The 103775-nt window shown below is 34.3% G+C and overlaps 1 protein-coding gene across 1 annotated transcript; it reads left to right on the top strand.

The window, feature by feature from the left end:
• Nucleotides 1–7153: 7153 nt before the first annotated feature.
• On the top strand, nucleotides 7154–101154 carry LOC143244326 (calpain-C-like). The gene is made up of 22 exons (XM_076488788.1): nucleotides 7154–7733; nucleotides 22556–22710; nucleotides 37926–37995; nucleotides 46187–46442; nucleotides 48745–48925; nucleotides 63367–63441; nucleotides 66672–66761; nucleotides 66832–66833; nucleotides 66976–67053; nucleotides 67452–67624; nucleotides 69993–70111; nucleotides 70771–70860; nucleotides 71407–71525; nucleotides 71873–71918; nucleotides 74029–74094; nucleotides 77678–77735; nucleotides 79172–79230; nucleotides 84518–84586; nucleotides 85607–85685; nucleotides 94543–94659; nucleotides 95073–95131; nucleotides 100973–101154. The coding sequence occupies exons 1-22, from the start codon at nucleotides 7730–7732 to the stop codon at nucleotides 100997–100999; spliced, it is 1992 nt and encodes a 663-aa protein (XP_076344903.1). The 5' UTR covers nucleotides 7154–7729; the 3' UTR covers nucleotides 101000–101154.
• Nucleotides 101155–103775: the final 2621 nt, after the last annotated feature.

The following is a 103775-nucleotide window of genomic DNA, read 5'->3' as shown; positions in this document are numbered from 1 at the left end:
ATTGTCAGTTTTAATCAAGGTTGATAAAACACTTGAAACCACCTCTCGTGTGTTTGAACAAACGGTGATTTTTTCCAGAGCTTTGATAATATATATACAGAGAAATTGTAGAAAAATAAAGCTCTCTATATTAAAAAAAACACGAAAACATGTATAAATATTCTAGATGATGGATGTCCGTCATATGATAAATATTTATTAATTACGTTTTTGGAAATCAAATGTTTTATGGACATAATTTATAAAAAAAAATCATATTATAGTAATAATACATGTGTGAAGAATTTTCATCTTTTTTTAGTGATACACGAAAAGAACATTTTTCATGTATATTTTGTCATATTATGTAAGGGGTTTTTAATTAGAATTGTGACATGCATACTTATATTTTACTTTCAAATCTTTTCGTTATTAAACCTCGGGGAATGAATCATTTAAAAAAAAAAAAAAAGGTTCTAGAAGAAATATTCTTACAAGGTCAGATATTTAACCCTACGATTTATTAATTGTAACGCAACGAATTTGAGGGTGAAGCGAATAGCACAAAAACATGAATTTTCTTTAAAGGATACTTTTGAAATGTTAGCTAAATTTTTAAATATCTCGTATCAGAAGAAAAGTAGTCCTAAATCTACTTCAGCGCCATCTATTGGGTAGCAAGGATATTTGCAAATTTTATTTGACACATGCAGACACTAAAGTCTGTAATAATCTTATTTTCCTGAATATTCAAATATTTTTCTAACATGTGATAATAAATATTTTAAAACAAAACCTAACATCACCGAGATTTGAACGCAAGACTTTCGCTTGAGATAACCACGAGCCACTCCAACGTTACCGGCGCAAATAGCGTCACGGCTAAATAGTTTTATTAAAAGTAAGATAGGCGTACTGCTACTGTAGTTTTTGTATTTCCGCTGGCTTTAAGAGTTTTGGGGTAAGTGAAATGCATCGCTCACAATGGATATGACAGATATTGTGGTTGAAATACATAAAAATCCCTAAGTAACTATATTAAACATGTTGTGTTTGAAAATGTAATATGCCTAATTCTAATGTCCTATGACAAGTCCAAATACAAAGTTCACTGATTACAATGTTATTCTAGTTTTTCTCTTATTCAACTATAGCTGATTGTTATTTCATTATTGTTAAACGAAATGATATCTTTACCTGATATTGTAATACTTGACAATTTGAGCTGTAGTGCGATTTTATTCAATAGGAAGACCTTGCCCCATAACGATGTTTAGTAAACCTAGCGAAACGCAGTTAATATATATATTAAAAAATTACTTATTTATTCGTCAATAAAAATATTATTAAGGGTGCACAGCGTGACTTTCTCATTTACTATAAGACCGAGTAATGAAGTGCTATTTTGTGTATTTGTTTGATAGAAATAACTGCTAATAGGCAATTTCTTCGATTAACATGTTTGTATGGAAATTCTTATACATTATTGGCAGATTGGCCATTACCACTTCTGGTAACTTCTGGGCTACTCTTTTTACCAAGGAATAACTTTATAACGACCCCACGGTTGAAAGGGCGAGCATGTTTGGTGTGACGGGGGATTTGAACCTCAGATTACGACTCGAGCGCCTTAACCACCTGACCATGCTAGGCCAGGTTCAGATTCATTAAACAAGTTTATACAAAATGCGGTTTATACTCTGAACCATGAATATGTGATAAGTGATCAAACTTTGTACGTGTCTGGGCAGTTTTGTTTTTACTTTGTGTAAAACAACCTTAAAAATATTTCGAAGAATCAAAAATGGGACTTTGAAAATAATAGCGAATACATTTACAGTTTATCACATTTTTCAATTCACAAGATTCTTCGTACAGAGCTATTCGTTGGTAAAAGAGTAGCCCAAGAGTGCTAAATATTCGCTTTTACAAAACGCGGCCCGGCATGGCCAAGCGTGTTGAGGCGCGCGACTCGTAATCTGAGGGTTCGCATCCCCATCGCGCCAAACATGCTCGCACTTTCAGCTGTGGGTGCGTTATAATGTGACGGTCAATCCCACTATTCGTTGGTAAAAGAGTAGCCCAAGAGTTGGCGGTGGGTGGTGATGACTAGCTGCCTTCCCTCTAGTCTTACACTGCTAAATTAGGGACGGCTGGCACAGATAGCCCTCGAGTAGCTTTGTGCGAAATTCAAAAACAAACAGAATAAAAGGCCTACAGCGAGATAGTTGATAGATCGAATTTCATCCAGGCATCAATAAGTAATAGCCATCAGAAGAATAATTGGTCCTTACCTTCGTTAGTTTTTAACTGTTGATAAATATCGTGTGTTTGTACTTCGTGGTCTTAAGCCTAAAGCCCAAAAGTTTTTAAGAACTCTAGCTACCTTGCGGAAAAATTTTATAACTTCAGACATATTCGGTAGGAAAGGGGGAAGTATTAATGCAACCGTCTTTATACAACCTTCACAATATTTCTTCTGAAAACTGACACATATATAATTAAATATTTCAAATGCAATTTCTTTCTTCAATGATTAAACCTGATCAAGTCGTTTTGAGCAAACAAGATGTTACATATATACAAAAATGTTCAAATTTCTTTACAATTATGAAACGTATATTTGGTATTCAAAAGACGTAACTCTACAAAGGAAACTTATTTTCCACTCAAAGTTTTCCTGGGCTGATGCATTTGGTACTTAAATTGACAAGTAATACTGATTAGTGAATTTAGAAGCTTGGCTTTAAAAATAAATGTTTATTAAATTGAGGTATTATAAGACAGAAACTTACGAATTATATAAAGTAGTTTTAAAATGTTTCACATTTGCAACACTATTTTAATTTTTCACACCAAACACGGCCAGGCATGACCAAGTGGTTAGGGGGCGCTCGACTCGTAAACTGAGGGTTGCGGGTTCGAATCCCGTTACACCAAACACGCTCGCACTTTCAGTCGTGGGGGCGTTATAAAGTTACGGTCAATCCCACTATTTGTTGGTAAAAGAGTAGCCCAAGAGTTAGCGGTGGGGGTAATGCCTAGTTGCCTTCGTTTTAGTCTTACACTGCTAAATTAGAAACGGCTAGCGCAGATAGCCCTCGTGTAGCTTTGCGCGAAATTAAAAAACAAAACAAAGTGTGAACCGTAATTATGCCACATATTACTGAGTTACGTAGTCGGTGTAATGCTATTCACAAATTAATTAATTAATTTTTCCGTAACTGATTTACCAGTTATCCCTTCTGAATAAAAATACAAACAGTTATAAATGATTTGCCTTTGTTTAGATTTTTATAAATGCACTAATACCTCTTTATGTTACACTGTTCATCTTTACTTGTCATTTAAATATTTTAAACCTTCAGTGTATGGTACGTGTTATTAATAATACGTTATTAGTTAAAGTATAGAAAGTGTATAATAATATGTTAATTACGGTATATATGCATATACAGTGCCGATGAAGCATTTCTACAATACTGCTAGTACAGCGGTATGTGGCGCTGAAAAACGAAAGACATAAGAACTGTTGACACGTTATATAAATTGTTTGATTACAACTTTGATGGTGTGAACCGAATTGAGTTTAGAAAGTGTAATTTTCATCAGTTTTACACACATAATAAGGGCCTTGTAAAGTTTGTTTTTATTATCTTCATGGACAAGCTTAGAACAGAACAAATAATCCATGCATACGTCCAGTGAAGCTTCTAAGGAAAACATAGTGTGTGTGTTTTCTTATAGCAAAGCCACATCGGGCTATCTGCTGAGCCCACCAAGGAGAATCGAACCCCTGATTTTAGCGTTGTAAATCCGTAGACTTACCGCTATACTAGCGGGGTGCAAAACATAGGGTAACAAAAATAACATCTGAATTATAACGTTGTTGTTTCTTTCAGTTACGTCCACCACATTTCAGTCAACGCTACCTCAATTGTAACCCATTATTGTCACAGTTACAGTGTTATTTATTTTGAAGATGATATAAGAAGGTCGAAACGTTGTTTTGCAGTTTATTTTAATTGAAGTTTAATACGCATACCAGCCGTCTTTTGAATACATTTTTTACTCAAGCGAGTTTCTCGTCATCATGAATATTCAACACTGATGCCACCAGGACAGCTTGTCTGGCTGAATAACACTGATGAATAAATTATTAGCATCAATGCTGCACATTCTTGAAACACCTACATGAATACAGAATTACCGAATTGTAGAAGGAATTTCAGAACGCCAATCATATAATACAGTGGTTCCCAAACTATTTTAGTATAAGACTCCCTTGATGTGAACAGAAAACTTTGAAGCCCCCAACTTATAACTAGTAAACAAAATAGTGCCGTACAAAAACAATAACATCCCCTTTTGACATACTATATAATTTAATTAATTGGATAAAATTTTTGTCGATTTATTGTTTGCTTAGATTTAGAATTAATTCAGCATCTTTGTCTTCGACCCAGTTTTGAGGCATCCTCCCAGAAAAAAATAATAACAACAAAAAACTTCACGATCTCCACGAGGTCACGGTTCCCACTTTGGGAAACATTGATATAATATATTCTTCAACACTTTATAAAGTCCAGTTTTATTTCTTCCATTTATATTTTCCAAGACCCTGACATGGCCAGGTGGTTAAGGAGCTCGACTCGTGATCCGAGGGTCGCGGGTTCGAATACCCCTCGCACCAAACATGCTCGCACTTTCAGCCGAGAGGGCGTTGTAATGTTACTGTCAATCCAACTATTCGTTGGAAAAAGAGTTGTCCAAAAGTTGGCGGTGAGTGGCGATGACTAGCTGTATTCCCTCTAGTCTTACACTGCTAAATTAGAGATGGCTAGCACAGATAGCCCTCATGCAGCTTTGCGCCAAATTCAGAAGCAAACAAACCTTTTCCAAGGCTACTTATGAATCTAATTCATTGTGAATCTAATGATAGATTAGGCATCTCATTTATTTTCACTATTTTAAACAGCTAGTCCAGCAGAATAATTTATGCAAATAAATTAGTAGCATCATCGTTAGGTATTCTTGATTTAGAATTATAAGATCTTCCTAGTATTGCAATTAGTTTGTGGATAGAAGATTGTTTGGTGGTGGGGATGATCGACTAAGTAACAGTGACTTAAACCCGACCCCAAGTAAACTTTTCCTTGTTACTGCAACGTAAATCTCATGGAATTAATTTAGAAACAAAGAAAATAAACATATATGACGATGAACTCTCATTTATTCACACAACATAGTGCTGTGACAATGAACTTTCATATATTCCTAAATAACATGTTACAAGTAAACATACAGCACTTAGGCCTATAACAGTATATCGAATCACGTACACAGCATACTAACATGAACCTTTTAACACCCCAGTACATATGACCATGTACTCTCATTTATTCCAAAACATTTCTGAGAGTAAGTAAGTGACGGCCTACTGAGTTGATCTGGCCAATACTATAAAGTCACCAGGTCTGAAGTCAATTTAGTAATAGTGAGACAGCGGCTCCTTGTTCCTGGGGAAATCCCACTCAGTGGTCTACGTAATGAAAAATATTATAATTGAGGTGATCAGCACTTTATATTTCTGATTTCCCATTAACCTACACAATTTTGGTATGGCCAGTGGGGGGATGCATCCTTCATCCTCCCCTCTGTATCCATCCCTGTTTGTGACTAAAATTTTGAAATCAGACGGTTTCTTTTTATTTATGGGAAAGAAAATCGTTTGTGGGACGACCTTGTCTTTCTATATAGCGCTTCGCTATAGTGTTAACATCTTTGTTCAGTTGAGCTTTATGTATTTAACAAGACTATCCGATGTTGAACGAAAAAAACATATGTAACAGTTTTTTTCTGGAGTTTATGGTCGTTCCCCCAACTAGCACGGTGATATGTCTGCGAACTTACATTCTTAGAAACTGGGTAGCCTTTCGTATAGCTTTGTACTTAATTTCAAACAAAGGACAAATTTAAGTCCCTTTTTTTTTTTTTATCATACTGCAAGTGTAAGATGTTTCATTCAGCCAACACTTTGTTGGTTTATTTTGAATTTCGCAGAAAGCTATACGAGGGCTATCTGCGCTAGCCGTTCGTAACTTAGCCATGTAAGACTAGAGGGAAGGCAGCTAATCATCACCACCCACCATCAACTCCTGAGCTACTTTTTACCAACGAATAGTGGGATTGACCGTCACATTATAACGCCCCCACGGCTGAAAGGGCGAGAATGTTGGGTGTGACAGGGATGCAAACGCGCGACTCTCATATTACGAGTCTTATCCACCTGGCCATGCCGGGGCGATCAACACTTCGTAATATAAATATTCGTAGAATATTTTAAAATAAACCATATTTAATGAAGAATCTATTATCACAGGTGGATTTAAAATTTTGAAGAAGAAAAAGATATTGTGGTCATTCTGCACATCAGGGACGTCAGTTCAGAGGAGAAAGAGGTACAAGCACATCAGGGACGTCAGTTCGGGAGAGAAAGAGGTACAAGCACATCAGGGACGTCAGTTCAGGGAATAAAGAGGTACAAGCCACCCCCCACGAACATGAGAAGAATATGATAATAAATTGCCAATCTTAGTTTTATGTTGATCCTACAGAACTGCATTTTTTTTTTTAATCCAAGGGCTTAAGGGGCACAAAGGTACATGAACCTCGGTGTGCATTTACCCACTCCCCTAATTAAATCTCAAACGGTATTGCTCTGTCATATTAGTGAACAAAGTGTTAAAAAAATACGTCCTTCCTTGTCACAGTACTAAACCTAATTATGCTTTAGAAGAACGTCATTTCAGTAACTTCTGAAAAATGTTTTTCAAAATAGCTACGACGGGACAAGTAAGCATTTAAAAAAGCCACATTTATTATAAATCGGATTTAGTCAATCTGAAGTAACCTTTGTATGACAGAATTAGAATTATTATTATCTGTAAGTCGACATTTGGTGGTGGTGGTGGTTCACTCCCACCTGATTCATTAAGTCATAAGTTTGCATTCCCACCATTATATCCAGTCGCTCGCTGGTTAAATATAATTAAACCTAACCATCCATGGCCCGGAACCTAAGAAGCGGGGCCCGACCTTACCTGTACGAGGTGTATAAACGTCGAATCGCAAGAATCATTGGAGGTGGTACCTGTGTTGCACCTGTAAACCCGTCGCGTTTCTTGACTAGCCTAGCTGACTTGTAACAAACTAACCTCAAGGCGTATAAAGCTCCAGATTCAAAGCAGACAGGGGCCTTGGTTAAGTCTGAGAGTAGAAACCTGACAAAAACTCCGTTTACAAAGTCAAAAATGAGGTTAGAATTAAAGGTCGTCCGCTTGGAATTTGTGAACATTCTAGGCTTTGCCCTTAAGCATGTATTTAGCCTAACACAGTGACCCTGATTGTGAAACGACCGGCATTCTTTCTGTGACGCTGAAACAGTGAACTTGCATGTTCGGGGAAATGCTTGCGAAGAGAGTCGCTATTTTGCGCCCAGTTGCTGTGTCATGTATCGCTAATGTTCAAACTGTGAACTTGGATATTGTTGTTACGTTTGATTAAATAAGTGTTAGTTGTTAAGTAAGTCATTTATACATTTGAAATATTTTGTTCAGATTGGGAGAAAAGTATTATTGTTTGAAAAGGGGCAGAAACTGCTGTATATCTATTCTTCTGAACAGTTTTAAGGTTTTACAACAAAAGAAGAGACGATTTCTGTGCAACTCACACTACAGTTCTAATTCGTATGGGTAAGTGAAGTTAAAACGCTTTTGTTCATTCGCTAACGAGTATTCTTATTATGTGACCAGTCGCGTAAATGTATGGTTGTTGTCTAACATAGTTGTTAGAAAATAAAACTATCCGTTCAAGACGTGACTTGTTTTTTTTAAATTGATAAACTTATTTGAAATTCTGTGGTAAATAATTATTAATCAGACCCGGCATGGCCAGGTGGTTAAGACACTCGACTTGTAATTTGAGGGTTGCGGGTTCGAGTCCCCGTTGTACCAAGCATGCTCGCCTTTTCAGCAGTAGGTGTGTTATAATGTTACGGTCAATCCCACTATTCATTTGTAAAAGAGTAGCCCAAGAGTTGGCAGTGGGTGGTGATGACTAGCTGCCTTCCCTCTAGTCTTACACTGCAAAAGTAGGGGCGGCTAGCACAGATAACCCGCGTGTATCTTTGCGCGAAATTAAAAAGCTATTAATTTTTACACGAAACTTCTCAAATCTGATAATACTGGTATATAGGTAGTTACTACTTAGTTCAAAATTGATTGTGTAAAGGATGCACAGAGGTTAAACTACAGCTGTGTTTAGTGTAAAATACATTTTTTTCGGGTGAAATTTAAAACCGTGATTCTAAATCAAAATTAAAATTATCACATTGTTATGAGTTGTTTAATTATCACCAGAGTTTGGTATGTTCAAATACCGACGTATTTTTCTCCCAATTATTAAATATTGTGTTTTAACGTGAGAAAAATAACCATCAAATTCATACCAGTTTTACGAGTAAGACCAGATTCTGGTTGAAATATGTTTCTACTCATCATTTAACCTGGTTAACAAAAACGTTGTTGAGATGTTGGGCGTGAGAAAATATAATTCATGGTTTTAACTTCCATTTTTTCTCCATATTTAATAAAGAACTTTCTAAATTGTCTTGCACGTTCACGGTTTATATCCCATACCAGTGTTATGATTTTTCTAACAACACAAAAATCGCACGTTTGTTTGACTAGGAATTCAGTTTAAAAGAACATAATTTATGCAGAATCCTTTTATATAATTTCATATACACTTTCTTTAGATAGTTAAGGATTCAGTTTATTTTTCTAGTTACTACCATGATTAGAACAATATTTCCAAAGGTTACCAAATATGTTGTAACGGTCAGGAACGTCCTCTTTAAGATTCAAACCATTAGTCTTCCGATTGGATTATCGAAATGGATCACAAACAGGATTTCCCGCTCTTTTTTCAAACTTGTCGAGGGTTCGAATCCCGGTCGCACCAAACATGCTCGCCCTTTCAACCGTGATGGCGTTATAACGCAACAGTCAATCCCACTATGCGCTGGTAAGAGTAGCCTGAGAGTTGGCGGTGGGTGGTGATGGCTAGCTGCCTTCCTTCTAGTCTTACTTTGCTAAATTAAAGACGGCTAGTGCAGATATTTCTCGTGTAGCTTTGCGCGAAATTCAAAAACAAACAATATTTTTATGTCTGAAACGTTTTCATGTGAATGGTAAAATTATGCTATTAAATCAATAGGTTTATAGAGTTTAGTAACTTAAATAGAGTACACCAAATTAATGTTATGATATTCACCCGCGTTTGCGTTATTGTGACTAATAAAAATAGTACGATAACTAGAATAAATCCAAAGGAACATATGGTGCAAAATATATGGGAACTATTTACTGTTGTTGTTAACTGTGTTTGGGACTGAGTGGTTTGGGGGAGTGGAAATGGACTTGATTCAGCCAATAAGATAGCTAGTTTCCCCCACGGATAAAAATACTTAACCGTATATTTTGTGTATCGTCAAACGTTTTGAGCATTGGCTTGGGAATGTTTAGAAAATAGTGCTTTTACTTACCAGCTATTTTACCAATGCATTGTTCTTTCTTGTGATTTGACCTACGGTCTACTTTTAGGTAAACTGGATAATTTTGTTACTGATAGGCTTAAGCGTTCTGGCTGCATCACACTATTTAACCTCTGAAATACTTCAGAGGTTAATTTTGTGAAGTAAATATAACTTATGTCTGCCTGTTGTATAAACTTGGCATTAACAACTGGAAATGGTTCGTTTCACTACTAATGCTAAGATCGAATATTTTGATCAGTTACTTTTGATTTGTAAATCATCACGTTTCTTCAATATTTGACTTTAGAAAACTCGTAATCAGGTACTTGAAATGAATATGAAGCTTGGTGTACCATTTGAATTTCAACTTGTCACCGAGTTGTTCTGATTCCGAGGAATTTCGTAGTTGTTATAAAGTCATACAAGCATTTCAACACTTCTTTTTCTATTCGAATTAATTAACTCAGTTGAACATTCTGTTGAAAGTAATCAACAGTATTTCCTCGAAACTTGTCTGATCTGTTAATTTTGACAATAAAATGTTTATTGTAAACAAAGCGGGACAAAAGATGTAGAGAGAGGTTAAATTAAAAACAGATATATCTGAGATGAGAGATAAGGCTTCTCATTTAAGTGTAAATATTTTATATTGAACCTTTAACTTGATTGTTTGATGTATTATCGAAGTGGTTTGCATAGTGGCCACTATATGGAACTCTCAAGTTGACAATTCGGTGTATTGTTAAACTGTTTTATTTCTTATTCAGTACATGGTGTTTTCAAGTTGACAGTTCAGTGTATTATTAAACTGTTTTACCTACTGACCACTATGTGAAACTTTCAAGTTGATTGTTCCATATACTATTGAAATGTTTTACCTACTGACCACTATGTAAAACTTTCAAGTTGATTGTTCCATATACTGTTGAAATGTTTTACCTACTGACCACTATGTAAAACTTTCAAGTTGATTGTTCCATATACTGTTGAAATGTTTTACCTACTGACCACTATATGAAACTTTCAAGTTGATTGTTCCATATACTGTTGAAATGTTTTACCTACTGACCACTATATGAAACTTTCAAGTTGATTGTTCCATATACTGTTGAAATGTTTTACCTACTGACCACTATGTGAAACTTTCAAGTTGATTGTTCCATATGCTGTTGAAATGTTTTACCTACTGATCGTTAATGGATTTTTCATGTTGTCTGTTCTGTATGTTGATGAAAGTCCAGTCTCCTATCCTTCTCTCCTTCTGCATTCATGAATATAAGACAATTTTATTTGGTCGTTCTTTATTATTCTCTTATGAATGAAGATTGAATTCATTAGTAGTATAATAGATGCCACTTGTAGAGTCAATAACGTTCTTGAAAACATTACCCGTCGTCTACGAGGCCTCATGTATACCACGAGCTGTCATCACCAAAACTGAATAATAAAAATAACAACTTTAAAACGACTGAAATTAAATTTAAACACTAATATGTTTGGAATTTGACTTAATTACTAGAAAGTTAAAAGTTAAGCTTTGATATTAGAAAAAACATTGTTCTGGGTGGTCTATTAAGTTTAGACGTACAATACCGTTCTTTTAAAAAAACGCAACATAAAAGTAAAATCAACAACACCTATGTTGGTGTGATATAATTTTCTTATATCGTTTCATAGAGGGCGTTTAATGAAATTGTTGGGATTTTATGTTTTTAATTTTCCACATAAGTTACCCTTTAGTAGAAGTCAAAACGAAATAGTTTCATCCTGAGAATGTTTTTTAAGCATCGTTTTCACTTGATTTGATTGATGGTTGTAACAAATAACTTTGTATTTATTCTGATTCAAAATTGTAACACTTTGCTACATTTGTTAAGTTTAAACTAAAACTAATAATAATTTCTGATATCTGCATAGATCAGAACTAAAACAGTAAATAAATAACATATCTTTAACATGCCAGCCTAATTAGGGTTATAGAATGTAAAAAAAAACAAAAACACTTTAATGATTACAATGTAACATGCCAGCCTAACTAGGGTTATAGAATGCCAAAACAAACAAACAAACTTTAATGATTACAATGTAACATGCCAGCCTGACTAAGGTTATAGAATGTAAAAAAACAAACCAAAAAAACACTTTAATGATTACAATGCACTGATTCATAAGTTTAGTATTCTTACTGGTATTGTTTTTTCCGCCATAATACCAATAATATCTCACGAACATCGGTCATTTGAAGCAGTTAGATTAATCCTAAAACCATTTACTAAGCTCATAATCCAACACAATGCTTATAGTAAAATATTTTTATAAGAAATAAATGAAAAATAATAACAATGTGCACGTGAAAAAACTTAAATATTTAACCTAAAATTGTTAATGAAACTAATATCATAATAATAATGTTTATAATACGCAAAAAAACTAGATGTATACTCAGTGCGCAACCTCTTAATTACTGTTCCTTGAAAACTATGTTTATTGGTACTGTTGTTTTAAGATCTGGAGTATATTTCATTGAAAAAGAATTTAAAGACATCAGAATCAAGATACTCTTCAGAACATGAAGCAGACATGTATAACGTTCTTTATCATAACGTTTTAATAAGGTAAACTTACCGCTTTTGGAATATAGCTCGAAATGCAGAGAATAGTTAATATATATATATATATATATAACAGTTATATATTTATTTAGTACCTGAATGTTGTAGACATTTGATACTGTTATTCCATCCCAGATCTTAGTATGCACTAACTCTGAGAGATTTGTATCATAAAGATATGTAAACCAATAATAGCCAGAATCCTAAACAACTCATGAGAGAGAGAAAAAAAGAGTTTGTTTGTTTTTTGAATTTCGCGCAAAGCTACTCGAGGGCTATCTGCGCTAGCCGTCCCTAATTTAGCAGTGTAAAGGTAGAGGGAAGACAGCTAGTCATCACCACCAACCGCAAACTCTTGGACTACTCTTCTACCAACGAATAGTGGGATTGACCGTAATTTTATAACGCCCTCACGACTGAAAGAGCGAGCATGTTTGGTACGACCGAGATTCGAACCCGCGACCCTCAGATTACGAGTCGAACGCCTTAACCTACCTGGCCATGCTGGGCAAGAGAGAGAGAGAGCCCTTACAGGTACCAGATGTAAAAAGACAAAGATTCGAGCTGTGTGGTGTTTGTGTTGTTAACAAAACACCTCTCTATAAATTAATCCCTAGTGGGTTATCATTTAACTCGGTTGTTAAAGTATTGCTTTGATGTATGAGAGGTATCAAGTTCGACTTAGAACTGATGAAATAAAATGAATTGGATTTTCATTAAACAAAATTGGCGTATATGTAATGTTTGTCTCACTACCCTGATAAAAAGCCTCGATGACGTGTCTTGTTTGTGAAAAGGGGATAATGTGGTAGTTTTGATTGATAAAAAGTGTCTTTAGTAGGAGTTGCTAAATGTTCAACGATGTATCTCAAATGACAGAAGCAGGTCTTGGGTAAGATCACAAGTTAAGAAAAAAAGAAAATCGTATCTGTTATTCGTTGTATAAGGATTATGTGATAATGACTTTTATGCTTTACATATTCTTTAGCAATTCTTGGTTAGGAACGTTAAGGGTATAGTCATTTAGCCCATATCTGTTCAGTGTAAATGTCAGTATCAAATACCATCTTTCATATATTGTCAATGTTTAGGGTTAACAACATTTAATTTTACAAGATCAGTTTTATTGCCTTGTAACTATCCAGAAAAGTATTTCTGTATATTTGTTTGTTGTTAAATTTAAAGCTACGCAATGGGTTATTTTAGCGGTGCCCACCACAAGTAACGAAACATGACATTTAACATTATACTCCCTTAAACTTACTACTGAGCCATCACTGGGCACAGGGAACTTACTGGATTTCTGTAGCTTGAAACTTCATTATACGTTTTAATAATTTTGTTGCAGTTTAATTTATTTTTACATAATTATCAGTAATGTGTCGTTCCGAATCCAATTGCAATCCCATAATTAACGATTATATTTATACAGTTCTTCGTTATTTGAGGTGATGAGAGGTGATAAAAGCGGTATGATTTTCAGACACAAAAGAGATTCTTCAAGCGTGGTTCTAAAACTACGAACGTTGTACTAAACTGAAGCATTTCTCACTTAAGAATTTCACTAAATAGTGGAACAAATAAGATAAATTGCAGATAGCCCAATGTGGCTTTACTGTAAGAAAACACACACACTCCTGTTCATGTGAATATCTTTGAAGAAAAAGTAGTTCTTAAAGATAAAACCAGAGAGAGATATTACTTTACTGTCAGAAAAATAATGGTTTATCGACTTGTATACCAAAATAATAATTACAAATGTATGCACTCATGATGTTGGGAAAACACGTTCATAAAATAAATTTAAGACAAAAATGCAAAACCATGTAACTCTCAAACACGAAACAAGAATTGCAAACATCTGAACGACTGGATCAAAGGATAAGATATGTAAAATATCTGTCAGATACGTCTATATCTTTAACTTCGAAAACAGTATGTTGAATTCATACTCTACCGCCCGGCATGGTCAGGTGGTTAAGGCGTTCGATTCGTAATCTGAGGGTTGCGGGTTCGAATCCCCGTCACACCAAACGTGCTCTTCCTTTCAGCTGTGGGGGCGCTATAATGTTACGGTCAATCCCACTATTCGTTGGTAAAAGAGTAGCCCAAGAGTTGGCGGTGGGTAGTGATGACTAGGTGCTTTCCCTCTAGTCTTACACAACTAAATTACACGGCTTGTGTAGATAGTTCTCGTCTAGCTTTGCGCAAAATTCAAAAGCAAAAATACAGTTATACTCGGACCTTGTAATTTTTAAGCTTTCCATACTGGTTCTGTAAGATGTGGTGTAAAATAGTTGCGTATTTTCTTTTTCTTTTCACCAGAACCAGAAAATATTATCTTACTTTTCTTTTCAGGCGATTTTGTTCTGACAGGTAAAAAAAAACAAAAAAAAAACAATAATGAAGAAATACACACACACGATACATGAAATAACGAGTTGTTATAAGACTCAAAGTCGAATATTAAAGAAAAACCACGGAGTGAACTGGTTCGAGAATATTGATGATTTTCTTTCGTAATGAAAAACATAATTCGTAATTTTCATCAAAGCAGATTTTATTTTATTTGTTCCTTAACTGTACAGAGTAAACAAGGTCATTCACCAGTCCAGGTAGGAAGTTCACGTGTGGGTGGTGAAGTATTTTCAAGTAGGACAGGAAGGAGGAGCTGCTTATGGCATATATGAATTTTAAGACGCCATTAAAGTCACATATAGCGCACTGCTCCCGAAGTGGTTTAGAAGAAACGGGGTAGGATCAGAGTTGCTTAGGCTGGAGTGGACTTACTTTTAATATTTGCAAACCAAAATTTAATAAAAAGATATGTCTGCTAGAGTGTCTACTCAACTCGTTTCAAGATGCGAAATTCTAGCAAAACTGTAAAAAAAATTAAACACACACATGAAACGGTTCTATCGCTGTTATCACGTGCTGTGATAAGGAAAAATTTCGTAAAAGCTTCATGGACTAAGGGGTCTTACGCTGTGATGTATATTGCATTTACCGTGTTTCTCCGAAAATAAGACAGGGCTTATATTAATTTTCACTCCAAAATATGACACTAGGGCTTATTTTCGGGGGATGTCTTATTTTGATATATTAAAAAAATGAAGTTACAAAGTAAAACTATTAAACTAACCATTTAAAATAAACTATTATTAAACTATTAAACTAACTGAGTAATACTTAAACAAACTAATTAACTAACTATTAAACTAATTAATATTATTAATTTTTTTTTTATTTCTTTCCTCTTCTTGCCACTCTTAACTAGAGCTTATTTTAAGGGTAGGGCTCATATTAAAACTATCCCCAAAAATCACACTAGGTCTTATTTTATGGGTAGGCCTTATTATCGGAGAAACACGGTATGTATTAATTTGAACTGAATGGTCATGTTTCAAAGAAATTAACATTTGAAGCCCCCTCCCCTGATTTTTGGGGCGCATATGTGCCTCCATTCCATTCCCCAAAACAAATTACACCTCTAGCTGCGTGATTTCGTAAACCTCAAAGAGGCCGGTGATAATCAGTAGTATAGTTGAACAACAATTACACAAATAACTGTTCTTTATTATGATAAACATGATGTGAAAATTCCACGGCTGATGTTACTTAAACCAATTGAATTTTGTTTGCTTTGTTGCTAAGTATAAACTTGCACAATGGACTATCTGTGCTATGGTCAATGCAGAAATCGAAACCGGAATTTTAGTAACATAAGCTTTTTAAGTTTACTGCCGACTACCGCGAGACATTCATCAAAGAAAAGAATTACTAGGTGAAAACAACTTTATATGCATGTCAAGTTTACAATTAGCAAGTTTCACAAACTGGTCAGTTACCCCACATCCTCTGTCTTGTGAGTAATTATACAATTATGTCTTGAGTGTTTGCGTAAAGCTGAATAAGATCTGTCTGCCCTAACTGTTCATAATTCTCAACTTATGGAATAAACGTGGAAAACTATTCGACACTAGCAACCACCAACTCGTGGCCCACTCTAATGGAATAGGGAGATTTAACTGTTACACTTATAATGCACACATTGCCTCAATGTGCTTTTAGTAATTTTGAGGAAATGGGAAACAATCTTGGATTCTGAGATACACAACCCGACGCGCTAACAACTTGGACACTATTGTCTGGTAATTTTAGTAAACGTCCAGGTCTAGTAATGTCATTATATTAGACTCAGTCTCACAGACTGACCATGCGATACGAGTAAGATGCATTTACGTTCATTCGAATTGAGTCTTGTGATTATGAAGTCCCCCGCTAGTACAGCAGTAAATCTACGAATTTACAACGCTAAAATCAGGGGTTCGATTCCCCTCGATGAGCTCAGCAGATAGCCTGATGTGGCTTTGCTATAAGAAAAACACACGCACACGTGGTGATGAAATTCATATGGTTCTTCGTGCTTTGAAGATGGACGAGTTCTATAGAAATAGAAGGGAATTAGAAATGGTACCTTAATTTCAAACGATTTTAATTATATAAATACGTTTTTTTGTTTTTTTATATTTCTCAACATTTTTGTTTAACAAAGCTACAAAAGATCGAGTACATTACATTAAAACAATTTTGAGTAAGCAAATCAACAAGTCACGTGACAACCACAGTCGTTATAAAGTCGCAATGAAGTGGTATCTCGTAACAACAGGTGAGAATAGACAAATATAAAGGTCAGTGGCAAAAGCAGTCAGTATGCACCATAATCAAAAGGTGCATGGCATGGCCTAGCGTGTTAAGGCGTGCGCTTCGTAATCTGAGGGTCGCGGGTTCGCGCCCGAGTCGCGCCAAACATGCTCGCCCTCCCAGCCGTGGGGGCGTTATAATGTGACGGTCAATCCCACTATTCGTTGGTAAAAGAGTAGCCCAAGAGTTGGCGGTGGGTGCTGATGACTAGCGCAGGTAGCCCTCGAGTAGCTTTGTGCGAAATTCCAAAGAAACAAACAAAACCTTCCCTTCAGCCTCGTGCACCTTGCGAACGATACATACAGTCACAATATTTTCATACGAAGACTTAACGATCTTGTCGCTAGCCACTGACCAATTAATTTTTGCTCGATCGGACTATTGAAACGGAACTTGGAAGTCGTCGTCCTCGTATAATAGAAAAGCATTTGGGGAGTAAGTGATGTATTTTTTTTCAATGAAACTGCGTTACATGAGCGTACGACTGGACGTAGTGACATGGACTGTAACGACGTGCTAAGGCTTTTAAATCGTTTTTACATCGTATTCAAACTTGTAGTCTTGGTGAAATGGATCACTTACCCAATTCCACTGCACTCAATAGTTTGATACATCTGAAAATCGCTTCTTTTCTTTAAAAGTATAATATAACAGCTTTGTTTTACATATTCGGAAAATAATTTTAAAAACTACTCGGAAAAGTCAGTAATAGTTCGATTACTGGTAATATTGTGGAATTTTTCTGAAGTGAAAATCGTGGCTGTTAATGAGACTGGAGCCGTAGCTTGCTTATTAACATATCAACAGATTGGTTTATTGATATGTTAAACTGTTAATAATGTTTAATCACTTTCACAATATTTTAAAATTATAACTATTATTCAATGAGTCTCGTGCAAGAGATGTCTGGGTAAAATTTACCTCTGTCCATAACCAAGGTCAGGACGTAGATGGAAAAGGTATACAATATGCTAGCTGTACTTCCGCAGGGTTTCTGAAAGTGTTCTGTTTTAAGAGTAAATAAAACATAAAAATTAAAAGAAACAAGAGTTCATGGGCCATGTTATGATGTAGTCTACACAGTGTATAATTTTTCTCGTGATTCATGGCATACGCACGTTTTACTGACAGCAGAAATTGCAACGTCAAGCATCTATTATGAGACGTCGTTTTAGTGTCTACTGACTGACTGACAGAAAACACTACTGTATCGCGGTGTTAGTGGTCAAAATAAATTAAATAAAGTATAGTGTCCAAGCTCAAATCTTTTCTTCGTGGAAATCACAGTAAACAAGTTTAATAAACAGATAAGTCTATAAATTTGTCCTTAAGAATGTTTTGAAGAAATGAAACCTACTTAATCTTGCAAGCTACTTCAACTTTGTCGTGGCGTAATAGTGTTAGTTACTAATTATCTATATACTATAAGTTAAGAGAGAATTTTTTCAAAAAATGTAGATTGCATCTCTACTATCTTATTTGCCTTGTTTATTAGCCATCCTTATATTTACTTCCTTTTTGAAAAATAAAATTCTTTATTTTGTTATTACAGTGTTTCAATAGATATACGAAGTTGTATTTATAATCAAGTTCCAAATACAATGAGGTTCCAGCTGTAATATTTGTTTTTTTATCAGTTATTGGCTAGTAATTTCTATTTCACCCTTATGTAAGTTTTTTTAAAAGAACAATAAATTTCTATAAAAGGATAACTTCAATGGGTAATGATAATGTCGTTTATGCTATAATTATGTGATTTTTTTATTACTGTTAGTTGTTAATAATACTTATACAAGTGATACTCTATCTAAAGCCTCGGTGGAACTGGTTGACATCATTGTTTTGGTTTTTAAGTTATCACGTGATAAATAGAAGCAGGAGAAAGGCGAACAAGAAATTAAAAAAAATTAAGCTCTGATCATATATTGAGTAGATATTTAAAATACCAATTCGATAAACAATCCATGCCAACCCAACATAGACAGTGCTGCCACCTATCTAATAAGTATATACTTTCTCATTTAACCACAAACTTCTGCGAGTACCACCATATTGTTTTCAGACAAATTTCTGGTTGGGCTGAATACATTTTATTTTAATTACTGATAATTTGTTTGTTTGAATTTCACGCCAAACTACACGTGGGCTATCTGCACTAGCCGTCCCTAATTTAGCAGTGTAAGACTAGAGGGTAGGCAGCTAGTCATCACCACCCACCACCAACTCTTGGGGTAATCTTTTACCAACGAATAGTGGGATTGACAATCACATTATAACGCCCCCACGGCTGAAAGGGTGAGCATGTTTGGTGCGACCGGAATTCGAACCCGCGACCCTCGGATTACGAGTCGAACGCCTTAACCCACCTGGCCATGCCGGACCATTATTGCTGATAAACAAGAAAGTATTCTTAAAGAAATATTGCTGAATATTGTCAACTCTTAACTTCTATTTTAACATCAATACTACACTTTCGAAAGAGAGAGATTTGTTTATATAGGAAAAGCTACCTTACCTTAACATCATGCTTAATTTGATGGATCAATACCATTAATATTTAGTTCCGCAAAAAGTTAATGAGTGCTATAAAGGCTTGTCAACTGAACGTTTTCTGTTTAATTAAAAAATAACATCTTATAGATTCAATTAATCAAACTCGTTTTACAAAATAACCCTTTAATGTTGCCAAGCTACGATTTTTTTAAAGATCAAGGAGACAATTAGTTTAAACAATAATAAACTTTCTCATTGTACAAAATAATCGTTTACTCCGTGATGACGAGAAAACCCACTTGTAGAAAAAAATATATATGTAAAAACGGCTGGTATGAATAGAGAAAGCACTATGTAGAGGAGCGAACAACGTTTTGACCTTTTTTGGTCATCGTCAGGTTCACAAAGAAAGAAAGAGGTAACTGACCGATAGCTGACCACATGTTTGAAGGGGTTTGTGTAATTGAGTGTAGGAATGTAGAGAGCGTGCTTAGATGTTTGATTATATTTATTAATATAGGTATAAAGGTGTTCCTTTGTATTGGTTTATTTTGGACTTGAGTTGTTGTATAAGTAAGGCTTCTTTAATTTTCGTTTATTTGATTTGCAGTAATTTAGCAGTGTAAGGCTAGAGGGAAGGCAGCTACCGTGTTTTTCCGAAAATAAGACAGGGCTTATATTAATTTTCACTCCAAAATATGACACTAGGGCTTATTTTCGGGGGATGTCTTATTTTGATATATTAAAAAAATGAAGTTACAAAGTAAAAATTATAAGACCTCTAAATAAATAGAAATTACGAAAAACATTCAGAAACTCAATTTGATCAATACTTAAACAAACTAATTAACTAACCATTAAACTAATTATTAAATTATTTTTTTATTTCTTTCCTCTTCCTGCCACTCTTAACTAGGGCTTATTTTAAGGGTAGGGCTTATATTAAAACTATCCCCAAAAATCACACTAGGTCTTATTTTATGGGTAGGTCTTATTATCGGAGAAACACGGTAGTCATCACCACCCACTGCCAACTCTTGGGCTACTCTTTTACCAACGAATAGTTGGATTGACCGTCACATTCAAAAGTGGAAGCCGCTTCCCAAGACACTGATATTTGTTATAAGGAGTTTTAACTTTCTCTGTTAAGATTATTTCATAGTGATAGATTAATTTATGGATGTAGGACTAATTTAAATCTACAGAGATGGCAAAACTAAGCATAACTTTTGCCACAATGTGGTGGTTCTTACTCGGGCACATAGTGTTATTAGATTATTTATTAATAAATATCATATCTATTTTCAATTATTACTGTTATTTTATTACTATTTCCAATTTTATTTTATGTTATTCTTCATTGTACTTATTTTATTATAATAATAATTTTGCGTTGCACATCATGTTTGCCAAGTTAAAATTAGTATTTCTACATAAAACTGCCATTTCAAAAACGTTCATTTCACCATGTAGCGTAGTTAGCTCTCGTGTAACTTTGTGCGAAATTTAAACCAAACCAATTTACCCATATAAAGGAGTCTCAGATAAGATAACACTTACTCTCCATATAAAGGAGTCTCAGATGATATAACACTTACTCTCCATTTAAAGGAGTCTCATGTGATATAACACTTACTCTCCACATAAAGGAGTCTCATGTGATATAACTTTTACTCTCCATATAAAGGAGTCTCAGGTGATATAACACTCTCCACATGAAGGAGTCTCAGATGATATAACACTTACTCTCCATATAAAGGAGTCTCAGATGATATAACACTTACTCTCCATATAAAGGAGTCTCAGGTGATATAACACTTACTCTCCATATAAAGGAGTCTCAGGTCATATAACACTCCACATGAAGGAGTCTCAGGTGATATAACACTCTCCACATGAAGGAGTCTCAGATGATATCATACTAACTCTCTGAAGTTGCGGAATCAGAAGATCTCTTATACTTTCATAAATAATAATGTTTTGTACTTTATGAAAATTTCATATCACTTTATAATTACTGTATGTGAAGATTAATTGAACCGTTGACTATTAAAAGGGGACTGAAGTACTTGTTTTGTAGGATATTTGCCTAATGAAATATAATTAAGCATAAAGCTAACCCTTACCAGTTCAACAGCACCGATTGTTGAAATTCTACATAATCAGTCACACAACATCGACTCTCGAAACATGTGAAACAGTCATTACAATAGTTTTCTGTAAAACTAACTGAAAAAACCATAATCTAGATTATAATAAATTCGTCTAAACACAGCTGACTCTAAACAGCGTCTCAGATACGTCAGGCTTCACTGTGAATTCAAAAGTATTACGTTTTAACTCACGACTAGCAGTTTTTATTACGTTTCTCTACAGGATTTGTTTTTTATACTGTTCTAACAATGTACTTATAGTTAGAGTTTTAGCACAACGTATCCATTTTGAGCCACGTTAGTGCAGAGTAAGTATATCACGCGTTCTGTTAGTTTTTTTACAACTAATTCCTTGACTATAGTCACGAATACCCATAAATCAGTTTCTGTCTACAACTGATATAAAGGATGCTTGTTTTTGATAAACGTAATTATGGTGTGTTATTATTTAAATTTTAAAGCTTAAATAATAACATAACTTCACCATAGTTAATTCTCTTCTGAATGCGTGTGTAATAATGTTTCGTTAACCTATTTTTGCTTATTTGGACGTTTATTTTTATTATGGAAACACTACATTTTTTTTTCTTATGATTAATACGGAAAACTAAAAGCAACAGTAACAAAACACACTTAAGAGGATTTATCTGTAACTGTAATTTGTGACCATTTCTAAAGCTGTAATAGTAACAAATATAAGTACACATTTAACTTGTTTAGAAACACGTTCATACAGTCAGTTCTTAATATAGTTACGGTTTCTAGTTCTGTTGTATGTCACAGCCTTAACTGTACTGTATTAGTCAGTGATTTTTTTAATACGTTTACTACATTCTTTTGTTAATTTCAGTGATTTATGTTTATGTGTTACAGCCGGTGAGTGTTTAGAACGTATGTATTCATGCTATAAATGTCACAGTTGACGTAAGGTTTCTTCTGAGTCTTAGAGTTGTATCTATTGTGTGGACATATTCTTACGGGACTGAAGGAAACGTTGTTTGTATTATTCTCTGCAGGTGTGATGGTGGATACCATGTCGGAAATTGATAAGCTGAAACGGGCATGTCTGAAAAGGGGAGAACTCTTCGAAGATCCAGACTTTCCAACTGTCCAATCATCGGTCTTCTATCATCAAACACCACCGTTTCAGTTTGTGTGGAAAAGGCCTAAGGTTAGTATCTTTTTTTTTTTTTTTGAATTTCGCGCAAAGCTACAGGAGAGCTATCTGCGCTAGCCATCCCTAATTTAGCAGTGTAAGACTAGTCATCACTACCTATCGCCAATTCTTGGACTACTCTTTTTACCAACGAATAGTGGGACTGATCGTAACATTATAACGCCTTACGGCTGAAAGGGCGAGCATGTTTTTTTAGCGCCACAGGGATTCGAACCTGCGACCCTCGGATTACGAGTCGAACGCTATAACACACTTGGCCATGCCGGGCCCGCATATAGATCTCCACAGATGTGAAATAAATAAATGACGCAATGGTATGGGGAAAATTTTAAATATTCAAGGGTAAAATCTTACATCAAAATTCTTATCACGGTATCACTGATAGCCAGTGAGTAACCTTACCTTTTATTAAAAAAACAAAAAGCTAGTTAAGTGAACATGAGCAAAATTCGTGAGTTGAGAAAAATTAATTTAATTATAATATTTGTTAAAGACGTTTTTTTTAAAAAAGCTCCCATAATTAAAAGTATATATAATTTTAACGATAACCTCCAGTACAAAGGATTTACTGTGAGATCAGTCTCGAGGCCCGTGGGAAATATTGACCTTGCACGGTACAGCTTGGCCATTGAACTTGAACCCATGTGAAGAACTAGGCGTGACTTATAATGCTCTATCTAACCTCAATTTTTTTTTTAACAAGTTCCGTGGGGAGAAATCATATTAAAATTAGCAACAATATGAAGTCGTATAAATAATGTAATAAGCGAATTGTTTATATATCCGTGACTTTGTAGCAGTTGAGCCTGATAGAAAGTATCAACACGATCGTCGATACAAGTGTTCACAAACTTTGTTATTTCATGGTCGTTTGTGTTGCTTGCTACATGTAAAACCACTAAATATGATCAGTATCATTCTTTAAAGAGTTGTATTATTTCAAATACGTCTTTTAAATATCCACATAGTTCTATATTTTATTATTATTATTACTATTATTATTTATGTTATAGTTGGATTCTATTCTTCGTGACGTACACTGGTTGATTACAATGTCGTTTTCTGGGCGTTTAGTAATAATAAATATAAATATTTGTTATTCACTAAGTCATTTTCATCCATTGTCCTTAACTTTTAATTTCAATACATTCTGACCAGAATTCTAGCATATTAAAAAACGTGCTTCTTTAAATCATGTTTATAAGTACTTTCGTTGCAACAAAACCTATTTGTAGAGAAATGATTTAATCCTCACAGAACCGACTTGTTTTCATAGCTCTCACTACTGGTAGGGGCCGCATATTGCATCACATTGAGTAATTTTACAAATTTTCCTTTTGCAACATTCAACGTAAAAAAAGACCACCCTAAAATATTGGATGAGATTACTCATTTTTTATGATGAGAACAATGATTATTTGTGAAATCATTTGTAATATTATTGATGGTTTTTGTTATTTATTTGTGTGTACACTAATATGTTGTTAGTGGTTATGTATCCAACAATAGAAATGGATCCGCAAATAATTTGGTGCATAAATACTTGGAAAAAATTATTAAAATTTGTGTCCTCATCGGTAAGCTTAACGGTAAGGGTGGGCATATAAAAGGTGTTCACTGACACACACACAAAATTTATTTAGCGATCGAGGAAATTTTACTATAAGGCCACATAACTGTTTAAACAATAGAGTGGCTGTTGTTGTTGTTCTGTAGTGCATAAAAAATAAGTAGCAAATAAGTGGAAAAGTTACACGAGAGCTGAATAGGTTAAATTAAATATTTTACTCTAAAAACGATAAATGTAATGTCTTCTTGGACAATACAAGACATGAAAACAGAGATAAACTAAGGGCAGATTATTAGTTTGCAAAGAGGCGGTGCTAATATACGTTGATATTAATATATACGGGCCTGGCATGGCCAAGCGCGTAAGGCGTGCGATTCGTAATCCGAGGGTCGCGGGTTCGCGCCCGCGTCGCGCCAAACATGCTCGCACTCCCAGCCGTGGGGGCGTTATAAAGTGACGGTCAATCCCACTATTCGTTGGTAAAAGAGTAGCCCAAGAGTTGGCGGTGGGTGGTGATGACTAGCTGCCTTCCCTCTAGTCTTACACTACTAAATTAGGGACGGCTCGGTGCAGCAGGCTAACAACCTACTCACTTAAATACCTGTTGAAGAATCCGCAAGCGATTGCGGCCCTATGTTCCTTGATGGAATCTAATGGTGAATGAATGAAATGAATGAATTAATTAATATATACGAAATAATATTTATTGCATTAGGTTCCGCTCCCAAGTGGTATATCTGCGAAGTTACACCACCAGAAAACGGCATAGCACAGATAGCTCTTTGCCCTTAACAACAATAGCCTCTGGTTTAATTTATATTGACTAAAACTAATACAGAGGACGCTGCGTTAAAGTGATAAGAACAAATAAAACTGTAATATTTCAACATCTTTGTCACAGAATATTTCTTCATAGAAAGACGGTCTCGATAAACAGATTGTAACAAATATCAGTAAACAACCTTTGTCTTACTGATGTTACTACTAACCCTTTTTTACCAACTTATTATAAAACAAAGGTCATATTATCCAACTCTTGCCCTTCTGATTAACTCAAATGTATATATAAAGTTTATTGTATAGATATGACTGGTATAAAAAATCGTTTATAAAAACGATACTTCGCTGATTGTATATGGAAATACTTGGTGTGACGTCACTAGACGATCGGTGGGTTTTGGTTTTGTTATGCAAGTCCATCTATGGAAAGATTATCCGCTGATAACTTCTAGTTCTCGGAGAAGACTTGTTTCGATTTGCTGAATAATTATAAAAGATCACTAACCCCTCAACAGTTTGCATTCAGATCACCACATTTGTGCTTGAACTGAACAAAAATGGAAAACTGACTATACCACGTGGTTTGTAAGAGGCTTATAAATGTGCGTGAGGTTCTGTTAGAGTTAGCATAATTAATACTAGTTTGCTATTATGTCGTAACTGTTTATTTCACATCCAACAGGCCTACCGAAGTAATTATCACGTGAAGAAGCGTTATTTATAATCAAACAAAAGGGCGGAAAGACATAAAAATACATCTCGCGCAGTGAAATGAATGACAGTTTTGAAAGCAACATTTTATATAGTTCTTACTTTCTAACAGTTAGTGAATTGCAAATTGCGCATGTTCAAGAAGAGACCTTCAGTAAGAAAATGAGTGTAGTGTAGTTAACTTGAGAAGAAATACACGTATATGCCGAATCTTTTACAGCTGGTGTGTAAGATAGAAATTTAAGAGTGAATTCCGGGGTTTAAAACATCAGCTAAAACAGATGCTAAAAATATCGGCACTTACGTGGATTCTAAACTAGTTTAGCAAAATTCCAAAGTTAAATATTAATATTAGTTTCACTGTGTTGGTATTTGGGTATTGATGTTGTTAAATACCCAGGAGGGTCAGGTACATTTGACCTCTTCCTCCCTCCCGAACGATTATAGCGTCTGTCTTTAGGGTTTTTTGTTTTTTTTTTAAGCTTTGGGCCAGAGTAAAAGTATAACATCATACTCAGGCCTATTTCAGGGCTCAGTCCATGCATGGACGAACAATAAGTTTTTTTTTTATTTCTCTTGTGTTTTTTTTTCTTCATTTAATTTACCCTTTATATAATAGTACGTTTTGAAGGCCGCCATTTTCCCTTCCTTTCATCTTCTCCGCTACGACTAACGAGAGATACGTGTCTGTGATTGGCTTAATGGAACACACCTCTGTACTCATGCGCTTTACGTGTACGTGTTGTCGCATCGTATCACTAGAGGCAGTGCAAATTCGCGGTAAGGCATTCAGAAAAAGTATCTGTAGAAATTGCAAATAGTTATCTATGGAGAAATACATCGCAATTGTGCTTAATATATACGTGGTAATAGTCTACGTATTCTTACCCATGGAACACGTGACACTGGATAGGAGCAAAATTATTATGCCTCTTTAACAAACAAATGTATTAAAATAGACACAATACTTTCACATACTTTAAATTACTTTTTTTTTGGATATCAGTAGCGATCCTCTCTTTCAAAGGAAATAAAATGAAGTATACACCTATAACACCAACAATTCATTACTCCCTCCTCTTATGAGTGACATTCAGATATGAACATGTGAAAGTCTGTAACCGCCTTTTTTGTTAGAGTTTTTAAAGGTATATACGTAATATATAACACAGAGAGAGGCAGTTGCAAATTTCGAGAAAACATGCTAAAAACGTTAAAATTTTGTCCAAAAATTTATGTGACTTTTGTGAGCGTGTGTCCGAATTGTACCGTGAAGCGAAGAAGATACGAACATTTTAACCATTGAAGGTCAGTTATATCGTTTGGAAATTTAAACATTTTGTTATTGGGCTGCTTTCTTGTTACGTACACTTAACAAAATACAGACCAGTAAATCCGACTTATTATCTCACGTTGACCTGGTGAACTCTTTTATTTAAGTTATGTCCGAATAACTGTTCACAGTAACTGGTAGCTGTCAAATTATTTTCTTTTTAAATGCTTTTGTTTGTTTTTGAAATTCGCGCAAAGTTACACGAGAACTATCTGTGCTAGCCGTCCCTAATTTTGCAGTGTAAGACTAGAGGGAAGGCAGCTAGTTATCACCACCTACCCCCAACTCTTAGGCTACTCTTTCACCACCGAATAGCGGGATTGACCGTCACATTATAACGTCTCTACGGCTAAAAGGGTGAACATATTTGGTGTGACGGGGACTCGCACCTGCGACCCAGATTACGAGTCGAGTGCCTTAATCATCTAGACGTGAAGAGTCTTCACCGAGGCAGACAGAGCGTATGTAGCTCATTGTTTGGCTTTGTACTAAAATAAATTATATTTTTATGAACATTTTCTCTATGGTGGTAAGATGTGAAGGGAAACAATATGATGATGGAAAACACGGCCGTGATAATTGGGTGTAATTGTTAACTAGTACATCTAACTCCCATGATTTTTTCCTATTTTATTTAAAACGTGGGTTAATATTTTAGCACGTTTGGATAAACATAAAAAGGATAGCTGGAAGGCAAGTTAGTACTTGAAGGGTATAAATCAACGTCACAAAGAACATTTTAAAGACCATGTGCAGTATAAGTCATTTCTGTAAACATACCATACAGCTACTGGCCTCAAGAAAGCCTTATTTCCTGATGTATGAAATGATTATTTTAGATTAGGCTGGGCGTGACTAATGGTTTTCATGTTTCTTTACCTTAAAACACGCTCCATACGTTAGGACTGTGGATGCACTACAAGAGTAACATTTACTGGCTGCCTTTTGTTAGTTAGTAGAGGGCAATGTAACTGGCTGCCTTCGTTTAGACTGCCAGTTAAAATTAGGGACACTTATGTGCAGATATTTGTTTGTGTAGCCTTGCAAAAAATTCTAAAACTTTCTTTATCGGGATCTCAAAGGGTAAGGTTTGTTAAGCTTCCATCACCAACAGTGTTTGTAGCGCTGTTAGATACTGAATGTTCCATAAATGATACTGTCATTCACATAATTACAATTTATATTAAACGCTTATCCTTTAAAGTAGTGTATAAATCGCTTCATTCAGTATATATCAGTCTCACATATCATAAACAGTCCCATATAATTCAGTACTTATTTTCCTGTAACATCTCTTCTGTAAAATCAAACAATTAAAACAAGAAAATTCTGAAACACACGCATCGTTGTGTTTTAACTATCCTGCCGTTTCGGGGAATACTGAATAACACATCTATATATACGTGTATTCATATAGATGCAGTTTCCAACAGTTGCAACTTTTCCTTCGTTCACGTCTCCGTCGTTGTAACGATAATTCTATCAATTACTTCATTTCTTTTCAGCTTGTCTTAATAATGCTTTTGTTTCTTATTATCAGAATGTCCAGCAATTAATGCTTCATCGGCTTGCTGATTTGTTATGGTAGTAATAATGACTTGTTCTATTTTTTTTCTCTCTCCATGTTATTGCTCTTCCTTCTTCCGTATCTTACTAACATTCATCTTTTTTTGTGACTATAACGCCCCCTAGCTCTTTATTTTTAACTAATAGTTTTCTCCCCTTTGCTAACAATTTCTACTTTTACTGAGCCCTATTGAAAATGTTCTATTTAAACATGATATAAATAACATAAAGCTCAATAAAATTAGTAAAATTTAGCTTTTTCAACCAATATTCCAATATTTGAAACTATTTAGTCACGACAGTGAGATACACAGACATCCTGGAATTGTGAAGTAGTAAAAAAAAAACCACTGATAAGTTGTCTTTCTCACAGTTTTTCTTGCACTACGAAAATGTTTCGTTTTGCTGTTCCTGTCGCTTCTCCTTTCTTGGAGAGTCAGCGTTATGTCTGAGGGCTCATTGCGTTAAAAGTACGGTTACGATAACCGTAGAGGGCAGAGCGCATATAGTGCAGTGTGTAGTCTTGCGCTTAACAACAAACAGTTCCTCTTACTACGTAACTTTTAATCTAATCTTTTTATTTGTGTTTTGACGGCTAGTCTAAAATAAGTTCTACTTTCGTTTCGAAACTTATCTTGATCCGTTTTATTTTTACGTGGTACTTTTGAGTGCGATTCGAGATAGATACACACGCCTAAAACTTTTCCTCCACGTGATTGCGCGTTCTAGTTTTAAATTTATGTGAATTTTGCCACCTGCAGAGCAATTTTATCGCTCTAAAAATAAAATAACGAAACGGTTTGATAAGTCGATTCACGTTAATAAAACCGAATCTGGTACGCTTCCTTCTTGATGACATAATATATTGCGAGAGAATGATCGCTTGAACAACGAATGTTCTTATGCCCTAGTTTTGTTTTTGTTTTTCCCTTTCTCGTAGGACCATGATCACATAACTTAACCTAACGACTTTCCATGTATCCATATTTTACTTCAAATCGAGTGACTACATAAATGAATCGCAATATTTAGACGTACATAAAAACAACGACAAAAACACTGCATGCCAGATTGAACTTACAAAAAACGTTTTTATACAAGAATACTTTCTGTTCAGGCTTACACAAAGGTAAGTGTTTATGATTTTAGGCCTATTTCTTATTAGGATTTTTATTCTTATTCGGTACCTCCTTTATTTCTTTACAGGATCGAGCTTTTATATAACACTTTTATCTCTTTCTCCCTCGTTTTCTTTTTCGTTATGAACTATTTTCTCTGCTTTCTTTTTTTTGTTTTCTTGAGGAATGCGGAAGTACGAAAACACAAAACAGATCGACTGACAACTGTCTCGCTTTGTTGCTTGTTTGACTGTTGTAACACATTCTGCCTCAGAACCTAGTAGAGTAGCCTAAGGTAGAATGAGATAATTATGATTTAATAAAAAAAATTAACGAAGTGATTTTGTTTATGTTGGCCAATTATTTCGGTTTATATATGATGCGGGAAAATAATATAGTTTGTATGTTTCACATTGGATGAGGAAACAAACACTGAATAACGTAGTGATATGTTTCAACTGGATGAGGAAACAAACATTCAATAACGTAGTGATATGTTTCAACTGGATGAGGAAACAAACATTCAATAACGTAGTGATATGTTTCAACTGCATGAGGAAACAAACATTGACTGAAGTAGTGATATATTTAAACTGATAAGGAAACAAACTTTGAATAACGTAGTGATATGTTTCAACTGGATCAAGAAACAAACAAAATAACGTAGTGATATGTTTCAACTGGATGAGAAAACACACATTGAATAACGCAGTGATATGTTTCAACTGGATGAGGAAACGAACGTTAACTATCGAAGTGCTACGCAAACATCACATCTTTACAAAAATAACTAAGAGTTGACAAGAAGTCCAGAAATAACACACAAATTATTCACTTTCTCTTCTCGTTGTGACTAGTAGTGTTACTTCTCTACATTTTGATCTTCTCGTTGTGACTAGTAGTGTTACTTCTCTACATTTTGATCTTCTCGTTGTGACTAGTAGTATTACTTCTCTACATTTTGCTCTTCTCGTTGTGACTAGTAGTGTTACTTCTCTACTACACTTTGCTCTTCTCGTTGTTACTTGTAGTGTTACTTCTCTACTACACTTTGCTCTTCTCGTTGTTACTAGTAGTGTTACTTCTCTACTACACTTTGCTCTTCTCGTTGTTACTTGTAGTGTTACTTCTCTACTACACTTTGCTCTTCTCGTTGTGACTAGTAGTGTTACTTCTCTACTACACTTTGCTCTTCTCGTTGTGATTAGTAGTGTTTCTTCTCTACTACTCTTTGCTCTTCTCGTTGTTACTTGTATTGTTACTTCTCTACTACACTTTGCTCTTCTCGTTGTTACTTGTAGTGTAACTTCTCTACTACACTTCGCTCTTCTCGTTGTTACTTGTAGTGTTACTTCTCTACTACACTTTGCTCTTCTCGTTGTGACTAGTAGTGTTACTTCTCTACTACACTTTGCTCTTCTCGTTGTGACTAGTAGTGTTACTTCTCTACTACACTTTGCTCTTCTCGTTGTGATTAGTAGTGTTTCTTCTCTACTACACTTTGCTCTTCTCGTTGTTACTTGTATTGTTACTTCTCTACTACACTTTGCTCTTCTCGTTGTGACTAGTAGTGTAACTTCTCTACTACACTTTGCTCTTCTCGTTGTGACTAGTAGTGTAACTTCTCTACTACACTTTGCTCTTCTCGTTGTGACTAGTAGTGTTACTTCTCTACTACACTTTGCTCTTCTCGTTGTGACTAGTAGTGTAACTTCTCTACTACACTTTGCTCTTCTCGTTGTGACTAGTAGTGTTACTTCTCTACTACACTTTGCTCTTCTCGTTGTGATTAGTAGTGTTACTTCTCTACTACACTTTGCTCTTCTCGTTGTGATTAGTAGTGTTACTTCTCTACTACACTTTGCTCTTCTCGTTGTGATTAGTAGTGTTACTTCTCTACTACACTTTGCTCTTCTCGTTGTGACTAGTAGTGTTTCTTCTCTACATTTTGCTCTTCTCGTTGTGACTAGTAGTGTTTCTTCTCTACATTTTGCTCTTCTCGTTGTAACTAGTAGTGTTACTCCTCTACTACACTTTGCTCTTCTCGTTGTAACTAGCAGTCATAATCTTAGCTTGAAAAAGAGACAAGAAACTTTTCCTCACATTCCTACCGTCCAAAAAAAATTCTTCCACCTGAAAGGGGGTGTACCTTACATCGAAGGACTGCCGTGAGCTGTGGCTTCATGCGTTAGCTGTGATGTTGAAAATTATATGTATACAAGTGTGTTGTGCGTGATTACACGGACATTGTGTCTTAAACTTTAAAAATGAGTCCGCACGAAGAAACATTAAAATATTAAGGTTTTCTAGCTTTTAACTAGTTCCCGCTATTATCAGACGGTTTGAGGTGTAGGAGGATGGAATTTAGGACACAAACACAGTTTTTAATGCCCAGCCACTTCTGGGAGTTATTAGATCACGAAACTACTTGAAACATGATTTAGTTTCAATGCGATAGAAACAAAAAGAAACAACAACAAAAAGGAATTTCCAAATAAAACTATATTTTCTAGCACTATCTATCGGTATCAGCCGTTTACTACTAATATAGTGATCAGGGTTGTAGATTATTTACATTCGATGGGGGGATGATTTTTGCAACCACTTATGTGGATTGTTCAATTTGCAAGTTGGTAATCTCTGATTACGTGAACCTGAAAACTGTAAACATGCAGTCATAGAGTAATCTTGTTGCCACGATACTTGCATATATACTTAGGCCTACTGACTGATACTTACAAACTATCGCTTAGATTGAAAAGCTTCAAAGCACGCTTTATTAAAGATGTGCATTTCGGCTACTGAAAAAGCCTACATCTAGGCCTAATTATGTAATTCGATTGATAAGAACATGATAATCACAAGAACAAACACACAATTTGTAGGCCTGAGATGCAATAAAACAATTCAAAGACCAAACTGTAGGGGGGGATGATTGTATGCACCATACCCCCACCTAAAATGAAGGGAGGATGTATCCCACCCATCCCTCCAGGATCTACGCCCCTGATAGTGATTTATTCTGTAGCATTCAACTTCCAGAAATTAATTTCCGTTTTGCACTGCATTCATTACTTTTAATACTGATTAGAAATTAATATGACAGTTTACGACATGCCAGTTAAATAAGGCATACTTTGGTGGATCAGTGGTAAGTTCACGGACTTTCGACGCTAAAAGTAGAGGTTCGATTTTTCCCGGTAGCCATACCGAAGATGAGAAATTGCGTATCTTTGCTCATAAACGATAACAGCCAAACAAGACCTCCTCCCCAGCGACTCAGAGTAACTGGAAAGACTAATAACGCTAAAAACTTGGTGTCGATACCCAAGATGGAAAGAGCACAGATGACCCATTGTGAAACTTTGCGCTTGAAAACAGATCAACACAACTATGTCAGACAATAATAGTTAGATAAGGGATGTATTTCTGGTTGAAGGTTTAATCACTTGATCGTCTCGGTAATACATTCTTAACTTCTTTTGATCTCAGTTTCGTCGATCTTCCCCTGACGACAAAAAGTAAATAAATTCCCTGTAAGATAATAATACAATATTCTGATCATTATATCTGTTTAATAATCACATGTTTACTTTATAGATTGATGTCACACTTATAACGATTACTGTATAACTTTCTTCATACATAAGTCTGTCAACTTTTGAATTGGCCCAACATGGCCAGGTGGTTAAGGCACTCGATTCCTAATCAGCGGTTTCGATTCCCAGTCACACCAAAATGGTCGTCCCTTTAGCCGTGGGGGCGTTATAATTTAGCGGTCAATCCTATTATAAAAGAGTAGTTCAAGAGTTGGCGGTGGGTGGTGATGACTAGCTGCCTTTTTTCTGGTCGTACTCTGCTAAATTAAGGACAGCTAGCGCAAGTAGTCCTCGTGTAGCTTTGCGCAAAATTCAGAACAAGCTTTTAAGTTACGTTTGATTTATTTTGTCTTAATATACGTTATAGTCGAACCAGTCATTAACAAGGGAACTTGTGAAAAATAGTTGAATATATTATGACTAAGCTTTTTATTGTGAAACATCAATGAGAAACTAGTTATATTAAATCATAATGTTAGGCTAATGAAATTACGTTTTAATCAGCGTTTCGTGACATATGAAGAAAAACTCATCAAAAGCTTTTGTTGTGTTATCATTACCTTCACCCGAAAGAATCAATAATATCCACATAAAAGAAATAATATGTTATCAGAAGTATTCAGTACAACAAAAATAGATTTTATATAATATATATAGTTCTTTACATTAAAACGTGTTTTCTCACTAATGTATAGGTATAACGTAGTGTTAGCTGAATATTCTCGTAGATTCACGTTTGCAAATTCTAGATTTTAATTGAGTACGACTTCAATAAATGTGTGTGCGATGCTATGTTAAAAAGAAACTGGCATAAATTATATTATGTATGAAATATATTGATTTACATCTGTCATTTTGATGACCAGTAAGTTTTATTTCGTTATAGCTACAGTCAAACCTCCATTAAAATAGTCCTCTATTGTCTTAGTGGCGAGTATGAAGGCTTATAACGCTAAAAATTGGGTTTCGATACCCGTTGTGAGCACAGAATCGATAGCTCATTATATAGCTTTGTGTTTAATAACAAACAAACTAATTTTAAGTTATTGAATTAACATTAATATATATTCAGTGGCCACTTTACTTGGCACATCTATCTACTACCAGGTTGGACCCCTTTTGCCTACAGAAGTCTGAATTTTTCGCAGTATGGATTCAACGAGGTGCTGGAAACATTTCTTAGGGACTTTGTTCCATGCCGACTCGATAGTATCACGTAGTTTTTGGAGATTTATCGGTAACACATTCATGCTCTATTAGCTTGAGATTTGGGGACTGTGTAAGCCATTGGAGTACGCTGAAGTCACTGTCATGTTTGTGGAACCAGCTTCAGATGATGCATGCTTTGTGACATGGCACATTATCCTGTTGGAAGTAGCCATTGAGAAACGGGTAGAGACTGTGGTGGTAAAGGGAATCACATGGTCAGCAACATTGCTGAAGCAGCTGTGGCATTCAAATAATGCTCAATTGGTATTAAGGGGCCTAATGTGTGTCAAGAAAACATTCCCTATACCATTACACAAACACCACCAGCCTTTACCGTTGACACAAGGCAGGATGGATTCATGCTGTGTACGCAAAATTCTGACCGTACCATCTGCATGTCACAGCAGAAATCGAAATTCGTCAGACCAGACAACGTTTTTCCAATCTTCAATCGTCCAGTTTTGGTGATCCCTTGTCCACTGTTGCCTTATTTTGCTGTTTTTAACTGGAACCCGGCGTGGTCTTTTGCTGCTGTAGCCCATCTGCTTCAAAGTTCGACACGTTATGTGTTTACAGATGCCCTTCTGAACACCACTGTTGTAAAGAGTGATTATTTGAGTACTTGTGGCCTTCCTGTCAGTTTGAACGAGTCTGGCCATTCTCCCCTGACCTCTCTCATTAACAAGGTGTTTTCGCTCACAGAAATGGTGTTCACTGGACGTTTGTTTTGTTTTTCGCATCATTCTCTGTAATCTCTAGAGACTGTAGAGAGTGAAAACTCCCAGGAGTTCAGCAGTTTCTGAGATGATGGAACCACCACGTCTGGCACCAACAATCATTCCCCCGGTCAAAGTCGCTTAGATCACGCAACTACCCCATTATAATGTTTGGTCGAACAACAATTGAACCTCTTGACTATCTCTGCATGCTTTATATACTGAGTTACAGCCACATAATTCGCTGTTTGGCTATTTGCGTTAAAGAGCTATTGTAACTAATAAAGTTACCACTGAGTGTAAGTGAGATATATTGCAACAGAATTCTTAAAGGCCATGTTGTGGAAATTCTGTGGTTAATATAGAGTTAAGACAAAGAAAAGTCGCGCCCTGCACTTTAGGTCCATTACAGTCGGTCAAATCTTGTTATTCGGCCTGACATGACTAATTCCAGAATTGGCTGTTGGTGTTGTTGTCCAGCTGCCTTCCATTTTATCTATCACTTCAAAAGTAGGGACAGCCAGCACAGATGTCCCTGGTGTATTATTGTGAACAACAATAGTAATTAAAGAATTTGTAGACATCGAAGCGACCAGCAAAGTATCATGTTTAACTTGTATTCGATTTACAAGTATAGTATTTAGAACAATTAACTTCAAACAATATTTAATAGTTTTAAATAAGCTGTCACTTGCATGTCAGATTTTCAGATTATATACTATTTATTCAATATTAAACTGGGAATATAGGTAAACACATGAATGGTTATATTTTGTGGAACATAAAAACAACACAATTTTCTCATTCTAAAGGTCAGACATTCTGGCGACACAAAAGTGACTTACTTCCTTGGGCTTCAAGAAAACACGATTCTTAGTTCGTTATTTATTTCTCTCTATCACGTTCTGAAGTAAATAACCTTCTAACGAAGGTTGTAGATGTGGAATTAGTCATGCAAAACGAACAGTGAAATAATGTATAAATATTTGATACTATTTGATAGGGAATTAAAATAAGAATAATTCGCAAGTTGATGTTGTTTGTTTGTTTGTTTGTTGTTTTGAATTTCGCGCAAAGCTACTCGAGGGCTATCTGCGCTAGCCGTTCCTAATTTAGCAGTGTAAGTAAGACTAGAGGTAAGGCAGCTAGTCATCACCACCCACCGCCAACTCTTGGGCTAATCTTTTACCAACGAATAGTGGGATTGACCATAACATTATAACGCCCCCACGGCTGAAATAGTGAGCATGTTTGGTGCGACCGGAATTCGAACCCGCGACCCTCGGATTACGAGTCGAACGCCTTAACACACTTGGCCATGCCGGGCCATCGCAAGTTGAAACGTGGTGATAATTTCATTTCATTCATACAAGCTACAGTGTGGATATATGAAGATTACCATCTTGGAATTATCAAAATATTCATGTGTCTAGAAGAGTTTGTTTTCAAACTATGCACTGAAAGTAATGTAACTTTTTGTTCTAACACTGCTGTTAAGAAGACGACAATGTTCCTTCTAAATTTCATTTCTCAATCCAAGTGCGTAATATTTTTTTGTGTGTGCACCATGAGTGCGCTATGAATTTTTTTTTTTTTGGGGGGGGACATTTTTAGAACATCGATCCTATTGGATCATTAGGCCACTTTGCAATGGTAGCAGTTCGTGTTTTTTGGCTTTCGGCCTATCATTAAGGCTATCAACGTGTTGAGTTCTCCTCATTACTGAGAATGTGCGCAGATGGAATATCTAGTTTTGAATTCCGCGTAGAGCTACATGAAGGCTATCTGTGCCAGCTGTCCCTAATTAAGCAGTGAAAAGAAGACTGCTACCAACGAATAGTGGGGTTGACCGTAACATTGTAAAGGGCGAGCATATTTGGTGGGACGTGGATTCGAGTAAAGCACCCCAACCACTTGGACATGCCGGGTGCGCGGATGAAATAATGAAGTGCGCACTTCATTGGTTGCTGTGCAGCCGTGCAGCTTAGAGAGAACACTGGGATATGATAGTGCATACCTGGCTATCTTTCGGACAGTTGATGATAGAATCGCTTATAACTGTTCTGAAATAAACATTTCACAAGAAACTTAAAACAATTTTTATGATGATATTTCGAACGAAATCGATGTGGAGCAAGTACAGCAAATAAGCTTGAAACCATTATTTGATAACATACTTTGCTATTTGTTATCTAACTTTTCATGGTAGGCCTACTGTGTTTAATTTTTTTTTTTTTTGCTATCCGTACGTCCATCAGATGATTCTTTGAAGTTATCATCAAACCAAGCCGAACTAACTCGAGTAATTTGAGGGTCGCGGGTTCGAATTCCCGTCACACCAAACATGCTCGCCTCTACAGCCGTGGGGGCATTATAATGTGATGGTCAATCCCACTATTCGTTAGTAAAAGAGTATCCCAAGAGTTGACGGTGGGTGGTGATAACTAGCTGCCTTCCCTCTGGTCTTACACTGCTAGATTAGGGACGGCTAGTGCAGATAGCCCTCGTGTAGCTTTGCGTGAAATTCAAAGACAAATAAACGAACTAACTCGATGTTAAAGTTGTATGTTTAAAAGTAATAAATTTTTTATTTGTCTTTCTATTTAGGAAATTTGCCCTGATCCCAGTTTTGTTCTCGATGGACCTGATCAATATGATATTAGCCCTGGAAAACTTGGTAAGCATTTAAAATTACATAATTATTAATAATCAGCCTTATCATACCTGTACAACGCTGGAGTTGAGAAAACACGCTATGAATAACATGTTCCAGTGTATCAATTTCCCACTTTTAACGATTCGTTTTAAAGAATATGTAACTGGAGATATCAACTGTAAAAAATAACGTTATCGTTTAAATTAGCATTTAACAATTGAGCATGGATGTGTATGGTTATACAGTTGCTTTTGCCAAAGTGTATGACTCATTTTATCGCCATTTGTAACGACAATGTATTCCAGACATAAAAACTTGATCACGAAATAATATTACTCAATTTATGACTGTCTGGAAGTAGTGTCTCATGAGCATTTTCAAGACGCAAACTCGGTAAAACAAATTAGGTACATTTTAACAACTATATTAAAAGGTTCCTCAGTGAATTGGGATTATAAGATAACGGGTGTTTTACAGCCACGAGAGCACTTTGCACGAAGATAAACCACTCTTGGCACGTGCTGCATGATAAGATTGTAAAATTCATTTGTAGTAATCAGAAGAAATGTCATTAGTATCACAACAGAGAAAACGTCTATTAAGAATCGAATTAGTTTATATTCAAGAGTTCAAGTCAACTTTTATCGCTTGTTTGGATCTTCACGCATCGTGTTGAGAAACGCCATTCAAATTAGTTTATTTTATTTCTGATTTTGATGTTTAAAGATACTTGATGATTTGTGTCATTTTCTTACCCTTATCAAGATCACACTCACACACAGGCCTGACACGGCCAGGTGGTTAAGGCACTCGACTCGTAATCTGAGGGTCTCAGGTTCGAATCCCCGTCACACCAAACATTTTCGGTCTTTCAGCCGTAGAGGCATTACCATGTGACGGCCAATCCCACTATTCCTTGGTAAAAGAGTAGCTCAAGAGTTGGCGGTGGGTGGTGATGACTAGCTGCCTTCCCTCTAAACTTACACTGCTAAATTGGGGACGGCTAGCGCAGATAGCACTCGTGTAGCTTTGCGCTATTCATAACAAACCAACCGTCATACCAAACCTGCTTGTCCTTTCAGTCGTGGGGGCGTTATAATGTGACGGTCAATTCCACTATTCGTTGGTAAAAAAGCAACACAAGAGTTGGCGATTGGTGGTGATGACTAGCTTCCTTCCATCTAGTCTTACACTGATAAAAATAAACAAACACATACATGCATCGCCGTTTATTTGTATACCACGAGTTCAAGAATTAACCTGACACATAGTATTATTAAACGTATTAAGGTCTGTCAAAATATTTGTAAGGTTTAGTCAACTCAGACTGAATTTCCATCAGCTGAAGATTGCTTAGTCCTATTTAACTTTTTTTTTTCGCTGTGGCGAATGGAAAATTTTTCTTGATAAAAGTTACCTGACATGCCATGCTTTATAATAATGTTTACCTTTTTAACCCAAAGAAAATAAATGCTCGAATTCAAAAGATTATTATCGATTAGTGTGTGACGAAATAAATAAGTTATTGCGATTTAGTTTTGAAATTTTGTTAACAGAATTATGGTTATAACACAATCCATAATATAAATTGGTTGAGAGTACACACATTCATATATATATATATATATGTGTATAGCAAATTAAATAATTACGTTTAAATATAGTTAAATAAGTGAGCAAAATTATGAGGAAGGATTGCATTAAAAACAGCAAATCCCAACCTTTGATTAATTATATTATAACCATCAATTTTTAAGCCATAAACAAAACACATTAAAATTAAACAAAATACGCTGCATATTTTAAAAAGATCCTAGGGTACAAGCTACAATGTGTGATTATAAAATGTATCCTAGGTTTTGGAGGTGACTGCGGAAGAAGGATCCCCATTGCGGTGGGGATACACCGTCTATCACTTTATGGTTATAATATATATATATACACGTTAAAAACTTCGCTGTGTGCGAATGTCTATCTTAATGATAGTCGAAAGAGAATTTCATAACCTGGAAAGAGTTTCATAAGAACAACAGTAAGCACCTAAGAAATAATACGTATGTAACATTTAATGATTTTGCTTTTTTCACAATTGCCTTGTTATTTCGTTTGATGTGTTAAAAATAGATAGATAGATTTCTGTGTTATTTCAAAATGAAGCTTGATATCTAAGGGATAAAGTTTTGTTCATAAAGACAGATCTTATCTACTCTGAATCAATAGTACGTCACCAGTATCCGCGCTTTTTTTCTAATCCAGCAACTAACTTCGATACATTATTGTATGAATAATATATCTTATTATCTAGAAATAACACTTGAAATTTGTTGAAGCTTTTTGCCTGAGTGTCATTGCCCGATGAGTCAACGGTAGGTCGCCTAACTCACAGCACTAAAATTTGAGTTTCGATTCTCTGCGTTAGGCAGAGCAAAGTATTTTGACATTGTGATAACCTGTTGCGTAGTTTGCTCTAAAAAACAAAACAACTACGAACAACATCGCTCTGTGTTTGTTGGTAGGTGCAAAAGTATACAATGGGCTATCTGTCTTGTGCCTACGCAGTGTCGAAACCAAGGTTTTAGCGATAAAACGATAGCAGTAAAACTTACCTCCGAGCCACTCTGTGTTACGTTACCGATTGATTTACAGATAAGCAGCTGTATCAATCCGCGCCCAAGCTATTACGTTTACTGACAAATTAAAAGAAGAATGTTTTGTTTTTTTTAATTTTACTCTAAAACGATCGATGTCATAGTATTTGTCCATCAAGAATGTTGCTTGTAAACTAACTGTGTGTTGTATAGACCACTCGGACTATTTCACCAGCGGAAAAGGGATTTCAGGTGTTGGTATTCAAACTCAGTCGAGGGTTCTGACAGTACGCAAAATGATTTGAGTCCGTTGTGTTTATAAATTACCACTTGAGTTCTTTCTCCTCGAAATTTTATTACCATGTAAAGTTCTTTGGTGGGGTTAAGTGCTTTGAGAATTACAAGTGCTATGTTTGGTGAAATGGTAAACAAAAGAGGTGTTGAATAGGAAACGCCTATTACAACAGGTGTGGCATTCGTGTTACTTCTGGCGTTTGGCGAGGGTCTTTTGAATGAGAAGAACGACCTTCGAAGCGACCTCTGTTATTTCATTTTATTTATATACCTTCTCAGCGAGAAATGTCAGTACCTGTCACATACACAAATATGCATTATTTATAATACTAATAACAATAAAATACTCATATTAAAATAACAACAATTTTTCCTATATAGTTGTTACAATTTTGTTTAATATTATTGTTTATTTAACTGAACAGCAAAAGTAAAACTTTGTCTAATATACGTATTATGAGAAAGACTTTTCAGTCATGCAATTAGAATTTTGTAGTTATATATTTTTAAAGGTCATACATCTAATATATGTAGTTATATGCATACATTAATTTTCAGTCAGTTAAGTGTTGGTCCTCAGAAGCAAGATTCACTCTACGCAAATCCAGCCTTTTTTGTTTTGTATATCAATGTCTTGGGTGTATGAAATACGTATTTTTCGTCTTGGCTGCTGTAAATATAACCGTAAAGGAGCCCAAAACATACATTTTTTTGGGAGGAGGGGGTGTTTGACTTTTGATTTAATAAAATCTCTAAAAAGATTTATATCAAAGAAAAGAAAGTGTCATGGAGTTTTGGACCAGGATATAACCCTATATAAATTTCAAATCAATCCGCCAAGAAATGAAACAAGGTTGTTGAATGAAAAGTGTTCGGAAGAAGAAGGAAGAACAAGAAATAATATAAAAAACAGTACAGCTGTGTGGAGACATGTTTAGTATTAGTCTGTGAAACAAAATTATGTTTTTGCATGCCGTCTATTTTTAGTTATTTTTAAAGTTTACTTTCTATTTTGTTTGTTGTCTGTTTGTTTTTGAATTTCGCGCGAATCTACTTGAGGGCAATCTGCGCTAGCCGTCCCTAATTTAGCAGTGTAAGACCAGAGGGAAGGCGGCTAGTCATCACCATCCACCGCCAACTCTTGGGCTACTCTTTTACCAACGAATAGTGGGATTGACCGTAACATATAACGCCCCCACGGCTGAAAGGGCGAGCATGTTTTGGTGCGATCGGGATTCCAACCCGCGACCCTCGGATTACGAGTCGAACGCCTTAACACGCTTGGCCACGCCGGGTCCTCTCAAAAGTGAGTATTTGCAAAGTTTATACAGTGTCATATCAATTAGTTGAAATACTTTTATTGGATTTTTAAAGAACCGTCGCAAATCATGATAAAATGTTTATTCTTACTTTATTTTAGGAAAAAAATAGTCATAAAACATTAAAAGAAATTACAAATTTGTACATAGAATGTTAAGTTTTTCTTACTAAAATTAAACTTACTTGTATACATTCCTCATTACGTCTTATATGAGTATATTAAAATATAAGGAGGCCCGGCATGGCCAAGCGCGTTAAGGCGTGCGACTTGTAATCTGAGGGTTGCGGGTTCGCATCCCGCAAGCACCAAACATGTTCGCCCTTTTAGCCGTGCGGGCGTTATAATATGACGGTCAATCCCACTATTCGTTGGTAAAAGAGTAGCTCAAGAGTTGGCGGTGGATAGTGAAAACTAGCTGCCTTCCCTCTACTGTTACACTGTTAAATTAGGGACGTCTAGCACAGATAGCCCTCGAGTAGCTTTGCGCGAAATTCAGAACAAACAAATTTACCCAGCGTTACCTGTATTTTCGAAAAACGAACAAACAACCATATTCTCTCTGTTTTCTCCCTTCCATATTTTCCTTAATGTGAATTAATATATTTTTATGAATAGAATACCATATTAAGCATTATGGTATTCATGTATGAAATACACTTTCAACAAAATGCAATAATGTATCAAAAGAAAAAAAATCCACTTCCTGGTATAAACAATCCAAGTTATAAAAAGTAGAATAAAACATTTTTGCTGACTTGGCTTCAATGTCATTATAATGTAAGCCTTACCCTTTTCAAATAGTGTATTTTATGGTAGACAGTATAATTTTATTTTATGTGCTGAGCCTACTGTTTGCGTTTCCTTAAAGAAAAGCCACATCAGTTTGTTTATTTGTTTTTTTTTAATTTCGCGCAAAGCTACTCGAGGGTTATCTGCGCTAGCCGTCCCTAATGGCCCGGCATGGCCAAGCGCATTAAGGCGTGCGACTCGTAATCTGAGGGTCGCGAGTTCGCATCCCCGTCGCGCCAAACTTGCTCGCCCCTTCAGCCGTGGGGGCGTTATAATATGACGATCAATCCCACTATTCGTTGGTAAAAGAGTAACCCAAGAGTTGGCGGTGGGTGGTGATGACTAGCTGCTTTCCCTCTAGTCTTACACTGCTAAATTAGGGACGGCTAGCACAGATAGCCCTCGAGTAGCTTTGTGCGAAATTCAAAACCAAAAAAAAACCGTCCCTAATTTAGCAGTGTAAGACTAGAGGGAAGACAGCTAGTCATTACCACCTACCGCCAACTCTTGGGCTACTCTTTTACCAACGAATAGTGTGATTGACCATCACATTATAACGCCCCCACACATGTTTGATGCGATGGGGATTCGAACCTGCGACCCGCAAGTTACGAGTCAAACGCCTTAACCCACTTGACCATGCCGGGCCACAGCCACATCAGGCTATCTGCTAAGTCCACTGACGGAAATAGAACTCCTGATTTTAGCGTTGTAAATCCGTAGACTTACCGTTGTACTAGAGGGAGACCTACAACTTGCTCTTTCACAAACGTTTCGATTTTGCGTAAATTTCTTTTGTGCATGAGGCTAAATATATGATGTATTAATAAATCTATGATTAATAATCTATAAATAAAAAGCCTATCTAATTAATGCTATGTTTTAAATTAAATGTTAACTCGAACTTACAAAATAATCAAGTCTGCATAGAATCTCAACCATATAAAACAAATAACACAGTATTTTCATATAGTGTAATATATATGTTAACGGTAAAATTACTGGGTTGGTTAGCATATGATAGACGCGTATGTAGCGAAAAAAAATTGTAGTTTGCGTACTTTGACGTGAAGGAATATGTCCTGCACAGTCAACGCAAAGGACAAACAAACAAACAAGCAAGCAAGCAAACAGATATTTTGAGTTCTATATACGTCCCCCCGCTGGTACAACGGTAAGTCTACGGATTTACAACGCTAAAATCAATGGTTCGATTCCCTTCTGTGAACTCAGTAGATGGCCCAATGTGACTTTGCTATAAGAAAACACACAGTTCTGTATATAGATATACACAAAATTCCAAACGACTAAAATAGAAAACAAAAGTGCCACATAACAGACAATAAAATTAGAATACAATGTGTAATATGGAAAGAGTAAATAAATACCTTGTAGTAAAAACAGACATCTTGGAGGTATGAACTAAACAGCCTAAGAGGAAACATGACCTCACTTCGCAAGGCTCACATCTGAAATTAAACTAGAACTGAAAACGTATAAGTTAAAGCATCAAAATCAGAAACACAAACAGGTTCCAAATCCATAATGTTCCACATATTAAATTACAATATTACGTTTTATCTTTATTTTCTTTTCTTTTCTGTTTCGTATATATATTCAAGTTTTGCAACTCGCTATCAGTAGCATAAACGCTATTGGATTACTGGTACAAACCACTTAAATCTCAGTACACTATGCTTATGAATAATCGATACTTGCCACTTATCTATGAATCTGCTCCAATTAAAGTACATAAAAATTAGGAAAATTATTTTCAGAAAAGGCATGAGAATACATAAACTTTTATTCAGGGCCCAAGAACTTCCAGGACCTTAATGTAAACCTTGGATCCTGACCGTAAGGAGCGCACACGTGGCGCACATACTCTCACTTCGATCCTTCAAATGCACCTCGTGACCTCACTTTTAATATGCTTCCTCTACCTCTTATAATAATTTCATTCTCTAAATTACACATATTTCTAACAGCCTACTTGTACAGTTTCACTCAGCTTATAATACAATATTTATGCTTGTTTGTTTGTTTGTTTTTTGAATTTCGCACAAAGCTACTCGAGGGCTATCTGTGCTAGCCGTCCCTAATTTAGCAGTGTAAGACTAGAGGGAAGGCAACTAGTCATCACCACCCACCGCCAACTCTTGGGCTACTCTTTTACCAACGAAGAGTGGGATTGACCGTAACATTATAACTCCCCCCACGGCTGAAAGGGCGAGCATGTTTGGCGCGACGGGGATGCAAACTCGCGACCCTCAGATTACGAGTCGCACGCCTTAACGCGCTTGGCTATGCCGGGCCAATATTTATGCACAAAAAATCCTTTCCCATGCATGCTATTGCACACACACACACACACAAAGACATTTCTGCAAATGTTTTAAGAAATCACGAGCCCAGTTTTATAGGCAAATCTTGATACAGTAATGGTACACCTATATTATCCGAAATAAATGTTACCGTTTAACACCAGAAAGTTTGCTTTTAACTACTGTTGTTATTTTGAATTAAGTACAAAGCTACTCAATGCGTTATCTGTGCTCTGCCCACCACGGGTATCGAAACCAGGTTTTTAGCGTCGTAAGTCCGTAGACATACCGCAGAGCCACTGGGGGGATTTTATCTACTGACAGAGATAAAAGAGTTAGAGGAGGGTGTAATACAATCTTATCTGAGAGCTTTATTAATTATTGTATTAACATTACACATTTTTCATTGTGAGAATAAGAACTTGCTTGTCATAACTTATTCTAAAGTTGCTGTGATGACATTAAAAAATCTTGCTACCAGTGTCATTCCACGTTGTACATAAGAACACATCGCATGCTTTTGGCTCAAAAGTAATGTCTCATAAAGGCTTTTATTTAAATTTCGTACGCAGTGTCTGTTGTTTGTCGTAAATTGTTTTGACTTATGTGTAAACTTTCCCAACATTTAGAATAAAACTGTGGCTTACTTTACTAAATTGTTCATTTTATATGTGATATTTTGCATTTAAATATCGCGATAACATCAGGTCAATGAGGAGCATGCTTAACTGACCGATGACATTAAACGTAAATAAGCTTCGTCACAACTTAGCTAATATGACATTACAGTTTTTCTACTTGTACTTTATTTATGAAGATTGAACATGAAATAACATGTAGAAAGCTCCCGATTATATTTACCACAATTATATGTTGTTAATTCTAATACGTTTCAGGTGACAGGTGGTTTGTGTCCTGTATTGGGTGCCTCACCATTACCAAAGGTTTGTTCTACCGAGTAGTACCAGCTGATCAGAATTTCCTTCCAGATGATTACGCTGGCATTTTTCGCTTCCGACTGTGGTGGTCAGGAGAATGGAGGGAAGTCGTGGTGGATGACCGACTCCCGACCGTTAACAATATGTTGGTCTTCGTGCACTCTCAACACAGTAACCAGTTTTGGGCTGCCCTTCTAGAAAAAGCCTACGCCAAGTGAGGACTTTCCGCTGAGAATAAATAGACCCTGAAATTGTAGCCATTAGAAACTGCTTTCTAATTGTGGTGAATTTTAATATGTATAGAGCAACGGTTCTCAATCTTTAGTAACCCGAGGATATTTTTAATTAAAATTATTTTGTGGACCAATCGATCTTTTTGTTTAAAAAAAAAAGTCTGTTTACTTGAAAAGCTGCATTCTACAATGAAATGTTTCAATTTGTATAAATTTAATTGTAAGAAAAGTATTTTGTATTCTATATATCATGTTAAAAATGTGTATATGAAATTTCAGACTTGATTTGCGGACCCCCTAAAGGAGCCTTGCGAATCCACTTTGAGAAACTCTGCTGCAGAGCTTATTAGTAGCACATGGCTCATGGCTGAGTTGTTAGTGTGTTAATGTGAGGATTCATGATTCGTGGCTTGTTACCGCTTTTTATAAGTGTTTAGGTCAAATCTCGCTATTCGATTAGAGCAGCTTAGGAGTCTGCGTTTGATGCTGGTGATTGGCTGCTTTTTCTCTAGTTTATCAAATTAACATTAGGGACGGCTAGCACAGATAGCCCTTGAGTAGCTTTGTGCGAAATTCAAAAACAAAGTTCATAACATTAACTTGTTTCTTCTAGGAAAGAGGAATCCTACCAAAGGTATATAAAGGCATCTGCGTAAGTCGTGCCTAATGTTAATTAGTTGTGGGGGTTGAAAGGGTGAACATGTTTGACGCGATGGGGATGCGAACCCGCGACCCTCAGATTACGAGTCGCACGCCTTAACACACTTGGCCATGCCGGCCGGTATGTTGTGAACTAACATTTTTGTAAAATTACAAACATTACGATTACATCCAGTATTCACAATTTTGATATCCCCCCCAAAAAAAACAACAAAAACAAAACAAACGAACACTTAAGTACGATCTAAACGTGCACGCACTTTTGTTATAAATTCTCCACCATCCACCACTCTCCTCACTGATGATCACCAGTAAAGCCGGGAGATATTAACATTAAAAATCAGATTTTCAATACACGCCGTGGAACACAAATAATTATTTATTTAGATTTATGATTAAAACAAAGAAGTTAACAAATCTTTGTTGTAAAATAACTTACATTATCGACATCTATTAAATATTTATAGACTCATTGCGCTGTTTGTTTTGTATAACACTTTAAAACAATGTTTCACAAATTTCGGATATTAGAAGCTGTACTTAGGTAACGAAAAACTTGGATTTCTAAATTGAAAGAGGGTTAAGCTCTTTTAAAAATAGATGGGTACTGTCTTTAACCCCGATTTTTAATATACCATTCCATGATTGTTAAATTACTTACGAAAACTGCATTGAAAGTGTGATAACTTAATGTTTTGATATTGTTTGAATTGATGTATTTCGGAGGTTTATGCTATGGGTTAATATTTAAAAAAACATTATATTAGGACGTCCATGTTTCATACAGCTTATAAAATTTCAACCTCCCGTTTTAAATCTATACAATAGACTGTTAGCGCTTTGTCTACCGCGAAGAATCGAATTCCATATTTCAGCCTTGTAACTCAGAAACTTACTGCTGAATCACTGGGAGACACTCTGATATGAGTAGAACACAATGAAAATCGTCAAAACCCACGTGCCAAGTCTGAGATCATTAAAACCTAATGAAAATATAAATTATATAGTTTTAATAACGTACAAAGATTTGAAAAAAAAATCGTGTCTTAAGTTTTTTTAATTTACTTTTGTCGAATGACACTGGTACTGCGAACTCACACCAATGGAAACCAGATTTCGATACTAGTGGTAGGCAGAGCAGAGACAGCCCATTGTGTAGCTTCTTGCTTAATTCTAAACAAACAATTTTTTAAAATTCTAGGCAAACTATTTCATGGCGTCTCCTTTAGCAACATTCGTTATGCTGTCATCTGCATCCAGATAACCTAATTTTAGGATATACTGCACGTTACTTTCCAACGCTAATTATTGTTGCTACATTATTTATTAATTGTAATATTTATATGGTAATTTTTAAAATTATTTTTATATTTGTAATTTCAATTTTTTGTGTTTAATAAATCATTTAAACATATATATAGGAAATTTAAAAATAACTTTTAAATTTAAATAGAAATAATAAATTTGAGCGTTAAGATATAGTTTACATGCTCCTATAGTCTTAACTGCGCCCCTACCGATTCTTCGCGTCCCCACTTGAGGGCGCGCCTCACAGTTTGAGCATCGCAACTCTTATAAAAATTGTAATCAGTATCATTAATGATAATTTTTTTTGACAAATAGGCTTCATGGGTCTTACGAAGCTCTAAAGTACGGATGCTCTTTGGATGGGATGGCAGACTTGACTGGCGGAGTGACGGAGAGCATCAGTATTCGCCAGGATCCCACAGCATGTGGCAGAATTCTGTCAACACTCCTGAGTATGACTTCCATCGTGACAGCGATAGTGCACCAACAGACACAGGTGAAACACAGTAATGTTATACCCGGAGTAAACCTAATTCTCTTCACTAACTAAACCAACTTGCAAATATAACTTAAATCTTTGAGTGTATTTAAGTGGAATTAGCCTACAACATCAAACAAAACATTCATAATACACCTTTATTTTTTCAAAGTCCCCCCTTTTGTGACTGAGGTAAGCCCGACAGTTTACAATGCTAAAAGGCTGATTTTTACAACAAGCGGACAAAGCAACAAATAAAAAATTTATTCAAGCAGCTACAAAATTTATAATAATAATACCTAGTTTTTATTTGATTTGAAAATACGAGTGCCCTCATTATCAAAATGTGTATACACGAGCACTTAATTTCAACCGATGTAAATATACTTAGGCATTTTGTCCAACAACCTGTTAAAAGTATCAAAGTTTTTTATGGTCTAATGTTAGGCCATAGAATAAAGTTTGTGTACTGAAATTTAAGTAAGGTAATGTTTAGTCCTAATTAAAGTAAAACAAAAAAACATACATAAGGGTCAATCTCCATCCGCTATGGGCCTTACGTAATAAAGGCTTAGCTAATGTCAGGCTTAGGTTTGTTTGTTTGTTTTGTTTTGTTTTGGAATTTCACACAAAGCTACTCGAGGGCTATCTGTGCTAGCCGTCCCTAATTTAGCAGTGTAAGACTAGAGAGAAGGCAGCTAGTCATCACTACCCACCGCTAACTCTTGGGCTACTCTTTTACCAACGAATAGTGGGATTGACCAAACATTATAACGCCCTCACGGCTGAAAGGGCGAGCATGTTTGGCGCGACGGGGCTGCGAACTCGCGACCCTCAGATTACGAGTCGCACGCCTTAACGCGCTTGGCCATGCCGGGCCTGTCAGGCTTAGGACAAGTGGACTTGCAGATTTCAGTGTTAGTGATGAGAATTATTTTGTATTGTTCAAGAATACCTTTATTTAAAAAAGTGTTCTTGCAATAAATATACTAATTTGACTGCAAATGTTTTATGGATCTCTACCAGTACAGTTAACAAATCTAAGTGAGTTTAAGCGAACGACCACAAACCCAACAACAGCTCTCGATTGCGTGTAACGCATCGTCGGCTATGGCAAATATAGTGTGGTTGGAATATTATTTTTATAAACTCTTCTAATTAAGAAATGTAGTATCTAAAAAATGTAATAGGTCTAATACAGATGTCTTATAACAACTATATAACTATGCTTCACAAACTTGTAAAAGACATGCACGTCATAACAATTGTTTCTATTTTATCTATTACTACGAATCACAATAATATAAACCTTAAACCTGTTCCCGACAATCTTAAGCGAGTGAGATAACGAATCTGTGCATTTGCCAATAGTGACGTAATAAAAAATATGTAGAGAGACATAAAAGTGTCAGATAATGATAAATATTTATTTAGAGTTTCTCATTAAAGAGAAATTTACAATTGTTTTTAGGAACTAACAATAAACTATCTCACAAGCGTTTTTAACAATGTAAAGAAAAACAACAATAATTAAGTAAGTGGTCATTAAACATCGAGATTAAAATCTTAACGCCCGCCCCCAGCGTGCAAATTTCGGCTTCTATCTTAAAATAAATGATACTTGTTTATATTTAACGACGAATCCACTTTTTTAAACTTTTAAATAGTTATTTATATTTGCGGTCCGAAAACAATAGGTATATTTAAAGGAATCTGACGTCTGTATGTTATGTAATGTAGTGGACTCCTACCCTACTTATTCCTTTGGTACACTGTTCGAGTCAGGGCCTTTAGTATTGGGGTCACTCAAAAATATGTAACGCAGTTTTCGACACATTCACTTGTAATACACGTAATTCATTACGTAACTCTTTAATCAGCCCTCTTCTGTGACCTTTTATTTCTCTGAAAGGGGGCCGAATACCGCCTGGAGGGATTATCTGTTTTAACCACTCGAATCAATTACGATACTGCGTTGACTGTCAGTCAGTTAGTAGACATTAAAAACAAGTTCATTTCACATGAGTGTGTGTGTTTTCTTATAGCAAAGCCACATCGGGCTATCTGCGAGCCCACCGAAGGGAATCGAACCCCTGACTTTAACGTTGTAAATCCGTAGACTTACCGTTGTACTAATGGGAAGCAGTTTACGATAGACGTTTCATGTTGCAATTTGTACTGTCATGACGTCAGTAAAACGGGTGCATTCCATGATTCGTGAGAAGAATTATGCACTCTCTGTAGACTACAACACAGAATAACATAAACTTCAAAGGCAAGAAATAAAAAATAATTTTACTCTTAGTTTTGGTTTTATTTACTTTTGAAACCGAACATTTTCAGGGACCGTGCGGAATCTGGTGTGTGAAATATATTTAAGTATATTAAGCAATAATTGTAAAGCTTCTTTAATTAATCAGGAAATTTTGCAGTAAATAAAGGCATACTACTGTGTAGGCTGCCCCATCTAGTGGATTATAATAAAATAACGTTTAGCGCTCTCTTGGCCTAGCGCGTAAGGCGTGCGACTCGTAATCCGCGGGTTCGCGCCCGCGTCGCGCTAAACATGCTCGCCCTCCCAGCCGTGGGGGTGTATAATGTGACGGTCAATCCCACTATTCGTTGGTAAAGAGTAGTCCAAGAGTTGGCGGTGGGTGGTGATGACTAGCTGCCTTCCCTCTAGTCTTACACTGCTAAATTAGGGACGGCTAGCACAGATAGCCCTCGAGTAGCTTTGTGCGAAATTTCCAAACAAACAAAACTTGCCAAGGTGGTATTATTGCTTTGATCCCAGTACGCTAAATTACAATGAAAATTTTTTTTTTCTTTAGATCTCAGGTACGTTTACTGTACGTTGTGTTTTGTAACACTTTTCAAGAAAACCCTTAAATTTAAATCCTGTGACGTACATCTAACTACCCTCTTACACCATAGCGATAAGTAGTTTTGACTTAGCTATGTTTCATAATCTTGGTTCATCAATATAGATCTAATTACAACGGTGGTTTAATGGAAAGCTAGAGGGCTTGTAATACTATATCTATAGTTCTGCTGTTGGTGTAACACAAATAGCCCATGTGCACAGCTTTATACTTAACAAAAAATAGACAAAATTAATTGCCTTATGCATAGTAAAATGACATCTGCACCTCTAGTGATAGGAGAACTACTCAATAGTCTTACATAGCAATAAGACCCACGGGTTTTAATTAGGATTCGTCATATTGATATATGGTGAAAATTTCTGACTTCTTAAATAAAAGTAGATTTTTGCAAAATAATAAAAGAGAAGTGAGAAGAAACCAGTTAAACTGTAGAATAGGAATTCCATCTATTCTTTGTGGTGTATAAAGTGAACATATTCAGGTAAGAGTACCCTAAAAATTAGAGTGTAACCATTGACTAAGCGTTGGTTCCACATGTTGTCATCATGGTTATTAGTCTTTCAGAAGTTATTTTTATCGTAATAAAACAGCGTTTTTACTTAGTGGAGAGAGAGGCATCTTTGCTTTAAAACAATATCAAGTCAGAGATAACACACAAGAGATACATTCCATGGTCTCCTTGTAGTTACTTCAAAGAATCAAACTATTCAACCATCGGTGAAGGGTTAGAAACGTTTTTGGTCTGTTTTGTTGATATATGATGAAATACATACAAAATCAAGAGTACCTATTACTCTCTCTTGTTACTTGCAGTTACAAAGTTGCTACTCATTACAGAACAGAAGTAAACCCTTTACTCTTCATACCCGTAAAGAAATCAGTTGTAGGGCTAGTGGGATTTAAGCCCATGGGCTTTAGGACCAATAGGCCTTAGATCTATAGACATGGCGCTTGTGATAGAGTTTGCTTTCTTTTGTTTTTATTATCAAATTTGTATGTACATCTTTGAATGTTTTTGATTTTGTTTGGTATAATTCTGATAGAAAGTTATGATTCGTGGTCTTTGGAAAGTTAGTTACAGTAACAGTATTTATATACTTATTTAATTCGGGTAAATGGTTTGAAATAGTAAGTTTATAACTCCTTGGAATTTCTAATACGATTAGCCATTACATGTCCAGTAATCGCTACTGTTTTAATGGAAGCTCTAAGGCTTTCAATAAGTTTCGTTTATTACTACAAATTTGTTTTAAGTCTTCCATGTGAATAGTCTAAAGTAATAACAAGAAAACTGAGTTGGCCACTTTCAGCTGAGCGCATGTTCTATAGTAAAGTTTACATTAGCGTGAAAAATACCCAGACTTTCTTTAAACATGGTAGAATATTTTGTAGACTGGATTGTTAAATTAGAAACATGTCATATATCAATTGTAATAAAAAGGGCAGATTTTCACCTTCATTTGCGTACTTGCAAACTATATTTTTAGAATCTTAGCCTCCAACTCCTGCACCAGAAACTACATCTTTTCTTTTTTTGATAGCAACACTTCCAGTTTATTTGTAGATTAATTTTTGGAACTTTAAGTAGCTGTTTATCATCACGAAATAAATGTATCATTCTAAAACGTTGTCCAATCATCCTCAAATCTGAATAAAATAATTTCTGCAATTAGAAACTTCATTAATTCGTTTAGTTAAAGGTAAGTTAGCAAACTTAAAATATTAAAATGCGGGGTTCGATTTACGCAGTTGACAGAATTAATACGGCCAACTGTGTAGTTTTGTGCTCAAAAACGAAAAAAGACCTTTGTTAGTGAAATTTGTTGTACCAGTGAGGTGAACGGTAACTTAAGTCAACACTATATAAATTACACTATGTAACTCAAATTTTGTTCCTGGATATTATGTGTTATTTCTTAATTGCTTATGTTGTGAAAGTACAGAAAATAACCATTATTCCCTTCGAACTTTGCTTTTGAGACCTGGATAATGAAATTTAGAAATTAACCTATTTTCTACATAAAAACGGGCAAATTTGCACATTTTTATTTATATAAGGTCTGGATATAACAACATATGGTTTACATGTATTTATACTAAAGTTATACAAAAATGAACAAAAATTTTTAGAAGTGAGTAGTTTTTCGAGATTTTCGTCTGTAATGTAAATCACTTTCACTTATCAGCCCCCAAATATAGTCTCCCATCATGCTTTCGCTTTACCCCCCCCGTCACAAAATAAAAAGTAAAATTTTTGTTATATAGTGTTATTTTTCTTTTAACCAAGAATTATTTTTAGTAGCTGAACCAGTAACGTAACAAATACTTATGATCATTAAATATCTATTCCTACTTTCAGTTTTCTATTATTTCTGTAATAATTTAATATTTTCACGTGCCTCATCACATCGTCGTTTCCTTTGTTGGCGAAAGTTTTAAAATTATCTTGTGAAAATAATTCAATGTTCAGTCTATGTAACGATAAAAAGAATAGTGTTTCTCCTTTACCTTCTATGTAAGTTTGAATATTCGCACAGTACAATAAATTGTTGTAGGCCAACGATACTAGAATTAATGTGAAATTAAGTTACTTTTTATAGAATAATTCGACAAACATGAGAGCTAACACAAATACCCCTCTGGTGCAGTGGTAAGTCTGCAGATATACAATCATAAAATCAGGGGTTCGATTCCCCTTGGTGGACTCAGCAGAAAACCTGATGTGGCTCTGCTATAAGAAAAACATATCCACACAGTTAAAACAAATCCAAATACTTCAAGGAAACAAACTGACTGATTCAACTGTCTTAATACCAACATTAAAATCAGGGGTTTGATTCCCCTCGATGGTCGTAGCATATAGTCTGATGTGGCTTCGCTATAAGTAAAATCAGGGGTTTCATTCCCCTCGATGGACTCAGCAGATAGTCCAATGTGGCTTCACTATAAGAAAACACACACTCGTCTTGAAACAATTTCTCTCTCCCTCTTACCACATACTAGATTATCTTTAAACTTACATTACACACTTCCTATAACTATCTTGTATTTATAATCTAGTTTCAAATATACAAGAAAAATTTTATGAACTTGAAGCTATCTAAATTCTATGCCTATCTTAACATCAGGTGCTCTCTAACTAACAAACAAATTACAATATTAAAAATGTAGTTACAACACTGCCATTTCTTTGATTGAACAATTTCACTACGAATAAATACATAAACACCACAGTAAATTATAATTCAACAAGTCTTTCTTATGGTGTTTCTGAACAAATCTTTTCTAGGTAGATGGGTGGTCGAGTCAACTAGCAGTTCCACCCTTGATGATTTTCTGGAAGAAATTTTGAAAGTAGCTTTGAGTTCCTTTGCAGGTTGAGGTTTCACTTACAAGCTCTTCACTGGAATTACTCAGTTGGTCATTCTCCTCTGAACATCTATTAACTTTGAAGTCTGTCCTTTCTCATGATGAAAATACATCAACCATATCATGTCACCTTGATGGAATCCAGCTTTATCAGCACTTAGAGAATTACAGAAAAGATGATTTAAATATTTCCTGAGTAAAAACATGTATCGTATTTTTACTCTCCATATCAAGGAGGTTTCTTCTAAACAACAACCCACCGTGATATACTGGAATATTTTGTTCCACTATACTTCAGCCACTAGATATAAAATTGCCACTACTAGCTGCTGTTATGATTATTTCACTTCTTGGTGGGATAATGTTCACTCTTCCTGTTTCCAGCGGATGATCAACCTCTGATATATTAATTCTCAAGAAATGCAAAGGGACTTTTCTGGTCATAGACTATCAAGTTACCTCAAGATAGTCTGGCCTCACATCCAAGTTTCTACATGAAGTCAGTTCCAAATATGCAATCTTTCTCGATGTCAATTATCAACACGTAATGAGGTGAAGAAAAACTTCCTACAGTAAGGGTATTTCTAACTCCCTGTTTGGCTGAATTTTATGTCTATCTGGTCTTTGTATCAATCCCTCACTTTTCTGGATACAATTTTTTCAACTTTCATAAACAAATCAGGATTAGCAGTTGTGGCTGTAGAACCTTTGTTAATCAGCACACTGCAAGGTTTTTCACTAGTAAGCCCATGGACTCATGGGTAATTTTCCTCATAATAACAAAAACAAACTTCTTTCCTGTTAATGATAGATGAAATATTTCCAGCCGAACTTTACTTTGTAAATTAAACTAACTCTTGTTTTCTTTATGTCGTGTTAGCTTTATATTGTTTCTTTGATATGTTAGGCTTTGGCTCTTTGGCTTAAGGCCTGGCATGGCCAAGCGTGTTAAGGCGTGCGACTCGTAATATGAGGGTCGCGGGTTCGCATCCCGGTCGCGCCAAACATGCTCACCCTTTCAGCCGCGGGGATGTTATAACGTGACGCTCAATCGTCACGTTGGTCACTTTTATTCGTTGGTAAAAGAGTAGCCCAAGAGTTGGTGGTGGGTGGTGATGACTAGCTGCCTTCCCTCTAGTCTTACACTGTAAATTAGAGATGGCTAGCGCAGATAGCCCTCGAATAGCTTTGCGCGAAATACAAACACAAACAAACTTTGGCTTCATAACAGCTGTTAATTTATTCCAGCTTCATTTGTAACTGCCAAGTTTTCCAAAATTATAACTGTTGCTTCTTTATGGTATCTCTTGAGGGAAGATGTTATTCTATATAGGACTTTGCCTGTAATTCCTGACAATATGTATCTTCAAGTTACACAAAATATTATCTTGTTTATTTCTACTGTTCTCTTTATTACCCAACTAATACTTTCATTTCTTCCACACTATCAGTATTGGAAATTTATATGCAAAAACGGCTCGTTTGGGTTGAGAAAATATTTTACATAGAAGAGTGAACAACGTTTCGACCTTCTTCGACCTGACGATGACCGAAGAAGGTCGAAACGTTCTTCGCTCTTCTATGTAAAATATTTTCTCAACCCAAACGAGCCCTTTTTTGCATATATATTTCTCTACAAGTGGGTTTTCTCGACATCACTGATTAGTATTGGAAATTTATTTCAGTACTAAAGGATCTAATATTCCCATAGCTTGTGGAAGGTACTGTTAGTAGCTTTTCTGAAACTTTAATGGATTATAGTTCCATTTATAACTGCAAAATTTTCTTTAAAAATGCACATTTATTTTGCTTTAGTCTGATTCACATATCTTCTAATGTTATAGGATAAAAAGCATTCATGTAAAATAATTAGGTAAGCCTTTCCAAATCTCCTACAAGTTCAGCTAAGGTCTCTTTTTACCTCTCTATCCTATTCTGGAGCTTTAATGTGATACTTTATCTGTTGTGATACTGCAAACTTGTTTTTTAAGGCAGTTAATAATGTTGGATGATGTGGCTCTTTGCTGGAAGGCTACTTAATGTTGTCAAAGCTGGTACTTTCAGATGGGCAGCAAGGTAAGTTTTTTGTTCACTATTCCAATCATTCACTCTGAAAGTATTTCAAACTGAGCTTGGTGTGACTACCATATCTTGCTATCGTATTCTGGAACTGGATTAGCCAATGTCATAGCTGGAATATTTCACGATAGCTTTTAAACAACAGACGGTGCTGTACTAGTGATAACAGATGTTGACAAAATAAGTTTTATCCCTAAAACAATGCAGGGAAAGAGTTGTGGCTGGTTTAATTTTTGCATTTGATAATTTATCTTCAAATGTATCACCATAGTCTATCTGTGCTTCTTCAATATCCTTCTACATTTCTCAAAAGTTGATGTTGTAATTTCTTAGTACATCTTCATTATCGATCTACCCTTCAACTAGATTTATTTATTATTCTAATTCTTTTTTAAATGATATGCCCTTTCTAAAACTTCTTTTTTTTATATTTCTGTCACGTTTGTTCTGATCTTATTTTAATTTTTAAATTATTTCTTCCAGTTTTCTTGTTTCTTTTTTAATTTTCTATCCCTTCTAATTTTTTGTTCTGTGCTTCCTGCTCTTTTCAGAATTTTGTATTTCCTTTTTTTGTTCTTTTAAAAGCTTTTGGTAGGTCTTGTTTGTTTTTTTGAATTTTGAGCAAAGCTACACAAGGGCTATCTGTGCTAGCCGGCCCTAATTTTGCAGTGTAAGACTAGAGGGAAGGCAGCTAGTCATCACCACCCACCGCCAACTCTTGGGCCACTTTTTTACCAACGAATAGTAGGATTGATCGTAACATTATAACGCCCCCATAGATGAAAGGGCGAGCATGTTTGGTACGACGGGGATTCGAACCCGCAACCCTCGGATTACGAGTCGAACGCCTTAACCACCTGGTCATGCCGGGCCTCCTGGTATGTCAGATGTAAATCTGCAGACTTAAAACAATAAAATCTGGGTTTTGATACTCATTGTAGACAGAGCATGATATTCCATTGTGTAGTTTTGTGCTTAATAACAACAAAATAACTAATTTTTTAAATGCCATGTACCTTTCTGTTTGTACTTCTTTCCATTATTATACCATGTCAACCAGGCTTCCTATCTCACTGTGTGCTCTTGAGATAATTCTGAAGTAAAGTTAAAGGTTCAACATTCTAGTTTATTATATTAAAATAATCCCTTTTCTTACTTCAGTATTTTATTGGTTTTTCTTTTATTCGCAGGCTCTTATTATCTGGTGAAAGTAATTTAACATCCACACCATGTTACGATAAAAAAATCAGTTTATGTCCTCCTTTATCTCCCTCGGTGGACTCAGCAGATACTCTGATGTGGCTTTGCTATAAGAAAACACACACACACACATACACTCATCCATTAACTCTGCAAGCTTGAACACGTACGCACTGTTGTAAATTGTTATAGGTCTATGCTTTTCGCTACAAATTGTATTTATATCTCTAGTAGTGACCCGGCATGGCCAAGCGTGTTAAGGCGTGCGACTCGTAGTCCGAGGGTCGCGGGTTCGCATCCCCGTCGCGCCAAACATGCTCGCCCTTTCAGCCGTGGGGGCGTTATAGTGTGACGGTCAATCCCACTATTCGTTGATAAAAGAGTAGCCTAAGAGTTGGCGGTGGGTGGTGATGACTAGCTGTCTTCCCTCTAGTCTTACACTGCTAAATTAGGGACGGCTAGCACAGATAGCCCTCGAGTAGCTTTGTGCGAAATTCCAAAACAAACAAACAAATATCTCTAGTAATAGTGTGATTAACGTAAAATCAACATGCATGTTCCTATAACTCAACAAGAGTTTTAGCTAACACAGATTCAAATACGTTTCAAAAATACATCGACTGATTCAACTTTACTTATTTAAAGTATTTACTAAATCATAGTGTCCAACACGGTCTCCACTCGACACATGTGGCGAAATCACGATTGACCTATAGCAAATTGGTGCTTTACGTCTACTACCTATTTTCTAAATATAATTAATTCTATCAATAAATAATTGAAAACATAATTGGGAATTTTTCTTACTCTCTATATCTGAAAAATAAAGTTAGTTTTTTTTTGTCACGTGGTTAAAATGTTAACACAATCTTTACAATTTTGACGATTATGAAAAACCTGTTTGGCATCACTGAATGTTTGATTATATTCATCTCATTGTATACACTTTACAGCTATCTCAAGTTTACAACCTATCTTCTACAAAAACTTCAAGTTAGAATTTTCGAATTTTTCCAGGCTTATATTGACATTATGATTTCTAACTGACAAACAAATTATAGTACCAAAAATATAGCTTACAGCAATACTTCTGTTGTAAGAAAGACTTCGTTATTTGGTTCCCTATTGTTTGTGTGGATCATGTTTGAATATAATAAGATTTTCATATAGGATTAAATTTCAAGATGCCGAAGAAAACGAACAAGGTAAAACAGTTACCAGATGTGAAGCTTACATTCATATTTTTTCACTTGTTTAGTTAAAATTACGTGTATGTATTTAAATAACTGGTTTATTAATCGCTTGTACAAAATAATCGCTTTTACAAGCATTACCGGACTCGTGCCCAATTACAAAGTTTTTAGGCTGTACGAGGCTGTTTCAGGTAACAAAGTCGTTTCCCTGATACAAGACTTAAGCCTAACTACTCGGGTTTTAGGCTACATGGTCGTGTTTCTAATATCGGGCTTTCGATTGAAAGCGGTGAAGAGACTGTAATTTATTATACTCCAAAAACTTCATTTTCTGTGCTATATATCTAACCGCTAATAAAAGTAAATTCTAAAACACAAACACTGATCACATGATATTTTACCAATCAAGTAATGCATACAGTTTATCTATTTTTTGTTTTTAAGAAACGACACTGAATGCATATATTGCTTTCTCAACAAAATTGTTTATTAGAAAGATATCTATAAGAGTTAAAATTTCAAGAACAGTTATCTTTTGTTACAAGTTACAGCTTTTGAAATAAGGAAGAATGTATTTTAAAACAGGTACGACCTTTTTATCATTGTTCGAACCATTCATCAAAAAGCCATACCTGCTTTAAAATATATTATACTTATTGTAAAAGCTGTAACTTTGATAAAAGAATGCTTATAAAAAGTAAGTAAACCCAAAATTAAACTATTAAAACGGCAGTATACTTGGGATGCGTGTAGAAACAAAATCATTTTAATCGCACGTTCACGACAATACAAACTCACATGAATCCAGCAGTTTTTCCAGTAGGTTGGTAAGGAAAAGGTTGCACAATGAAACTTTTGTCTATTTTTCAGTTAAGCCACCAGGTAACTCAGCAGTAAGTCTGATAGCTTATAAAGTGCACAGCTGGGTTTCGATACCCACAGTGATCACGAAGCAAGTATTTACTGATGATTGTTTTGTTTTTTTGAAATTCGCACAAAGCTACTCGAGGGCTATCTGTGCTAGCCGTCCCTAATTTAGCAGTGTAAGACTAGAGGGAAGGCAGCTAGTCATCACCACCCACCGCCAACTCTTGGCCTACTCTTTTACCAACGAATAGTGGGATTAACCGTCACATTATAACGCCCCCACGGCTGGGAGGGCGAGCATGTTTGGCGCGACTCGGGCGCGAACCCGCAACCCTCAGATTACGAAGCGCACGCCTTAACGCGCTAGGCCATTTGCTGATGAATTCGGAAGTTTAAAACAGAATTATAAGCAATGTACACAGAAAGACCTTTGCTCCTGTGATTTTTCTCTTAGTCGTAACATTTCTGAGATTGTTTTTTTAAACATACTGCCATTTCTTGTTAGTATCAATATCATGTCACGCTCCATGGTGTGGCTCAGCATGGCCAGATAATTAAGGCCTTCGACTCGAAATCTTAGGGTCGCGAGTTCGAATCCCACCCACTGCAAAAATGCTCGCACTTTCAGTTGTGGGGGCGTTATAATGTCTGGTGAATCCCATTATTCGTTGGTAAAAAATAGCCCAAGAGTTTGCAGTGGGTGGTGGTGATTAACTGTCTTCTTTATAGTCTTACATTGTTAAATTAGGGACGGCTAGCTCAGTTAGCCCTCGTGTAGCTTTGCGCCAAATTTAAAAATAAAGAAACAAACTCTATGGCGTATTGATAAAAACGTTTTATAGACCTTATATTATTTTGCTTAAGGCTAAGGTCAGTTTGATGTTTGTACATTTTGTAAATGTAATGAATATATCACTTTTTTAAAATTACATTTTTTTATTGGAATTAAATGTATCATAGATGATAGGATACTAAACATTCAGTAATTTTTTATTCGTAGAATTTTGTCTCAGTTCTCAAACACAAAGCAACACCAAAAAGATTGTTCACAACCTGTTGTGTGAAGTTCATATAAAAAAATCAATAGAAGTTGAATTATTTTGAATTTCGCACAAGGCTACTCAAGGTCTGTTTGCGGTAGCCGTCCCTAATTTAGCAGTGTAAGACTAGAGAGGAAGGCAGCTAGTCATCACTACCTATTGCCATCTTTCGGACTACTCTTTTACTAGTGAATAGGGAGACTGACCATCACGTTATAACGACCCCATGGCTAAAAGGGTGAGCATGTTTGGTGCGAGCAGGATTCGAACCCGCGACCCTCAGATTACGAGTCGAACGCCTTAATCCACCTGGCCATGCCGGACCCGTAAAAAGTTAAAAATATTCCCTAAATTTACGAGTGTTACCTTTGATGTTAACACTTACAAATTATATATTTTTACTGTTGACTAACAAAGACTTGGTTGTTCTGAGCTTGATTATAAATATTTCTTGATGTAACAGTAATAGTTCGTACATTATTAATATTTTTTTTTGTAAAACTGTTGTATTTAAGAAAATATTTGAAAAAAAATGCAGTATTTAATGACAAATTGTTATTAGCGGTTGTTACGTATCATAATTTATATCATTATTCATATCATAATTTATCTCGGATGAGTCTCCGATTTATTATGTTACGCATGTTACGCCTTACGATTTCAACTAGCTGAAATTTTAATTTTAATTCAGAAGTTAATTGACTGTCAATATGTATTTAAAATTTGTGACATTTACTGACAAGAATTATACACACAATTTCCTTCCTTAACATAAATGTATTTTAATATACAAACAATACAGTTTATAATAACGGTTATTACAGATAGTTATTACAAATAATGATTTATCTTCAAAAGGTTTACAATCTTACAAACAATACTAAGTCTTCTATCTAATCTGAAACCTGATTTTTTTTATCGACGATTCACAAAGAGTGAATTAATTCTATGTTGTTACACAAGTACACTGCTTCTGACTAGCTAGCTAGCTTGAAGCACACAGTTTTTCACCGACGACAATATGTAATGCTATCGTAGAAATCCTAACATCCGAACTTAATTTTCTGAAGTTGAACGGTTCGTAATGTTCGAAATATATAAACGTTTCTGGTCAAATATCTATAGTCTTCCGATTAATAAAAGTTTTTCTCAATTATAGCTTTGGAGGTTTATAGTACACTGATTGTAGCAAACCAACAATATTAAAGCTGTATATCCACGTGTTGCGATGTGTCTACTTTTTATACTTATTAGGCAAGATTCTCGAAAATTCAGCTGCCAACAATACTGGTATTTTACACGTGCACGTATTACTTTGTTGATTCTAACGCTCGGGGATCTTCTACAAATTTAGAGAACCGGCGGGACTTTTGCAATACACATGTAAAAATATACGTTATATTCATTTCTAAATATATATTAAACTGAAACAAACATAGATATTAAAATAAATGTATAACAGTAAATTAGTTACACAGTTATTTAAAACTCTGGCAAAAAATTTTGAATACTACTTCAGAATGTTTCACATAGTAAATGATTGTAATTGAAAATATATACTGTTTCATGAAGCAAACATTAGTATTTACTTACATAAGTTCTGAGTCACAATGACATAGTACTAGAAGTTTATTATAGTTGGAAGGTTTTATCTATGTGTTATAAGATAACACCATTATTTTATCCTTATTGTATGTACCACTCGTATTACTAAATTATATGGAAAATTGATAAACTTGATTTGCTTATAACAACTTAGTATTATATTTTGATATGTTCTTTTACATACCATGTATTTATGATGTTTTCCTTGCTTAATATTTCAGGGAAGAAACCAACCAGAAAAACTGGCTAATGGTATTTTACTCACTGTAAACTATAGGATTATGGCTGTTGAAAAAGTAGGTATTTTTTAAATATAGTATCTGTTTTCTAAACAAACACTTTTATGGCAAATAGGTTTTAAATATAATGAATGCAAGATAAAGTTTGTTTGCTTGTTTTCGAATTTCGCACAAAGCTACCCGAGGGCTATCTATGCTAGCCGTTACTAATTTAGCAGTGTAAGGCTGGAGGGAAGGCAGCTAGTCATCACCACCCACCGCCAACTCTTGAGCTACTCTTTTACCCACTAATAGTGGGATTGACCGTCACATTATAACGCCTCCACGGCTGAAAGGGCGAGCATGTTCGGCGCGACGGGAATGCGAACCGGCGACCCTCAGTACGAGTCGCACGCCTTAACACGTTTGGCCATGCCGGGCCGCAAGGTAATGCACGTGGGTTATAATAGTTTGATTTATAAGTATAATTTGGATAGGATTAACCTTACCGGTGTTACGAAAGATCTCTAGGTATAGTAGTCGATCCATCTCTAAGTCCAAGCAGTGTGCTGTTGCTAGTAGTGGGGCATATAGGTCTTTAGGTGGTATCTATAGAACTATTAATTACAACTGTAAAGAGGTTATCATTTTATTGTAAAGGTAACTGGTTAGGCCGCATTTGGAACATTTTGTTCAGATTTGGGCTCTTTACTTTAGGAAAGACATCGAATTATTGGAAAGGGTTTAGAGAAGGTTACCAGAATGGTATCTTCAATGTAGAAATTGTCATATAAGAGGAGGTTAAGATTACTTAAGTTGTTTTCTTTTGACAAAAGGAGAGTTAGAGAAGAACTGATTAAGGTGTTTAAGGTTGTGAAGGGAACTGATAGTGAGAATAAATAGTAGGAATAGGAGAAGTATAAATATTGCAGGCAAATAGTCGTCTTTAACTAACACAGTTTTAGTTTTCTAACAGGGTGGCCAGTCTTTAGAATTGGTTATCTGCAGATGTTGTAGAGGTAGTAAATTTAAATGAGTTTTTAAAAAAACAAAACGTAAGTATATGAATGATAAGGGCTAACTTTAAGCGTTTTATTAAAGTTAATTTAGTTTAAAGAATGGAACAGCCGAGATGGATCAATAGGTAATGTTATGTTAACATAATAAACATTAGTTTGAAATTCTCCATTTTTAGGGATTATTTGATATTTGTCGATTTTTATAAAATATAAAACATGATAACTTATAGAAAATTCGCTATAACTTCTCTTATGTACACACAATTTTCAAACGTCCATCGTAAGTGTCGAAAGCAAAGAACTAGTACATAATTCTGTATTGACGACATAATTCGAAATTTACTTTGGACTTGGCTCGGCATGGCCAGCTAGTTGAGGCACTCAACTCGTAATCCGAGGGTTGCGGGTTCGAATCCCTTTCACACCAAACATGATCGCCCTTTCAGCCTTGGGGGCGATATAATGTGAAGGTCAATCCCCCTATTCGTTGGTAAAAGAGTAGCCCAAGAATTGGCAGGGAGTGGTGATGACTAACTGCCTTTCCTCTATTCTTGCACTGCTAAATTAGGGATAGCTAACGCATATAGCCCTCGTGTAGCTTTGAGCGAAATTCAGAACAAACTGAACTTTTGACTTATTCTGTTTGTAAAATCGAAAAACTATAACATTATTCAACAGTCACAAAATTCATAGTAGTAAAATGCTAAAACAGTAACTAACTTAAGGAAAGAAATTTATCACAGTTAACCAGTAGTTTAAACTAATAGTCACTAATAACTTTACGTGCAAGCTTATTATTGATGCAAAATAAAAATTGTGAAAAATATGCTCAAAAAGCATTCCTCTCCTTATAAAGGAATTGCCAGAAAAGTCTGTGCTTTAGGCTTTAAGGTGATTATAAACCTCTTTTTTTTTTTACTAAAATTTTAATAGTTAATCTATGATAATAAAAGGGCATGTCTATTTATGTGTTACTACCATAGCTCAAAGAGGAAGAAGCCTAGGAAACTGAGGGTGTGCATTTGGGTATTACTTATGTTTTCCATATGCATGTGAGCATATACATCATTTTAATGAAGTAAGGTAGTGAAAAAAACCACACAGAAAAGAAGTGGGTCCTTACATTACAAATATAAATCATGGACAGACACACACGTGCGAACTAGCGCATGCAAATGTTTGTGTGTATGTGTTAACACCATAGCTCCAAGAGGCAAGAACCTAGAAACTTGGAATTTTATACCCATACTAAGTGGACCCTGAGGGTGTGTACGTGGGTATTAATTAACCATATGCCTGTGTGAATCTTTTTAATGAGGCAAGGTAGCAAAAGAACACATAGAAAAGAAGCAGTTCTTTGTATAGCAACCTCTAATATATAGAAAAGCCAGTGAAATTTGATAACAATGCATTCCAAAAATGGCTTTTGAGATAGGTGGTCTTACCTGTTGGGAAACTGGGCTATTATCTGGGATCTGGTACATGGAAAGGCTCCCTATGCTATGTCTTTTTATGTATTTATGAATTTCCTTATCATTATGGGGCCTTTTTTACTAAATTCTGCCTGGGGCACCAGAATGACTAAGACTGCCTCTGGTTTTAGGTCATGGTGCATAGCAACAAAAGTATGCAAGTTGTAAGTTTTTGTCAAAATGAGTTCAGAATACACATACTGACATAGTCATCTAGAATATATCACCCTAATAACCCGAGCGAAGCCAGGTAGATTCAATAGTTGTAAATGAACTAAAAATGTAATTTATAAAACAAACCACTGCATTTTAAAACTACATTATAAAAAAGAACACACTTGAAAATAATGTTGTATGCTTCATACAATGCCCCTTAATGGCTCAGTAATAAGTCTGCAAGTTTAGTTATAATGCTAAAACCAGATTGGATTCTTGTGGTAAGCACAGAACAGAGAGCTCATCACATAGCTTTGTGCTTAACATCAAACATTTGAAGGAAATTTTCTGAATAATAATTGGAATATAATTTAGAAGTTTAAAACATAGTGTGATGATAATCCATGATATGCGAATTTTTTTAAATGAGAAATAATCTTTAAATTTTTTGTAATTATTTTAGGTAGGTAGATACTTTATTTAAAGTGAAGTGCTGAAACATTTCATATTCAGATTTAACTTTTTAAGGAAGGAGTAGATAAGGATAATTTTGTTCCACATATATTAAAGCTGTTCTTATATATTAAATTATACACATTAAATAAACCTAAATTTAAATACGGTTCAATGGCTATATGTTTAACATGTTTTTGTAAATTAGGTGGAACTTGTGAACAGCGATCAAATTCTGTTAATTAAGCTCAGAAATCCTCTTGGAGCTGGTTCGGACTATGTGGGAAGGTGGTCTCGAGTAAGTATCATATTACTTATTTTTAAAGGACTTAGTAGAAAGGACTTAGTCTTTTTAAACTGTTTTTAAGGGGTTACATGAATAAAGTAGAAATGAAACGTATTATCATATTGGAGGAAATTAGATTATGTATGGTTTGTACTAGTTGTTATGGTGTGTTATAAGTTGCAGAAGTACTTAAAATATAAGAATTATTATCTAATTTTTCTTGTAGTTCATCAGAGTGGAATAAAGTTTCCTCTGAAGAAACACATAAGTTAGTTACCAGACATCTTGGTGATGGAGAATTTTGGTGAGTTGTCTGTTAAGTGTTTTGCATAAAAAATGTGACAATATTTACATCAAATAATAGGAATTGCTGTATTCTCTTAATTGATCTAATTTACCATAGGTAAATCTTACTTTTTAATAGTATGTAATGGTCGATGTGCATTACATTAAACATCTTGTATTAAAAGTGATAAAAATAAAGGTAGATAATATAAAAACAAGATACAACATTCTAAAATACTTTAATTGACATATTGTATTAGTATTTGTTTACAAAAAAAATAAAAGTATCTGTATAAGATAATGTATGACTGGTTGTAAATTAGGTGCACGTATATCACTGAGCTGTACAGATACTTAGATGGAATGAGACATATCACAGATATAATTTACCAGATCTGTTGAACTTTTCTCATTTAGGATGAATTATCAAGACTTTGTGAAAACTTTCACAAGTTTTGAAGTTGTACATTTAGATACTGAAACAAGTAAAGATGAACCTACTTTAAGGACTAAAATTCCATGGCACATGAAGCTCTGCCATGGACACTGGCATCGAGGAGTTTCGGCAGGTGGATGCAGAAATAATACAGGTACATTTTATTTGTTGTTACAGCTAAAGGAAACATCATCTATTAAAAAGTTTCTAAAAAACAGACTTAATCTAATGATGAAAAATGTAACTTTCAGTACACGAGTCAAACCAGAATAACCATAAAGGACTGTTTAATAACGTCAGATTTTCACTCAAAACAAACAAAGAATGTTTGGTCACAAAACACTTTAACATGTCTGAGTACACTCTTGGAGACATTAACGTGAGTGGTATAGAGATAAATTTTCCATCAAATAGAAACAAGAAAGTTAAAGAAGCTGCTACTAGTACTGCTGTTTAGTAGGTATTTTTATTGAAGAGATGTAAGTGACAAGGTGGATTTTTCACGTAGCAGCATTATATGCTGATGAGAATTGAGATTATATGAGGTAAATTATGAGCGATCTGGATTAGAGTATTTGCTTATGAATAATGTTCAATTAGCTATTGAAATCACTGTCAAATAGTCAAAAAAGCTTTGGTTAAAGAAGATTACTGGACATCACTGTTGAATATTGTAATGCCAAATGATATTAATCTCTGTCCAGAGATTGTTGACCTGTGTATTCTTCTTAGAAAAAACAAATCTGAAGGTAAACATATACTTAAATTTATTTTATACCATTATTACCCATATTAATATCTTGATTTCTTAATATTAGTATTATTTTCTATATATTATCTCACATTATCATCTTTTCTCATCCCCATTCACTTTTGTTTTTTTTATTTTTCTATCCTATAAAAACTGTTTTAACTTCTTTTTTAACTATTATTGTTTTTGTGCCTTTCATGTGATGTGCACATTTCTTTTGTACAAACTGAACCTGCTGTGAGTGTATCCAGTTATTATTGTCTGGGCTTCAGGGTCAGTTCATCTGGAATATCCACTTACATTTGTTCTTATGTATTGCATACTACTCTCTCATCACCTTTTATTGTTCTGAATAACAGTTTAATATCTGAAAACACTTGAGTTTTGGGTCTTGTTTTATATTAGTAATCTTTAAAGTATCATTATCTTGTATCATGTCTGTTTACACTTGTAAGTTCAGTGCCATGTTTCATTCATTTTTATTAGTCATTTTAGAGTTCAGAATATTAGTATTTTAAAGTCTAGTTGGTGATAATGTAACTTTTAATCACACTATAAGAATATTTTAAGCTGCCATCGAGAAAATTTTTTTTTACTTTCTTAGTCTCTGATAAACAGTTAAACTGTGATCTTAATTAAATCATAATGATTGAATATACTTAAAATTGCTAAGAAGGAAAAAAATGTGTAATATGAAAGTGGTAAAACACTCATTTATTTAAATAACTTGGCTCAAAATTTATATATATTGTTATGAGTCTCCAATTTATTATGTTACATATCCTACGTTGCATGTACGATATTTCATCTAGATTTCTTTTAGAATTTATTGTGCCTTTAAGTAGGTTTGTCATGTTAGATTTATCACATACATTTGCTGTACCTTTAGTTATAAATTTAATCCAAAAAATTGCATTCCAAGGAGATACAAGTGTATTAGAAGGTAAACACGTCATATAAAACTATGTAAAGAATGGATGATGTTAGCTACTTTTAACTGTCTATAAATCAAGTCTTTATTATTGTTGTGATAAATTAACCTGTGATGTTTACCTGTAAGATTGTACCATAGCAGGGTTTCTTTTTTTAAAACCACTGAATTTCAAGTACAATAACAGTTTACATGTTTAATATAATTTTGCATGTCTCATATTTGTTTTTATATGCTCAAGACTTTCTGCATGCCTTGTATTTTTTTTGCAACATTTGTAAGAGGTTACATTTAGTACTTCAAAGACAATAGGTTTAAATCACATTAATAATAAAATTTAATGATAAATTAGGTGAATTAGGAATATTAGGTTTAATTGCATTAGTTCTTTACAACAAGATCTATCTACATGCCATAAGCTAATGAAAAATGTCTGTTCTGTTTCTTTGAAACTTAAGCTAGTGAATGAATATCTTGATTCTGAATGGCTGACTTTCTGGATTTACTATTTGATAGAAAAATCTGATTCTTTTCCCTTCCCTCCTTGTTTCTTACAAATTTGCTTTACATCAAACTAACCAAACGTGTATCTGAAATAGCTGTTAGTAACATTAGGGTTAAAAAATTAGGGTTAGTGGTCCTAAGATGAGAATGGAATAAACTGTCTACTCACAAATAAAGTGCATATTCAGATTTAATTCATCCAGTTGTGAGTATGCAAATACAGTCTTAAAGGATTACATTATCTATTGTTGTCCATATGTTATGTAAGCAGAACAAAATGTTGACTTCAGTGGTTTTCATGCATGTTGTATCTTGAGTTAAAAAATATTTTTTTAGATACTTTTCACACCAACCCACAATACCAGTTGATCTTACCAGATACTCAAGAATTACTCATCTCGCTCAACCAACACTCTGTTCTTGAACCAAAAGTAATAGGTTTTACTTTATATCAGGTGAGGAATAGCCATATAAGAAAGCATTTGAATGATTTTTTTTCATTTACTGTTGAAATGTATAACATGTTAGGGAACTGTGAATGTTTTGTATCTTGCTTGCTACATTTCTAGTTTGACTTCTGTATAAGGCTCTAATGTTTTTTTTTAGTAATGAGATTTTATAATTATATTAACTGAAATGTATTAATTAATTATTACAATTATATGCATCATAAAACATTAGTATTAGGCATGTCATATCTTCATGCACCATATTTTTAATCTGGACCCTTAGGGATGTCAAATAATTAAGAGTTTGTAATAATAATAATAATATTCTAACAATGCTATATTTATGATACCCTCTGTTGAGGATGTGTTTTAACCAATCCAGAGCTCTTCATGTCAGCTGGGATACAACGAAATATAATCATTCTTTGCCAACTTGTAAAAGTTAAACACATTATAACAATTGTTACGTATCAACAGTTGTTTAGAAGAGACTTTACATTTAAAAAGTGTGAATTAATGTAAGAGATAAAAAAAATAAAAGAAAAGAAAATTAATAGAAGTTAAAAGTCAGTCTGAAATGTATGAATGCTTAATATTTGAAAACAATTTTTTTTTCATATGTATATATTTAATGAATTAAAACGAAATGTATATTCTGTTTGAAGCTGCCCAAATCTTCAGTTGAAACATTAGGAAAATCATTTTTCAAGAAAAACAAGTCACTAGTGAACTCGCAGTATAGCAACAGTAGACAGGTATAGTATAACGTACTTACATATTTGTAACATAGGTGTCAGGATTAAAGTATATGTGTGTGTGATTGTCCACAAAGAGGGGGGGGGTGCAAAGTTAGCAGTCAATAAGATTTGTTATTTTGGTTATGAGGGAGGGGAGATGAAGATGTAATGGAAATTGGGATAAGAAAAACAGAATTATTGCATGAAATCATATATTTTCAATTATGTCTCCAGTTACTAAATTTATTTTATAATCTTGTATGCTTATTTTGAAAAAAAAAAAAAAAGTTCTGGTTATATAAGTTGTAGAGTTATAAAAATTTATCTTACGTTGAAGTGGGTGCTCTTCCTGTATATTTGAGATGGAGGGATCTTTGTTTTCATGTCGTTGTATAATGTTATTATTATATAATCACTTTTATAACTTATTATCATATTTTCTGTAAGTTTCCTGTTTTGTATAATAATCTGTGATATATTTAAATTTCATCAAAATATTGTTTAAAATTGTAGCTTGTATAAAATGAATCTTTATTTTAAAAACAAAATCTATATCAAATCCAGATATCCATGAAATGTGACCTTGATCAAGGTGGCTATGTACTTTTACCAACAACTTTTGAACCAGGACAGGAAACCAGCTTCACCTTGCGTGTGTATTCGACCAAGCTGATTAAACTAAAGTAAGTGGATTAGATATTATTTGTGCAAAAATCAAAAATCAATGATACATTATTTGTAATATATGAATGCTGATAAATCACTGAATATTTCATAATAAGCTGTATATATATGCAACATTTTTTTACCATTTTAAATTATTAAAAACATTCATGGTGCATTATAAAACTTGGCAATCTTAGTTAGTGTGAAAATGTGTAGATTTTAGACAATTAAATATTTGTCTTGAAAATAATTTCTGTTTTAGTTATTTATATGAATTATGGTAATATTTTAAAAAATCTACACATTTTGTTTTAAGGTTAAACATGGTATTTCATTACTAATGGTTTTTTTGTTGTTATTAAAGATTACTTGACTGTGTACCTGCAGCAGTTAAACCAGCAATTATGAAGGTAAGCCTATTTGACATAGTCATGGAGACTTTCATGTATGGACTCTAGTTAGAAAGTGCTTTATGTAGGCATGTTGTATAATAAACCACATAATTACATTATGTAAGAAACAGGATTCAAGAATTGTCATAATAAATAACTTTTAAAACGTAAATATATTTGAAGAAGGTTAAATTACACTTTGTATCAAAATTTTTACTTTTTTTGTTCCCAGACAGAAAGTGTTATTTCCCAATTGCTTATGCTTAAAGTAAATGGAAAAGACCTATTTTTCTCTTCAAATTTTGCTTTCGTGACCTGGGTAATGAAACTTTCAAATTTATCTATTTTCCAGAACATTTCAGGTTGATTCAGCACTGAATAGTTGATAGACAATTTTCTTGAACTTATAAGAATTTTCAAGACCTTTCTAGAATGTTGTAGCACTTACGATAATTTTCAAGAACCTTTTAGAATTTTCTAGAACTTTCCATAGTAATATATATATATTATTGGCTCACCACTCACCACTCCAGTTTAGTTCAAACTGCTTGGGTGAATATGTAGATCTATCTGATTTTATCAGAGATGGCATCAAGAAGCTGCAAGCATTCTCCAGATGCATTCTGCTGCATATGTGGCCAATTTATCACAATGGACTGAGTTCTCTGTGGGGAGGCACAATGTCAAGTGTGAGCCACCAGTGGACCTTCAGAAGGTGTTGTTCCCACCATGGCACATAAAATTGGGTCTTATAAAACAACTTGTCATAGCTCTTGATAAGGAGTCTGCAGCCTTCAAGTACTTTTGAAACTTCTTCTCTAAGCTGTCTGAGGCAAAGGTTTTTGTTGGACCACAAATAAAGATCCTGGAGTGCACAGAATTCCCCACGAAGTTCAGTAAGAAGGAAAAAAAAAGCTTGGGGCAGCTTTGTCGCAGTGGTTCGGAGCTTCTTGGGCAATCACAAGGCCAAAAATTATGTGGAACTGGTTGAGGCTCCTGGTGAGAACTACAGCAAAATGGGCTGCAGGATGTCCCTCAAAGTCCATATCCATGATGCTCATCTTGATAAATTCAAGGAGAACATGGGAGCATACTCATAGGAGCAAGGCACCTGCTTCCATCAATTCATACTGGACTTTGAATGCTGCTACCAAGGAGCGTGCAACGAAAACATGAGAGGAGACTATATTTAGGGGCTGTTACATGAAAGTAATTTACGTTACAGTCGCAAATATCGAAAAACTACTCACTTCTAAACATTTTTGTTCATTTTAGTATAACTTTAGTATAAATACATGAAAATCATATGTTGTTTTATTCAGAACTTATGTGAATGAAAATGTGCAAATTTGCCCGTTTTTACATAGAAAATATGTTAATTTCTAAATTTCACTATCCAGGTCACAAAAACAAAATTTGAAGGGAATAATGGTTATTTTCTTTACTTTTACAACATAAGCAATAAAGAAAAAAACACATACTATCTAGGAACAAAATTTGTGTTGCATAGCATTATTAAATCGATCTAAACTTTGAATAAACTCTTTGGGAACTTTCAGAATTTTATAAAAATGAAGAGTAAAATAACTAAAGCTGGTTGCCACAGTTTATAGAGATGTAGTTCTCTACCAGGTAGTTAGTTTAGATTTATAAACTTTAGTACCACTGTTTTAGGAGAAGAGTTTGAAGGAAATGTTTAGCTATTTCAGTACAATTGTTTGGGGAGTAAAATGCATTATAATTCTTATATTTCAAATGATTTTGATAAATAACCAGTTGTCAGGAAGCAAAGTTCTGTTACATAAATTACAATAAATTTGAAGCTATGCCTTTCCTCTGGTTTCATCTTGTACACTTATTCCTCTCGTACAGTAGAATTTATTCTTTGTACGTTTGTTAATACCCATTATTATATTTGTATTTGGTATACATGAATAATGGCAAATCCAACAACAAAATCAATCTACTTTTTGAAGAACCAAGATTATAAGGTAGACCAAATTGATACAAACTTGTTCCAGAAAGTTCCTAAGTACCAGAAGCTGTTTTTATACTCTTGAATTTAGAAGTTAATTTATTACCTCATAACACATCGTTAATATTGTAAATAAAGGCTTTTTTATTCTAGGCCCCTCCTTCTTTTGATAGTAAAGTCAGCTCCTATGAAACCATCTTCTTACAACTTGCAGATGAGGTAGGAGAAATCTTAAATAATATTAAACTTCATGCTCTCTAGTGTTTCTACTTGTGTAACATAACAACCCACTCTGTCAGTACTGATATAGATGAACATTACTGTTGTCTTATTATCATTTCTGGAAGAAACAGAGCCTTTGTCAATATAATTGTCTATTAATGATTAAATCTTACCTCCTCTTTCTCAGTGACTGAAACAGCCAAAATTGGATGGTTTTCAGTTATTACTGAAATTTGGTTTACTATTAAGTGCAGATAAGAAAAACAGTTGTGCATGGTTTCAGACTATACTCCACTCTGTAATAAGTTAGGCCTTCTGAATGATAGGGAAGCTCAGATTTTTTACAAATATGTACTACTTAGGTTATTATGGAGATGAAAGATTGTGTCTGTCTGGCTGGACTTGAGATGACATAAATGAAGTTATTATAATTTTGATATAACATTACAGTTTAGTTCAAATGTATACACTCAATGGCTTATCAGACTTTACATTTATTACAGTTACAAGTATACAATAATAAAAAACAAATTTAGATTTTAACAACATATTAGAATCTCAACATTTGCACATAGTAAATTGATAAAAACACAGAACAAGAGAACAGTAATCAAACTTTAGGAGGTACATTTTGAAGAGAAACTACTTTAACTGTGACATAAAAATTGTGTAGATAGTATTTTTTCTATTTTTGGCATAAAATTTTTGTAGTTTAATTAACTTTTCTTTTTTTCCTTTATAAGGTGAAACATAATTTTATGTGTGAATGACATCATAATTTCTTTTCATGCACACTGCTTATATATTAAGAGTAAAAAACACAAAATCCAACAGTTTTTGGCACATTGAAAAGTAAAATCAGTATTGTAGATTATAGCTGAATAATTTCAGTAGCCCTGATGATGAAACTTTCTTATTAAAATTAGATTTTAACTTTTGTGGCAAAATGTCAAGTTTTATATTTTTTACTATTAATATTGAACTTCGCAATTGCAGACTTTTTGTATATACGATTTTTATACATACAACATATTTTTTATATTTTGTAATATGACATGTTTTATTTCACCTAATTTTGTTACTGTTATTCTGTTAGAAAGTGATGGTTTAATTTTTATACTACTCAGATAACCTCTGCATGTTAATAACAATGTGCAAGCTCATAATTTGGTATTCAGACTGTATCATGTATAGTCTACAAAATGGTTTTTAGTACAGTAATGTATATGGCAGAGAAAGTGAGTGGTGTGGTCACTGACCTGAATGCTATACTGAAGTCATGTGTGTTATTTCCTGGAGATAATACTCTTCTGCCAGTGAGGGGTATTGCTATAATGCTGTACATTTGCAGTAAGGTAAACTACAGCAGTATCCTTCAATGGTATACTGAAGTTATTCTTCTCTATATCATTTGGTAATGACTAGTTAGTTAGGTAGTGTTAGTCACTAGGGGTTAACCTGACATTTTCCATTCAGTAAGGAATGCTGGATTTAAACATTAGACAAGATCTTGAGTGAGTTGTTTGATGGAAAGACATCTCAAGGAAAGAAAATAAGTTAATGCATTCACAAGCCTAAAGAAAAGTGACATTCCAGTGTCTGTTACATCTATACATACTGTATTTTTGTCTTTGATAAAGATTATTCTCATTTTCTGTTACACATAGTGTCCATCATTTTTATTTCTTAGCTTTAAACTTAATCAGTTTAGTTACACGTTGTATGATTAAGTAATCTGTCATGTTGATTCTTCCATTATAAAGTAGGAATACCTAAGACTCTTTACAGAATAGAAAATGTATATTTCGCAGAATCTTTTCTAGTACATCAGTTGCATGTAGCAAAAGAAACTGGGATAGCTACTGACTTTTATACTGTACTCATATAAGACACATTAGGATAGTTATTTTAACAATCAACTGTGTAAAATAAAACTTGCATGCTTCTAAACTGTAGGAAACATTATTATTTAAAGAAACTACTGAACTATTTTTTATCTTGCACTGCATATGAAATGCAATAAATGTAAGTAGATTTAAGTCTGTTTCTTTATAAACAAAATTGTTTTTGTTAGTGAAAGGAAATTATTCAAACTATATTGATTTCATAATTAACATACATATCACTAAAAACAACATCAGATGTCTTTTCCCATATGCCAATAGTCACAGCTAAAATGTGTCTGTATTTCAGGACCTATTTTAGTCAGATGGATATAATATTTCAGCCAGAGATGTTACTAGGCATTAGCACACAGGGCTTCTGTCCTGAAAAATTAGAATAGAAAACTATGATTTATATCATATTGAAACCCTGAAAATTCCCATGACTATGGCCCAGAGCTTTGAATTTTTAAGTACCTATTGACATCTTTGATTTAAACTAAGAATAATTGTCTAAATGAGGGATAGATATATGTGCAAATACTTTCAAAGCCTTTGTGTACTTTTGAGGCTGTAACTTTTGTTAATATCTAAGATAATATTTCGAAATTTATTGTTCTTACTTTTGTATATTACCAAAATACCCTTATTGAATTGGAACTAACTGTGAAATGTTAAAGCTGTAGTACATTGCAGTATTGGTTGAGTTAACGTTCAGTGATCTACAATGGTACTGCAGTTAACAGTGTCCTTCAAAGCATTTTAAGAGGTTGTTATGTTGGACTGAAGTTATTTCTCCTCCGCAGTAAATGATAATATAGAGAAGGCCATAAGCTGTACTTAGAACAAAATGTTCTATCTATATCTTATTTAGATATAGAGTACAGATTAAACCTATACGCTTTGCAAGAGATGTGCAGTTATTGATATGAGAATCGACTGCATGACTAAAAATTTAGTATGACCAAGTGCTTAAAACTTATATTGTTGGTAACAGTAGTCATATTTAACATGGATTTACAAGACTAAATTAACTTGTCATATTTTTACTTGAATGTAAAGAGCAAAAAATATTTATCACATCTGCCTTAAGAGATAATCAATCCTGTTTAAATTGCTGTTGCTTAAGTGTAGTAAAAGTCAGTCAAAAGAATATTATAGGAAGGATATTTTTACATAATTTACAGTTATTGTGTATTTTACCATAGTTGTAAATTGTGTAAAAATCTGTACATAATTCATAATCTTAAATTAACGTTATTGTGTGATTGAAGTTAATATTTTTTAACTGCATGCTCTTATTTTCCATAGCTTATATATATCAAATTAGATATTTACATTATATCTTGTGTGTGTCCATGTGTTTCTCATTAATCTTTTCCCAAGAAGTGGAGTTATTGAGAGATTTATAAAAAATTATGATTCTGTAAATTTTTCATTCACAGAAGCTAACTGAATATGCAATTGTGTGTTTTTAAGTTAATTTTTATTGACTGAATTATTATGTATAAAGCATTTATAAAACTATAACAATAGTTTATCAACCCTAAGAGCAGGTTAACATTGCTAATGAGTGTAAGTTGATGCAATTTCTTTGCCTCTTTAAAATAATTTATAATTCAGAATATTTACCACGTATATTCTTTTTGCATTTTGCTACACTTTAGTTAATATTTTTTATATTTGAAACATTATAGCACAGGTCAGTGAATGTATTTGAACTTCAAGAACTATTAGAAGCATGTCTTCCAAATGGTATGTCCACATCTAACTATCTGATTAAAAAACACAATTTGATTTTAGTTTGTTGTACTATAAGGAATTTGAGAGAATGCAAGACGTTAGACTTTAACTTTTAGAGCAACAAAAAGCAAATAAATTTTGAGAATAGTATTTGAGATTTTAAATGACACAAGTGATGTAGTGAGAAAATTATACTTTATAAGTTGTATAAATGTTTCTTTATTAAACCTGAATTTACACTTTGTTGTATGAAACAAATTATGTTGTCATGTGTGTCTTTGTTGCAACTCTTAACTGTTTTGGAGACTTTTGCGAAATAAGATGATAATAATTTATTAAACTTGCATAAATAATTCAGTTGTAAAATATTATTTCTAAAAAAAACTTGTTAAAGATAACTTGCTAAAGTTATTTCTACTACATATTAAAGTAGGTTATTTATCACAAAATATTCTCAATTAGGAGTTGGATGTTGCCTTCTGGCTAGTTTACTTGGACTTAAATTGCAAAGATTCATAGTTCATGGTCTGTTGTTGCAGAAATGCACTTTGTCTTTTGGGCCATTTATACACAATAAAAGTAACAATCAGATCCCTATTAATTTAGATAAGAATAGCCAAAGAGTTTATATTGTTGCATTGTTGACAAGCTGTTTACTTTCTAATCTATTTTCAGAAAGTAGAGACAACAGTGAACACATAAATCTTGTGTAGTTTAGCACAAAATAAACTTATCATATTCATAATATCAACTACATCTAGTTTCATCTGGATATGTAACTTATTAATTTTATGATAACTAATTTATTTTAAGGTATAAAATTTGACCTGATTTTTAAAATAATAAAGAATGTCAATGACATTGCAAAAGCAGTAGCTGAACTAACTAATAATGAAGACTAGGATGATAATTCATAGTCATGTATAGATGCTCATGGTTCACCAGTATTTTCTGAACATTTTTCAATTAATCTGAATAATTGTTCTCTTATTGTAGCTTAACAGTTTCTTGATGAGATTATTGTTATTCTTTCTTTTTTTAAGATGTCATAGGTTAACATTTTAACAAGATGTTTATTAACCAAACTTTTAACCCAGATTTGTAAGGATAAATTTATATAACAATGTTGCAAAAGAAAACAGTGTCTTTTAAAACCATGAACAGAAGTTATATGAGATGGAAGCTTGACATACTGTTGCATAAGCATAGTATAAGTCATTCAGAAGGATATTATAGAAAAGATATAGTCAGATTTTTGTTTATACATTTTAATGGCTTGAAGTTAAACCCTATCAGATTGTAATGTGGTTAGTTTACAGAAAAATTGTAAGAAGTGCAGGATGAATATACATTTATATATTTAATAAGCATAAACAAATGACAGTATTTGTTATAATATTCTATAATTTTAATTATATCTAACTTTAATATGTTCTGTTATTTGATAGATTATGTTAAAAGTTGTGCCACTATTGAAGTTTGTCGACAAATGGTTCTTACTTTGGATGTATCCTTTTATGTTACCATATTACTATGAACAATATTGTATATATATTTTGAGAATTGTGTATTTATTGATTTTGAGAATTGATTACAGAACTGAAAATTAGTAAATAAGAGAAGAAAAACAGAATCGATAGTTTTACAGCAAACAATATAATTAGTATGTATGTAATAACCTATATAATTTTTAAATGTTTACAGTGTTATTACCTGCTATTTATAAGTTGAAACTTCTTATTGTTGATCTTATGAATATTTTTAAAAAAGAAAGTTGCTATTTTTTAAATTTCTGTACACAGGATGTTTGATTTAAAGAATTATAGAAGGCCGTGTTCTTCCAATATTGTACATTATCTCCTCACACATGTAGCATTTCTAGTTTAGTACTGCCCTTTGTATGTGAATGTTTTTGCTCACCATTAGCTTGTAGACTCCAACTTAAACTTGCATATTTACATGTGATATTGTTGTACTCAAATGAGCACATGACATCTCTCCAGCAATAGGAGTGAGACCAAACAGCTGAATGTGCCCTGTTTTTATTCTAAATTAAAAGTACTTAATTTTAAATATGACTAATGACTACAAGTAATTAATTTTATCATTATTGATCATTCTGTGTAATTTTTTTTTTAATTTTATAATCCACTTTTTGTACTTTTGCTTCCCTGTCAGGACAGATCACTGCCTGCCTCTGAGTGAGACAGTCCCCTAGTGCAGCTGATTGCCTCTATACTCTGTGATATATCGTTCAGGCAGAGTGTTCATGGTGAAACTAAGTTCAATGAACTGCAACTGCCTATTATAGTAACACAAGTGTAGAGGACAAAAGCCTTCCAAAACATCGTTCTTAACAGTTGTGTTTCAACAACTGAGTTTCAGCCCTCTCTAATGATTGTTCAATTCTAACTTCTTGATTTGGCACTCGTGTGTAAAGTCATGTCTGTTTTTTTATATGTTTCTAAGCTTTTGTGATATTGGTGTTTGCTGTGGAAGAATCTTCAAAACACACCAGTTTTATGGAAATTTTAAAATTAAATTGTTGTTTCTAAACATTTTTTCACCAGCAGATTTTGTGGCATTTTATTTCACATTGTGGAGACACAAGTGACTGTAACATTCGTTTCATCTGATGTGGAACAAATAGACATTATTTATGTTAGACAAACAACTAAAATGGTGTCAGATTCTTCTTCAACTGTTGGAGTGATGGCTGTTATTTGACAGGAATTGCAGTCTTTTGTGTGGGCTGGACCATCTTCTGAACCTGATACACCTTTTCAGATAATTATTTTTGTAGTGAAAGGAATTTTTCCCACCACCTACTTTTTCCAAATCTTCAATCAATTCTCTCGTGGATGTACCTAGGCCTTTTCCATAATTTCTGGACGTGGTTTCATGGGCACATTACCTTTCTATCTGTCCTATCATACAGTAAAACCTGTCTAAGCTGGAAACTGCACAAGGTAGAAACTTGTACAAGCCAGAAATATCAAAATTTTGCAGCATTATTATAAGATTTCTCTTATAAAAGGCCCTTTATATGGCAGAACCTGCATAACGTGGACGAAAAACTATCTTTCACCTACCTCATTACTCACCTGAGTAAGGCAGAAAAATTGTTTTCGATTAAGTATTTATTTCTTATTTAATTAATAACTTCTTTAAATATGAATAAATTCTCAGACATTTTGTTACAGTCAGTATTGGTTAAATATATTCTGTTATTTTTTCTACCTTCATTATTTTTATAGTTAAATTAAACAAAAGAATGGAACAAGAAAACTGGAATATTCTACTTTGCATAGATAATGCAACTTGTCACCCAGAAGTTAAACTTTCAAATGTTTGTTTAGCCTTTCTACCTCCATGTACATCAGTTCTACAGCCACTAGATAATGGAATTATACAGTGTATAAATTTGAAATACAGAAAATTAATGCTTCAGCATATTATTGCAAGTATGGATGACTGTAAGAGAGCACCTGAAATGACCATGGAAATTGACGTGTTAGATGCAATTGCATTTTTAAGTCATTCCATCAAATATGTAAAAGATGAATGCATAATAAAGTGCTTTCAAAACTGTGGATTTATTCTTGATAATGGCAGAGATTGTGGAGAAGTTGTTTGTTATGACGATTCTAGTGAAATCCAAACTTTGATTGAGAAAATTGATGCAGACAATTCTGTGAATGCAGAAAATTTTGTGAACATTGACAAGACTGTTTCAACAGAAACTGATGAAATTGATTTAAAATCTGTAATAGAATTGCAAGATGGTAACAGTGTGAGAGATTCAGAAGATGAACAAAATGGGAAAGATAGTGAGGAAATAGAAATTCCTACCTCATTGCAAGTGTTAAATTATATTAATGCTATCAAATTGTATGCTAAAATGAAGTGGGAAAATGAACTTCATGAAAAGGCTGTAGAATTGGCGTTCTATTTTAACCATATAAGAAAGCTCATTATAAAAACGAAACAGTTGAAATAGGACACTTTCTTCAAATAAATTTGATTAAGATTTTGTGTACTTATATATATTTTGAATATCTATCTTTCTTCTAATAAATATAGCATAAACAGTATAATAACTTTATTCACAAATGTTTTACTTCCCTTGAGTGAAGCAAGTATAATGTTCTGCTCAAAAATTATACATAATTAAGGAAATGAATGTTTGCTATGTCTAAGCCAGAAAATCTGCTTAAGCTGGAAATTTTACTTGGTCCCATACGATTTCACCTTAAACAGGTTTTACTGTATATGGTTCTGCCCCTTCACTTCTTAGTTTGTTTCTTGATTCTGACCTGTATGTATTTTCTTCCTATCCAGATTTTAAGTTCATACTGATCAAACTTTGTCTCAATTTTTCTCTGAAGGCATGCCTTGTATTATTTGCTGAGTTGCCACATGTACTTTAGATTAACATTGGGCTGTATTCTGTTGTTTTGTTTTTTTTAACTTATAAACTCTGGAGTCTCTTCTTCAGAGTTTTGGGGTCAGATCTTCTAACTTCTGTTTAATTTTTTCGTGTCCAAATTTCATGCCTGTGCTGGACCCTCACTGTCCTGTTGGGTTATTTTCCTTGCCTTCCCCTTCTTTTTGTAGAATTCCACTCTGTCCATGTGGGATTTTCAGTGGGTACGCATTCCTTTATCTTTTATTTTGCAAGTAAGTTTGACTCCCTCTTCTGTTAGGGTCCTTTGTCTCGCTCCTTTTCTCTCCCAAGGTGTTTTTGGTGGAGCAGTTTATTCTCTGCAGTCATGGGTTGAAGTCGTGTATCAACATTTTATCTTTTCTCCTGGCTCCTTGTTTTGTCATTATAGTCTTTACTTCTTTTACAACTTCTCTGTTTTGTTTCATGTCGTTTTCCTGCTTCCACTTGTTCTTCCTTTGTACATACTTCTTGGTGCTGATGATCTCATTGGTGGCTCTCCAGGGCCAGTAGGGGTCTATTTGGCTTAGTTTTCTGATATAGGGCTTTCATTTATCATAGGCTTTATTCATACCAATACTATACATCAAGCAAAATCAAGTAGGGGCCCAGTCAGATGTAGTTAACCCAGCTGACTATTAAATCTTCCCTTGGGTATTATGCCAGTGCCTTTCAGTGATGGTTACATGTTGGCTGAAGGTGATGTCAAACAAGTTTGTCATATTTCTCTTGGATATAATTCTTGTTTTGATTGGTGGGACAGACTGAAGAATTTTCATCTCACATCCCCTCAGTATTTTATTCACTTGGGTGTTTTCTTTTTCATTTCTCATCTCTGCAGAGATCAGTTTTTCTCTGCTTTTTTGGCCAGCTGAGGTGTGTTTGTTTTCCACAGCTTTATCCTCTCCTTCTTTTCCTGCGTGAAAGGTATTCTCTCTATATTCACTGTTGGAAAATGTTAAAATTTGTGATTGAATTTTGCTCAGAACTTGTGAACTAAGTAAAAGAAAATGGGTATAAGAGTGCATTTTGTGACTGTTTAAGAGGGACTGGCTGAACAGATGTTTCAAAGGGAATGTGTGCAAACTATACTCTTCAAAAAAAGAAATGCAAAAGGCAAAATATGAGACAAATTGGTAACAAGTTTATTCCGGGTAGTTCTGTATGACATTTGTGAAACTTTACACATTCACTGCTGAACGTCCAAAGTCTGCAAAGGCGAAGTCCACGCTCACTAGGTGAAGTTTAACGTCACTCAACGTCAATAACTAGTATGCCCCCCGTGAGCATCAATAACTGCTTGGCATCTCCTGCCCATGGAAGCGATGAGATGACGAATCACATCCTGTGGAATGGCTGTCCACTCAGCCTGCAAAGCTGCTGCAAGCTGAGTTAGAGTCTGCAGTTGAGGTTGTTGCTATCGCAGACGTCAGTCCAACTCGTCCCAAAGATGTTCGATGGGGTTTAAATCTGGTGATCTGGAGGGCCAGGGAAGAACGTTGATGTTATGGTGTCTCAATGGTGAGTTGGGCTATGTGAGGACGGGTGTTGTCATGTTGTAAAACGTTGTTGACGTTCACCACGATGGGTTGCACATGGGGCCTAAGAATCTCGTAGATGGTTGCGTTCTGTCTGATCAGAAATCCTACGCAGCCCTGGTATGGTTGAGGCAGTAGACGTCGCAGTAGTGGTCCTATCCCGAAGGTGACGTAACCGGATGTTGCAATCTTGTGCGGGCGTGGTCACACGAGATCTGCCAGATCGTGGACGGTCACGAGTTGATTCATGTTGTTGGTGATGATTCCATAGCCTTGTGATGGTGCTTGGGTGGACATTCACAGCTCTGGCAACATCTGATCGAGATTCGCCTGCTTCCAAGCGACCAATGACATTGTTGCATTATGCTTCAGTCAGTCTTAGCGTAACTGTATTGCGTGTTGGTGACTTAACACTGAGCTATGGAAACCGAGAACCGTCACTTTTATAGGGATTTTGCACATGTTGCACTTGCAGAACATGCAAATCTCTCAATCAAATTTATTGGACACGCATGCGTTTTGGCGAAAAATCCGATATTTTCCTCCGTTTTCAAAGTGCACAACTTTTATTGTCATTTTGGTCTGACAATCAGTGCCTTAACACGTGTAACGTCACATACTCTGAGCTTGTAACGTTATTACATATATTTCTCTTTAAAATAACAAAAATATCCCTTTTGCATTTCTTTTTTTGAATAGTATATTTTATAAATCTAAACAAACATTTTTAAATCACTTTAAAAACCTTTTTTTTTTTTTAAATGAAGAAGAAAGCCATTTGTTTATTTTGACCATCTTTAACTTTAAACCAGAAAGTTGGTAATGGTCGACTGAAGTTTACTGATTACAAGAATTTGATGTGCAGCCTTAAATACTGGCAGGTAAGAAAACTTGAATTTTCAATGAAATCACATTTTACATCTTCAGAGTTTCTCATGAGAATATTATAGTGATTTAAAGATGACTATGCTTTCTATTAAATTAATGTTTATTATAATTTACATGTGGATTTAAGAAACCATGTCTGAATAGTAGTTTTTCACTTCATTTTGTATTCACTTTTTCTAAGACAGTATTACAGTTCAATGAAACACACTCACCTCTATTATTTACTTGTTTAAGAACAATCATTCGTGGTAATGTCTCTGGAGATCTATCAGTGTAGAATTTCAAAGCAAAAAAACTTCTTCAAAGTCCATTTGGCATAGTTTTCAATATTTGAGAAATCTTGAGCCTCATGAGTCAGTGTATCTTTCTAAATTTTATTAGTTTAATTTTATAAATTTAGCCCTGTTACTGTTGTGAGCTGGTAGTGTTATTATTACAATGAATATAATTTTTTATTTCTCATTTTATTTGAACATATAGATATTAATATTTATGCGCTAATTATGAAAGTTAATGTGATATGTGTGAGAAATCATTATGGGGATAATAAGTTTCCCCTTAAAAATGACTGAAAGTTTTCTGAAGAGAAAAGAAACATGGTGAGAACTTGTATTTGAATTTATTGTTTAGTTTTGCTGAAATTATACTCATGGTAGGGAAAAAAGTGACAAATTATCCTCTTTAATGATATAACATTCACATAATTATTTTTAATTAAACAACATGGTTTCCCTGTTAAATTACCGATAGACATTTCACCTATTATAAAAACACTATGTTAAAAATAAACCTTGTATATAGATATATAATATGAGTAGTCTTAGCGTTGCACCTGCAGTTAAATGGGGTATTGTTTCAATAATTATTAACCTGAGTACTTTTGATAGGTAGATATTCCTTGGTCACAGTGCATTAGAATACAATAAATATAGCTTACTATCTATATGATTATAAAATTTAATTGAATAATTCTGATATTCGTATTATATTTGATGTATTTACTGGTTTTTCAGACAACATTTAAAAACTACACAAAAGGAACAGCTGGAATACTTCGAGCAGAAAGACTGAAAGAAGCTCTTTTAGATATAGGTAAAGCTTTAATTTGTTTCATTGCGACTTTCTGTAGTATTCCAGAGATAAATCTTGGTTTCTTTTTATAATAAACTCGTAATTTTGTGGGATCTCTGCAGATAAATAGTTTCAAAAAAGCTTAAGATATTTGATAAGAGATTATTTTCAGCATTAAAATTGTTATGTGAGAAGTGAATAAAACAGGTATAAATGCAAATACTTTGAGATTGTGGCCCGGCATGGCCAAGCGTTTAAGGCGTTCGATTCGTAATCTGAGGGTTGTGGGTTTGCATCCCGGTCGCGCCAAACATGCTCGCCCTCCCAGCCGTGGTGGTGTTACAATGTGACGGTCAATCCCACTATTCGTTGGTAAAAGAGTAGCCCAAGAGTTGGCGGTGGGTGGTGATGACTAGCTACGTTCCCTCTAGTCGTACACTGCTAAATTAGGGACGGCTAGCACAGATAGCCCTCGAGTAGCTTTGCGCAAAATTCAAAAACAAACAAACAAAACAATCATGAATGACGTATGGCCTGGCATGACCAGATGGGACCGCATATTGCAATACGTTGACTAATTTTACAACTTTTCCTTTTGCAACATTCAACGTAAAAAAAGACCACCCTAAAATATTGGATGAGATTACTTATTTTTTATGATGAGAACAATGATTATTAGTGAAATCATTTGTAATATTATTGATGGTTTTTGTTATTTATTTGTGTGTACACTAATGTGTTGTTAGTGGTTATGTAACCAACAATAGAAATGGATCCGCAAATAATTTGGTGCATAAATACTTGGAAAAAATTATTAAAATTTGTGTCCTCATCGGTAAACTTAACGGTAAGGGTGGGCATATAAAAGGTGTTCACTGACACACACACAAAATTTATTTAGCGATCGACGAAATTTTACTATAAGGCCACGTAACTGTTTAAACAATAGAGTGGCTGTTGTTGTTGTTCTGTAGTGCATAAAAAATAAGTAGCAAATAAGTGGAAAAGTTACACGAGAGCTGAATAGGTTAAATTAAATATTTTACTCTAAAAACGATAAATGTAATGTCTTCTTGGACAATACAAGACATGAAAACAGAGATAAACTAAAGGCAGATTATTAGTTTGCAAAGAGGCGGTGCTAATATACGTTGATATTAATATATACGGGCCCGGCATGGCCAAGCGTGTTAAGGCGTGCGACTCGTAATCTGAAGGTCGCGGGTTCGCATCCCCGTCGCGCCAAACATGCTCGCCCCTTTCAGCTGTGGGAGCGTTATAATATTGGTAAAAGAGTAGCCCAAGAGTTGGCGGTGGGTGGTGATGACTAGCCGCCTTCCCTCTAGTCTTACACTGCTAAATTAGGGACGGCTAGCACAGATAGCCCTCGAGTAGTTTTGTGCGAAATTCCAAAACAAAGAAACAAACAAATTTGAGATTGCTTTCCCCCACTTTTAAAATGAACTACACTAGATACTGTTAGATGTTGGTAGTTTATGCTGTGATTGACTGTCATTCACACACTTATACAGAAGACATATTTCATGTTTTACTTGCGGATTAAAGGGAGTACATAAAACTGGTATTGTAGTCAAGCCAGGCAATTCAAACTATTTGAAAGTGATATTAAGTAACTCAGGTTATGCATTTTCATTCATACATGACTGTTGACTAGAGATCTATCCAATGCCCTGGTTACAAGTATGAAAGTTACCTTCAGAACAGTAATGACTGTAACAAGTCTTCTGCCATTTTCTGTCAATCAGTGAATTAAAAACAAAGTTCAAAAATTTGTAAATGGCATGTTACAAAACGTTTTTTTTTTTTAAACTGATTCATTATTATTGCTAGATACTGCTTCAAGGGCAACTTATGGATCTGGAAATTGTATGTAAAAGTCAAAGTTAATTTTGCTTACAATCGGACCAATGTTCTTGATTACTTGTATCATAAAGAAATACCGGGTTTGTTTGGAAATAAAGCTTTTAGTTATAACTAATGTTCATATCATTGCCTACTTCAAGTACTTGGTGAACGAAATGGGTCTACATGCTATTTTAATATGCAAACTTACCGTTAAAGTAAAAGGATGCAATAGTTTTGGCATTCTCTGTGATCTTGCTGCTGAAATGGGCACTGGAAACCACTGACCTGTACACGAGATGAATTATGGAAAACTTGTGTGTAGTGGTATGCTTTGGACCTGACCATTAATGATGGAGCTTTTTGCAATTGAAATTACTCTTTAGGGCTATTTTAAAAATGCACAGTGATTCAATAGACCATTACCAGTTGTAGCAACATGAACTGTAATGACATGATGAGGCTTCAAAATAATTTTTGATATAACGTGTTCAACTCTCTTTACATATTAGATCAAAGTGACCTCAGTGGTTGTGTACCTGCACAAAAACTGCTGTTTAGGATAGATAACCATGTCAAAAGGCTGAAGTGAGACTCAGGCTTCAAGCAATGAAATGAGCAAAACTGAAGAACGGTGCTCTTTACAAATTAATATAAATTTTTATATTGTTTAGTAACAATCAGCGATAGTTTGATTGATTGCTGAGGGAATTGTGTCACAGCATGTACAGCATCTTTAGTGAAGTCTTCTGGGAGACCAGTTCTAGTGTGGGTTGGATTTCAGCTGTCTGTGGTGTTGGAAATCTAACACAATTGATGGCATATGTGATAACTGCAATCAGTATCTTATTTATCATATCTTTTCCTCAGGAGTAAAATATTTTGAACAAGAATTTATCTGCCTGCAAGAGACTGGTGAAATACTTGCAATCACAGATTTACTTAAACATGGTTCAGTAGGAACACTAAGACCACATGAACTTATGTGGATAGATAAAAAAGTTAAATGTTAACCACATAACTGAATTGTTCAGAGTAATATTGGCCATTTGAAACAATATTTCAGAATCATACATTGACTAACTTTTAGTATTATAAAAATAAGGTGTACTGCTCTGTTTAGAGCCAGTACAAATTATTAGTATAATGATAACATATTTGCCTTTTTTATTTTTTTGTAATGATATATTATATTAAAGATACTTTGATTATTTAGTTGTAATTATTCATTGTTTACCGTTTTTACATTTCAATGATGATTTCCTGTTCTGTGCATTAGGGATGCAAACTGGACTGGGTGTGATGACTTTTACATGTCCCCTATAGGTCCATTGTACCTTAGAGGTGCCAAGTTCAAATAATGGAGTGTTGTTTTCACTAGTCAATGTTGAAAGAGTCTTTTATTTTATATGCATGCTATTCACACTATTTTTGTTTATTTATTTTAGTGTTTTTAAAGTGTTTGGAACAGATATTTGAGTATAGATACGTAATGCTGAAATCACATAAATTGAAGAATTTAACAAGAAAATTGAGTATTTATGTTAATAACAATATAGAAGAAACTTTCATCACATGTTCATTTTATCTCTGAAGCAGAAAAAAATCAACATAATGTAGTACAGTGTACATCAGACATAACTTGTACTGTGTCCCCCATTCAGTTACTTATATATAGAGACAAACAGATTAAACAGTATGCATATGAAAAATAATATAAAAACTGAATAACACATTGCTTCCATCTAACACATTTCCACAGAAGCAGTGAAAATCTTGATAAATTAAAAATTAAATGGCTGATTCTTTTTGGTTTGGAAGTTGATTTCTCAACAATTTTTGGTGCAGGTGAATGGTGCTTTGGATTTAGACTCTGATATTAAAATGCACAACCATCTTTTAAGGATAGGATAGGTCTTGTCTCTTGTTTATTTTCCAAATTAATTTATGTTGGTTTTATTTAAAATTTTTGTGGAGAAGAACACAAACATGAACTGTAGTTGAAGCATAAATTCTTAGTGTTAATTATTTTCTTATTGACTTACCAGTTATTGTTAAGAATACAATAAAATCAAATTCACCCTTGAACACTTTTAGTGCCTTCAGTACATGCATATTGGATTTTGTAAGCATAACAGTGTGTTTCCATCTGAATGTGCAGTATCAGGCTTAGATACTGAACCAAAGATATATTTTAACTTTGTGGCAGTGTGAGCTACTGAAGTAATGGAATTTGACACATGGTCTGTGGAAACTTGGATTATTACATTTTATTCAATGGGCTTATATAGTGTGATTTTACAGTTTCATTTAAAAAACTCAATCCAAGTGCAGAGTTTAAAGTAATAACTGTTATTAGGAAAGGGTTTTTTTTTTCTCTGATTAAGTGAAATACTTGTTCCCTTTGTTCAAAACCACATCTTTAAATATTTTTCCTTAATTTTTGGATTTCTGATAAATTGCACAGTTTTATTAATCATCACCAATGAAGGATCCAGACCAGATGTAGTAATATATGAAACAATATTGAGCCATGTAGCAGTATTATAAAATGGTTTAGGCAGCAGAGCCAGTTCATTTATTTGTTTCCAATTTGCCTCCCACCCAGTGGATCAATGATAAGTCTGTTGATGGATAACACTAAAAAAGGGGTTTCAATACTTGAAAACAGCACTGACAGTCCTTTGTGTATCTTTATACAGGGTGTTCAGAAAGTCAGTGTGCTGTTTTGTGATCATGTTTTAACAGCATTCATTCAGTTTATTTCCAGCATAGCAGTGTTTAGAAACAAAATAAGAAGGATCCAAACCTGAATTGATGCCAACGGGGATCACTTTCAACATTGTTTATAATTGTCATTCATTTTTACCTCCTGTATTCTATATTGAAACATGTCTGTTAATAAACATATAAGTGCACAGTGACTTTCCAAACACCCTGTACTTAACAATAAACAAAAGTTTCCAATTCACTATGTGATATGTGAGCTGACAGGTGCTTAAGGTGCTTTACAAATTTGTGCCACTGATACATAACCTCACTAAAACTATTTTGATACATTGGCTATCATTAACTGTCAGGTTTAGGGCATGTCCTACTCATCTGTAGAAAAAAAAATGTTCCTAACAGTGCTTTCCTTGTTGCATGTAATAGCCACTGGTCACTCAAAAGACAGTTCCAAAAGATCAAATAGCTCCTTTATGAGATGCTTTATCAGGGAATGGAGTAGCAACAAACAGCAGACTCTGCTGATGTGATATACAATTAAGGACATGTACATTTGAAGAGATCTTAATGTCCAAATATCATATATATGTATAATTTTTAATTATTTACTGTAGCTCTATAAACAAGTACTTCAAGAATCTGTAATCATTAACAATTAATAAATGATGTGAATCTGAACATATGTTTTTGTACCAGAGCTCTTTTATAATACTCATTGCAACTGAAAAATACAAGTGGAACTTCTATACCTTGTTACAAATAATTCACATTATGCCCCTTTGGTGATCTGTTATAGTCTGTGGGTAGGAACACTTGTAATCTGAAGGCCACAGGTTCAAACCCTATCACCAGACATTTTTGATCTTTCAGGTGTGTGGTGTTATATTGTAACTCACAATCCCAATATTCATTGATAAAAGAGTAGCCCAAGAGTTGATAGTGGGTGATGTTTACTTTCTCTTCAAATCATGCATAGATAACTTCTTAGTAGCTTTTCACAAACAGACATGATTTAAAGGTAATGGTAACACCACTATGTAATCGTTGCGACTTGTGGTTTTGGTGTAATGGTGGTGATAATACATCACTAAGTCAGTCTTGGGACTTTTGATATCTGTACAACAAATTTTCCATTTTCTGAGAATTATCTCTTAAATATTCTTTGAATAATTGGAGATTTTTTACAGTTGGATGCCATCATAACTAGGAGATATTTCTAAACTAAATTTATAGTATCAAAGAATAAAACAAACATATATATATATTGATTTCAAAACCATTAATACATTACAATTTATATTATTTCATTCAACGAAATGATTCCAAGACGACTTGCAGCAGGTTATAATTCTTATTTACTTAAATACAATGAAATAAATTAACTTGAAACTATATATGATACAATTTGATCAATGTTGTTGAAACATTTATAAGATTTGATTTAAGTACTGTTGTAGATTATACATATTTCAGCAGGAAGATCCTTCCAGTTTAATGGTGGAAAATTTGCAAATGAAATCTTTCCAGTAGACTTTTTAACACATAGTGTAGGACTTTAAACTAGTGAATGAGCACGATGTGTTAGAACAGCATTACAACAGACCATTGATTGTTTCCAAAGTAATAAGACTATGTAAATAAGATTTCTTATGTATATTAATTATGAATCATGGAATTATATTATTGCATGATATTATTTGTGTCCTCTAATTTAGTGAAGTAAAAATTAAAGTATCAAAAAATACCAAAAACAGCACAAGTGTGATAAAAGTCTTTCATAATTAAACTGCTTGTAATTTGAACATTGAATAAAATATCAATTGAACACTTTAATAATGATAATAATAAAAATAATACTTTTCCAAGTAACATCCAGTATTCTTTTCTATGGTTGTCTTTTAATTTATTTTCTTAAAGTGATAAAATCTGTCTTCTTTTTTCTACTATATGTTGTCTCATGATGTATTTGAAAATGGTAGTGGGAACATATCTCAGTGACTCCTGCTGCCAGGTAGCACAGTCTAACTCAGTCATCCTTGACGTTTTTTCATTTTTATTTTTGAATATACTGCTATATGTATAATAATATTTTATTGACCATTCTTTAACAAAAGTTGAGTGTAATTGTCACTGCGGTGTGAATAGGAAACACAACACTTGTAACTAATGTTATGTGCCAGTAACCATTGGCACATCACAGGTAACATCTTGTTAATAGAGCAGCAAGCATATTTAATAAAAGAGAGAGATTAATTACCAGGGTGATCAAAATTTTCTGAATCAGCTACTGTAATTGACACAGATATTTGGAGAAATACCACTAAGAATGCTTGAGATAAAAATTTGCACCAGTTTTTGATTCTTACAATACAAACTGTGGTTCAGTACTATATTGAATGTCAGATAGCTTTCTTTTGAGTTGATTCATGTCACTATTGTAAAGGTTTTTCAGATGACATTTCATTTGGTGTTTAAAGGGTGTTTTTAGTCAAGGATTCATCTTTAAACAAGATGTATTGAATATGTCTGAATTTGACACCAAAGTATGTCTAAAACACAATATATTATTAAGTACATTTGAACATCATGTATTGAGAATAATGGTGTTGTGTTTTCCCACTGGATCTACCTTTGGTTTGATCATAATGTGGTTTTTGTGGTTAAAACTCATTATCATTATTGCTACACGTTTGATAGAACAGACTATCATTTCTTTTGCAAGTGTAGTGAGATTTTGGGAACTGTTTTTTTCTGTCTGAGACATAACTTTCCAAAATGTGTCAGAATAGTTAACCTGTAATCTGGTTGAGTCCTTGGGCTGATTCAGGTTCTGTTTATTGTTCATCTTTAAAAGTGTTGGACGTAATGTGCAATATGGCACAATACATTATTATAGTGGCAAAAACAGAATAAGATTCTTTCATATGAATGTATCATCAGTGGATACAGTGGGACCTTTAATGGACTCCTTAACTGTTTTAAGTGAATCAAGTCAAAATCAACTAAAATAGCCCCAGAACATAATATTACCTCCATCTCTTTCATTGTTGTGATGGTATGGTCACATGCAAAGTATTCTTCAAATACTATGCCTCACTTGCTTGGCTGAAATATGAAGTATCTCCTCCATGAAACCAGCGGCATATTATTGACTTACAGGTCTACAATCTTGAACTCTATAGACGTTTTGGATGATTAATTCAAAGTCAGATGTGTTGATTAATAAGTTTTAAAGGTTGTATGAGCTAGTCATTGTGTTGCTAGGGTAATACTCCAAATTAATATGTCTTCTATTTCTTCAGCACGTTACCAACAGTGAGTAAGAGGGCTCAAATGTCTTATGTAGACATCTGCATGCTGCATTATATATAATGTTTTAGTTCCATCTTGCTATCTTGTTTTTGAATTTCACTCAGAACTATATGAGGGCTATTTGCACTAGCCATCTCTAATTTAGCAGTGTAAGACGAGAGGAAAGGCAGCCAGTCATCACCACCCATTGCCAATTCTTGAGCTACTCTTGTACCAACAAATAGTGAGATTGACAGTCACATTATAACGCCTCCACCACTGAAAGGCGAGCATGTTTGGCATGATGGGGATTTGAATCCACAACCCTCAGATTGTGAATGGAATGCTTTAACCACCAGACCATACCAGGTCAACTTACTTTCTATGACATCTGTAGAATTCTATAAATTCTGTAGCAGTGCACTGTATAATTGACATTCAAAATCACGATTTTTTATTAGCTAAGGGTATTCTGTTACGATACAGTTTGTAATGTTTGTTTTACACTAAGTAATGTTACCAATTTGAATCTACTCTTGCTGTGTAACTTGTAATACAAGAGTTGCATTTAAAAAAAACAACAACATATAATTGTGATCATAACCATTGCTTTTTTTATGTATAAACAATAAATATCCTTACTTTTTGTTGTTAACTCATTGACAGCTGATTTGCCTTGTAGCATACAATCTGCCTTCAGCAGTTGAATGTGAGTGTTCTATATACAGTGTACAACTTGCAAAAATTCTGTACACATCTAAAGTGGCTGCAGTCAAAAGGTTAAAGTACTGATGCATAATAACTGCTAAGTTTCAAAACTGTAATATAACTGATTGTAACTGAAAAGTTGTTTGTAATTTGGTAAAATTAATCTTTGTTCTTAAATTGATTTTAAACTAATCATAATTTGGCATATTAAAAACTTCTGTTTATATTCATGAATAGAAAATTACAGCTGAAACCTTTATGAGTTACAGACTGTTTGTTTTTTGTTTAGGGTTCCAGTTGAATAATGAGTCTCTTTCACTCCTTGTTTTACGTTATATGAGAAAGGATGGAACATTGCGGTTTGGAGACTTTGTGTGCTGTATTTTGCAGTTATCAATGGCTTTTGGTAATGTATTAGTAATAGTTTAAAATCTGGTTTAATAGTTTACTTTGTAAAAGCGATAATGAAACTTTTCTTTTACCGGTTTTGAGTTCATCGTGTATTTGTAGCACAAGTAAAACTTTCTTTTTGTTTCAAATTTGTAGTCCAAGCAAATATGAAGAAAGAGAATTTTTATTAATAATATATTTAAATCAATCATAAATACAGTTATAATGTGTTTTAATTAAAGTTATTATTTCACAGCAATATTATTTTTCAAAGTACAGTTTTTATTACACAGTAGTGGTACATTTTTGATAAAGACAAAATTATTGTGTTTTCATTTCATTAATGGTTAATTTATGAGCAGTTCATAAATGTTAATACTTACATACATTTGTAACTGCTTTAATAGTTTTTGTTTCTGAATTTTGCAGCAACATTTGAAAGAAAAGATCCCTTGCAGAATGGTTACATCAAACTTAATCTTTCTGAGGTATGTTTGTTATGTTATCTTTTGTCTTATTTTTAGCTGTTTAAAATCGTGTTGAAAGTTAGTATTAATATGCCACGCTCTGCCAGCTAAGATTTGTGGTGAAAGTTAGCTACATATACATAAATGAGATAGATGAATTAATCTGTGATAGAAGTATTTCAGTTGTAGACAAGTTGCCATATTCTGTGATGTTAAGTAACCACATACAGATTGTATATTCTTTAGAGATGAGCAAGTACATGGTGATTTTATAGAAAATCTCATGTTTAAAATTATTATTTTACAAACTGTTTTGAAAAACCTGATAAAAGATGCAAAGCCATTTAACAAAGTTTAGAATTTTATTGGATAGTGAAATGGTTTCTCTAAGGGGAAATCTTGCCATAAAAATATTTTAACATTCTTTTAAAAGGTTACTGCTTATGTTGATGAGGGTAAAGGTGTAGATTTAGTGTATCTGGATTTTCAAAAAGCATTTGGCAAGGTGCCACATAAAGGGCTTGTAAAAGACAATTTATCTATAGGTGTCAGGGATAAGTTAGCAAATTTGATAGACAAGTGGCTGGATGAAAGAAAGCAGAGGGTTGTTACAAATGGAGTTCAGTCAAACTGGATTAATGTCACAAATGAGTGACCTCAGGGCTCAGTCTTGGACCTTTACTCGTTTTGATTTACATCAATGAAACAGATGAAGGAATGGTCAATAAATTACATAAATTTACAGATGATATTTAGGACTTGGGTGTTGCTGGCTGTAAGGATGATGTTGATGATTTACAGAAGAATTTAGATCATTTATTGAGTTGGTCAAATAAATGGCAGATGGGTTTTAATTATAATAACTGCAAGATAATGCATGTGGATTATCATAATTTGAATTATAGGTATAATTTAAATGGGAATAACTTTAACAATCCTATGAAAGAAAGGGATGTTGGTGTAATAGTAGATCAGTGTCTAAAGTCATCCAAACATTTAGCTGTTGCTAGTGGTAGGACAAATAAGATTTTACATTATATATACAGAAATATTTAATACAAATTTAAACAGGTTATAATTTTCTTGTAGGGGTCACTGTTTAAGCTACATTTAGAATATTGTATACAGTGTTGGGTTTCTTACCTTAAGAAAAATATTGAATTCTTGGAAAGGGTTCAGAGAAGGGTTACTAGAATAGTGTCTGGGCTGGAGGGTTTGTCACATGAGAAGGGGTTGAAATCTTTCAAATTATTTTCTTTTGAGAAAAGAAGAGTTAGAGGGTCCTAATTGAGGTATTTATAACAGTAAAGAGAATTAGTAGTGTTGATGCATTGTATTTGTTCATACTTAACAGTAAGAATAGTAGGAGTATGGGATACAAATATAAATGTTGACAGGGCAGGAGTCATCTTCAGCCAAGACAGTTTTATTATTCTGTCAGGGAGGTTGACATTTGGAATGGACTGCCTTCAGATATTGTGGATGCAATAAATTTAAATAAGTTTATAAAAAGCTTGTTACATTCATGAATAATAAGAGATGGCTTTAAGATTTTTTTCTTTTTCTTTTATATTTATTTATTGACAGTTTTAGTTTAGTTTAGAGGATGGAACAATTAAATGGACTAATAGATCCCATGTTGTCCTGAAATGTTATGTTCTGATACAATACTTGACTCTGCTCATAAGATTAACTATTCTTATTCAATGTTGTTCTCTGTATGCAAAATTTTTTTATGCATGCCATAAGCCTTCTGTTCCCTTACTGTTGGTATCAAATGATTCTAACGTATCTCTCATGTAAGTCATCATACGTCACCTCTCTACTAATAGGAGCATAGTATATATGTCGTGACACATATAACTCCCTCTGTATGTCTTTACCAAACTATCACTTCTCACTTTGCATTGTTTGAGTTTGGATGCACTCTTTTGTTTGTGTATTTCCCCATGTTTGACTTTGTTTTCCTCATAAAGTGGTTATTTTTCAACTTTGCTTTATTTGACTCGATTCTTTTGTTTATACTTATTAATTGATTCAAGTTACTTTATCTCTCCGCTCAAGTTCAGTGAAACCTTCCTGCACAATGGATTCCAAATTTCACCTTACCACTTTTGGGGTTACACCAGTAACTATAGTTTTTTTCCTGGGCCTCAGATTAGGGCAACCTGATGAGTTTTATCTGCTTTTATATGTTGGGAGATCAAATAATACAGGGTTCAACCTGTACCTCTGCACTTTGCCAAAACACATCTAAAACTGTTGAGCCTTTGCTGGCAGACAAGGACTTTGATTGTCTTTTTCAGTTTTCTGATCATTCTTGTTCAACATGGGGAGTCTCCTTAGGCCTAATTCAATCTTAACGATCATCGAGTTTGTGATTTTTCATCTTTATTATATGAACAATCTTCACAACCTTTATATTTCCTCCCTCCCATGACTTTCAGGCTCTTGCTAAACCACTGGCCTCAGTTACATGAAGAAACTAGCATTTCTGATTATTTTGGCTTTTCCTAACATTATTACAGTCAATTGAGTTTTAGATAAATAGTTGCCAGGTTACTTTTACATGCAGGGGGGGGGGTGGATCCCAATTTATGCGTTTATCACCTTGGTTATGGCATTTACTCTGTGGTCTTTTGTTGTTGGGACTTTGTAGGTTGTGATATTGCATTGGCTTGGGTCTGTTTAACTATGGTTTTTAATAGGGATTTGTGTATGATTCTAAGTCTGGGATGTTATGTATTGATACTGCCCAGAATGTTATCAAGCTTTGGCTGACATTTGGCCGTCAGTATTCTGCCTTTTCTCATACTGTGTCCTATTGGTTTCCATTGAATCTAGTGTGCCTCCAATTATTATTTCTTTTTTTGCCTTTTGGTTTCTCCATTGCTCATTCCTTCTCTTCTCCTTGATATCCAATGACATTTCTGCATCTGTTAGGAGCAGTTCCATATGGCTTTTACAGCTGGCAATCATACCTTTTCCCCATACTTCATTGGGTTTTCATTCTACCTTTTTGTTATCTCCAAGAAAACTGGGGATTGGCAACTAGTAATCAGTTTCTTTCACCTCAACCACTTCATTTCACTATTCTAATTCATCATGGCATCAGTCTTTTCTCACCCTGGGATGGGCTTATTCTCCTGGATTGTGGACAGCATTGCAGTATGTCTTCAGATTTTACTTGCATGTACAGCTATCACCTCAATCTTGTCCTTATCTTTGGTTTGATGAACACTGGGTGATCTGGCATTCTGAGCTTTTTCCTTTGGACTTGCCTGGTACCTTACATGTTTTATCGATTTGTCTGGGCTTTTCTGTGGCATCTTCATGCTCAGAGACTGCGATTTTTTTTTTATGGACAGCTGGTTTGTTTTGGTTTATTCCTAACATGAAGTGGCCAGTCCTAACTGGCAGCTCTGGTGGGCTGATAGTTCAAATAAGGGAAGTATTTCCTAAGAACACACTAAACATCTTGCTCATTTGGGGTTCCATTTAAACACCAATGTAAGTACTGCTTTCTCCTTACACCCTGGTTCACAATGACTTCTGGGTTCCATCACTTACTGATCACATGATTTTATAATTTTGGGAATGTGGTCTTTCTCGTATCATAGTGTTTAGTATTAGTCTTTGCTAAGCCCACCAGGATTACTAACTGTTGTTGTATAGTTTTTGATAAACTCACTAGGATCAGCAACTACTCTTGTATAGTCTTTGCTAAACCTACTGGGATTGCCCATATGAGATCTCTTCAGGGTGCTTTGTGAACAATGAAAGCTTGTTTGGGATTCTTTCTCCATCCTCAGTTCTCTGCACAATAATGCCACTGGTAGCTGGACTAAGCCAATACATTGATTGGTGTGTTGCTTCCTTCCATACTTCTGGGTCTGCATGTTTTCATAGACATATCCCTTGAAGATGGAGATTATGGGTCACTTTGGGCCATTTGATCTACAGATGAAAGTGCATTACATATTGTTGTTCTTGAACTTCTGTCCATATGTTGGATCTTACATTATTTCCTTCTCACCCAACATTCTCTAGGTATAATTCCATTGGATGTTTCTATGATGGAGGCACATATTGCCCTCTTAAGGGGCACCTGGTCTGGAGATCTAAGTTTATGGATGTTGGATCTATTATTCTGAAACCACACATGTTGAATTTGTTGTATCATATGTCCTCTGTGAGCTGCTTCTAACCTGGTCATGGATCATCTTTCACATCTGATATCCTACAGAGTGGACATCTTTCAGGATTTTTACCTTCAGTGGGATTCTCCCCAAAGGGATACTTTTGGTACAGGCCTCAACACTAAGTTTCTTCTCTTTTGGATGCCTGTACCTCATCCACTGACTGGCAGTTTAAGCATTCACCAAGATTGATCACACACGTGTCTTTATATGTATTCTCTTGTTCGATTACTTTATCAGGTGATTTCTTTCAGGTAATGTCTGCCTGATTTCTTTCTCTTAGCCAACTCTGCCTTGGTTTTCAGGTTTGCATTGACTGCTCCACTTCTCCCACCATCCCTCATCTACTTCTTCTTCTCTTCTTTGTCAACCTCAGTTGCATGTCCTACATCCAAATCTTCATGTTCTGCTTCTTCTCATCTGTCTTTCATCCAATTCTTGACAAGATGATCAAGTTTTTCTAGTTGAGCCATTTCCTTATTTGTTGATGCAATCTGTGCGTCCTCCAGGACAGTGTACCTATAGTTAGGAAACATATTCTGCCAAACTTCAAAGTGATAGTTTGGTAGAAATGCATAGAGGGAGTGATGTGCATCACTTGAGTATACTGTGCTCCTGTTGGTGGAGAGGTGATGCATGATGAATTCACATGAAAGACATGTTGGGATCATTTAATTACAGTAGGTGGGAGCAAAAGGCTTTTGACATCTATAAAGAAAATGTTTGCATATAGAGTGTAGCATTGAAAGAGAATAGCTAATCTTGAGAGAGAAGGGAAGAATCTGTTCACATATTGGAAATACATTTTCAGTACAGGAAAGTTATAATTTGTTTGTGCTCTAAAGAATCCAAGTTAAGAGTCATAAGTTTCATTCGAGGAAGTTTGGACGTAATAAAGAGTGTTTCAGAAACTGCTATAAACTGTGTTCAATAATCTTTACTTCTTTCCGAATCAGCATACCATGTTTAACCATAAGTAAAGCCACCACTGTTAGTGTTAACTATCCTGGACATTATTTCATGATTCTTATAATATCCTGTACACAAACATACAACATATTTAAATCTCTTACTGTTGTTTAGATAGAGAAAAGCAGTACTTGTTTGTAGATGCACTATATGTTTTTTTTAGACACCATATCCCAACTTTCCCAATTAAAGCTTATGATTCTCAATGTGACCCTGGTGAATATTTGATCACCTAAAACAAGTCGTTATTTAGAAATAATGATTTCAAATATGATGCTTTTTTTTATAACTGCCTTGTATTAGCAAGTTTGAAAATAGGCTTAGTTTGCATTCTAATTTAATGGTACATTTTTGTGACTATTTCTTGCACTGGTCTTTTTCAGTTTGTTTTTTTTAATATTTTTGCTTTGAATTAATAGTTAACTTTTTATTCATGCTAGGTAATTGAGTTCATATTTATTGAGGGAAATAATAATACATATAGATATCTATATATTATTAAGTTATAATAATGTTTTTCCCATATTTTGTTCAACCGGTTTTCTGTATTATATATATGGTTTACTTTTTCATATTAGAAATGTATATTACAGAAATATGTTATAGTTGAATTGTTGCATTGATTGTAATATTAATTATTGGCTACCACATGTGAAATCTAGACATAGAATTTTTTTTTTTTTTTCAATATTAGTGGTTGAAATCATCTTTGCAATGCTGAAATGGTCAAGGGATCTTCAGTGTTTCATCCTACCTCAAGACTTTATTAACCTGTTTGTGGTGCTTTCATGTACAATGTGTACTTTAATAATGTAAATAACTCCAGAACTGAAAGTCGGTGTACCTTTTTGTGTATTAAATACGTTACATGGGGAACACTTCTTTGGTTATCTGATCATCATTTTTTTTGGTATGTACGTGTGTGTGTTTCTGACTGAAAGTACTGAAAATAATTAGCCAAGTTGCATATTTTATTATTTTAAAAGATTATTGTAGCATGACAAATAAACATTGGTGATCATATTCAAAATTACATTTCAATGTAGTAAAGAGTTAAGACATTAGTTTAAGAATCTTAGTTACTTATTCCACTGTGATTTTACAGATACAGACTTGTGTGCATCTAATGTTTTAAAGCTTGTTTTAATTTTTTAAGCATGCAAAGACCTAACAGTTGGTTACGATATATAAATGTATATGTGCAGTTGTATGATATTGCTTGTAAGAGCTTATTTTGAACAATAATGTGATAGTTTTTACTAACTTGTATATAATATCCACTAAATGTTTATTTTGAAACATGTTGATCGTGGTATACAGATATCTGTTTTTGTATGTATAAAGAATATTCTTGATACCATTGTGGGGTCTGATTAATTTGGATATATATTTTTGTTTTCGTAAATCTACCATATCATGTTCTTTTATTTTTATCAAAGAATGATAATACTTAGCTTCTTGTATTTTTAAACATAAGGTTCTTTATTTGGTTTCTTGTTTTTTTCTAAGAAGTGTTTGTAATAGCATATCAGTCATTTCGTGTCCTTTATGTCTATTAATGAAAACATGTTTCTTTCAATACCAGAGTTTATCATGTCAGCTTGAACTTATAAAACACAGTAGTGGTCCAAATTCTATATATTTAAGCCATAAATAATTATTATAGCATAAACACATTTTTGTTAACAAAGCATGATTTTAAGAAAGTTTACTTGTTATATTATTGTCAGGTTTGTTCACACCATAACAGCTGTTATTCTATCGAATGGCTTAATATAAATAGTCTTTTGACCACTAATCTGTTGTATCTCAGCCAAACCTGCTGAGCTTTGGCACTGATTGAAACATGTCATCAGTAGTAGATATAGCTGAAATACTGTTATATGCTCTTCTTCTTGGAATAGCTGTATTTACTGCATAAAGAATGTGGTGTCTAAAGATACAACAAGCTTGGTACTTTTGTCTTATTACAAATACAAATGAGCATAATCATCCTTTGCCAGTAACAGGCATTCATCCCATAATACATGCTCTTTCACATGTCACAGAATTGTGCTTTAATTATGATATCAACCAATACTTTGAATTACATTGGTGTGCAGGTCATTTTGAAATGTGAAACTTCAGCATCACCTATTTGTATATTTATACAAAATTATTATTAACAGTTTTCATGATTTTTGACTAAAATTGTTCAATTGACCTGGACTGTTTACATTTTGTGTGTGGATAAAGGGGGTAAGTAAATACATTATTTTCCATGGCAAACTGTGTTATATGACTGTATTTTGTGGTTAGTTAAAAGTATGTGAACACTTAACATCACATGCTAGGGCTACCTGAGGTTGATGTTTTTTAATGGTTGCCCCAAACACAATGACATCTTATTTTTAACGTCTTATTGAGGTTTAAAATTACTCAGAAATAACCAAGGTCAGTCACCATATGTTATATAAAAAAAAAAAAAATGTATGTATTGTGTTCTCAGTATGTTTAGCACATAAATCAAAAAGTGTTTAACGATATACCTTTTTAATTTTCTTTTGTTAAAGTTAGCCTGAACTACATGTTAAGTGATAAAATGCCTATGAAGCCATACCAAGATGTTCTTTCTCTTCACGGACGTTTTCACATTCTTCCAGAGGTTTAAATTGATCTGTGCAATAACTTTGGTGTTTGGCATACATTTATAAAATGTATAGGAATAAACGCATGAAATTTAAGATATTAAATAAGCATATATGAATGTGATAATTATAATCTATTGAGTTTTCAAGTCAGTAGATGGGGTTGTTTTTTTTATAAGGGTTGAGGTTTAGTAACATGCCATAGTTATCACTAACCTAATAACCTAAGGGACTCTTGTAAGTGATGTTAGTCGTTTTTGGGGAAGAAAAAAAAAAGTTGATTAACCTCTAAAAGTGTAACCTTTTACGATTATAGTACAAAAACAAAAATGTGGAACCTACGACCTAATAAAATGGTAGCTTGAAGAGTGCATTATAGTTTAAATGTAATTTAAATTCTGTGTTATAACTTTAAGAGGTACTTTGTAGTGTAATAATGTTAGAATATGTCTTTCAGCTAAGTATAACTTACCCATGGTGATAGTTTAGGAACTTCTTAAAACAAGCAGAAATTTGCCTACTTTCTCTCTCTAAAATTTTCTTTTTCTATTATAATTATTGTTAGGCCCAGCATGGCCCTGTTGTGGTTAAAGTACTCGACTCGTAATCTGAGGGTCCCGAGTTCGAATCTCCGTTACACCAAACATGCTCGCCCTTTTAGCCGTAGGGGCGTTATAATGTGACGGTCAATTCACTATTCGTTGGTAAAAGAGTAGCCCAAGAGTCAAGAGTTGGCAGTTGGTGGTAATGACAATCTGCCTTCCCTCTAGTGCTACACTGCTAAATTAGGGATGGCTAGCGCGGATAGTCCTCGTGTAGCTTTGCGCGAAATTTAAAAACAAACAAACAATAATTATTGTTTTATAGTTG

This window comes from Tachypleus tridentatus, chromosome 1 (genome assembly GCF_004210375.1).
Source record: "Tachypleus tridentatus isolate NWPU-2018 chromosome 1, ASM421037v1, whole genome shotgun sequence".
NCBI lineage: Eukaryota > Metazoa > Arthropoda > Merostomata > Xiphosura > Limulidae > Tachypleus > Tachypleus tridentatus.
Note: the sequence above shows the minus strand (reverse complement) of the source record. Positions and strands in the feature narration are given on the sequence as shown.

Coding starts and splice junctions, on each gene's coding strand:
- LOC143244326 (XM_076488788.1), top strand. Junction 79,231..84,517: donor AAATGGTTCTTACTTTGGAT/GTATCCTTTTAT, acceptor ACTTTAAACCAG/AAAGTTGGTAATGGTCGACT. Junction 94,660..95,072: donor GCAGTTATCAATGGCTTTTG/GTAATGTATTAG, acceptor TGAATTTTGCAG/CAACATTTGAAAGAAAAGAT.